The sequence below is a fragment of the Myiozetetes cayanensis genome, unplaced genomic scaffold (assembly GCF_022539395.1).
Source record: "Myiozetetes cayanensis isolate MyiCay16 unplaced genomic scaffold, myiCay2020 scf22, whole genome shotgun sequence".
In the NCBI taxonomy this organism is placed as follows: Eukaryota; Metazoa; Chordata; class Aves; order Passeriformes; family Tyrannidae; genus Myiozetetes; species Myiozetetes cayanensis.
This window is the reverse complement of record NW_026087434.1, coordinates 11954230-12074656: the sequence shown is the minus strand read 5'-3', so window position 1 is coordinate 12074656 and position 120427 is coordinate 11954230. Positions and strand designations below refer to the sequence as shown.

Here is a 120427-nt window from a genome sequence, read left to right as displayed (position 1 = left end):
CAAGGCTTAGCAAAGAGAGTGTAAAACACCACCCAGAAAAACCTAAGGAAAGCAACAAGAACAACAAAAATCACTATGGGAATTCTTTAGCTTTTTTCTTTCTCCTTTGTCTCTCAGAGAAGGAAACAGGTGGATTTATTGAACTTTATTTGAAAAAAGTATCATAGAAGATCAATTGATCAATCATTGACTGAATGGTCTATCTATCTATCTATCTATCTATCTGTCTGTCTATCTATCTATCTATCTTTCTGTTTATCTGGTAACTCGAGTATAGTCAGAACATTATGCTGCCTACAGCACATTAAATGTGGAAACCCCTGAGGTGTCCAGGAAAGACCGATGTTCTGCCTGGGTGCTGCTGCAGCTCTGCGCACAGAGGGACAGTCCTATGAGGGGTAGTGAAAGTCAGCACAGAAACAGCAGCAGTGGTAGATAAGGGTGATTAAGTCTGGTGGAAATGAAGAGAGTGGATTTGTGGACAGGACTTATAAAATTGAACAGTCCCAGGAACAAGAATGGGTGTTGCAGGATAACAAAGCAGACATATAATTTAGATGGAAAGGGTGCAGTGTGGAGACAGCAACTGTACAAACTCAGGGAATAACCATCATGAACTGCATCAACAAACTGGGTGGGAGAAGAGCTGGCTGGAGAAGTGCCTGGATGAGAAGATGCCCTTGGATGATGTCATTTGTGATGAGAGAAAGCAGGATAACAATGGGGAGGTCAAAAGGAGAATCATTTACTGGAGGCGTAGTGGGAAGTTAAGGGTTTGACTTAGAAATGAGACAATGAGATAGAGGAGTATGTGTGGTCAAGGTAGGAACTGAGGGATCTGAAGGAAGTGCCTGTGGCTAAGGGGAAGGGGGAGATACTGTCTTTGCTGGGTGAGCAACAGGTAGGTGTGATGGTTAAAAAAAGCATAGGCCAAAAGCAGCAAAGGCAGTATTTGTGCAAGAAAACCATTTAAACTGACAAGACCACCACTGTGCTGGAGCCATTGCCTAGAGTCAATGTTTGGGTGATTACTGATAGCTCCATACATGGATTGTAGACAGGACTCAGTATTTTCACTGCTGTAACCACCTCATTTGTAAACCAAGCCTGTGCCCAAGCTGCTTCTCTAGGCCTTCTCTCCTGTACCATGTCATAGAGGTAATGCTGTAGGAAGATTATATGAGTTCCAAAAACTCATGAGAGACAAAAAAATCTGTCAAGTGCTGTTTAACTACAACACTGGCACTGCTGGGGAAGAGAGTACCCGACCAGAGGGCCCAAGCGTAATCTAGGGATGAATCACAATGTATTTCATGTGATCATTACAAAGCTTTCTTCTCCCTCTCTTCTAAGAAACTGATGTGTACTGGTCACTGGCATGCCAGGACACTGGACTATATGGACCTTTGTTCCAACCGAGAGTTTTACTTTTCACAGACTTGGGAGGTAAGAAATGAGTTTGCTTCAACAATAGAGAAGACTGAGGAAAAGCATAAAGCAACAAAGAGCAAAAAGGCATTGAGCACACATCTGCCTGTAATATATGTAAGCACCACAGCAACCAGACTGCTCGCTATGCTCTTAAGCACAGAGCTGCACACATTTGCAGGTATTTTCATGATAATATGAGCCAACATGAAGGATCCCTGAGAACTGTGAGCAGTGCTAAGACAGCATCCTGACTGAACTACCACATTTTCACATTTCATCCCAGTGTCATCCAGCAGCCTTGCTTCCTTTTACAGAGACTTGGAGAAATTGAAAGGGCAGTGGGAAGAGCCCCTGAAGCCTGTACCTGTGAGCAGAGCCATGATTGGTACTGCAGAACTCAGCTTAAAGACATCCAAGGAGCTGATACAAAAAAGAGTCCCAGACTCTCTGAACAAACAAGCAGAGACAAATGACACAGTCTTAAAGAATTTGCTAAGTCCACCAAAAAAAAAGAAAAAAGTATATATCTCATATCTCTGTAAATAAAAAGACTGTAACTTCTGCTGTAGCTCACAGGCACTTGAGTGTTTGGTTTTCTACTTTACAAAACAGGAAGTCAAAGTCAAATCAGAGCTGGATGTTTTCATCCTCTGCTTTCAGGGACTTGCAAACAAACCAGTGCAAACAGCCTGGAGCAGAGACCAGTGAGGCCGGACTGTTTGTGCCTACAATAAATACTTCACTAGAGCATGTTTGTAATTTTTTTTCATTTGTATAAGGACAGAGACAGTAATTCCCAGAAGTGAGATTGAGTAAGAAATGTGACATGAGCATTTCTGTGGTTTGAGTCAAGCTAGAAGATTCTGACTGCTGAAACCTCCCTTGTGTGTGAGGTTAGTTCAATATAAGATGTGCAAACAGCATTCCTTGGGCCACTTTCTCTCAACCATCAGTTCAGAAATTGCCATATTTAATGAAACCATATGACAAAAATGGTGGTTGGAACCTGTGTAACAAACCAGGAAAGATTACAAGAGTTGAGTTAAATCAATTGCTTTAACTTTGCACACGGCTTTACTTTTTAAGGGTCTCATGCAGGTCACATTGATCTTTGAGGGTTCAAAACCACTTTCAACCCATTCAGCTTGTAGAATAAATTTACCTTCTTCATCTGACTCACAGCAGTAGCTATGACTGCTCCTATTCCATGACCTTGTGTAAATCTTTCCATGAGAACTGCAAATCATCATAAGCATCTGTGACCTTCTATAGCCTGGTTCTCTGTCCATCCTAAGTCCTGCAAGGCAGTTGTCTCTTCTTGTGTTTGCACAGTGGTCAACACAGGTGAAGACAGGCCCAACAGATCATTGTTAGGCCCCAAAGTGCACCAACAGGACTCACCTGCCCTACGGCTGCCACCCATGCTCTCCACCAACAGTTCCAGGAGCACTGCTTAACTTCAGCCTGAGCCATGTTGTAGATGTCTCAGGTATGTCGTAGGTGCAGTTATCTGCAGCTTTTCCTCTTGAATGGACCTCAGACCTTGCTTGTAGTCTTGTTTCTCAGTCCTGTGTTTGTCTCCCCCTGAAAAAATTCCTTGAATGAATCATGGATGAATCCCTTGTCTTGGGATGCTGATGAATCCAGTTAACAGCACCCTGTTTTTTCCACACTTTTCAGACCTGTGTGTCTGCTCAGGGAGGCTCTGCCTGTGCTGTGTCACTGAGCTCCTAGTTTGTTCCAACTTCACAGAGCAACCCTGACTCTTGCTGCTTCCTGACACCATTGCTGAGCACATTTTTCATCAGGAAACATGAAAATCTGCAATAGTTATATAAATGAAACAGAAGATGTGAGAAGGAATATCATTGGGTTCCATTAGAGAATTGTCTAGCATAGGATTAGGTAGCCCCTTTCCAAACTTGTCATCCTGTCATCCATCCGGCAGACATGCTGGTTGACTTGGTGCTTCCAAAATTGCAGTCTCTCATAGTAAAAAACTTCAGCATTACTTCTTTCTAATTTCAGGTTATGCCCTGCTCTTTAAGTGAGGTCTCATGTGCTGTGTAACCTCTGCTTTGCTCTAGAAAAATGCTGTAAATGCAAGGCTTTTCCCTGAAATCCCATCAAAGGTTTCAGATTAGGGTTAATAAGTAATGATTGAAGTAAGGTAAGTAATGTGGCTGCAAGTGTGGTGTTGCCCTCTGATGACCATACATGCAGGTCATATACAAAGAAAACGATGCAGTTAGAAATATGTCACATGGCACTTCACAGGACATGGTCTGTCACCTCCTCTTTCCTGACCCTGTCTGAATGGGGCCACATTAACGGCCAGTCTTCACGAGTGAAGATCCGGGGAAGGTCTTTACACCTTCCAGCCTGCGCATTGGATTTTTTTAGGTGAGACACAGTGTGCGCGGAACTGAGCCCACCCTTTAATCCTAAGGTTCATCTGCCGGGGCCAAGCGAGCTTGGACGGTGGCAGTGAGGTCCTTAGGACGTAGGTGGGTTGCCTTTAAGGGCTAACGAGCCCCACCTGCCCGGGAGTGGCCCTGACCGGGAATCGAACCCGGGTCTCCGCGGTGATAGCGCGGCGCCTTTACCCCTAGACCACCAGGGGCCACATTAAGGCACTGTAGACTGACAATGAGTCAATTGTGGCAACAAAGCCAGATTTGAAAAAGCAGACAGATGATCTCTCTACTGTTGGCTCCATCACCAGTCCTGGTAGTACATCTATCTATTTTCAACTGCCACAGCTGCAGTTCTCTAACGACATCCTAATCTGGAGCCCTCTTAAGGCAAAGAGGGAGGCACACTGACATCTGCTGTGGAAGTTTGTCACTTGCACTCCAAAAACTGCACTGTGAGGCTTTGAAGTGTAGGGGAGTAAAAGGACAGTGGACACATAATCCCAGTGTTTCTTCTCAGGGAGCAAGTTACTTTAAAAAGGATTCATTAATAAGCTATGCCTGACATAACATCACAGAATGACAGAATCGGCTGAGTTGGAAGGGACCCACAAGGATCACTGAGTCCAACTCTCAGCCCTGCCCAGGCCCAGCCCCAAGAGTCACCCCCTGTGCCCCAGAGGATCATCCAAACCCTCCTGCAGCTCTGGCAGCCTTGGGGCTGTGCCCACTGCCCTGGGGAGCCTGTTCAGTGCCCAACCAGCCTCTGGGGGAAGAACCTTTTGCTGAGATCCAACCTGAGCCTGCCCTGACACCAACTGCCCTCAGCTGCTCCTTGAGGCCCTTCCCCATCTTTGTTGCCCTTCTTTGAACACTCCCTAAGAGCTTCATACCTTACTTATATTCAGTGCCCAAAACTGTCCCAATCTTGCAGGTGAGGTCGCCCCAGGGCAGAGCAGAGCGGGACAATCCCCTCCCTGGCCTGGCCAGTGATGCTGGGCCTGCTGCCCCCAGGACAGGGATGTCCCTCCTGGCTGCCAGGGCACTGCTGACTCAGGGACAACTGGCACCCATCAGGAACTCCTGGGCCCTTTCCTGGCACTGCTTTGCAGCATCTCATTCCACATCTGTTCATCTCAGGGGTAGAATTCAGCACTTCCCCTTGTTGAACTTCCTATGGTTGGTGATTCCTAACTCTCTGATTTGTTGAGGTCTCTCTGCAGGGCCTCCCTGCCCTGAAGGGACTCAACAGGTCCTCCCAGTTTGGGGTCATCTGCAGACTTGCTCAGTGCCCCTTCCAGTGCTGAGTCCAAGTCACTGATGAAGATGTCGGAGAGCACAGGGCCCAAGATGGAGCTCTGTGGATACCCACAAGTGACAGCTCAGTCTGATGTCACCCCAGTCACTGTCACCCTCTGTGTCCAGCCCATGAGCCAATTGCCCACCCACCACATGATGTGTTTATCCAGCCATGGGCTAGACAGTTTGTCTAGAAGGATCCTGAGAGAGAGAGTATTGAAAGCTTTACTGACATCCAAAAAGATCACATCAACTGGTTTCCTTTCAGCCAGGTGGGTTACCTTGTCATACAAGGAAATCAGGTGGGATAAGCAGGACTTTCCTCTCAAGGAGCCATGCTGGCTGTGACTGATGACTTGTCTTTTGTGTGTTTTTCAATACCTCCAAGGATAACCTTCCCCATAACTTTACCAGGCACTGAAGTGAGACTGACAGGCCTGCATGTTCCAGGGTCCTCCTTCTTGCCCTTTTTTCCAACCTGTGGACAAGCAGCAGATCAAAGGGAGCATCTTTCTGAGCCGGTTCCCTTAGGACATGTTCCATAAAGTTGTCATCCAAGTTTTTTAGAAATCTTCTGGCTTGGGTTGTACCAGCTGTGTGATGCTCCCAATTAATTTCTGGGAAGTTGAAGTCTCTCATAAGGACAAGGGCAGTTGACTTGGAAGTGTCCCTTAGTTCCTCAAACAATAATTCATCGGCATCATCATCCTGGCTGGGAGGTTTACACCAAACTCCCACGGTGACATCTGCATTATTTGTTTGCCTCTTGATTTTCACAAGAGGCTCCCAACTGTGCTACGGCCAACTGTGAGATCCAGACATTCTAACCCTTTTGTTATACACAGAGGCACCCTTTCACCTCTTCTGCCCTGCCTATCCTTCCTGAAGAGCCTGTAATCACCCAGCAGGGCACTTCAGTCATGGGACTCATCCCACCAGGGCTCACTTATGCCAGTGATGCCCAATCTCTGGGACTGGGCCGAAGCTTGGAGCTCCTCGTTTGTTCCTCATGCTGCCTGCATTGGCGTAGAGACATTTCAGGTGTGGTGCATTGTAGCCAACACCTCATGAGACGGACTGAGGATCCCCTTAGTGCTCGTTTTCTCAAGTTTTGACACAAGATCTCATCGCTCATCACTGACGAACCTGCTTTTGCCCCTTTCCCCCTTCCAAGTTAGTTTAAAGCTCTATAAAAAAGCCCTGATAGCTCCTGTGGTAGAACTCTTTTTTCCCCTCTGAGAAGGGTGCATCCTGTCCTCTTGCCATGATGTTTTTCTGAGCGCTGGCACTACACCAGCTCAGCAAATGGCTTTTTAGTAACTCCCCAACTTGCATTTCGAAGTCATATCAAAGACCTCTACAACAGAAAGTGCTGGTACGTTGCAGTTAAATGTACCACAGCATGTGGAGGGTACTGAACAAGCTGGTCTATACCATGCACCAGAATCTGAAACAGCATTCTGAGATTTTTTTAAACAGATCTAGGCTACTCTGGGCAACTAAGCTTCCACCTGAAACTTTTACATCATCTTGCCTTCAGTGTCTTCCTCTAAGAAGAGTGTGCAATACCTCTGCCGCTCATCCCACCTCTGTGCACAAGCACACTGAGTGCTTTGGGATGCCCTTCCACAGGGGGTTGCAGAAACAAAATTTTTACATGAGTTCAGAACTGGAAACATTCTTAGAAGGAATCTCCACTGAGGTTTACGAGATGTGTAGATGGGCTACCTCCAAGGTGCCCGAGTCACACCTTGCTGGAAGGTGGGCTTGTGTTCTGCAGAACTGCAACTCCTCCATGCTCCGAGTTCTGTTTCTGCAGCACAGCAGGCTGCCCATGCCGGTTACTGCTGCAGGCAGTTGTTGGATTAGACTGGATTTTGGCAGGGCCAATTTTGCCCGTGTCAGAAAACCTGTCAGCATTCATGTTAATTAAAATATTCAAAGGAGAACAATTTTTAGTAACAACATTTTATACCAGTGTTTTCAACTAAGCTTCAAGCTACATGTGAAACTTGTAGGTAAAGGAATGGCTGGTTTAGGAAGACTTGCAGACCACTTAAAGCACGAAAGCATGCCCATTCCATGGCAGCTGCTATCAGGCTGCTCATGGCCAGCTTGCCTTGCTCATTTAAGAATCATTTAACGGAAGGTAATTTCTGAAATTGTAGGGACAGCAGGGACCGAATGCATCTATCATGCAAAGATCTGAAACGACAAGTACAAGTAGATTACACCCAGTCATGTCATTGCAAAGTCAAGCTGCACTAAACTGGTATCAACAGAGCTGTCCATGTACATGTGGCACCCCACAGTGTCTTTGATCAAACTGCACTCACGAGGTGTGGTGCTGTGGTAGAAGAAAAAGGAACTAGGTAAAGACAATTCCATGCTCAATGTGTCTCTGTACAGTTTATTTTACAGGAGATGAGATGAGCACTATGATGTATACAAACTTGCAGAACAATATAGGAAAATACAGTTTAACCATATGAAATTGTTTTACAGTAAGACAGAAAAATTACATATAGGAAATGCCTTCAACACTGAAGGACAAGATCCACAGCTGACATCAAATAGCTTCCACTGAACTCTGGCAGTTTACCCGAGCTGAAGATCCGCCCCTTAAATCTTTTCTTCATTCAACTTAAGTTCAGTAAGTGATTCCTTCATGCATCCTTAGGGAACAAAAGTCATCCTATAATTTCCACAATGATCCAAGATTTACTAGTTACTCAGACTAGTATGAGGCTGCATGATAAAATAAACTATGTAAGGGGTCTATTCAGCCAAAATTTATGGGAAGTTATAAAATTTTGGTTAAGCTTCTTTAAAAATAAGTCATTAGTACTGGCAAAAGACAACTTCTCTAGAAATTTAGAAGTATTTAGGAAAACTTACACAAAAAGGACCAAATAAGCAACTTTATTTTAGCAGAAAACTCTGATTTAGTGTATGACTGGTGATCTGGCCTGCCTGTGGATCCCTGCTGTTACAGTGTCTGCACAACTGCCCACTGGAATTCTCACTGTCTTGGGCTGCAGAAAACAGGGAAATCATCTAAGGAGGATAAAATACTTGTCCAATACTAGTACCTGCCGTTTTCATAACAGATAGAGGCTGCTGTCCCTAAAGAATATTTTTGACCTGCCAGAGTGGTAAATGGACATCCAAATTCCTTAGGCTATTCTGATAATCTTAGCCATTCAATCAAAAAACTCCAAAGGAACAAGGGATTTCAGGTCAAGCATTCCCAAATTCACATGACTAAGATTATCATGTCAGCAGATATGAGATCCCTGAAATCACTATTCAGCTTTAGAGTTCCAGAACCAGAACACTTCTTCTCAGCAACAACTGTAAAAAAAAAAAAGTTGTGGTGGTTTTTTTTTTTAATTATGATTTTTAGTTATTTATTTAAAACAATACAGTGTAACTCTTTTATTCAGAATTATCACTACATCCTATTTTTATGCAGAATTCCCTGCTTACTCTATTGAGATCCCTACACTGAAGGGAGGGTTCAAAGATTAGCTTCAATGCAGTTACTTTTAAGTCTAAATTTTCCTATTCCGTTTTCAGCATTGAGAATTCAGGATGCCTGTGCTGGACAGTAAGTTATCAGGGAGACAAAAGCAGGTGTCCTGGGGATGTGGATGTCCTAAAAGAGTGAACAACTCAGAGCAAGGAAGGAGGTCTGAGAATCCTGCACAGATTTGTACACACTGGCTGCTCCTGAGATTTGGAAATTTGTAGTGTGAATCTGTGGATTTTACATGCATGTAGCAGATACTACTTAAAGAGGCACTTCAAGGGGATCTACTAGCAGAATTTTAATTTGTGATACAAGCCATTACTCAGCTACTTGTTACACCAGTAGCCCTAAAAGACTGTGTATACTCAAAACTATAGTCCTATCCAGTCACTGAACCTGAACACAGCAGCTGGAAAGCTTTTGTTCTGAATATCCACTGAGTTTGTTTCTTATGACACACCTGAAATAGTTCAACTTAATGTAAGTTGAGGGAGTTAAATCTGAATATTTCAAATTTCTACATATTTTTTCTGTAATTATTATTACGTGGTTAACCTAAGACTTATTTTTTTAATGGTCTATGAGAGATTTTATCCATGTAAAGTTCTTAGATTCAGATGCATCATTAGGCACAAAAGGTTTCTGCCTTGAGGAATGCCTGGGATTAGAAATTTAAATCAAATTGTGCTATGTGTTGGTCCCTTCAGAAAAAAGTGTCCAGGAATAAAAGAGAAACTGTGGCTAGCACAAAAAGGAGTCATTACACTTCCAAACCTGGTGGCTGATAGGAAAAATCCAAATTAAAAGACAAAATAACCTCTCCAAAAAGCACAACTCCCAGAAAATACCTGAAAGCATGAAGTTTGGTCAGCATGATGAAATAACAGATATGTTCTATGAAAATTCAAAATTAAAAAAAAGTTCTGAAAAGTGATGAAGGGCTTGCTACAGTAACAATGGGAAAAATAAGAGTTGAAAGATGCACCACTCATATGAATAAAAGCTACTGTAAGACAAAGTAATGGATATTATTTACACAATAGTGCTTCTGAGGAAAAGACAAGGATTTACTGCAAGGAAACACTTCCCCACCATTGTGCAACAGCAAGGCTGTGTGCTCCAAGCTCCTGGAGCACAGCAGGCTCGGCACACTTGAGCCTGGTGTGTGGGCAGAGCAGTGTGAGAGCGCAGGACGTCACTGCTGAACGACACACCCGACCTGCGGTTCCCAGGGGGCACTGGTAAGTACTGGTCTCCCACTGGCACAACCAGGTGCAAGCTGGAAAGCTCTGTATGAAGCTACAGATACAAGGGAATATTTCATCACTGATTTTCATGTGCTAAGCAAAACCGGGAGAGCGATGAGCCTTTTACTAGACCCATCGAGGTCTCAGAGAGATGCCACCAGGAAAGCTAAATATCTTCCTGCCCTATGTGTCTGTTTTTAATCTGAATTAATCCCGTTACTATTGCCCACCTGGTTAAGGTAAATGTGACCAGTAGGCTGCTCTGATGACGTTACACACCTCTGCTGCACAAAGGGTGCCCATTGGCCCTTCCCCATCCTTGTGCAAGGACGGGAGGAATGTTCACACACCAAGAACCCCTCAGAACCATGCTTCAGCTATCTGTTGGACCTCACTCTCCTACTTCAATACACACTGGGGAGTAAAAAGCCTTTTCAGGCTTTCTGAAAAAGTCTGTAATCAGAAAAGCTCATTATTTTGCAAACTGCCTTTTTGACATTGTCTTTTGAAGGCACGGTTCTTGCCAAATGAGAAATGTCAGGGTGACCAGTACTGCCCCCAGGATCCCAGACTGTGCCTGCTACCTCCAGGAACAGCCAGTCACACTAGTGCACAAGAACATATGAGATACTATGAAACAGCAAATCTGTTTTCAGTTCAGAAGGAAACACTCAAATAATCACATCAAGAAGTCATTACTCATTCCAGGGGGACCTTCAAGGTGCTGGTCTGGATTTCTTAAGGTGCTTGGTAGTGAAGGACCCACCTGGGTAAGCAATGCCTTTTCTCTCCCTGTGTGTGACTGAAGAAATAGATGGCCAGAGCTACTTTGTCACTGAATTTTGGATTTGGGTTTTTACAGCTGCATCAGCAGGTGACCTGTGGGCTTTGCTCTGACCACAGCCCAACAGAGGGACACTCCTAGAGCTGCTGCGAGCTGCAGAGAGAGCAGTAACGTCTTATCCATTAAGTACTTTAGGATCGCATTTCCTAATGTTTACTTTATCCATGTATTGAGTACAACTAAGGAAAAAAGAGGCTTGTCCATTTCTGTTTGTTAGCCTGATTTTCAAAGACTCTTACCACCTAACAGCTCCCTGTTATATTCCAAGAAATCTGAGTGTTGAGCAGTTCCAAAGAAGAGGTGAAGAGTGCACGTTTCTATATAACAAGCCTAACTTGCAGTGAATAGTGAAATAATGATGTTAAAAAGAGGGACAAATTTAAGGCGGTTCTGACAAAGCTTGAGAAACTACGACTGCTACTGAGCATGTGAAAGTTTCCTGAACAAAAAATTCCTGTTAGAAAAAAAAAACCTCCCAACCCAATTGAAAAAAAAAAAAAGGCTGCATAAAGGATAAAGAGAAGAAGAGCACAAGTTTGCATGCTGCCTGTTAAGACACTCAAGAAAAAATGCTTCCAGTGCTTACTGTCCCTGTGCAACACAAGAGGGAGCACAGCTGCCCCCCAGCAGCTCAGACAAGCCTGCAGAGGGAGAAAGGGAGTCTAAAAACATTAACAGGAATTTCCATGTGATTTTCACCACTGTCACGGTACTTTAACATTAAAAAAAAAAAAAAAAATAAAGCTATCTCTAAAGATGCCAGCATCCAATAAGGAAATAATACTCCTATAAGGGAACAACCAAAGTCTTCCAAAAGATGTTCAAAAGATTTCAAAACAGAGAAGTGATGAACAAATGTGAGTGACAGACATGACTGAATCTGGAGCACACTGGAAATCTGAGCATTAGGCCTTTTTGGATGTTGCTCCATGAAAGCAACTGGAATCTTGCTGTTGAAGGAAGAAGGGTGCATTTGGTCCACATGGTAAAGGACTCACTACTTTCAACTCATTAACTCCTACAAGAATCAGACAACAGCACTGGAACCAGAATGAATTATGGTAGGAAATAAGCTGAAAAAATACTGTGGAGAAAGAATTCCAACTGTGCCAGAAGATGGCTTTGAAGACGCAGGTAGGTTGGTATGGATGATGAATAAAAAGTTCTCATTCTGTATGGCAGCTGAAGGTGCAGCTGACAAGCACCTCACCAGCCATGGTAACTGGTGTCAGCACACCCAACAGATCCAAAGCCATAGGAATTCAGGAAGTCCTTTCACTGAGACAAGGGCCAAGAGGGTCCGGCTGAAGTGGAGATCACCAGAGAGCCATACAGCGTGGCACAAGTGTGTGACAGCATTGCTCAAAGAGGGAGCTCCACAGGGGTGGCAGGACAACACCCAAAACACAGGTGGCTTCAATAGACCTGGGGAAGCAGATCTACAAGGACCAGAGGCAAATTCCCACGTGTTGTACCTGTGCAGGTGAAAGCACACAATACTAATCAAGCGCTCACCTTCTGCTCTGTGACCTCAGAGCGTATGAAAATGCAAGACAGCCTTGTAAATCTGATACCCATAGTGACTAAACCAGCAAAAACTCACACCAAGTGTGTGAGCACACCTGCTAGATGAAACAAGATGATGCCTAAGCTCAGTATGTATGCAGGTAAGAGACTTACTTTGCTATTCTATTAATTGCAACATCATCATGCAGCATCAACACATGCTAGTTATTGAAACTTAACACAAAACTTTGATCTTGCTCTGGAGAAGCAGATGTTTAGGATAAGCACAAGGAAAGACTGGATTCCACTGCATTTTTGAAACAAGGTGGAAGATGAACAGAGCACTTCTGAAACTCCCAAAGTTACCTTCTTTACCTTCATAGGAACGAACATGAGGGCAAACACCCATGCTTTCCTTCACATATACCACTACCTCCTTTGAAGATGCTGTCAGTTCAGAAGCACAGGGGCTCCAGCATTCCCTGATCTCTAAGGTCCAGGATCCATCAGCCAGATAACAAAGAACAAAGCCAGATAACACTGATCCCACTGATCTGCAGTGCTGTATCGTGAAGAAATATCATCTTTTGAAAGAAATATGCTAGAAACTGTCTAGAAGCAACAGCAAAACTTCCTTAACACTTCCACCAATTACAGATGGAAGTGTTGCAGAGGAAGCATCTCACCTGTCACAGAGCAGCACAGTGCATGAGTCTCCCAGGGCTGGGAAAGATCAAGAACCAGGTACCAGTGCCCTCCTCTGGTTATTGAAGAAGAGATACAGATTCCATTAAGAGAATTACTGTTCTGTGTAACTGACACATCCCTACAACATTTCAAATGGACCAAAAACTAGAATCAGGAAAACTATCTGAAAATAAAAAAAAAGAAAAAAGAAAAATTACCACAAAACACAACTAGGAATTGAGAGTGGCTTAAATACACCTTAGCAGAGGAACCAAAACACATTTCAGTCCTCAGAAAAACCTGTGCTAATGGATAGCATTTCCAGTCCAAAACAGATAAAATAACATACATCTTTAAAGAAAGTGGAAAAATAAAGTCTAATTGATAACAGATTATTTCAGGTATTTATTAAGGAGAATACTGTATAAAGTGCACAACTAGTTTGGTTTTGCAATCAAAACAAGAATGTGCTTAGGTGTTGTCAAGATTGCTCATTTCAATTTACAATAGAGCCTAGAACACGGGGGCAACCTGAGATGCAGCTCTGATGTACTCCCATTATATTTGGCCACTGAAGTTTTAAAAGCTCACCCTGCACTTGTGGTTTAAAAAATAAAAAAGTGCCTGTCCTCCAAAGTGCAAGGTAAGAGTTAGGAAAAGTATACACTGGTATGCCCAAAAATTAATAGGACAGCAAGTGAATCAGTAGGAAGACTGAAAATGAGAGCTCATCCAGAAACTACCCTGCTTGAGGGAAGAAGGCAGAATGGAAAGAGGAGTCCAGGGAAGAATTTGTGCTCTAACTGAGCTCAAGGATGAAACAACGCTCAGGCAAACCAAACGCTTCACTGGTGTTGCAATGGTCTCTGCAACGAGCTCTTCCAACATCAAGAATAAAATATTAGTCCAAACTCCAAAGTGTGCAGTGGAAGTGCAGCACAGGAGGTGTCACACCAGGAACAGTGATCCTGAGCACGTGGTAGTCATAACACTACACCTGCCAACATGCAAAGGTTTATAAAGGTTAATGAGGCAGCAGAGAAGTGGGTAGCAGGAGCATTTGCAAGACAGGAATGAACCTGTACTCATAAAGAGATGGTTGAGAAAAAAGGAACAATAGGAAAAAGCAAGAGAATTCAGTTTGATATAACAAACCAGAAAAATAACCACTGCAGCAATATTATAAACATGCCTCAGAAAAGACTTTTACTGATTCCCAGTGATCTAATCACAGCGCTTTGAGGCTGGTGAACAAAAGCTTGGAATAGCAGTGGAACAAAAGAAGGATGCGACTCTGGTGCTGAGGAGAAAAAGACAATAACTGTGAAATAAAGTGGAGCATAACTGTGCAGCAAACGAAAGACTATGTTTGGGAAGTTGTAGCTAACACCACATTAAACACTGAGTAAAGGCCACAGTGGTGAGAATCAAGGTTTCTGCTGAATCTATAGCAAGAATCTGAAGAATCTTTGCATCGTATGAAATGCTGAAAAAAATATATTAACAGCAACACTGAGTAATCAATCAGAAATAACAGCAGAAGAATAAAATAAGTGTCTGTTCAAAACCAGTCTCCAAACTACATAACACTATTTGCCAAGAGCAGCATTGAATTTTTGGTGGTTTGCAGTAAGGGTAACATAGAAAAAACCTCAGGTTCAGACTGATGGTACAGAAGTGGTGGGCACCTACATCTACACTGAATGCAATCTGGCACCTTTGAAAATCAGGCTCCAAAAAGATAAAAGCCAAAATTTATTTGGACAAACTTGGTAATCAAAGATATCTAAGTCTGTGATATTCACCTGAAGGAACCAACAAAGGGAAATTTAAACCTAGATTCCAAGTAAACTACAAGGACTGCCTTTAAGAAGATTCTGTGAAAAACATCTTGCACGAGCAGGATAGGTTTTGAACATCTCATTTATTCCTTGGTATATAACCTCCTGTCATTGAGGGCACTCCGACAGATAATGAGGTAGGTATAGCACAACCAAGTCTTTCCTGATAAAAACTGTCATGGTAACACTTTCAACCTTATCGATTGGCCTACAACAGAAATCATAATAATGGGTTTATGTGTCCCTGAGAGGGAGTATAAAACAGGAAGCACAGGAGTCTTCTCCATAGATTTGGGGAGAAGGGCCATCACTTCACTGCCATGGTGAAAAACAGTGTTATATAAAATCAATGTATTCACACAACATTGCTGTGAGATACACATATTTTGTAGATGGGGCAGCCAGGAAAGTTAGTTGACTTGCCTGTGGCCATGAAAGCAGTCAATGATAGACCTGGGATTCATGATCAGGACTTCCTTGCCTCCTGCATCATGTTCAGTTATCTCCTTGGTGGCCAGAGGCTTACCGCATGGTTGTTCTAACATACTGTATAAAGATAGTCATGCAAGGGGTGGAGAACAAAGTCACTGAAGAACAGAGCACTTTCTGTACCAGAAAGCAGATTTCTTCTGGAAGCTGCGTGCAATTGGGAACCTCTGGTGGGAAGCACACATCTGGTTTCTTCACCCTGGAATGTCTGGTGCTTAAGGCTTAGGACAATGAGGACCATTGTAATGACTAAATGGAACAGAGCTAGCCCATACAGGCATAAATTACAAGGTGTCTGGTAGTAAAATAACCTCTTCCCTATGCTCTTCTGAACCTTAAAAAACAAACGTTAGCCTGTTAATTCAGTGGACTCATCACATACGACTACAGATCAGTCTATATTTCCATGTCCACGGGTCGGATATCTCCAGTTTTGTGTTCTTTTACCCACAGTTCCCTGTCTTTGGCAGGATCCACTTTCCGAAGCAACTGATCCACCAGTTCTACTGTCTGAAACGAAGAAAACAAGAATCCAAATGTCAAGGGCACATTTCAAGCAGAGTCATTGCTCTTACATGCAGAGCAGCTATAGGCATGCCAACACTGCATTCACAGACAAGTGAGAGCTGCACATACATGAGACTTGGGGCACAGCAGCCAGGTCTGAATGTGCAGCCTTGTAGTGGGAAGCAGAGAAGAAGGAGATTTAACGTGAAGCAGATAGGCTTCCTGTGCCAGGCGCTGGCCAGTTGGTCTCCGACTCCTGTCCTGTATTCTGTGCCTTCCTCCAAATACAACTGTTCTGAGGTTAGCATGCATCTCCCATATTTTAATATTTAATAAGTAGCCAGTTTTTAGTAAGAAAATGGTGAAATTATTTACTTCAAGCAGTTGTATCTCTCCCAGCAAAGAGCTCTGATCCAGCAGTATGAAACGTGACCAGGATCAGAATCCTGGAGGAGCAGGACTGCAGGGAGGCAGCACAGTACTGCTGCAGATTAACAAGCTGACTGCAGACACTTCTCACATGTCTTTTGATACAGGTCAGTCAGATCAGGAGGGGCCGTCCTGTTCAGCTGAAGGGCAGTGAAGACCACAGAAATCAAACAAAAAGCAGACTTACACTTTGGTTGAACATGTCTGTCTCATGCCGCAGCTGCGTGTACTGGCACAGATGCTGCCGAATCATCTCCACCCTCTCAACTTCTAGTCTCTCAAGCTCCTGGACATGAAGAAAAACAAGTCCATATTTTTACTTGAACCTGAGCTTGAAAACCCAGAGAAAGGATGAAAGACAAAAGGCTGCCACTGAGTTCACTGCCTCAGAGTCATGCTTTGGAGTTGGACTCTCTGGTTTCACATTCCTCTGCTCTGCAGAGAATCAGACACAGCAAGCAACAGCAGTCATCTCAGTCTGAACCTAACGACAGAAAAGAAGGTTGAAACCTTTCCAAAAGGCTCAAAAACTGAGACAACCAATGCAGAGAGCGGAGCCACTGCCTTCAGAGAGGGAAGCAAGAGGGAATCTGTTTCTTGCAAGAAGTTCTGCATGCTTTGTTGCTAGCTCCAGAAGTTACAGTGATTCCTTGGGGAAGCAGGAAGCACATTGAGGTGTACGGCTCAGACTGCCCCCAGTCCAACCAGATACCTGTCAGAGTACTTTTATCTGTTCACCAGATGATGAGCTGGGACAAGTTTCTCCCTTGCCAGGCTGGCAGTAAGCAGACCCAAGCAACACTTTAGTTGGAAAGGCAGGAGATTTCTATCTTTCCTTCTGATATTTTTTGCATCCCTCTTCTGGATTATGACTATACTATGATTATACCCCAAAATCTGCATTTAGTCCCTCTGGCGTGGCCTCACCTTGAGTACTGTGTGCAGTTTTTGGCACCCCAATATAAAAAAGACATGCCATTAGAGAGTGTCCAGAGGAGGGCCAAGAAGATGGTAAAGGGCTTTAAGGGGAAGCTGTACGAGCAGCAGCTGAGAACACTTGGTTTGTTCAGCCTGAAGGAGACTGAGGTCAGACCTCATTGTGGTCTTCAACATCCTCATGAGGGGTAGCAGAGGGGCAGGCACTGATCTCTTGACTCTTGTGACCAGTACAGGACTCAAGAAAATGGCTGGAGCTGCATGTGGAGAGGTTTGGGTTGGATATCAAGAAAAGGTTTTTCACCCAGAGGGTGGCTGAGCACTGGAACAGGCTACTCAGGAAAACAATCACAGCACTAAGCCAATCTGAGTTCAAGAAGCATTTGGACAGGCACATGTTGGGATTCTTGGGGTGTCCTATGCAAGACCAGGAGTTGGACCTGATGATCCTAATAGGTCTATTCCAACTCTATGATTCTACAATGGTTCTATGATTCTATGATCTAAGTGGCAGCAGCAGAAGTGACATGCTATGGAAGTCTGCCTTTAAAGACATACACTGTGGGGCCAAATGTTACAAAACCTGGCCTCAGAGGGCATTTCTGGTGCCCACTTATTGAGCATTACAGCAGAGTGCAACTGAAACCTATACAAGCAGGCAGGCTGCTACATGGCCTTCCCGGTGCTATCTGCAACTTGTTAAATGTCTCTTGGGAAACATTCTTCATTACAGCACAAAAATCTCAGGTGGCAGACTATCTGCTTGGGGAGGAAGATAAGCAAAGGGGCTTGTGGAATGGATAGGGCTCCTATTGCTGTTGCAGCTGATGTACTGCTATTATGAAAAAAAATGGCCCACTTTAAACTCAGACTCCCTTTTTTAGGGCACAGATATGCAGGACTACAACACCAAACCCAGTGTGCTAGTGATATATGCAGAACATCCACTGTATTTGCACCAGAAACTTCAGGGAGGAAGCAGAAATCTTCAGACCTTGACACTCTCAACTTGATATTATTGTATATGAAATAATCAGTGTCTGAGCTGATCAGACACAGACAGTTTCAATTTAGATTTTATATTCATGTGTACCAAGAGTTGCCTTCGAACGCTTATCAGCCTGAGTTTCACAACTGACAAACCTGCTGTGCAGCTGCAGGCTATGGCTGCCCACTTGAGCCATCTACTAGTGCACCTCCAAGTTGTGCCTTCTCTGGGAGCAAATATGCAGCTCACATATACAGTAGAGGCAGGTAATCCTCCCACTCTACTCTGCTCTAGTGAGACCCCACCTGCAGCACTGCACACAGATCAGGGGCTGCAGCATAAGAAGGACAAGGAGCTGCTGGACCAAGGCCAGAGGAGGCCACGAAGCAGCTCTGAGGTAGCTTGTAGCAAGTTAGACTGAGAGATCTGGGGCTGGTCACCTGGAGAAGAGAAGGCTCCAGGGAGACCTGAGAGCCCCTTCCAGTGCCCAAAGAGGTTCTAGGAGAGCTGAAGAGGGACTTGGGACTAGGGCCTGGAGTGACAGAACAAGAGGGGATGGCTTTAAGCTGAAGTAGGGTTAGGTTAGGCATTAGGAAGAAATTCTTCCCTGTGAAGGTGGTGAGGTCCTGGCACAGGTTGCCCAGAGGAGCTGTGGCTGCTCCATCCCTGGAAGTGCCCAAGGCCGAGCTGGATGGGGCTTGGAGCAACTTGGGCTACTGGAAGGTGTCCCTGCCCATGGTAGGGGGTAAGAATGAGATAGTCTCTAAGGTCCCTTCCAACCCAAACCATTCCCTGATTCTATGACATATTTGATCATATCTGGCCACAATGGCTCAGATGGTCAGTGTCACTTGCATTGGTGAGAAAATGCTCGTGAAGGTAAAGAGGAAACCAGGTCCCTTATGTACAGGAACAGCCAATTTTTTCTTTTGTCTTCTGTTTTTGGGAAAATATCTGCCTCCTGGCACAACAAAGCTGTATCTTGGTGCCTAAACCCAAAAGTCTACAGACAAAGGTTTGTGAGGTGTGTTACCTTCGGAAAAGCAAAACAATAGCCAAATGGAGAGCCAAGCATGCCTTGTCTGAGCTGGCAATACTCCAGAAGAAATTGTAAAATCATGGAATACAAAAATTTATATTTTTGTATAAGTGGATACAGTGATTTATTATGTGTTTTTCCATGTTTTTCTTGTGCATTACTTCATCCTTCCTGAGGACAATTCTAGCATCCTGGCCCCTAAGCAGTACTGAACTAGTTTAATGCCTTCTGCAAAGAAACAATTATTTCTTCCTTCCCCTAAAAATGAGGATTTCTTGGCCCTGAGAATGGGAAATACATTGGGAGAGATATCACCCAATTTTCCCCATTGCTTTGCACTGAACTAGCTGTGAATGATGAATGCTGTAGGCCATTACAATTTTGGAACGTTACAGTGTTAGACGCTACGTACCAGAGTGGTGGTCACCATCTCCTCAAACCACTTGGACTGGGCTTGATTGTAAAGATCCACACAGCGCATCAGGTCATCTCCTGAAAGTGTCAAGACAGCAACACATGAGCCTTCTCTAGCCAGACCTTAGAAGGAAACTGCAAGTCAGGTTTTGTAGACAGACCCTGAGGGTCTGAAGATCAGCCCTGGTGGAGCTCAGGGCAGTTCTGTCACATGACATTTGTTTACATTTCAACTTGCATGCACTTGATGTGAGGCAAAAAAGTAGGTGATTGGGGTGAGAAAGGATGAGGGGGAAAGACAAACAAATATGAGCATTAAGTAGTATTTTACAGAATGCCCAGAAATATGAAAGCAAGTTACTTCAGTTAAAAAAAAAAAAAACAGTCCCAGACAGACAGTTGTATCTGAAAAATAAAGTAATCAAAATGGGAAATCAATAATAATATGAGTTATGGAGCTGAAGGGTAGCACTCTGTAGGTGAGACTGTATTCTAAGATGTCTCTGTTTCAAATGGAAGCAATGCATCAGGCTCCAGCTGTTAGATGAAGTGATGCTTATTTGCAGCCTCATGCATTCTACAGCCTCAGGAGATGCCCGATTCCAGCTGAGCTCCAGCTGCCCCCAGTGTTCAGGGCAGTAACACAAGAAGCTGTTGTTCTTTCCATTTTTTCCTTCGTTGCAGGACTCTGCTCTGACAGAGGGAAAGGTGGGTGGAAAATCTGGAAGGCATGTCTCAGAGATTGCTGCTTTTCATCTAGGAAATTCTCTTAGTTCTTTAAATAAGGTTCAGTTTTGCTTTCCTGATTGGTTTGATGTCTAGGTCAGGGCTCAAATTCATCTTGTTATTTTAGGTGCAAAATGGTCTTTATACATAAACTGGGGGCAAACCAAGCTTTAAGAACAGGACTCCACAGACCAACCAGAGCCAAAGATGTAAATGCATCTGGAAGTTTCTCATGGACTTAGAACTTTGCGTGGCAACCAAACTCTATGAAAAAGCCATGATTCAGGGCTCAAAGCTTGGCAATAAGCTTATCCATCTAGGAGGGGGATGCAAAGTCCGACATAACTAGGTCTAGTGGAAAGTGTCCCTGCACGTGGAGAAGAGGTTGGAATGAGATGACCTTTAAGGTCCCTTCCAACCCATTCTGTGATTCTATGTCAAGTCTGAACTAATGGCTCCCACATTGTAGGAGGCTACTCAGGGGCTCTTTGACATGGGGTTACCCTCCACCTGCTCGAGTCAATCTGAGGCACTGGACAGTCGGGAACAAGAAAGCCATGAAACACAGGAACAGTCCATTAGAGCAGAAAGGAACACCACCTATCACTAACCCATGGGATCATAGAAGGGCTCTGCTCTAGAGTTTTCTAGTCCTATCACCCACTTGCCAACAGAGCTCCTTTCAAAGCCAGATGACCACATGCTGCTTCTGGGAACCACTGCCTGTGGGGGTGGGACAAAACCTCATCTGCCACACACTGGGACGGTGGCACCAAGTGGCGAACAACAATGGGAAGACTCACAACAAACTTAGATCTTCATCTCTCTCTTGCTTGTTCAATAAATACCCATTAAAACCAATTTCTAAGGATGCAAGGAACACAGAGTGTCTGTGAATTTGCAGGTGAATAAAGAACATCTCTCATGGAGTCTCCTGTCGTGAACTCATAACTTTTATTTCTCCTCAAATGATTGCCTATACACATGGTCACACTGCCAGTGACTCTCCTCAAAACCCACACATGCCAGGGATCATCCCTATGAAGGGATGAAACATGGAAGCCCTAGTTAAAACCTATTTTCAGCAAAGGTACTAATGGAGCTGCACATATCAGCTTTGCAGATCTCAAAAAAGTTCCTGAAGGATCATGCAGTGGCTTGAGCTTCTGTAAAATATGCACAGGTCACAGAAAGTAACTGTGTCCTCAGTGCAGCACAGCACACACTACTATCTCCTCAGTATATCTACAACAGAAATTATTTTAATCACTGAGTAGCAGTGGAAAAAATACAAAAAAATCACTTTCAAGGAAAAAGACAGCAATAGCAAGTATAATAGTCACCCGCATAGTTGTGGGTGACTGTGATTTAGGAAAGAACCAAGGAACAAACTGTGATTTAAGGGAGAAACATCCTCAGCTGAGCTTCTCTGAAATCTGACCTGGAAAGTTCCACAAACATTCTGTAATCTAAGGAGCTTTCACAAAACAGAAGGACAACTCACCCTACTTTTACTATTCTCACCCCATTTATCAACAAGTTGTGAGATGTGAGTTGGAAAAACTAGGCTTGTTTCTTCAGAGGATTTAATATCACAGATTTGTACCATGGTTCACTTTGACTTTGCAGCTACAATATTAAAAAACAAGAACGTCGTGGAGTGATGGGCAGTTGCATCCCATCTTGTTCTCGTGGGGCCATGCTCACTTGCACTGCGGACAGACACAGGTACTCACCTGCCTGAGTGGACTTTCGTCTCGCCTTCTTGATTTCTTCTTCTGTCTTGTTGCTGAGCTTCACCTCTAGCTGCTGTGTTTTCATTTCCAGATCCTTCTGTCTCTCTGTCAAGGCCTTCCGGGCCTTGGAGTAATTAAAGAAGAGTCAGGTGTTTTAAAGGAAAAGAACTGCCAGCTGCTTTCAGCCATCTAGGACTCCTTCATACAAGTATTTGTCAGCAAAGAGTCAGTGACTTTGCTTGAAACTGGATCCTAACTGGGATTCAGGTTCTTACAACATCATGTGGTGTTCAAATAAATGTCCTATGACCACAGAGAAGTCGGCACCAACAAATCACAAAAGCATCTGAACTCTCTGTAGATTCTCAGAAAGTTACAGGACAAATGGCATCATCAGACTCATGTTTCTTAACAGCTTTCTCACTATTTCTAGAAGAAAGGAGAGCTGGAGCTTCTTCCAAAGGTCTTAAACACCATCATCACCAAGACACCTCTTCCATTCACTTTTCTTAGGACCTGAATAGTTGAAATAATTTCAAGTAACTTACAAAATTTGTCTTTAAGTATGTTCTGGATTCATTATACACCTATCAGAAACTCTACCAATAGGAACTTATTTAGAAAAACTTATTCAGGTTCAGGCCAACAGTTCATGCTGTAGAAATAAAGACCCTGAGGTCTAGTTACAACTGATTACTTGAATTACTTTACTTAAAAGTTCTTCAGGTTGTTAAAGCCTGATTTATCAGTACAAACATATATTACATAGGCAAATTAGTAACGTGCCTTAACACATAAACATTGTTACACGCAGGCTGAGGTGACATCAATATATAAAAATAACTTATTTTGCATGGACTCATTACAAAATATGTCACATTTGTTCTTTATACTGTTCTAGTATTACAAACTAAATTAGGATGACTGTATTTTGTTAGCACCTTGCAGTTTTCTCCTGTCACACCAGCCTAAACATTACAACTCTCTTAAGGCATTACTGGATTTTTTTCCATTTGCAGTTCTGCAGGGAGAGGGAGCTGCAGGACAGCAATTGGTGAGGGGCTGAGCGCTTCTCACGCACTGCAGGCATGGTTCCTCCCTGCTGTAATTCCATCTCCTCAAGGCTACTCTAATTCACTCTTCCCAGTGTCACTACTGAGCTTCTTTGCAGATATGAGTGTGAAGAACTTACTGTTTTGCAGAAAAACGTCTTCCATGCATACACACAGCCTAATGACCTTGTGTATCCTGCAACAATTCTGTCCCTGGGTGAACTCCTGCTGATCTTTAATGAAAGCACAAGCAACCTCTGGTTTGACTGAGAATGGTACGTTCCTTTCCAACTTACACCCAAGAGCAAACCACATAAGGATACAATTTGGCAGCTGAGGTAGGAGCATCCCAATTCCTGCCAGTTGCTGCTGAGAGATCTTTTGTGGGTCAAACTCCCTACACCACAACCAGAGCCACCTCCTGGTTCATGTTACAACAGCCTATTATTGTTGTGCTGCTGGTGTTTGGTTTTCTGGGTGAGGGTGTTTCCTGTGAGGGATTTGTGATTTGCTGGGCAGGGTTCGAGCTGCCTTTCTCAGCCATCTGCTTTTAGCCACTGCATGAGAGGGTGCTGAGCCAGGTAAGCCTTTGACCCGACTCTTGCTGCCATTCTAAGATAACGTGTTTTAAATTTTGAGGGCAATAGATGTGACTTCCAAATGCACACAGACAAGAAGTATTTGCATCAAATGTATTAGAAATGTATCATCCCAAACCGGGAAAGGGAGGATGAAACAAGAAGCCAGTTCAGCAGTGAGATGGTAGCCCTGCTGTAGCCCCCCCTGTTTCCTAGATCTCATCTAAGCAGCGAACTACATGTGGGGCCCAGCAAAGCACAGCTAACAGCAGAAAGCCCTCAGCAGGAACAGCTGCGGTTCTTTGGGGCAGAACAGAAACTTTTCACAGGCAGCTGCTTTTCTGCCCAAACCAGCAGTATCTCAGACCCCCTCCAGTTTGTTCCCCGCTCCCACCTTCTCAACGGCTGTGTAGCGGCTGGACAGGTGCTTCCGTAAGTCTGCGATGTGGTGATCACACTTCTTCATGTCTTTCTTAAAGTTCTCTCTGAAGTTGAGCAGAGGTTTCTCTACCTCACTCTGAAGCTGGTAAGAAAAACAAAGGAAGAAATGGCAGTAATGAGGAGCTGGGCAGTAAGTCCTGGCTCTTCACAAAATCATAGAATCACAGAATAGTTAAGGTTGGAAAACACCTTCAAGATCATCAAGTCTAACTATGAACCACCGTGTTCATCCCTAAACCATGTCCTCAAGTGCCATACCCACATGGTTTTGAATACTTCCAGGGACGCTGACTCCACCACTGTCCTGGGCAGCCTGTTGCAATGCTTTAAAACCCTTTCTGTGAATTTTTTTTTTCCCTAATATCTAATCTTAACCTCCCCTGGTACAACTTGAGGCCATTTCCTTCTGCTGAGCAGGGCTCACGACAAAGAGGAAACACTACACACTCTGCAGCCAAAGGCAATGACAGACAGTAACACTTCTCCAAGAGTGCTCTGAATTAAGCTACTACAAAACTCATCCCTTTGCAAGAGACCTCTATTAAGGGAGTATTAACTGAAGGGAGCAAAAGGACAGAAATTCTGTCTTCCCCTCTCTCCAAGAGATTATTTCTCTTTTTACACAGAACATCAAACAACAGGCAATACCCAGAGCACTGCTTTAGGTATTTGGATTCTGGCCTAACTGATGTAACTTGCTTTAAAAAACCCAAAGTACCCAAATTAAAGCCATGAACCCTGACTGCAGTGAGGTGAGTCCATGGGCAGCGGTGCCACAGCTGCATTTTCTCATATGGCAAAGTGAGATCCAAGAAGGCCACATTTTCTTTATTTCTGTCAAGTATAAGGCAGCCTAAAGAAAAGCCTGATTATTTAGTTGAAGCTTTTTAAGTAGTGGCAAGAAACCACTGGAATGAACTCCATCAAGCCCAGACACATGACTTATCTTGACAGCCAGTAATACTCAGTTCTGATAGAATCTGCATCATATTCTTCTTTGGCCTTCTGATAAACAGTTTTGACACCTAGAAAACATGCTCTGGAGTGATTCAGACATTTCATCTCCTGTCACTAGTTCAGTGCAGTCTTTTATTGGACAGAGGCTACAAACTCAGCCAAGACACTACAGCACACATTCTAGAAAGGTTAAACAAGTGGAGTCTGTTTAGGCAGATGAAGACTGGCACCTTGGTGATCTAATATGGTGTACATCTACCTGAAGATCAGTTACTGAGCCAAATTCTTCTTCACAGGACCATGCAAAGTCACAACCGAAAATTGAGCCGTGGGACGTGCAGGAAGAATACAATTTAAAAAAACACCACAACGTCACCGTAATGGTGGTTGGGCACTGGAGAAGGCTGACCAGAGAGATCCTGAAATCTGTGTCCTTAGAGATACTCAAGTCTGAGCTAGACAGAGATGCAGCTGACTTGATCCACTGTGGGTGATAGTCCTGCTCTGACTGGGAGTGCTGGACTAGACAATTCTGGACAATGTTTTTCTGACAGTCTCATCAGCATGGCCCCAGGCAAAAAAAATAAAGACCTGAAGCAGTCACGCCATGACAACCTTCTTGAAGGACTCCTCGTGTGCCTGTATTTATAGCTGCCATGCCAGGTTGTACAGGCAGCAGTAGTGCAGTAATATTTTATGTTCCAAGTGCCGTGAGAGTGCTGTCACCTCCTCTGCTCTGTTCCTGACCCTCCATGTAGCAGTGCTGGGAAGGACTGTCACAGACGCTGTTCAGTGTCTTCAAGGCTGGTGTTTGTCCGAATACTGTGGGTATGCTCTGCACTGCACTGCCTGCTTGTGCCAGGACTGGGTTTGCTCAACTATCAATGAGAAACAGAATTACTGCTTCTAAGAATAGCTTCTCTGAGATAACACCAAAAATCAATATGTTTAAAAACATATTATGTTAATAAAAGGAAGCCAAAGCTAGGAACTCCCAAACAGGTATGGGAACATAGAATCATAGGATTGTTAAGTTGGACAAAATCTCCAAGATCATCAAGACCAACCATTAATCCAGCACTGCCGGGTCCAACACTAAACCACGTGCCACATCCAAATGTTTTTTGCACACTAACAGTGGGGAGGGTTTAGAGGATGCTATTGGGAGTTTCTGTGCAGGGCTTAAACAAAAGTAAAATAATGCAAGAGCTCCTCTACATGGCCCTCCTACATGCAAACACTACACCAGGGTGCATTTCTTCCTCTTGGAAAACAATACAAGAGGACAATGGGGAGCAAAAAGTATTTCACTAATTTCAGCCCTGATGTCGAAGTTTGAGGCACAGCAGCACGTTACTAAGGCAGCAGCTAGTTGCCTGAGTAACCTCTGCAGAATCACTTACCAACAGTGCAGAGCTATAATTTTCCTCCAGAACATGGCTGTTGTTCTGAGGTATCTGCCACTGTATTGAACTTGACCACCCACAGAGGTTAACATAATGTAACAGGATTCAAGAGCGTGTCACATGTGATGGAAAAACCCCAGATAAATACCATAATTTGTAAAAGAAATCTCCTTGGGTATCACTTCAGAGAAAACCCAAAAATAACATGACATTCTCAGCGCACTTTCCAGAAAGGTTAACAATACAAAGAAGTCAGAGCTTTGGTTCTCTTAGAGAACTTAGAGCTCAAGTGAACAACCTTTAGAATCAGTTTTCCTTCTTTTTTTATCAAAACCTAAAGTTAGATGTGTTTTAATTTTCTCATCAGATAGATTAAATGCACAATTTGGGGAGCAATAATATACAGAGTTTTAGTAAAATTGTTCGCCAACTTATTAATTCTTCTGAATTTGTACCATACGCACGTGTAGTTCCCCCACTGACACATACTGAAGGGAGATCCATACCAATTCAGGGCAAAAATCCTCGGAAAAGAAAGAACTACTTACCTTAGAAGAAAATTTGAGATGAACTTCTGCTTCATCAGCTAGACTCTTCTTGAGCTGAGCCCAAGCCTCTCCCAGTGTGCTGGAAGAACAGAGGGACAGCGATCAATGCCCTGTCTCTCACCCACCCTTCCCACAAGATCTGTCAGACAGATCTGGCACAATGCTTCGTACTATGTCTTGCTGAGCAAAATCATGGAAAAGGGATAACAGAAACCTGAGAAGTCAACCAACCCTTGTGACCAAGGCAGAACTGTACTGGCATTGTATGTAGCAGATCTTTGGAAACACGGTTCATAACGATCTCCAGTTATCAAAAGAGATGCCACAGCCCCCATAAGTAAGATCCTTCAGTATCTTATCCTTATCATAACAAAGTTCTCACCAATGCCATTTGTCCATTGCCTCTTCTACTTTACACTCTACTTTTGATGAACAGATTACTCTACTCCTCCTTGGAGAAGCTTTTCAGTATTTTAAAATTTCTGAATTGTCTTTTTCTTTTGGACAGATTATTTCTGAGATGATGGCAGCTGAGGTACACTCCTCCAAACCCTCCACAACAGCCTAGACTCCTCTTAAAGCATCATTACCATTACTGTCTTCCAGTACAGGTCTTCCGGTTGCTAAACTGGTAACAGATTATTCTGTATGAGACACTCTTTCTTCTACATATCTCAATATGATTGCTTTTTTTAGACAACAGCATGAAGTTGTTGATGAATAAGCTTGTGATTCACTATAGCCAGACCCTTCTCCCACAAACTGTTATGTAACTGTATCTTTCACATCCTGTGAAAGTATAAAACCTGGTGCTTTATCCTCATTAAAATGCATTATTTTTTTCCAGTTATTTACTCCAGTTTAACAAAATAATTCTGAATTGCAAACTTTTCTTCGAACTGTACACACTAACCCTCCTAGTTTTGTCAATAATGTCAAGCCATTATTTATTCCATCATAGGCCATTCATAACAAAAACATTGAAAAACCCCCTGAATGTGGGACAAACCTTATGGGATCCCAGCCCATAGCTACTTTCTGTACTTTACTTTTTGTAAATAGTGGGTATTTCTTACCTAGTTTTTTATACTAGGCTTTATTTAGGCCATCATTTCTTGTCTGCCTTCAAGAATCTCCCATTGCAAAAATTTACACTAAATTAAGGGTTGTGATGCTTGAGTTCCTCTTTAATTCCATCACTGAAGGAATGACATTGGTTTGGCATTGTTCTGTACGCATCTACAACAACTGCTCATCACCTTAGTTTTCCAATAACTGTTTCTAGAAAATCTGACAGTTTATTCTACCACTTTACAAAGGTTAAATAAAGCAGGGTGATCTACAATTTCTGGCTCCTTCTATCTCTTCCCCACACTCTTTTCAACAATAATGATATCTGACCCCTCCTGATAGCCTGAAAAATTGCCCATCATCTGCACTTTCAAAACAATGATCTGTCATCTCTGAAATTGCTCCAAGGAGTTGCGTTCTCAAGTATGGTGTTCATCAGCTAAATAACTTAAGATTCACCTACAGAAGTGCTCCCAACATTTCCCCCAGACCCACGCTGAGGTCCCCTCCCGCTGTCCAGTTCTCACTGACAACAACCATTTTATCTGATTTAAGAAAAAGTGGCATCTCAGCCTGCTGAGCATCTTCTACATCTCCTCTCCAACTCCAATGACTTCAATGACGGTGGATTCTATCACCTCCTGCACACTGTGCTCACAGCAACCCAGACAGAACCATTCCATTACCACCAGTGGGTCGTCACCCGCATGTCCCACTCACATACATGATGGAGGGTCTGCTTATCAAAAGAGGAGGGCAGAGGACCTTGGAGAGACAGCCCATACTTTGTGTCAGTTCCACAGACTGCTGGACCGCAAAGCTGGAAAATGCTCAGTGGAGTGAGTGTGAAACCAGCTGCTTGCACTGACCAGTGCATGGGGTTCCACAACTCATACCTTCTTGTGAATGAGAAGACCTTGGTGAATGTTTACTGAGTGTACAAGGCTGCAATCCTACTTTTGGCTCCTTCAAATCCTCCTGTTGGCTGACCTCGTTCCCTCATTTTTTTAAGTGGAACTTTTCCGTCTCCTGGGCCTAATCAGTTCCCATGATCTCTCACCAGCCTCTTCCTGGCCCTAGCCAGTTTGGCCAGGAGGAGAAATTTCAGCACAGCCTCCTTCCATGCTCTCTCACCTTGCCACCCCTCCAGGCAGAGCACCACTGGACAGTGCAGCACCCTGCACTCTGCACTGCGTCCTCTGCAGTTCCCTACTTCAACATTTCTTATGATTTGGTCCTCATTCGCTCTCTTTTCATCCATTCTCGCCTAGTTTCCTTCCCCTTAATTTTTTCAGGAATTCCCTTCTCTTATTAGTGGTAGGAGAAAGTGAGAGGAAGATGTGGAAGAAAATGGTTTTCGCTTTGCTCAGATCAAGTAAGCACCCACCCCTAAGAGGAAAGAACGACAGAAACCATCATCACTGTAGGTGCTTAGAGCTGTTAACAGCCTAGTTAGACTCTTGCAATTTCTGTCCTTGTCTCCTGGAAGCTGAGCAAATACCTCGTGGAGCTTCAGTGCCAGCAGAAACACACTGTGTCCAAGCTATGGTGAGGACAGTAATTTCCAGCCTTGGCTTTCAGTGCTTAGAGGGTTTGTTGGATCAGACAGAACTAACAGCCTCTGATCCTTCAGAAGTGTCTGTTCATTATTACTGAAAACTGCAATCTAGTCTGAATTGCATTGTCTAATACCTTCTTAATAACTTCTGAAGTGTGTAAATGTTGTAAATAAGGGACAATCTGCTGCTTTTCTTGAAGGGTCAGACCTCCAATGAGAAGAGACTTTCTGTCCTTCTGTCTGTGCTGCTTGACTGCACTGGTATTGACCTTACAGATCTACTCTCAGCAGTATATATATTCTATATATTCTTCCATTTTCTAAGTAATTTAGCATGTATACATACTAATCCCAAAACGATGCCCTGGCTACAACAAGGACAGCATAAATACATGATTGGAAATGCAACGTTTCATACATATACTCCTAAAAATTTATCATTAAAAACTTGAAATAATGAAACCAATTCTGAAGCCATTCCATCTTCCCCAGCACATCTAGGGTGCTAATCTAAATAAACTTCTACTCAACGGGAAAGCTGGGGAGAATTATATGTACCTGCGTGGGAGAAATGCCTTTTATGTTAAAATTCATCTTCTGTGAAAGTCACAAAGACACACTTACCCTTCTTCCTGAGCAGCCAAGGAATTCTGAGACAGTTTGGACAGGTTCTTAGCATATTCCTCCTCAATCTTTATCCTACACTCACATACACACAGAGAGAAAATAAAAAGACAGCAGTAAGTGAGCTTTAAGGCAGAAACCCACACACGTAATTTGAAGAAATTCTCTGCATTTTAACAGATTTTGCCATAGGAATTTTCCTTTCATCTCCAGGGCTTGGCAGCTGTCTTCTCTCCTCCATATGCTAAGATGCAGTGGCAAGAGCAGGGCTATATGCAGGACAGCATGTGCGATAAAATGAGAAGCAGCAGCTACAGTTCTGGAGAGCAAATAACAAGGACAGAGTGTTTCTGCAGTGCAACATGGACTGTCTGCAGAACCAGAAGCATGTGGTTCAATCTGCTGTGAAACGTGAGGCTGCACATCCTTGAAGAAAAGATGAAGGAATGCAGTGATCCAGGAAAAATCCAAATGAGGTTTGGGGTGCTGGATTACACCTTTCTTAGGGACACAAAATGCTTCCTGCTCTGTTACAGGTGACAAAGCTGGCAAAGATGTGGCAGGGTCTTCTGTCATCAACATGTGGCGATACAGCCCCTTCCCCTCATTCATTCCACTCACTGCCCTGTCCTTGTCTCCACTCACTCAGAGGCACCACACCAAGGAACAGGACCTGGGCGTGCCAGTGGCAAAGGTGCAGAAGAGAAAAGGTGTTGATGTACAACCCCTGTGGGAGCGGCTGCAGGAGAACGAGTGCAGTTGTGGAGTGAGGGGACAAGGGTAAATGCTGATGGCTCAGAAGGGTGAAAAGAGCAGCTGCTGGTCCAGAGATGATGTGCATCATATCTGCAACCATGTTCATCTCCCCTGAGTTCTTCTTACAGTGAAACAATTGCAAGGTACACATGCTCCCAGACAAAGCAACCATTTGCCTGTTCACTGGTTTTTGATGCAGCTTGCTCAAGAGAGCATTTTGAGAGACCTGTGTGGCCCCTAGGTGGAACAACTCCTGGTTATATGCCAACTATGGACAAGCAGGGGTAAAACTCGGTTTGAAATCCATCTCTGTCCAGTGAGAAGTCAGGAGGTGAGATATTTTTGGTGTGCCCGTTTGCAGTAACTAGTTGAGCAAGTGCTCTTTTGCAGGGCACATTTGAAATAAAAGGGATCCCCTAAGATAGCTAAGAGGGATCTGATATTCTGGGCTGCTGAAAATATTCTGGTGGATGGTGTGGGAGTGAAAGTGCCACTCTGCTGTTATGCTCACAGACGTTCAGGAGAGGGAGCAGGTACGTGTCCTGCAGCTGCCAGCTCCACAGCAAAGCAACTCACGTGGGCTGGCACTCTGGGGGATGCAGCTGGCTGAGGCCCAAGATGACACTGAACTCGGTATGGCACAGTACCACTACAGACCTTACCCAGGAGATGGGGGTCCTCTTCTTCCCCCTCCCATGAGGACAAAACCAACCAGCTCCCCATGCCTGCTCCAACAAGACCAACAAAGTGTCTAGCACCTAAGGCTACACGGAGTTAGGACCTATGGAAAGAGCTTTATCCAGACACATTTCACCTGACATACTCTAAATATGCTCCTCACTGGTCTCAGCCTCAGCCTAGGCTTCAAGTTTTTCTAGGTATTTCAAGTGTTACTTGTACTGCAAGTGGACGGCACTAGTGAAAGGGCAGACTGCCTGGCAAGGAGAAATAACAATAAAAAATAACAATAAAAAGGTGAATTGTCTATTGCTTAAGAGCCCTAAGGCATAAATTGTTCTATCCCAGCCCGGAGTCCTGTCACCATCTGTGGCTAAAGGAGGTTAAAACCCATGATAAACCTCAAAGAGGAGAAAAACATCTGCCTCTTGGCCCTGCCCCATATAAGTACTCTGCAAACTCTGGATTGTGGTGACTGTGAAACACCAACACACCGTGGCTCCTGAGTCCTGTGAGCCCACCTCAAGAAACCCATGTGGCTGTTTGGCAGTTACTTCACCTTCCCACCAAAAAAGCTCCAAGTTCTGTTTTCCGCTAACTTGTTTGAAAACCTTCAGAATTTCACTCCTTCTATAGTCAGAATTATTACAGATTATAAATGCATTTTGACCCATACTATTCTTACTTCTAGTTGCTCTTTGGATGTTTATTTCCTGTTCTCTTATGCCTTTTTTTTTTTTAAGTGCTTTGTTTTCCCCCAGTCAAACAATTGCAGTCATGTCATGTTATAATGGATAAAGAAAAATGAGAGAGCTACAAAGGGAGGCAAAGATAATCTGATGTGACTGCCATGCAAGAAGAAACTAAATAAACTAAGACAACAGGGGGAACAGGAAGAAAAGGTGATAGAGGATATATGACAGACAGCTACACAATTGTCACTGTGGGAAGACAGTGATGATAAGTCTTTTAACACTAATTCTCCAGATTAGAAGGGAACAATGAAATTTTCAGACAACAGAAGCATAATTACTTTTCCTATAGTGCATAGCCTGCAGAAGTATTCTACAAATTGTTGCAAACAGTGAAAGATGTATACAAGTATCTGCTGAATATGGCAGAAGCTAAATAATCTGCTATTTATTTTGCATTTTCTAAACATAGCACAGCTTAATTAAAAGTGAGTGGCCAAAAGACTGTTTGTGGCCCAGTTCTGTTCTTGCCCCAGTGTTTATTCTCATCAGCACAGTCATGTCATGTCTCCAGCAGCAGAGTGGGAAGGCAACACCAACTCAGCACCAAGTGTCAACAGAGAGACAATAACAGAGTACAGCAGCTCCTTCAACTGGTGCAACTGCCTCCAGGAGAGAACATCCATCAGTGTCAGTGCCTTCCTCCAGAGAGCAAACACTGTTTGTTCCCTATGGAGTGTTCTTAGGTTTTGAAAGTCATTCTCAGGGTGACTTACACTGGCTTGAACAAATGACAAACCGTTTCAAATAATAGTGACTACATTTATGAGTAATGATGTCACATCACCTGCTGTACGTCTTTGAACCGAGCATCTATCAAATGCTTGTTCGGAGTTCAGTGCAATTCCCACGTCAGCAGAGCAACAGCCCATTAACTGCACTCCAGGATCCTCTGGTAGCAACATCTGCCTTTATGACTGTGGGTTCAATCTAACTATCTCTGTGTGTGGTTCTGTTTTAGTGAGACCAGAGGAGGCCACTAAGTTGATCACAGGGCTGGAGCACCTCTGCTCTGGAGAGAGGCTGAGAGAGTTGGGGTTGTCCAGACTGGAGAAGAAAAGGTTTCAGGAACACCTTAGAGCCCCTACCAGTGCCTAAAGGGGCTCCAAGAGACCTCAAGAGGGTCTTTGGAAAGGGTCTGGAGTGACAGGAGAAGGGAGGGCAGGATTAGATTAGATGTTAGGAAAAAATTCATGGCTGTGAGGATGGTGAGGCCCTGACAGAGGCTGCCCAGAGGAGCAGGGGGCCTGGAACAAGACGATCTTTGAAGTCCCTTCCAACCCAAACCATTCTGTGATTCTATAATCAGCTTAAGCTCCAGGTGATGTATTTTTACATCTTCCTCCAGGAAACTGTGCCTATGCTCCATGTGAACAAATTGCTTCTCTATTTTTCAGACAAAATATTTCCCTTCTAAACATCATGTCCACTCTGGTTCTCCCATGTTCATGTTTTTTCCTTGAAGGTGCAGCTTAAAACTTTGGTTCCCTCTAAACAGACAGCCTGTGTGCAATACAACTGAGACAGAGCAGGAGACACAAGTGAGAGCTGAGGAAGGCTGGAGAGTGTCGATAGACATTAAAGAAGTAAGAAATGTTCATTAAGAATTGGTAGCATACCTTTTATGCAGTTTAAGCTATATCATTAATGTACTGAAGGAATACCTAAATCAGGAAAAAACAATTGCAATATATATTTGGTAACAAAGTGCTAATTACCTTTCTCGAACAAACTCTGCCATTTCTTTCTGCATTTGTTTCCCTTTAAGTTGCTTTTGAAGAAGAATTTCAAATCCTGACACTGTATTGTTCCCTTGTGAGTCCTTCTTATCTGCCTGAAAGAAATAAAAGGAAGTTCAACAAAAAACTATGGGGACTAAACCCACAGAGTGGTTCCCAGCAGCAGCTTCCCAGCAGTAGAACCTGAGGAACCCTCCTCTGAGATCAGCTGATGGCCACAGCACCTCAGTCCCTCTCAAAGGAGTAGCCCCACACTTTCTCTTTCCCCCTCCTCCTACTCATTTTCCTTTTTTTTTTTTTTTCCTTTTTTTTTTTTTAAATTTTTATTTAAAAAATGAAGTTTACAGTTATTTTTAGCTAGCATAAAATGATGTGGGGACCAAAGCAGCAGCACTGCTGTCCTTTCTGCCCATCACCCTTCACAGTTGGTAATGTCACTGGGCAAGTGTCAGCCCCAAGGGCTCAGCTTGCAAAAAGAAGGGATCCTAGAGCCAGCACAGGGGAACGGCTGGGGCAGAAGGAGGACACTGCTGTTCCTTCCAGGGGGAAGGCAGCCCTAAATGACCTTTAACGACTGCCAAGTTCAACCCTGATTTATATTCAGCAAAACACAGCCAGACTGCATGGACCTGCTGTAAAACGGTAAACCTGCAACTTGTCCCATAGATTACCACCATACACCCCATCCTTCACTGTTTGTTTCCTACACAGCCCAGTCTACCCTCTGCTCCACTGACTTCAGTGTTGCTACAAGGACCAACAGTTTTCTCTCTGCTGCCTCTTTTCTCTCTCCTCTCCATGTTCATATTTCAGTATTTCATTTCCTACTCCCTTCCCAACAAACAAATTCTCAGAGAACATTTCCCTAAATACTACAGTTTTGCTGCAATCCCTTGGGTGCTGCACAATTGCCTAGAGAAAAATGCCACACTAATCAAAGCATGAGACTGGGCACCAGCCAGCTGAGAAAGCAGGAGGAGTGGAGCTGATGGAACAAGGAGGGTGAGCTGTGGGCAGACCATCAGTGACAAGGCCAAAGCAGAGGAAAGTCCTGGGAGTGGAGTTAAGGGAGGATAAAAGTCCGCAGAAGAAAGGCAGCTTTAAGTAGAGTTTCACTGAGAGTGAGATTACCCACCCCGAAGAGCCAAGCAGTGGCTGAGCCCTAATAGCGACAACCAAGCAAGACGGGGACTTCTGTAAGGCACAGTCTTTATGCCATTAACGATTTAGGGTTCACTGGGATCAGAAGACTGGAAGGAACCAAGGAAGTTTTGTGATAATGTGACCATTTGCAAGTATGGTAGTGTATCTGTAGCCAGTCCCTGACGTCAGCTGTCCCCCAGCGCTGAGCAAGCACAAAAGGATGTGCTGCTCGGCACCCAACGCTGACACTTCTGTTTTAAGATGGAAATGCTTCAATAACTTATAACAGAAAACACAGTTGGAGTTCCTGAAATCTTCATTGTTGACTTCTTTTGTAGTATTTCTTTGTTTGTAGTATTCTTCCCACCCCAAAAAAATATTTTCAGTGGAAGAAAAAATTTTCCAGTAGACTTTTTTCTATCAGACCCTGTTGTGGTTTTGTCATGGTTTTTGGAACAGTTACCGGGAAAACTGCCAAGAGAGGCTTCAGTGTCGCACCTGCCTCCGGCCCAGGACCGGGGGAGGAGGGGGCCTTGCCCTCCTTGGGCCCACTGCCCTTCTACATGGCTGCTGCCCCTAATTTTAAGTGCGCAACAAGCCTTCTCTTCCGTTTTCTTAAATATGTAATTAGCAAAGGTGTTACTGAGAGTTTTAATTGGCTTCTTGTCCAGAAATTCACCTGGACAAAACCATTCTCAGCCCCAGGGGCTGGCCAGTTGGGCAAAACCAGGACAGCTCCACACTCCAAGGACTACTGCATCATTTTAATCTGATTTAGGAACCTGAAAACAGCGCTGAGCATGAGAGGGCACACTCAGAATCAGCCACTGAAGACTTCCCATGTTGCAGGTTGTCTTAAAATTACTCAAGTTACAAATAGGCCTGTCCTTCCCAAACCTCATTCTTTAAAACCTTGTTTCTTATCTGAACTCCAGAATAACCCAATGGGAGGGAGTTTTAGAATTTAGCATAAAGTTTGTAACTATCTCCTTGTTTTAGAAGGGACATCTCCTGCTTCCTTGTGCATCCCTAGCTCTCATGCTCTGAGAAACACTGAAATAACATTCCCTGTCAGCCACCTTGCTATCCTATGGACCTATGGATCTGTTGGAGCGAGTCCAGAGGAGGCCATTAAGCTGGTAACAGGGCTGGAGCACCTCTGCTCTGGAGACAGGCTGGGAGAGTTGGAGGTGTTCAGCCTGGAGAACAGAAGGCTCCAGGGAGACATCAGAGTTCCTTCCAGTGCCCAAAGGGGCTCCAAGAGAGATGGAGAGAGACTTTGGGCAAGGGCGTGGAGTGACAGGACAAGGGGGAATGGCTTCAAACTGACAGAGGGCAGGGTTAGGTCAAATATTGGGAAGGAATTCTTCCCTGTGAGGGCTGTGAGACCCTGGCACAGGTTGCCTAGATAAACTGTGGCTGCCCCATCTCTGGAAGTGTCCAAGGCCAGGTTGGATGGGTCTTGGAGCAACCTAGGCTAGTGGAAGGTGTCCCTGGCCATGGCAGAGGTTTGGAATTAGACAAGCTTTAAGGTCCCTACCAACCCAAACCATTCTGAGATTCTGCGATTCCATCCCCTTCCTGATGTACAACCCTTCTGCCTGAGGTATTTTAAGATGTGTGGCTTGTCCTATATGTTCCCTGTTTCCTGACCCAATCCATCTCCTGACAAGCTGTGCTTGCTGTCCTGAACACTTCTCTGATGACTGCCCACACCTCAGACTGGTCGGATGGTTTCCACAAGATCTTCACTGGCATCGCCAGTCTCGTTGGTGCTGCCCTTACACACTGTATTTCAGCCCAAATTCTCCTTTACCTTGTACCACAAATCAAGCTGTTTGTTACACTTTTTTGGAAGCTCTGGAGCTTCAATATGGCATGTGGCTGGCTGCCTACTTACCCAGAAATAATCACAGTAGCTCCACTCTGAAGGTTTCAGCAACTGCTGCTCTGGCATTACATCAGGGTGGGGGAAAGTCACACAGTTGATCTGTTAAAAAGAAAAAAAAAGAAAAAAAAAGGGAGTTAGACAGCAATGAAATTTAGCTGTTGATGAGAAATATGCAAATGAAAGTTTATATCCACGCACTTTCCATCAGAAAGTCCGCAGTGAAAGCATGCCAGTGAAGAAAAATTCCTTGTTGCATGGAAACAGCAGCTAAGTATTCCCAGAAAGCTCTTCTATGCAAGCAGGAGTGTCAGCTCAGAGGGAAATAAACTGCCCATTTCACATGAGGGAAAGCTACTGGATTTGGAAAGCACCATGCGGGGAGTTCTCCCAGATCCCTAAAAACTGGTAAAAGACTTGATGTGAAACACTCTGAGCACACCCTCAACACAGAAATACAGTGAGCATCAGAAAGCACTGCAGGCACAAACAGTACATCTCAGCATAAAACCTTGGCTATGCCAGTCTCCTACAGGATTACAAAAAATGGGTTATTTTTTCAGTGCACAGCCCTTCCTTCTGTCTCAGAGACCTTTTCAGATGAAAGTGATGGTCCCTGCTACAAGAAGCAGGGGCTCTCTGAAGTCAGCAAGCCTTCGGTGTGCAAAAACCACTGCAATCTGTGAGACAGGACTCATCACATGGTCATTGCACAATGGCATAAAAAAGCCCAAGTGCTCATTAAGTTATCGCAGTGGAACATGCAGCCTGATAAAAGCACAGTGAAGGCTAAGAGCATGACAGCTACTGCAGAACATGCTGCAGAACAACTCTGCACAAACCCAAGCCCTTCAGAGGACGTACCAGCAAGAGTCAGAGCTCACTGCCAGTTTATAATGCTTGTCCCAATTCCCTGCTGAGCAGATCCCTAAGATCAGTCCCTCTCAGTGCACCCACAGGGTCACAGGACACTAACAGTACTTGGGTATTAACCAAGGAACCAACAGATACTGGGGATGGGAGACTCACAGATGTAACTGTATGGGTGTGGGGTTTTGTTTTGGATCATTTAATGCTCACAGGAAATCCATCCACAAAGGTGTGGGCAGGGTTAGCACAGTTGCATGGGCAGACCCAAAGGCAGCGCTTACAGGCAGTGAGTCTGCCCTTGGGCAAGTGAGAGAGGATCAGAAAGGCTGCGACTGCTGACACAGTGCAAACCCCCAACGCCAGAGCAACGCAGACGAAGCCATTGGCTGATACAAGGCTGCTCCTACAAACCCACACTGGCTCTGCTGCCATCTGCACAGGCTGGAGGTTCAGCAACTGTCCTGTAAGTAATGTAAGAGCTTGCTCTACATAAATCACTCTTCCCAGAGCATGCCAAGTCCATTTCAAAGCATGCTGAGGATCCTGTACCTACAGTGTCTTTGGCTGTCACCTCAGCTAGATCCTAAATCACGAGTCTTCCCTTACAGCTTTCTTCCAGCTCCCATCAGGCTTCAAAAGTAACCTGCAGGAGGTCAGAGATCAAGGCTTTGCAAGCAGCAGCCATGCACTAGTGACCCTGCACCTCCAACCAGAGCCAGCCTCTCCAGCCAGAGCGAGCTTCTCCAGACAGCATCAGCCTCCACTGGCCACAGGGTATCAGGAACAGACAACACTGCAAACACTCTCTCTGTTCCCACAGTGGGATGGCCATGCAACAGCAGTGCCAGTGCTCCCCATCACCCAGACACCCCCCAGTGTCAGGGGACATGCCAGGGGACACACCACTGTAGTCACACTCAACTGGGCTTATCTGTGCTGCTGCAATGAGTCCCTCAGTCCCCAGGCTGACTTCTGTCACCACTGTAGCCTCCATGAGAGATGTTTCACTGAGGACACCTTCTATCTCTGCTGAAGTTTTCCTCTCCTGCCCCTTCCCTGCCAGCAAAGTTATCTCAGGATAACTGCAAGCCCATCTTGCCCTGTTTTTTTTGTTAGATAGGTAGGGTTATCTTCCCTTCTCCATTCAGGGATCACCAGATCCAAAAGCCCGTGAGCAGATCTCCCCAGGAGAGGAGCTGGCATCTGTCCCTCGGGCATAGCTGGTGCAAGCAGGGGGGTGCAGAAATGCCGTGGGCACTGCAAAGCTCTGGCGTGAGCCAGCGTGCAATGGCTCAACACCTCATTAGGGGACTCCTCTCTCCCCTTCCAGGAAACTTCAAACTGATCATCCCAAATGTCCTAAAAATACTGACTGGAAACCTTCAGCAAAACTATTCCTTTCAGGCAGTGTCTGACAAACATTGGCCTGGACCAGTACTGGGTTGCTGAACAAGGCCTGACAGAACACAGGCTTCACCTTGCTTCACAGATCACCAGCTCCAGAGAAGCTGTGACTGCCCCATCCCTGGAATTGTTCAAGGCCAGGTTTGATGGGGCTTGGAGTAACCTGGTCTACTGGAAGGTGTCCCTGCCAAGGGAGGACAGGGGAGTGGAACGAGATGAGCTTTAAGGTCCCTTCTAACCCAAGCCTTTCTATGATCCTATGAAATCCAGTGCCACTGCTGAGCATGGGCTGCACTGGTACCTGGTCATGCCTCTGTGCTGGCACAGCCACACACCAGCTCTCAAATAATACAACGTATTGTAGTTAGTTTTGCCTCAAAAGAATGAGATGGCTTCTGGAACTCCTGCACAATCACCGTCACATATCACAGAGGGCAAACTGCCTCCTGCAAGTGAGCAACGCTGCAGCTCATCCTCCCAGAGAAGGGGAGATGCAGTATTGTCAGCAATGACAATGTTACAAGGAACCACATTAAGGTACATGGTGTCAAGACAGGTTTACACAGCTTCTGGATCTGAAGATTTCTGTCTTTAATGCTGTATTTCATATTCACTGAATAAAAATCAGGGTGATAATCTCATGACACTTGCAGGCCAGCACTTTCAGCCACTCCAGCCCCTCCAACCTGGCAGCCTGTACGAAGCACTGCCCTGAGCACAGTTATTCTGTATGCTTACACAATACACCTCAGGAGCACCCAGGAGAAGATGCTGCCTCTCAAGAGCAGACTGCCAAGCTACAGGAACTCAGGATTTAGCTCAGGTTAAAAACAGTTAGCAGCACAAGGCAAAAGAGTTAAGGAGACTACATGGAAGTTTTAGGATGCTGGAGGTGATTCTCATCTCCCCACTAGAAGCACCAATATGGCACTAATGAAAGGAGAGCTATTCTGGTTTCCACTATCCTCATCCTGGTGGTCTCATGGAGAACGGCTGGGATGTCCCCTGTGGAAACACAGTGCTGAGTTGTCCAAAATGACCTATTTCAACCGGGAAAGGACCAAGGGCTTCCCATGAAGACAGTAGTGTTTTCAAGGCAGATTTCTAAGGCACAACATTTTCACACTGGATATCAAGAAGGGGGAAAACAAGCACCTCCTAAGTGTATTTTGCAAAAGACCAGAAGACTGGGATCTGAGCTGGATCACCGCATCATGGCACTGTGCACCAGGACAGGGAGGTGATGTGCAGTGGGGAGCACATACAGTGGCACACAAGTTGTTTCCTACAGTGTAAAAATCTGCATAGACAAACCCAAGAGAAATTCCTATTCTCAGCTAAAGGCAGTGCCTGTTTCACAAAAACTAAATCTGTGTTTCACAAAAACTAAATCAGTTGGAAACTGCTGATTAGTGTTATGACAGTGAGTCTTAATTTCCTGAAGCACTAACCAGAGTCACTGGAAATGCCCAGGCTGGGACTCACCACGGTGCCCCACTGCAATGGACTGAACTCCACGCATGCAGCAGGGAGAGGAACAGTGAGTATGCACATCAATAGGTGATGAGAGCAGGATTAATTCATATGTTTCTCAAAGAGTATCATCAGAACTCAAAGTTTTAGGAATAATTCAAACATTCTTCACTTCTGAGAAGACTATCTGGAAATGATGCTGAATTGTCTGGACAGTCATGAGGCCATTTGGGTCTAGCATCACTTTTAAAAGGGAATTAAAGTCAGAATTAGAAAACTAAAATGCAGAAGCTTTTGCAGTCTTAAAAAAAAAAAAAAAAAAAAGAAAAGAATTATTTGTGTGCTAAACAGAACTTAACTGAACTTACATCTTTCTACACTGAGTCCTAGCAGGGTCATGAAAAGTTTCAAACCTCTAGAAATATTACTAAAAACTATATATGACTGTATAGGAAATCCTGTGATCTTCCTTTCATCACCATAGGTTTCTTATATTTAAACAAGAGCTCTTGGATTTGTATTTCCTAACATTTCTTAAACTTCTCAGGATTTCCCAGCAGGAGGGGAACACCAGGCTGGTAGTGAGCAGGACATGGCCACACATCAGTAGTGGCGTTCCCCCTCTCCCTGTCCTCCCTCTGAAATGTTGCTTTTCTTTTTTCTAAAAGCAAAGATAGTTGAAAAAAAGCACTCTACTTCACCAGCTTAGTCCCACTGATGAGCTTTCTGACTGATGCTAAAGACAGCCAAAGCATCTTAGGATGATGTCCCAATGTCTGACAGCAATAACAGCTTGATCAGTCCCATGGACAGTAACATTCCCTCCACATGAGGGATCACTGCCCTTACTAATTGTGAGCGACCTCACTCTCAAGAGTCACATCCCTGACAGCTGGGCATGCTCTGTGCAAGGTCCAAATTCAAACTCATGGCAGTGCTAATCTCTCAACAATGCTGACTCGCCAATAAGTCATAACAAAAGCTTGCAGAAGCTGACTATTGCAGGTGTAATTGCCAGTAAGAAACAAAACAAATTAAAACACATATCTCAGGTAATGATGGAGTCATAGAACATGAAGAGAAAACAAGGTGTGATGACCTGCATTACATTCTCACAGTCTCCACTGGGACAGCCAAGGTGATAATCAGCTTCACCATGATATTAAGTTCTCATCCAGCCTCTTCACTAATAAAAATAATGGCTGTTGTCAGCTTGCAGCAAAGGGAAATTAAGCAGGGCTAATTCCTGAGTATGAGCTGAGCAAATCTTACCAGCAGCTTGTCCTTCCAGCTGCCACTGGCCACGAGTGGCACCAGAAAATCTGTGAAAAGAGCCGCTGGATCATGGGGACAGAAGAAGGTACAGAGTTAAAGAAGACATCCTGGTAAAAACACGGCAACAGCAAAGCTTGGTGGGACACACACACACAGAGGACCAGAGAAACAGTATAAATTGATACATTTCTCTTGACAAGCTGTGTGCCAAACTCAATGGATACTTTTGCCTTTGTACTGATCATGAGCAAATGCAATTATACTCTTAACAGTTAAAATACTCCAGCTCCTATTCCCATGAGCACATTGGCAGTCATGGCAAAATGAGCTGTTTACATTGTAGGTGACTCTTTGTTATGTCTGAGACACAAAAGAGTGACAGAAGAGGAAAAGACACAGGGAGTCAGGTGAATGCACAGGATTTGCACAGGAGCAATAAACTTTTTTGGGTTGGACATGCACATTAATCTCCTGGATTTCAAAGCCTCTGAAGGCTTTGATGTTGCTACCAGCACTCACCAGTAAATGATACATTGCCAAGCAACATGAATAAAACAAGAATAATTTGATCAAGGCTTAGATAATCAACTACATGTTTATTACATAAGGTACTACATAAATAAATGAGCAGACAGCGGGTGAGCTTACTGTGCCGTGGTGAAGTGACTAAAGCAGGGCAACATTTTTGCTCATTTCTTCAGCTTAAAAATATACATAATTTTTCCTGATTTCTGCACATTCACAGCATCTTAACATAGCATAGCTGTGCCAGAGTGCCTCACTTCAGTATCTTCTTCACAATTTCAGCTGAGACCCCAAAAGTACAACATCCAACTCCACTAAGTCAGTTCATACTGCGAATGGAACTGTTTGGGTAAAACAACCAAATGCAAAGGCTGGAGAAGATCTCATGAGAGCCTGGGCACAGATAGAGGCTTGGGCAGTTTGAACTCTCCCCAGACAGGGAAGCCCAGGAATGCCTAGGCTGTGTCTAGGTAGCTTCAACATCATTATTTTGCCTGTGGTTTTAGTGCTGGTAGGGTGATCCTGCAGCTACGGTACAACCGGAGGGAAGAACAGACAACCAAAGTCCTCACTGGTAACAAATCCATTGATTCCTTCCTATTTCAAAGGGAAGATTTTGCCAAAAGTCTTCAGGAGCCCTCTTTACTTGGTCTATCGGTAGAAAGGTTCAGAGATGATTCACCACCCTGCCAAACCAAGGGGTTTCTGACAGTATCTACCATGCAGTCGGCCCCAGGGCAGAGGAGAGAACAGTGCTGAACATACAGCCTCACCTTGTGCTCATCACAACCTTGTGTTCATTAACGCTGTGTCAGATGCAGAGCACAGCAGCAGGAAATCCAAAATTCCTGTGTTCAGGCTGCCACTCTTCCTATCTGCAGCAGGTGTTCACTCATGTGTCCAACACATGCAATCCAAACACCAGCACTTTCCAAGTCTTGTACTATCCTGACAAGGCACTAGAGAATTCTTCAGAAAGAAACCCACACTCAGGAATACCTTATAATCAGGCAAGTTTCTTGCTCTTCAAGTGAGACATAGATCTGTTCCTGAGCTGATATCCCCCTGCATATTCTCCATTTAATTCTCCCTCACCTATCATAAATGATCTCCAGCTTCCACAGTCAAATCATGGCCAGAAAGACAAATCTTCAGAAATCAGCCAGCAAACCATCCAGCCTAAAAGTAGTGAGTACACCCTGAAACTCACTGCAAAACCAGCAGACCACACATGTGCACTGCTGTTTCTTAAGTGAGCATCCATATTCTGTGCAACCAGCAGCTTCGTAACACCTATGATATACCCTGCTGGGGTTTCCCTTCCAAAGAAATGGAAAACTGTGTGGGTAACATTCACTGACCAAAGAGAAAACCCCAGATTATTCTTCTTGTTGGGTGCTCACAGATGGGAAATACTCCAGCTCACACCTGCCTTCAGGATTTCCAGAAGCTGTGCTCCTAAATGCTGGTTGGACATAGCGGAGGCAGATCGTTCCGAGGAGGATGGGAATGAGCTCCCACTCCTCTGCTGAAGGCAATGACGCAGCGATAGCTTGGCTGCACCCACTGCTCAGAGTGAACATCACTTGATGTCCACAGCTTGTGTGCCAAAGGCTTCCAGTTTGGAAAGAGGTTTGTTGGACCAAGAGCCTCAAAGCTAACCATAAAATTCCCCCTTACAAGAAGAGGTTCTGCCTGAGCACAGCTACAGACCAAGGAAAAGCATCTGACAGCAAACTAAGGACGTGCCCTGCAGCTCTGCTAACTAGATCATCCCCATGTCAGCTCGAGTGGTGCTGAGCAAATAGAACCTCCTAGGAGACAGGGGAAAACCTTATATTGTTTTACAGTTTACACTCCATATGAGAGTTGTTTTTCACAATGCTGCCTTGATGGAGGTAATGGCTTGGAGCAAACAGCTGTTAAAATTAGCTTATTTTTGTCTGTCTGATGCATTCTACTTGAAAGCTTTGGACTTCTGCTGGAGAAATGCACACTCAGTGACCCTGACATAACACACACTTTCTTGCTTTGCAGATGTTACCTGATGGCACATGGGCTAGCAAATATGAAAAACCACCCTCAGCAAACAGTCTGTAAGCAGTGGAGATATTGCAAAAAACCAAGCACTCCTGCTCTTGTGCTGTGCTCTGCATCCCAGTGTAACCCACCCTATAACTAGTCCCTCTGGTCACCATGTTCAGCCCATGATTTGCTACTACCCCACTGATTTGAGCAGGCAAGGGCTGCATTTGAGGGCTTGGACATGTCTCCTCCTCCAGCCACCATAGCCCAGGAGCAGCAGATTCCTCAGGACAACTGCAAAACTGCCCAAACCAACAGATTTATACTTACTTCAAACCATATAATTCCCCCAATATGCTAATTTACAGTAATAACATTTGCAATAACTGATTTTGATAATCAAGTATCAAAATCACTGAAGCATTTTTTTCAAAAACTGTTCAAGATTCCCCCCCGCCCCAAAAACTGTACCTGCATGGCAGTGACTGACCCACTTTGCAGTCAGAGACACCTGTATGTGTGCCTTTCAAATCCCAGTCTCTGTCACCAGCAACCCAGACTACTGATGAATAAATCCACAGGCTGCATGTGATAATGCAGACAATTATCCCCTCCTCGTAGTACCATTAACAGGCATGTATATCATTCATTTTGTTCTTGTGGATCTGATATCCTGACAATGCTTGCAGCTGTAAGCATGGTTATTGCCTCACCTTTATCACCGTAATTAATTTTTCTGCTCATTTCTTTCAATTCCCATTTAAATAAAACTTTCTTTTCCCAGCCAGTTTCATTCATCTCTTTTGTTTTCCTTTCTATTTTTAATCATTTGTCCTACACTGAGAGGCCTAGAAGAGCAAACTGTGTTCCAGATGAGGTCACCAAGCACAGAAAAGATATTAATGACTGTAATCACGACACTGAGAACATCTTTATTCATAAAATAGAATCATAGAATGGTTTGGGTGGGAAGGGACCTTAAAGACCACCTTGCTCGAACTTCCCTGCCACGGGGAGGGACACCTTCCACTAGCCCAGGCTGCTCCAAGCCCCTTCCAGCCTGGCCTTGAAAATTTCCAGGGATGGGGCAGCCACAGCTTCTCTGGGCAACCTGTGCCAGGGCCTGCCCACCCTCACAGGGAAGAATTTCTTCCTAGTATCTAATCTAAGCCTACTCTCTTGCAGTTTAAAACCGTTGTCCCTTGTCCTTTCACTATGTGTTCTTGTGTAAAGTCTCCTCGTTGAGTCGATTAAATTTAATCACAAACATTAAAAGCAAATGTAAGATTAACTTCATACTGAAACTTAAAACCTTTGTCTATCAGAAATCTTCATTTGGACACTGGCACAAGAAACCTTCTGACACCTGAGAAAAAAGTACAGATTCTTTGAGAAAAAAATAAACATCGTGCCGTGGGAGAGAAACGATCAACCTCCGCTGTTTGTTTCTCCAACCTTTCAGTGCTTTTCCCGATACAGAAGCTGTTGCTGGGGGGGAAGGTGATCAGATGAGGAAGTTTTTTCAGGACACCTGGTTCACAGTCTGAGACACCGCGTTCCCTCCTGCTCATCCTAGAACCAACGGAATCCACGGAAAACTGGACTGGACTCCTGCCAAGGACAAGGATCCCAAAGCCTCCCCGGGTTTATCAGGGTTTGAACACCAAAATGCCGAGTGAAGGATGCTCTCGCCGCCCGCCCCGCCCAGCCCCACCGCAGCTCCCCGGGCCGGTCCGCACTCACCGTCAGGCTGCTCTCCTTGCTCTGCCGCCGCGGCGCCGCCGGGGACCCCGGGCTCTGCGAAGAGAACCGGAGCGCATCATCGCGGCCGCTCTCGGAGCCCAGCATGGCTGCGCGGGGCGGGGACAGGCGGGTCCCATGGCTCGGCTCGGCTCGGCTCGGCTCGCCAGGGGGAGCCGGAGGAGGCCCCGGCCCCGCGCTCCGCCCCCCGCCCCGCCCGGGGCAGAACCGCCGTGGGGACGGGCACGGGTCCTGCTGTGCCGTGCGACGATGGCACCCGCTGTCGGGGACAGGGATGGGGACTGTGTCCTGCTCTGCCGTGGGATGGGGACATCGCACACCCCTGAGGACAGGGACAGGGATCCTGGTGTCCCATGGGGGGGCACTTTGCCCTCCTGGGTATGGGCACAGGAACAGGAACGGTGGCAGGGTCCCGCCATGCTGTGGGATGGTGACATTCACTGCTAGGGACAGGGTTGGTGACACTGTCCTGGTGTCTCGTGGGATGCCATCGTGCCCCCCTGGAAATGAGGACAAGGGTCCTGGAGTCCCACAGGGTGCCATTGTGCCCCAGTAGGGACAGGGATGATGGCAGTGTCCTACCATCAGACAGTTCCTGCCTGCCTGTGGAATGGTGGCATTGTGCCCCCCGGGGACAGGGACACAGATGTGTCCCGCAGTCCCCCCAGGCTGGCAGTGCCCTCTGTCCCTGTTGCAGGGTACATGCTGGGATCACTGGTGGAGCTCAGATGCTGTGACAGCTGATCTGCCGCACACAAGTCACTCCTGGCATCATCACTGGGCTGTGTTGGGGACCCCCACCCCGTATCACACAGCGTTCATCCTGGGACTCAATGCCCAGCAGCAGCATCACGCCCAGCACCGCACACACGCAGTTCCACGGCTGTTCTGTTGTTCCCTTGGTGGCAACTGTGACAACCTGAACAGGCAGCATTTAGCTGCTCTCTAGGAAGCCATAAACAAGGGCTGGCCCTGCGCCCAGCACAGCACAGCTCTGCGTTGTTCTCACTTGTGGCTTTTTCCCCCCTTGACCTGTTTCCAAGAAATGTAGCTGAGCTTGCTGGAGGGATCTTGCCAGCATTTGTTTGTGTGGTGGCTGCTACCCAAGTCTAAGAAAGCACCCCAGCAAGTGCCTGGGAGTTGCTCCACAGTGGGAGACAGCCTGTGCTGGGAACACACAAGGAGGCAGTCAAAGGAAAGCAGCTTGGGATGGCCCAAGACACACAAGGAGAGGGACCGGCCAAAAAGACTTTGAGGGTGTAGAGTACAGCTTCTTGCAAGCAAGAGTTCATGATCAGATGTTTTCCTCACTAAGGACTCTTCTGCAAAAGCTACCACAGCTCCCAGGAAAAGCAGGTTCCCAAGCGGGTGTGGACGCAAGCTGTTCTGAGAATTAATGACATCAACAGCCAGTTAGAGATTCAGAACTAGTTCAAAGCAGGTTCAAAGCAGGGATGAAGCCAGGACTTCCATTTGGAAAAACCTGTAATAAAGGACCAATGGAAAGAAAATATCATGGAGACGATGAAGGGAACAAAAAAAATCATGAAAGGGATTTTTGACAGGCTGATGGTTGAATCATTTGAGCAAAGCAGTGCATAGCACTGAAAGGCTGAGAGCTGGGGTTGTTCAGCCTGGAGGAGGATCCAAGGAGATCTTAGTGTATATTTTCAGTACCTGAAGGCAGTGTACAAAAAGCTGGAGAGGGGCTTTGGACAAGGGTCTGGAGTAATAGAATCAAGGGGAACGGCTTCATACTGCCAGAGGGCAGGCTTAGATTAGTTATTAGGAAGAAGTTCTTCCCTGTGAGGCCGTGGCACAGGTTGCCCAGAGAAGCTGTGGCTGCCCCTGGATCCCTGGAAATGTTCAAGGACAGTTTGGACAGGGCTTGGAGCAACCTGGGCTAGTGGAAGGTGTCCCTGGGCACTGGATGATCTTTAGACTCCCTTCCAACTGAACCCATTCTGTGACTCTGTGACTCCCCACATATCTCAGATGTCACTTTGACTACAAAGATGTCTATGAATTTAAGTGAGACTCATCATTGTAAAAACAGATGTAAAAGCAAATGTTGCTATAAAGGAAGTTCTGAAGGAGTCAGTTAATCTGACCTGTGTTCCAAGCCAACTACAAAAACATGGGGGTCAGATCCCATGAGAATTTTTTTTTGCACAAGGATTAACAAGGATTTTTTTGAAGGAAGTCACAGCCCCCAAGTTTATTTAGGATCTCTGATGGAGTCACAGCAGACATGCGGACAGGGGTGTCTGGTAAGTTTATAAAATGCTTTTGCCCTAGTTAAGGTGCTCACTCTGTCTCTAGCCTGGGCAAAGTGCTCAGAGAAGCAGCAGCACGGGCAATTAAGTGCAGGATGTTTGATGTGGAACGATCAGGGAGTCAAAGTGCTGGACTGTATCAAGAGAGATGTCATGAACCTAAGCCAGGCTGAAGGCCACTACTTAGAAAGCAGCATGCGAGAAAGGGTGTTGAGGCAAAGAGGGACATTTGGCAAACAACACACGAAACAAGGAACATCAGAAAGACACTGACTGATAGCACCAGATAAGCCACATCCACATGGCAGCAGCACACCAGTCAAACATGCATTTCCCTGTGGGTATTTAAGGAATTGCACTGCAAAAGAACTTATCACTTTCACACAGAAATGAAATAGAAAACTCAGGTCTAAGACCACTGGGGGAACCAGCGGGTGAGAAAGCACAACCCAACGGGAGCACTGGAGTGCAACCCACCAGCTATGGTAGTCATATGGTAATATGGTGATGGTAGAGAGCGAAAAGTTTCATGGGAGGAGCTGGAAGAGTGCCCTGTGCTGCATCTGCAGACCTGCAGGGAAGACTCTCCCAGGGACATGACGTGGTGCAAGAAAAAGTGTAGAGATATTTACTGGAAATTTGGACAAACAGGCTGGGGGAGGCTGGCTGTCCACGGGTTGTAGGTTAGCCCAGGGTGATGCAGTGGGTGAGGCACTGAGGAGGGGCTGTGAAAGGACAGGCCAGAGTGGATGAAGTCATTAAGAAAAAAGCTTTGGACAAATTCTTTTTGTATTCTGTCTTTGGGACAGAAAGCTGGAGCTGCAAGAAAATACAGTAAGACACAGACATGGGTAGATGTGGGAGGGAAGAGAGAGGACTGTGCTGGACGCAGGCCCAGGCTTCAGGCTGGAGCAGCAGGAAAATTCGTAGGGTTGTTACTAGTGACTGAAGTGGACTGGTGGGTTTTTCAGAAAGGAGTCATGGGACAAAAAAATCCAAAGGGTCTTGGAATTTTTTACTGTTTTACCACCTGGACACGAAGACTAACTATTCCACATCCAACAAATCTGTCTGATCTGACAGGTTCTGAAAGAACATGGCTCTTGACCACCTGCTCTGGGTGGATTCCTACACTACTTAAGTAGAGACCCATTTATTCTTGGATACTGTTGTTTGGCTTTTTTCCCCGAAACTTACCTGGGGGTCCCTACTGGCTTTTCGGAGGCTCATATGACCAGACTCAAGCTGGTGTACAGGAGTCCCAGAAATGTAGTAGCCATTCACTGTAAGAACAGATGGAGAGTCATCAGGCTTGCTGCTGGTAGCAAATAAAAAACTGCACATTTTAAAAACTAACCCCCTAACTGAATATGCAGATATAGATCACAGTGCCTTTTCTGATTCAATAGTGTTCACTGCCTCCAGCCTCAGAAACAATGTATGCTTCCCCCCATCCCAACAGGCTGGCAGTGTGAGCCAGACAGACCCCAGAACCAGACTGCAGAAGCTCAGCCCATGGGCCCACTCTGCTCTCAGGACCTGCAGTGGGCTCTTATCAAGAGTTATGACAGGAGTTACTGAGCTGGAAAAAGCCAAGAAAAAGCCACTCAAGACTCAAACCAGTTCCCATAGCACTGTTTAGTAAAGTGATGTGTTTGAACAGATGGGGTATGTTGCATTGTTTTTGTGTAGCCATGTTTTGGTAGGGGGTGCTACAGGGATGGTGTCTCTGAGGAGCTGAGGACCTGTGGAGAGAGGAGTCCACACTGGAGCTGGTTTGCTGGCAGGATTTGTGACCCACGGGAGACCAATGCTGGTTCAGCCTGTTCCTGAAGGACTGACCCCATGGGAAAGACCCATGCTGGAGCAGCCTGTTTCTGGGGGACTGCATCCTGTGGGGACTAGTTTGTGAAGCACTGCAGCCTCTTGCTTTGGAGAAGTTTGTGGAAGACTGTCTTCTGTGGGAGGGACCCCATGTTGGAGCAGGGAAGAGTGTGAGTCCTCCTCCCCCCGAGGAGGAAGGAGCAGCAGAGAAAATGTGTGATGAACACATCCCCCATTCCCCAACGCCTTGCACCACTGGGAGGGGAGAAAGGAGAGAATTCAGGAGTGAGGTCGAGCCCAGGAAGCAGGGAGGGCTGTGGGTGAGGTGTTTTAAGATTTAGTTTTATTTCTCATTACGCTACTCTGACTTGATTGGTAATAAATAAAATATTTTCCTGAGTGGAGTCTGTTTTGCCCATGACAGTAATGGGAGAGTGATCTTTCCCTGGCCTTGTCCCAACTGACAAGCCTTTCCTCGTAGCTTTCTCCCCCATCCAGCTCAGGAGCAGAGTGACAGAGTAGTTTGTTGGCACCTGGCATCCATAAAAGGCACTGGTTTAATGGAGTTGGGTTTTCATGTCGAGAAGGCAAGCCTTGTAAGATGTTTATGTTTCATGTATGCAGCTGTAGGTTGCCATTTCTTTTTTAATATACTGAGCAAAGAATAATGCTCAAAGTACGGTTAAAACAAAATACTCAACTACATTACAAATCCTTTGTTCACAACAAACTGCACAATCTGCAAGCAGACTTTCCAGTCAGATCTGCTGATAAAGAGGGACATCAGTTTGAAAATTTCTATGGAAAACATCCTCTCGCCTGCATTATTTACAGTCAGCTGGCAGCAATGGTCTTTACATGTAACATTTTTTATTCTAGAGTAACTTTTGCTTTGCTTTGTCATTCTGCAGTACCCAGAGCTTTTCAGTACAGTTATGAACCAATTCTGTTACTTGATTTCCTGCAATCTCAAGTCAGAACAGAGGTGATGTGGTCAGCCCTGTAGCTACCACATGCTAAAACACTTCACTGTGCATGGAAGAGCATTAGCCAGCCCATGTGGCTCTGCTGCTTTTCAATTTCCCTGCCCCATCAGAAAGCAGGACTAGGAAGGGGCTTGTTGGGCCACCTTTTGCCTCTGTGTTCCCAGGAGGAGCCACCTCAGCTCTTGAGCAGACATTTCAGACACCCAGCCAGAAGACGAACTGGTAGGGAAACAGAAGTCAAGAAGACATGTCAGAGGGGAAAGCTCCACCACGTTTGCTCTGCTACACTCTCATGACCATATAGCCTGGTGAAGAGAAGGGTCCAGGGAGAACTTAGAGCCCCTTCCAGTACTGAAAGAGGCTACAAGAGAGCTGGAGAGGGACTTCAGACAAGGGCCTGCAACGATAGGACAAGGGAGAATGGCTTTAAGCCGAAGGAGGGTAGATTTAGATCAGATATTAGGAAAAAATTCTTGGCTGTGAGGTGGTAAGGCCCTAGCACAGGCTGCCTAGAGACGCTGAAGCTGCCCCACCCCTGAAGTGTCCAAGGCCAGGTTGGAGGGGATTCAGAGGAACTGGTCTAGTGATAGGTGTCCCTGCCCATGGCAGAGGCGTAGAAAAAGATGGTCTTTCAGGTCTCTTTCAGCCCAAGCCAGTCAATGATACTATATGTACATGAAGTCTACATCCCACTGTATCACAGCATTTTCCTTTGCTTTGCTGAGTAGCAGAGAAGCAGATTCACATATTGCAGTGGTCAAGCACAGCATCAAACAGTACCTGCAGAACTCTTCTGTGACACAGGGCTCTTTGGAGTCCCAGGCACACTGCTTGGCCGCTCCCAGGTTGTTTCTGTTGAAGGGAAACATTCGTGTAAGGGTGATGGAGGCCTTGCACCCATAGCAGAGTGATGACAATTACGTACCCCTGAGTCTGACCCTGAGTGTCCTCTGAACCAGGCTTTCACCCTGAGAGGAAGATGCCGGCACCTCCCTGCACTTCCTATCTCCTCTCATCTCTTCCTGCTGTAGCTGCCAGTTGGGATGGGTGGAGACAGAGCAGATTGGAAGCTGCATCACTGGTTCTTCCAGTGTAGGAATGCCCAGGGCAGGTCACTGCCTGGGAGCACTTACCCGACCTGCACTGACAGCCTTTCCAGGTGGAGTTAAATCCAGCCCAGAGTGAGCCCTGCCTGTAGCCCACAGCAGCATTGTGATGTGTAGCTGCAGCAGCCGCAGCACAGCCAGCCTGGTCCTCAGCCTGGGCACAGGGACCAAGCAGTGGCACTGCCTCTGCCTGCTCTCCACATGAAAGGCAGCTGTGAGTGACTCACAGATGTGGTTTCACTGACATACACACATGCCGAGGTGCTTTCTCCCCCAAAAAACTATTTCCCTGGCAAATTTCCTTTTTTCCAACCCAGGTCATTTAGCAGCTGGGATATGCAAACGTCTGTCACACCAGTTGTAACACTGCAAAGACTGGTGCTGCTTTCCTTACTCAGTTGCCTCTGTAGTTTAACCATTCTGCTTGTTTGCTCACTAAATGGAAGATTATTTTTGACCACACGCTAAAGACAGAAGATTTAATCGAAAATCTTTGTAAAAGTTCTGAACAGCAGACAGCGGAGTGAGAGCAGCAACTGCTGCAGAAGTCCATGTAGAAAGTCCAAGCCACCATTGCTTTTGAATTAACGTATCAGTTCCAAATCAACTACACAATACTCACTGCCAGATGTATCAAATAAGAAAATAAGGAAGTCATTGTAATCAAGTCCAAGGACTACTTTGGCCACTTCATTTTAAACATTTGATTCCCCAAATCTGAACCAACAACCGTATAACCCTGCCAAAGCCTGAAATCCTGCATCTCTCTGTCAGTATTCTGGATGGCCATGATCAACTGGTGATGGAGTAGGGGGTCTGAGAGAGCTTTTGGTGGTAACAGTTTAGGGCTGGCAGTCAGACCCTCCCTCATGGTACTTATGGCCTCCTGTCCTGGGTCAGGGATCCAAAAAGGGAGCTTCAAGAACCATAAAAGGCCTATTTTTACATATACATTCATGAACATATGTATATACATATATGACTATATATGCTTATATGTGTATATATCTACATGTATGAATGTATGTACATACATAGAGATGACCTCAAGGGTTACATTAGGTTCCTTATTTCGGGCAAGGAGTAAGGATATGGATCTCCAGTGGAAGCAGGTGCCTTCCCTCCCACCTGTGATGCTCTGAGACACGAGCCCAGCCCCCCCTCACCTCCTCCCCAGGTCACAGCACACACACAGCCACAGCTTGCAAAGAAAAATACTCTGAGCTCTTTTTTCCCCTTGCAAGTACAAAACCTGGTGAACTAGAAGCTTTGATGAATCACAAGGGAATATTTAAATTTTAGTCTGTTTTTGTGAATTGGGTAGTAAGTAAATAAATTCCATGCTAGGTCAATGAGGAAGAATTGGACTGTGTTTTAACTAAACAGAAGCAAAATCAAATGCTAAGAATTGTCTTTTATGAGTCAGCTTGTCTCGCCTTAAAATCCACAAGTGCATGGTTAAATAATTACGAATTCTAATTTACATTTATTGTAATGCAAAGGTAAACAATGATGTATGCTACCCATGTTTCTCATATATTTTTTCCCAATATAAATTGTTGATTAACGAGTAATTACAATAAATGAGTTGACTTGAAGACAACTGTTTTAAAGATTGGTTTTTGGAGATCTATGGGGAGGGGCTGTGATGCCCACTGATGCTGTGCCCCAGTGCAGTTAGTGAAGCAATGTGTTTTTGTCAGCACTGACTTTGACATTAGCAGTAAAGAAAGTTACTTTCATATTTGGCTTGGGGCTTTTATGCAAGCGTATCTGTCTACAGTGTTTTTGTGACCGTACAGATGAGTGTACCTAAAAACCTACCAAATATATTTGAAATGTAATTAATCAGTTAAAATTACCAGCTGTTTCTTGTAACCTGTCTCTGCGTTGCCTGCTCGCTGCTGTGCAGCTGCTGTGCCTCTTTCTTCCTCTTGACAAATATTCCAAAATAAAGTGATCATGTAGTTAAGCATGTTAAAAATAAAACAAAGTGCTATAAAATGCATAAAATAGAAATAACGTATTTTATTGGGTAGGAAAAGAGTGAGAGCATTTTAACTCCATTTATTTTGGGTGCTAGGAGAAAAAAAAGTCCACTTCTGTGCACAGAGTAACAGGGATTATTTCAGCAGCCCAAGCAGGGATAGGAACTAATCTAGATCAGGACTGCACTGCTGGAATGCCATCTACTGGAAGCAACTAAATTTACCAAGGTAAAACTGCAACATTACAAATTTCTCTGCATCTTAGTCATGACTAGAAGTGAGAGTGGGGATTAGAATTGAGTGGGGGGCTGACTTTTTTCCACAGCGACACAGAAAAGGCTTGTTGAGAGATAATGCACTGTCTGATACAACCAAGGCAGTCTCATCTTGGAGCCTTTGATCCTGGTGGTTGAAAATCTGAAGACTACCTGTAACCCTGTGGTAAAACAATGTTCATAGCTATTAGGAATAGATTCAATATTGGCCTAGAATTTTATATCCCACCCAATTTTCCAGAGAGAATGCTGGAGTCAAGCTAAAGCCTTGCACTCTAAGAGCACAATTTATCACTGGTAGACCAAAATCAACAAGTTCTGTCCTCCCTAATCAGCCACATGTTAATTAGTTCATTTACTCGGTGAGGGGAAGGAATGACTAGTAGATTCTTTGTCACCTTCTGGACTGGGAAGGAGGTGTGTGAACAAAAAGAAGTCCTACACCCCTGGGAGATATTCAAAGCCAGAGCTTGGAGCCATCTGGTCTAGTGCAAGGTGTCCCTGCCCATGGGACACCTGCAGGTGTCCCCTGCAGGGGATGGTACAAGGTGCCTTCCAAACCAAACCATTCCACACTTCCATGGAATTAGGAACTGAACAGCAAGGCAGGAGAAAACCACTTGTTCAAACTGAAATGACGTAGTAAGAGTTCACTTTGCATCTCTTTGGCAGAATGAGAAATGGCATGATGTGTCAGGCCTTCAGAGAGCCACACATTTTGGGATGTCATATTAGTCAAGAAACACAGTTTGTGACAAGGTCTTGAGGCAGATGATTTTTGGGATCAAAGTGTAGCATTTGAAGAAGAAATTTTTTGTCCTCTTTCCATGAATCCAGCAGCACTCTGAGGTCAAAGCAGCTGCATTCCAGTCTGAACATGCAACATCAGCCAAACATCATGGCTTTATGTTCTAGCACAATCCCTCACAAGTGTGCTTATATTGCTTTCAGGAATGGATTTAGTACCTCTTCCATGGTGTCACGTGTAGTTATATTTTAGGAGCTAAATGGTCCACAAGTTTCATTGTCTAAACTACAAGAATTGGGCAGATCAAGCCAGAGGACCTCTGGGTCTGCTTACTGTGCAGACCTTTCCTGGTCTTAAGGATCTGTAGCAGTTGCCATGTGTCACCCAGCTATTGGTGCTAACTCATGTCTTTGTAAATAGGTTTGGAGTTTGTTTTGGCTTTAAGAGCAATAAATTTGTGACGCTGAGCAGTTCCAAACCCAGTTTCTGCCCTGAATAATCTGAAGCTATACAGGCCGCACAGGCCAAGGATGAACATGCACAGACAAGGATCAATAACAGCAACAAAACATGTCCTTCCTCCATGCCAAAAGAAGAAACCCTGCAAATGTCTCCCAAACTGTTCATGAAAACAAGAAGAAGAACAAGAAGAACTAGAAGTCACATTTGCAGAAGAGTAGAACAAGTCCCCGCAGTCTTACCTCATCTCTTTTGGTTGCACTTTGCTCTTGCCAATGGCAGAGAGGAAACACCTGTATGTGCAATTTGCAAACCTTCCATAGCCTTCCTCTGCTTCTCCACTGCATCTCCATAAGCTCTCAGCAAGGTCTGGGGCCTGCCTGATTGCTTGGCCCTGTGAGTCAGAGGGGAGGGCAAACAGCCCTGCTTTGGAAAGGTTTCCTTTAACAGCACAGTACCACACTCCCAGCCCAAACCTCCCACCTGCCTGGAGCCACGACACTCCCAACTTCACCTCCCAGCCAGGAGCAGAGACCTGTCAGGGGTCTTGCACCTCAGATCCCCTTTCTGGCAAAGATCTTCCCCACATTCGTGATAAACTGGTGTTTCATGGCACTTCATCTCTTGATATTGTGTGTGGGAGAAAAGAGCCCAAAGAATGGCCAGGGGAGTGTGGGGGTTTGGGCATGTAAGGAGGGAACATCACTTGCAGTACCCTGAGATTGGTGTGAACCATACAAAACTTTTGAAGCAGAGGAGAGTACAATGAAAATGCTTTCTTCCTGTTCCAGATGATGAGTAGCACAAGGAGATTTTGTTTCTTGGAATGAGGAGGTCTCACCTCTGCATCAGTTCACTGAACTGACTCAGACCAGAACTGACCTGCAGACCCTAAAATATACCATATGGGATTCAGTACTGCAGGGTTCACTCAACCAAAATGTGGGAGCACATTTTTGTCTCACAGCTTCTACGCAGTGCCAGAGCTGAGAGCATTGGAACATTAGGATGTTGCAAGCTCAACTATTCTTTCCTAAGACACATAATATTTAGGCATTGTAATCACATAAAAAGGATTAAATTGAGAAGCACCAGATGCAAAGGAAACCTCCCTACTGCACCACTGCAAGTTAGACCTCAATCAAGAATATGAAAACAATTTTCATAATGTTGCATTTCACTGGGTGATTGGGGGAAGATGACAGGAGAATTTTCTGCTCTGTGATCACTATTTGCATTTTCACTGGTGCTGTTGTGAGTGGAAAAGGCAGTTGAGTGAATGGTCAGAGAGTGGTCAGTTCTCCAGATGAAGTACACCCATTCTGGCAGCCCAAGCACAGCCTGGAATGGTTCTAGCTAAGGATGGCACTAAGGCTATTAATTACAGCTGGTCGTTTTGTAACTAATTCCAACCTTTACCAACTGAATCTTGAGCTCTTTATTTTCAGAGAATAAACAAGATATTTTATCTTTGCTTGGTTAGAAAGTGACCTCAAAGTGAGCTGAAAGCCATTTCAGTGAGAGAGATGACCCAGTAATTTGGCTAGTCTGGCATAGTCCTGGAGCTTCTGCCCAGCCCTCCTGAGAGCTGGGGTGTGAGTGTCAGCCCAGGGCTCGACAAAGGCAGATGCCTTACAGGGGCTCTCTCTGTGAAGAAAATCAGTGCTGCAGTGCTGAAAAGCAGTGAAGAAGTTCATCATGTACAGACAATTCTTGACTCTTTTGGATTATTTGCTGGACCAATGTAGGGGTTCAGCGGATGGAAGGAATACAACCACAACCTACTCTCTATCTAATATTTTCTATCTCTCTCAGTCAGTTAAGGAGCTTGGAAGGATTTGGTCTGTGTGCTGATGGGTTTTTTTTCATGCCTCACCAGCTACAGTCGACCCCTACTCCAACTAAACTTATGAACTGCAGCTCAGAGTAAGTCATCTATGGAGACACAAAAGAGGCATTCTTATTACATGTTTTTTCTCATACAGATAAAACTACTAGTGATGGTTTCCCTCTGCTACAGGATGCCCTATATAATAACCTGTCCTGGTAAAGTGGCCTAAAACCTAGAAGAACGAAGTGTATCTCAGAAAGTGCTGGAAATAGCATTATTATCACTGCTAAGCCTGCAATAAAGGGCTTGCTTTTGTCACACGATGTTTGCAAAAAGAAGGGCATGGCACAGGTCCCAGTAATCATTTTGAAAGATCAACTGAGGCCTCTTGCCAGCAGCTTTTCCCGTGCAACAAGCACCTTTACGTTCAATACACAGACAGAAGAATTCCAGAACTCTTGAATGGTGCCTGTCTCCATGGTGTGTCCTTCAGAACTGAGGTTAAAAGCTGTATGGCAGCCTCAGTCTCTTTTTTACTGAACTGCCTGTGGGATGGAACTGCATTTCAGTTCTGACACCGCAACTCCTGCTCAACTAGTTCACGTACTACCTGGTACTCTGCTTTCAGCACTTGTGAGCTTGACTCTCATGTTTGATGCAGGTGCAGAGAGATTTGCATCTGTCACTTCTGTCTGCTTTTCTTTTCTCTTTTCATTAGGTGAAAGGATGGAGGTAAAGGCCAGGGTCCTGGGAGGGCCATGTTTGTGAGGCCACCGTGCAGATGACCATGTTGCAGTTCAGAGGCTCAGGCATGAGCTGGTTGTTTGGGCCTTTTGAGCTGATACAGCTATAGGTGACCCACATGGGATTCACTACTGCAGGGCTCACTGGACCAAAATGTGGGAGCACAAGGATGAAGGAGCTGCTGTGCTGAATCAGGAGGGTCCTTGACCTCTAATAGAGAATCTCAAAACATGCAGAAGTCCCTCTGAGTCTCCGTGGGTATTCTCTGACCCAGTGAGTGTCCTAATGGCAACAGTGTCACATACAAGCTGAGCGCAACCACTGTTACCTGCCCAAGCGGTGCCAGGCACTGCTCATGACAGTAGCCATCAACAAGGAAGGAGGATGAAGATTGGTGGAGTTTCCAGCTGTGGATTCCCATGGGCCTTAGACATGTCAGCATTTAACCACTCAGACCAGGATGTTTTAGCAGATACTGGTTTGGGAAATTTTGATACTGGTTTGGGAAATTTACTAGCAAGACAAAACCAGCACTATGCTGAATGGAAAGAACTTCCCTGGAAGTGTTTAAGGCCAGGCTGGATGTGGTCCTGAGCAAGCTGGTATAGTGGGTGGCATCCCTGGCCATGGTAGGAGATTTGGAATGAGATCCCTTTAAGGTCCTTTCAAACCCACACCTTTCTGTGATTCTGTGATGATGATAACCCAGCTGCTCACCAGCCACAGGATGGTGAAGAAAGGTGAAGGGTAAATCAAGATAGGATGGAACAGGCACCCAGGAATGGAAAAACAGAGGAGCTGACTGGTGATACCAGGAGAACACTATATAATACATATTTTCAGGCAGATCACTAAAATCTTCCTAAAACTCTGAATTGCTGGACTTCAGATTCTTTTCAAGGAAATGACCACTTTCAGCTCCACATTTCAGGACTGCCCCAGAACTTCCTGTTGCAGGTGGCATTTTACTAATGATGTTTGTCATGATAAGAACATGTTGACCTTAATTAGAATCAAGACAATGTGAAAGCAGAATTCCTGCTTTACAGGAGACAGCAAACTGTTTAGTAAATGGGAAGAACCTAACACCACAAACAAGAAAAGGCTGGAAATAAGAACACACCATGTAAGGTTGATCTCAGCTGTGAAAGCAAGGTGGCAGCAAGCCACACACACTTGTGTCATAAGTACATAACTCATCTTTAATGTGATGGACAAGGTAGCTGGAGTGCTATTGTTTGACTAATGCAAGAGGTATTACAGCTGCAGCCCATCACAGAATTTCTTCATCATAATCAAATATTTTCCTGATGAATCTACCACCCACACACAATTGTAAACCCCTCCCACAGACACTGAGCAACTTGTTAACCACATAGTAGCTGTGCATTCTGGGCATGTGGTACTTTGAACTCAGCATGGCAGTGTGATCCTAGGCTCCCCTTTCAGAAAACACACAAAGGGCACCCCTGCCAAGCAGGCTGGAAGCTTTTTCTTGTTCTCTTACAATCCAGGTTATGTGCAGTATCATCTGCTCTGTCCTCTCCCTTCAGCCTTACAATGGTCTCACATCTGAAAAGAGGATTAACGGGATGTCAAAGCAGAGGAGATTGCTCACCTCAGCTTTCTTAAAGATGGGGAAGTATTGTCCATGCTCAGAAGATGGTTTTAAGAGGCTGTGTGAAGCACACTATTCTTTACACCTTTCAGAGGCAGGATAGCATCTCCATCTTCCCACCTCGACTGCTTCCCACCTTCTTTGCCCCACTACCTGTCCTACCCCAGGTCTTTATGTCCTTCCCATCACTACAAAGAACAACAACTATTGTATGTCATACTAGGGAGTTACTTCCGAAATATGTTTCAGATGATGTCAGTGTAACCCTGAGAAAGGGGAGAGGCTCTGCAGAAAGTTGCCAGCAGTCCTGACACTACCTGAACCAAGAGAAGCTGTGGCTGCCCCATCCCTGGAAGGGTTCAAGGCCAGGTTGGACAGGGCTTGGAGCAATCTGGTCTAGTGGAAGTTGTTCTTGCCCATGGCAGCAGGTGGGAATGGGATGTTCTTTATGGTCCCTTCCAACTTAAACCATCCTGCAATTCTGATTCTGTGATTTGCAGAGTGTTGGCCTGGTCTTCCAGCTCCTGCTGTTCAGGTAGCCCCCAGGAACACTGCAGCTTTCCAGACACTGAACCTCCCCCAAAGACAAGCCCCTCTTCTGAAGTGGGAGTACACGTGCAGATGTGTGGATGCATGAACATGCAGCTGGAGGAATTCAGTGTAGAAATGGGGTGTGGTATTTTACAGGTGTCCTATTTGTTCTACACACTGATGGGGAAGAAAGCCAGGGCGGATATTTTGGATGTGAAGAGAGGTGTGTTCACCATATGACCTGACACAAAGAGGCTGTTTGCTCAGCCCTCTCTGTGCCTGCTGACACCATCACAGCTTACTGCTCTGGGAGCAGTAAGGAGCAACAATCCCATACAAGGAAACTGAGGAAATTTCTTAAGTTCACCTTCAGTTCTTGGCTGTGAGCTCAGGTCCTTGGTGAGATTCATGCCAGAGCCAGCTTTACCTGTCTGAAGAGTAGGTATTGTCACCGAGGCTCTCCCTGAAGTCAGTGAAGAGAGACTGGCACTTACAGGGCAAAGCTCATGTTAGCTATATTTAGACACCTACATCAGGAAAACAACTGAGAGGCAAAGCTAACTGTTTCTTTTCCTGGATGAGACTAGAAGTTGCCGTTCAAATGGAGTTGTCTACACTGCACTTGGTACCTTGTCAGGTGAATCAAACTCCGCCCTGTTCAGACAGCAACAGAGATGGTAGAACCTATCTAAGGGCACTAAGCATCCAAGAGGCCAGTCAGTGCTCTGGACTCTGGTGGCAGAAGCCTGACAGCCACACACTTCCCTCCAGCCCATCATCCTTGCTTGATGTAGTGCCAGTTCTCAAAGGAGAGTGCAAACAGGCACTTAACCCTCCAAATCCCAGGAGAGGGATCCCAACTCTACTTCTAGACAGCACAGGGCTCTTTGCAGAGTTAATGATGCACAATGAGGACCATAAGTGCTACAGGGAAGGATCTGCCAGATGTTTGAGAGAGGTTTGCCATCTCACTCCTCTTTCCTATGTTTTGACAGGAAAAGCTGGGACGTCTGTAGATACTGCACAAGACAGATGACAGGCATTCAGCTATAATGTAACTGGTGCAGACTCAGACTTCCTCAGCAAGGTCATACTGAGAAAACTTGAGATATATTGAAATTGTCTTGGGCTTTGTTGTGCAGATTGTATACAGGTCAGGCCTTCACAATTGTTTTAGGATTGAACCTGTTTCAAAGAATGATAAATGTGGAGTGCTTATCTTGTGGGACCACCAAGTGGACATAGACAGGAATGTGCTGTTTGTCATCTGGCTCATTTACCTATGGAAATCTGTTTGTTTCAGAGTCACCCCAATTCTTTCATTACTGGTTTTCCTAACATCTTTTTCCCACATAAGAACACTGTCTCATAAATTCTGTTTCTTTCTTGTTAAAAACCAATTCCTTATATTTTCCATGTAAAGACAATGAAAATTAGACTACACAAAAACTCACATGGTGGAAATATTATTATGATCAGGTAAGATGTATGGATAACACAGGCACATAATCCCAACGTGGAAGGACACTAACTGCTGGAAACAGCTGACAATAATAGTAATGCCTCACAAGGAGGGAGAGTTCTGTTGTATTTTAAGGCTCAGAAGAACCAAAATGTTACTTGCTCCTAAAATCCCATTTCCCTCCCTAGCAAAGGGAGCACATACTTGAGTTCCTATTTCTGAATAGCTCAAGCACAAAGAGAAAAAAAACCCCACCCTGTTTTGTTCAAAAAAAAAAAGGATTCTGCACTCTGTGAGAAAGAAAGCAAATGGTGAGGTAGAGATGATGCAGCACCAGGCATGGTCCAAAAGGTGAGCTGTTGGACAGAAAGGTCACCCAACACCTCTGGTCTTTAGGAGGAGGGAGCAGAACTACACACAGGGTTCAGCTGGGGAGCAGCTCAGAGCTCCACCACACCAAAATTTGTACAGCTTTTGCTTGTTGACCTTCTTCAAAGACTGTGTCCCCACCCTGCTCCCAGCCACACACCCATCCCAGCCGCTGGGATTGCACGGTGTGGAGTCTATCTGCTGCTGCATTCCTGGCTGATGCTGCCTTTCCTCGGAAAGCTCGAGGGCAGGACCTATCCCAAAACATAGTAGGAATATTCAACATAGCTACACATGAAAAGAAGCAAACTAAATGTTCCTCTGAACTCATTAAGATTCTTTGACTTAGACAACCAGAAAAAGCAAACCAGCAGATGAGTGACAAGAGCCTGGTTAGATGTGATGAATGTAAAAATTAGGGAAATATAAAGATACCAAATAAAGAACAACTCCCATGTGAGTCCCAGACATTTGTCATTCTCTACATTGATAAATATTTTTCATATAGTTTAGGCTTTACAGACTGAAAAAACAGGCCTGGCAGGGGTTTCAGGAAGCCATTCTGTCCCTGCTGTGCCCCAGAGCAAGGCAAACATGAATTTTCATGGTTTTGCGTAACTTGCTCTTAGAGACCTCCAGTGATACAGAGTCCCAGGCAACTCCCTACTCCCACACTCAACTATCTTAGAGAGCTTGGAAGGGTTAGTTGTTGCAAGTGAAGTGTGTTACCGTGTCTTCTAGTGATGACAGGCATTGCACAGTCTTCTCCCTAACGGCATTTTATGCACTTAAAGCCCACTTGCACATCCCCATCCCCATCTTCACTTTCCCAGGGCAGACACCCCCAATCTCTCAGCATTTGCCCACAGGCTATGAATTCCACATCTCCCATAATTTTTGCTACTCTCTTCTGGGCTTTATCCAACTGACTCACATCTTTCCTGAAGTGCAGAGTCCAAACAAGATAAAATATTCCAGCTGAGGCTTTATAATTTCCTTGTAAAGTTGGAGGCTTACTTCATGCCTCACAGACAACACTCCTATTTATACAATGGAAAATGCTGGCTGGTTTGTACTAGAACAACACTGCTGGCTTGCACTCAGCTTTAGATCCTCCAGAGCCCCGACATCTTTGTCTGTAAACTGTTCCATTGCCTGTCTTTGTCACTTAATTATTTCGGGTGAAATCTCTGTTCTTAAGTGCATCTTTACTGAACAGCATCCTCCTATTCCAGCGTGATTGTGAATTCTGTGCAGCACATCATGTTCTTCCCAGCTCCAGCTAAAACTTATTGTTTAAGTAAGTGCTCTCAATGTCAACATGCCATTCATTACTGGAAATACTGACTAGAATGAATTCTCAGGCAGATCACTGCAGGATTCCCTTCAGTACCAACTACTCTTTGACAAGGGACCATTGATAACCATGCTCTGAGAATGATCTGCCAAATGCAGGGCCCTGCTCACAGACCCTGCCCAGAGGCTGGATAAATGTTTAGCCACAGTCCTGCCCCATGAGAAGGCCCATACCTCCTCTCACCACTGCTTTTCAATGATGGAAGTGCTAAAACTACCACAGACCTGCCAAGAAAGCCTGCTCTTGATAGCATCCCCCCTTAGAAAGACAATAGGTGCCAGCAAGGCCCCAGAGCGGGGCAGAAGGATGCTCTGTTGTGCTCTCACCCAACCCATCTGCACTGGAATATGCCTCCCACTGACTGGCAAGGCAACTGGTTGGGCACCCAGGACAGCTGGAGTGCTGCAAGTGAAGGACATGCCACTCTGAGGATGTCCAAATACAACATTTACATGAACAGACAGTGAACCCAATGCCTGAAGCTTCCACATATGCTTACCAACACTGCTGTGTGATTGTCTTCACCTCACGCATGAGAGACCTATGATGGAAGGGACAACCAACGAGAGGATGCATGGTAGCAATGTCTAAGGGACATGTATAAAAAGAAAGCAAGAGCATGGAGCTGTGGGCTCCAGGAGACCTTGCAGAGTGCTGTTCAACCTAAAATGCAGTGCTGTGTTTGCTGTCTAACAGTAGCCCTAAAGGAAAAACCAGAGTGGAACACTCCAGCAATTAACTGCATTCAGTGGCAGGTCCAGACTGGGGCCATGCCTCTGGACTCTGGAAAAAATGGGATCAGAAACAGCGGGCAGTAGGAGGCTGTTGGTGGGGGCTCAGCAGCTGCATCCATGGATGGAAGCAGCTGGACAGGATCCCCAGGGTGCACACAGCACATGCACGAGGCAGAGCACGAAGGAACTTCTGGGGAGGCTCCAGCTGAGAGCTGAGGATATTGCTGAATGCTCTGTGCCGTGGAGAGGAATTCCTTCCTTCCTTCCTGTCTGCCTTCCTTTCTGTCTGCCTCCCTCCTTTCCTCTCTCCCTCCCTCCCTCCTCCTCGGTCCACTGGACAGCTCTGTGCTGCTTCTAATTATTATTAGTTTCTCCTCTCAAATTTCTGCATGTTTGAGTAGAAGTAGAGAGCCTCCTACCTCTACTTCAGCTGCACTGCCTGGCTCAGCCTCAGTAGAGAGGAGAAGAACAGAGAAAACAATACAGAAAAGCTTTGATAGGAAGGATATTCTAAATTATCTAAAATAAGAGGGGAAAAATGCATAAAACCAGTCTCCAGAGCAGCTAGAGAGACCTGCTGTAAGCTAGAAGAATAAACAGTCATATTTACTCCCTCTGAAACTATTTGTTCTCTGAGTAAGAAGAGCTCAGACCATGGTTGAGATACAGAAATCCCTTCTTGGATTCAAAAATGTCAAGAAATTTAAAAAAGAGGCTACAGAAAGTACAAGCCACTATAACAAAGCTGAAGTTGTACAGTCCCTTTGGACAATTTGGTACTTCAGCACCTGGAGAAGATACCATTGATTTGCACAGTGATTCTGATCCATGTCCAGATTCTGCACCTGGAAATGGAAAGAAACTCCGTAGAGAATTTCAGAGCCTGGGAGGAGCTTTGGTCGATGACAGATACAGAGCCTTTCCAGGACAGATTCACATCTCTTCCTCCTGAACAGGAAGTTTTCTAGATCCTGACAAGGGCAGCCAAGATATACACAGATATGCCTGATCTGCTCTAAAGTCAGAACCTCCTTCCACTTTGGAACTGAAAACTGAAGTCCTCTTTGACAGAAAGCTCCAAATGGAGAAGAAGAACACCTCAGTTTTCAGTGTAGTCCAGTGTAAGAAGGTCCCTGGAAATCCTTACAGCCCCGGTGTGTGTCCCAGTGTTTTGCAATATGTCAAAGCATTCACCCCCCTGAGCCACCACTCCTGCTACTCGACACAGCAGAAGGCCCTGGTAGGGATGAGCAGACAGTGAACTGTCTGAGGTCCCTCTGCTGAAACATCTATCATAACCTTCATGGAACAGTTGCCTTGCTGTTATCCGAGCTGCCCTAAATTCACCTTCCAGTGCAGCTATGTTACTGCACAGCTCTAATAAAACATCTATTTTCAGCAAAGCAGATACAGATGCTTGTGAAAGCCAGAAGTGAAAAAAAAAAAAAAAAGAAAAAAAAAAAAAAAGAAAAAAAAAAGAAAAAAGAAAAGGAAAAAAAAAAAAAAGAGAATCACCACTTATACTGAGAATAACCAGAAAGTTCTTTCTCATTCCCTTCCTGCTCTGAAGTGCAATCATCTCCTGGCAGGGCATTACACAGAGCTTCCTTCTCCAAGCATACCTTGTGCCTTGCTGCATCTGCTAAAGGGGAGCCCTTGCATGAGAACACACATTCGACAGGGAAGCTCCTTGGCTGGAGAAGGCTCCTTCCCAAACCCTTTTAGGGGCTTTGGACAGATTTAATCTTTCACTTTGCATCTCACAGTACTCATTCCTTATCTAAGAGACAGTCTGGCCATTTGCCTTCATTAAAATAAGGATGCCTTCACTCCCTTGGAGATGCCAATACTTCTTCCTCAGAAAGGAGGGGAAGGTCTAGAAACACTTTCCAATCAACCCTCTCAGTAAAAGAGTTACCTGGTTCCTGGGAGATCTGAGAAGTTACTGTGGCCTTACAAACTAAGAGTTTTGCATCAACTGCCGTTGGTGGGTAATGATGAGCAGCAGACCTTTAACTACATGGATCACACTGAAGGCCAGCCAACTGGCTTCCACTGACTTCTGAGTTCACATGTGTGTCCACTAGACAGTGATACCTCTCTAAAATGCTTCAGCATACTTTCATCATCTGGTGATAGCTATGGTAAAGAGAGAGCAGCCTAGCAGTACATCTTCACCTTGATGGAGAAGAGACCTGGCTCCTGCTGCTGAAACAATGGTGCTATGGAGGCAAAGCAGGATGGAGGCCCGTGAAACCCTGTGACAGAGATGTCTGCTACCACCATATTCTCGTGACAAATGTTGCCACTGTTTATCTTGGTACTCCTGCTAGCAGCTGCAGCAGTGACAGGACAAATAAGCAGTTCAGACAAGTCAGGAGGGTCCAGTCAGTGAGACTGGCAATAAACATTACCCAAGCCAATGCAGCTCTACCACAGGAAAGATGGGGAATGAAGGTTTATAGTGTTTTGTCTTTGACTTATCATACGGCTTGAAGCCAAAGAACACATCTGGAGTGTCAAAGTGCACTGTTAGCCTCACATGCCAAACTCGACTTTAGGGTGACTGCATGGCTCAGTAGGTCCAACTCTGCAGTACAGCCAAGGAAGAAAGTGCATCAACATGAGACTGGACCAACATGAGCCTACAGATAGTCCTGAACTACAAGGTTTGCAGGATCAAAGCCTATTAGTCAGATTAAATCAAATCAGTGTCCAGACAGCTGCCCATGCCAGGACTGGATAAGGCTTCATCACACACTTCATCAGGAAGGTCTGGAGGTTGCATTCTGCCTTGTCTGAAGCCTAGATGACACCACAGGTGGCACTTTTTTGGCAAATTAATCCACTTTGAGGAAGCACAGGCATTTGAGATCTGAGTTTGATCATGCCATACAGCCCAACTAGAGCAAAAACACTCTCAAGTGATATCACCAAGCTGATAAACTTGCACAAAGCAGTCTCTACACAGCTAGAAGACTTTGAGGCAGCAGCATATCCTAACTGAACAGGCTGAGAGAAACTGAGTGTGCCAGGAACACTACCTAAGCTGGAGGTATTCGAGGGGTCAGAGTGCCCCTGTACGTGCTGCTGGAGATTCCTGTTGTCTCACAAAATGCTACAGCTCTCATGGAAGTAAGGAAGGCTCAGAAATGCTCAGTAATTCCCTATGCCCAGAACAGGAAACAAGAGAACACCTAACTCCAAACCCCACTGGGCTTAGGATTACTCTGGTGAGGAGTTTCTCATCTAAACAGGACTTGAATAAGTGCTCCCTAAAGCAAGGATCAGAACACAGAAGTCCCACTTTTACCCTCTCTTACATGCTGTTATTCTGAGAACCATATTTCCTGCTGCACAACAATCCCATTGTAGTAGCTGAGACCACAACCAAAGGTGGTTTGGGCATTCTCCAGAGAAAGACTGGTTAGAAGTGACCTCTCTGTAAGTCTTCAGCCCATTCTGGAGCAGGATCACTGCTATTCATTCTGAGCAGGATCACTGCTAACAACAGATCAGCCACAGCTCTGTCTAGGCAGTTTCTGAGATTTCCCAAAGATGGAGATTCCTCCACCTTGGTAATCATCCTGTGCCAGGGTTATCCTCCCTTCCTAGACAAAATTGCTCTCCTGATTACTGGCCTGGATCTCCCAAGCACGGTGTGGCTATTGGCCCTTGTTATATATATAACTTTTATGAGGAAAGTACAAAGCTGCCTGACATTATGGAGAAACTTAGTCCAGGCTACCCACCTTTCTGGGATAGGGTCCCTAGGACAAGAGCTCTTATCACATAAAAAACAGGCTCTGCCTCTTACTGGTTTTATCTCAAACCAGTGAGTAAGGGTCCATCCCCATGATAGCTTAGGATTGAGTTTAATCACTTCCTCACCCACCTCTGAATGGCAGTGGGGATGGGGTATCTAACTCCTGCTGATCTCCTCAGCTGTGCAGAGAATGCTGGCCATCAGCCAGAGCAGACTGTGTTTGAAAACAAAGGCAGGCTTAAATTGAAATGTGCCCTCTGGAGAAAGGGTCCTACAAGATGTTCATGCATTGAAATTTGGTAAATAATTACTTGGCCAAGTTCCAGGCCAAGGGCTTCTGAAATAAAACACACAGTCCCAGAACAGACCATGAGGTGCATTGGGACAGCCCATGGCTCTCCTTGTGAGTCAGGGAGAGTAACGCCAATGTCATTTCTGATGGCTGCAATTCCATTGTTAACAACTGTCCTCTTCTTCTTTGTCATTCTGGCATTCTTTTTGCTAAGGAAACCTGGTTTTGCTGGTCACAAGTCCCTGTTTTGCAATGCTGCTTTGAGCTCGTATGAGAAAAGCAGGTAGACACGGAGTCTTAGGTAAGCCAGAGGTGGTACAAGTTTGACAGGTCTTGAGCAGCTGATAAGATCGTGAGTTAAGTCTGCTTCTCTACCAGCATGACAGTGAATAAACCACACAAGTACAGAACTGAAGATTCTGTCTGTGCTGTCCCATTAAATGTGTTTTTCTTCATGGAAAAACTGAGTCTGACCAGTTCACTATTTCTGTTTTCCTCAGTGGTGCTTTAGTGCTAGTGCTTTAGTTCTATCAAACTACGTCACATGTATGTATATAGAGAGACAGAAATATCTCCAGTTAAAGGGAAAGGAAATAGGGAATGTGGTAAAAATTATATCCTTAAAAGTGTTTCAAATTCTAAAACATTAATGACAGGGATATTTCTACTTTACATTCTCTGTCTTTTGTAAATGCTTCAGACGCCTTCTGATGGTCAGAATTAAGATGACAGATGATCATAAGACTAGATTTTCTTATCATTATTTCACATGGTGTCAGGTCATATTAATTCCTTTGGCTCTGGGCCTACTTTGTCATCAAAATCAACTTGAAAGGCAATTTTCTGCAGCAGATATATCTTGCTAGGCTACAACATTTACTGAACCCTCACCCTCACTTACCATTTGTGACGGTGTTCACGTAGTACCTGCGGCCCTGGGGAGACATGTAGCTCTGCCAGCCGGGGGGAAGGTGGCCATTCGAGGTATCTTCTCCTGGCTGAGGAGTTGCCTTTCCGGGTTTCTGATGAGAAACGAAAAAACCCAACCATTAAGTCAATATAAAGATAATGTACAGTCTAACCAGACACACATCTGGAAAGGAACCATGTGGTTTGGCATTCTAGAGATTCCAGTACACTCAAAGACTTCCAGTCCATTTCTCCCTCATCTGTCTTAGCTTCACCCAGAACATGAAGCAACATTCCCTTGAAGCACTGAATACACAGATCACCCTTTGGGACAAAAATGAACCCCTCTGTATTTGATGCCCCAAGAGCACCTGGACTTGTCCAAGAAAATGGCTCTTATTAAGCAGTAAAATGCAAAGCATAAAATGATCAAGTGTCTGAGAAAGAGAGGCAGGCACCTGGTCCTCATTTACCTTCATGTGGATATACCAGTGGGTCAAAGCACTCGTCATGGAAGTGCATTCCCAATTTATTTTACAGGGGCACCATCACCTTCAGACAGTTCCAAGACTGCAGAGCCATTCAGCCTATAGACTCATGTGCTGAAGTAAATTTATCAGGATGCTGATTGTATAATAATAACGCATGTAATGAGCAATGCTTACATTACTGATCTACATGTAATCTGGATCCATATTATCCAGATACAAGATCATTAGGATCCAGATTACTAAGAGTGGTCTGTGTAATTAGGAACAGTGGGAGATGAGCACCAGGCTGTCACCTGTTGTCCAGGCACACACAGAACTGCTACAAAGGTTCAGGTGCCACATCTCAGCCGTACATCTCTTCATCAACTCAGCTTTAAGTTTCACTGCAGCTTCAGGGTGTGGGAAAAGAAAGAGGTGAAGCTGAAGTGCAGGTAATTGCCTGCACTACACTGCATCACTTGGACTATTCCCTTTTTCAAGTAATTCTACTGGTTCCTTGGTAGCTTGGGATTTAAAGCAGCTGCTTGATGTGAGACTGGCAGAGAGGACTTCATTACAAAGGAGGTGTGAACCTGGTCTCTTCACCCAGGAGATAAAGTGGATGGCCAAAGATTGCCAGTTGCAATCCTGCAGGCTGCAGCTATGGAGACAACAGCCTGCTCCTGGCTTCACCCAGGGAGCTCCAGTTAACCTTTCTATATTCCCTAAGGCACACCAGGCATGTGAGGCACTCTCTTTTGTCTGTCTGTTTGTTTCCATTGTCTTCAATGGAAGAAATGCAAAATAACAAGGAAAAATATGTTAAATTGAATATTTATCCCACAGAAACTAGTCTATCCAGGAAATGCCTTCTGACATGGTGGGGGGCAGGTCTGAAGCAACTGCACTGGATTCACAGTCTCTCTTTCTTGCAGGCTCCCTTCAGATACTGGAAGGCCACAGTTCAGTGGCCCCAAAGCTTCTCTTCTCCAGCTGCTAAGATATGCAGAGGAAGTCATATCAGAGGGAATAGGGTAGCCCCAAGCTACTTTTTGAGCCACAAAACTAGTCTCTCTCCCATCATGTTCCATTGGATAGCAGTGTGCTGGAACAAATCCTGGGACAGCTCCTGAACTCTCTCCATCACAGGGTTAATGGTCCTCTGTTACTGTTTGTTAAAGCACACTGAAGAAAAGTAAACTCTGTAGTAGCAGTATACCAGCTCCTGAAGGATACGGCAGCAGGTTGAGTCCCTTATATTCCCTGCATGGATCTCTGGCCTTGAAAATAACAAAGTTATTCCAGACTATCGCTGTTCTGCATGAAAACCTCATAAAGAAGAATTTGGGATAATCCAACCATAGGTTCTGTTTCAGAAGATTCAGATTTCAAACATTTTGCTGCACGCTCACCTTTCTATACTTAACACATATTTCCCTTCTGGAACTGAAGTCCCTCCATTCCCGCTACCCCTACTTCTTAGTGTGATCCTACAGCAATCCCATGTGCCCAGGAGGTCACAATGAGGCTCAGCTCAGCTCACTTTAGGGGCCCATGGTATTGCTCCATTTTTGCACGGTCAGCACCAGTGCCCTGCAAGGACAGGCACTACCAGTACGCTTAAGGGAAGCTCTAAATTGCCCCTACATCCTTTGAGTCACATTTTCAGTGTTGCTTCATGCCTCCCTGACCGACAGCAGGAAAAGCAGAGGTCTTTCACAGACAGGTGCCATGGCTACAAATGTTGGATGGAAATAGTATAAAGAGCAAAGTGAACACAATGTTTTAGCTGTATTCCCTGCCAAAATGTGTATCACTTCAAAAAGCACACAAGCATTATGTTTTGCAATTGCTAATTCCATTTTTTTGGTTACTAATACTTTTACCTTTGCTTCTGATTTGCCAGTCAAGAAGTGCAGTGATCTCTGTCAGTGATGGTCAAGAGGACTGAATATACGGGAAATATCAGCACTGCCAAATGCCAAAGCTCTTGAAAGCAATGGGAAAATGGTTGGCTTGTTATGTGCATGTGCTGCGGTTTAACTCCAGCCAGCAACTCAGCACCACCCACTCACTGCCTCTCATCCCTGCGACAGGGAGGAGAATCAGAAAGAAAGGTAAAGCTCATGGGTTGGGATAAGAACAGTTTAATCATTAAAAGGTAATTATAATGACAAACATGATTATACAATAACGATGAGGGTAATAATAACAAAAAACACAGAGATAAGAAAAAGAGAGAGGAATCAAACCCCAAGAAAGACAAGTGATGTATGGTATGGTCACCATTTGCTGACCCGTGCCCACTCTGTCCACCAGCAGCACTCAGCCCCTCCCAGCTAACCCCTCAGTTTATACACTGGGCATGATGTTCTGTGGTATGGAATATCCCTTTGGCCATTTTGGGTCAGCTGTCCCAGCCATGCTCCCTCCTGGCTCCTTGTGCAGCTCCTTGCTAGCACAGCATGGGACACTGGAAAGTCCTTGACTTACGGGGTCATCACTACCGAGCACCAGTGTGTTACCAACATTATTCTCATACTGAATCCAAAACCCAGCACTGTACTAGCTGCTAGGAAGAAATCTATCTCAGCTGAAACCAAGACAGCACAGAGTATGGATGTGTGAATCTCTTTTTGATTTAGAAAGGAATGTGATCCTAAATACCAGCTTAGTAATAGACAGGACTTTATCACCCCATGGAGACTGCAGAGGAAGATCCATTGAATGCTGGGTCCTCTTGTGTGTTAGAGCCCCTAAATGGTCCCAGTGCAACCCCCTCCAAACAACACTTGAACTACGACTCCTATAGCAGCTCTAGGGGGGAAAGAGGAACTGAAAATGGCATAGGGGAGCAACTGAAGAAGAAACAAAACTTGGCTTCATTCAGGTTTCCCCACCACCCTGTCTGTAATGAATCATAGAATCACCAAATGGTTTGGGTTGGAAGGAACCTTAAAGATCATCCCATTCCACCTCTCTGCCATGGACAAGGACACCTTCCACTAGACCAGCCATGTCCAATCTGGCTTTGTCCACAACTTCTCTGGGCAACCTGTGCCAATGCCTCACCACCCCCACAGTAAAGAATTTCTTCCTAATATGCAATCTAAATCTTTTCTCTCTCAGTTTAAAGCCATTCCCCTTGTCATATCACTATAAGCCCTACACTCACTGTGTAGGAGCCCAGGGAATAGCTAATGTGGGATGATGGGATCTGTGGTTGATACATGTAGGACAGGGCTCTATAATCCATCACAGATTAAGTACCTCATAGTTACGACACATGCACGTGTCCTTTCAGATGTGAGAGTGCCACAGAGGCCAGAGAGGCAGCACACTGTCCCTCCTCTGCCAAAAGAGGAGATCTGAGGAAAAAGAGGGACTTTCTTCCTCTGTTTTCCTCAGTAGATGCAATCGTCCCAGCCAGACTATCTGCAGTCCCTTCTTTTTGTATCAGCACAGTTAAACTGGAACCATGTTTGTACACCCATATGGGAGAAGTTTTGGCTAAGCTGGCATATTATAACAGGCAATCCTTTTGCTGGGGCAAGCAAGGACAGGGGCCATGAGACTGCACAGGGAGGGGAGGCAACTAGGAGATGGTGTTCAAGAGCCCAGCTCGACATCTGGCGCAGTTCCACATCCCGCACAGCTCCACAGCTGGCACAGCACCACCAGACAGGCTTCAGAGCTCTAACAAACCCAGCTCCTACCAGGGCACACCCTGTGCCATATATAACAAGGGAAGTGCTTAGAGGGACCTGTGCATAGAGACATCTCTTCCTTAGATAGATCAGCAAGACTGGGCTATTACTTCGATTTCTTGCTCCTATTTTAGGAGAATTACTGCCAGGATAGTTTATGAGAAAAGTAAACCCCAACAGAGGACACCTGCGTGGAGAATAGGTTCCCTATCAGCAGAGAGCATTGTGAACCAGCAAAGAGAAACCAGCAGGCAGGGACTGGAAGCTGAAACTAGACAGGTTTGGACTGAAAAGAATCTGCTGATCATGAGGGTAAGTATCAATTGAAAGGGTTTACCAGGGAGCTGTGCAGTTCTTTTAGTTCCTCCATGGAGATTAAGTGTCTCTTTCCATAAGTTCTTCTCTATTCCAATAAGAGAAAAAGCCAGGATCCCGACACCGTTTCCCCAGCTCAGGCTGGGTGGGCTTGCAATCCCTTCTGCTTTCCAAACCTTCCAACTCCCACAGTGCCTTTGAGCTGAGAAACGTTCAGACCACTCCCCTCACTGTCACTTCTGGGAGTGTCACCAGCTGCTGTCACCATGGTGGTGGACAGGCAGATCTGGACACAAAAAGGATGTCTGCAATACACTGTTGAGAAAACAGGAAACCTGAGCAATGTGAGTAGAGCAGAGAACATGCAACCCCACTGAAATCCTCCTGCATCTGTGTTGGATGCCTGGAAATGGGATCTAAGTGTCTCTCAAAACGTTCAAATCCAACAACACAAGCACTCCCCTCCTACAAGATTTCCTAGGATCAGAATTCCATGTATCAGGGGTATATGCAAGGGTAGACAAGAGCCAGCCACCCAACAGGCCTCATTCTACATGACAAGCAATGGTTTTAATTTACTGTCTTCAGAAGCACAGGGATCGAATTCTCCTGGTAAATGCACAGCAGAGAGGAAACAAAACTGAGCAGCAAATGCAAAAGACATATCAAAGCAGAAAGGAACCAGAGCTCTTCAGCATTAAACCATGCAACAGGGAGGTTGCAAAGGCAAGCATGTGGAATAAGAACAGATCTGTGGGGTTAACTCACCTAGTCCAGGTCAGCAGCACGGACAAGAGGCAGAAGGATGGGATGCTCAGGGCAGAACACACAAACCTGACCACTACCTGTGCCCCTTGCCTTGCATCCATGGGTACTGGATTAGGATGTCTGAAAGAGGAGGACAACCCATGTGGGCAGGAGAGCCACCCCACAGCATCACAACCCTGACCAGGGAACAGTGTTTCATCTCTGTGCTGCTAAACAGAGATGGCCTAGAAACATATCTGAAGAAAATGACGACTGAGTCAGACATCCCAAATGTTCCATGAGAAGAAGAGCAGCAGTCAGGGTCTGCCTGTGGGAGCACTGACACTTGCTGTCTGGCTGGGCCGGCTCAGAAAAGGGCAGAATGGTCAGTAGGGAGGCAGTGGGGCGCCTCTCCCACTCCTCCTCTTCTGACTGACTGTTTTCTTTTTCTTCTCTTTCTTGGTCTTTTTAAGCAAGTTTGTATCAGCCCAACTCATCCTGTTCCTTTGGAAGACCACCTGGCAGTGTGATCCCCTCCCAATGGTAGAAAACAAGCCAAACAGGATTTTTTGCAGCAAAGTGAGGCAATGGGGGATGCCACAAATCAGTTCAACCCAGGCTGGCTTGAGCCCCTGAGGCAAGTTCTGCCTTGCTCAACAGAAGAAAATGACTTCCCATTTTCAAACTGCAGGAAATCCCCATTCTCCTTCAAAGAGGGATCCTGGGGAGGAAACATCTGTGCTAAGCTCCCTTGAAGATGTGTCAGCTTTCACTGTGTTCCAGCAGAGCTCAGTCCAGAGTCACTTTCCAACACAAAACCCAAGGAAAAGTAAAACAACACCAAACCCAAATATTCAGGCCCTGAGCAATGTGATCTAACTCTGAACAAGGGTTTGGACCAGAGACCTCCAAAAGTCCTTCCAATTTAAATACTCCTATGATTTTATGATCCCGTTCCAGCAAAGCATGCAGCCCTGGAGCAACTGAAGAGGAGCCTGTGGCTGTGGGAAAGGACTGAGCGCAGTGTCAGCACACTCACCTGCTGCTGGCAGCACCTCAGTCGCACCTGCTTCTGCTGCAGACCCAGAAGCACAAGGAAAGGCCACAGAGCCCAGCTGAGCAGCTGCCCTGCAGTGTCCTGCCCAGTACTGGAGGATCACCTTGGACAGAAAGCTGGGCAAAATATGCAGGGGAAACTCCCTCTAAGGAGCAACACAAGGACAGGGAAGGTAAAAACGACCACAGCATGAACCTAAGGCAGAACAGGCTCTGTCCCGTGGGGAAAGGCTTGCTCTACACTGACATTACTGAGCTTATGTTTCTGTCTAACTGTTGTTTGTATGAACACTGAACCTGGAAAAGGTGTCAGTCCCAGGGTATGGAGCAGAAAAGGCAGACAAAGAACCATAGAATCACAGAAAGGTTTGGGTTGGAAAGGACCTTAAACCAACCTCATTCTATCCCCCTGCCATTCTACCTTCCAGTAGCCCAGGTTGCTCCAAGCCCTGCCCAACCTGGCCCTGGACACTTCCAGGGATGGGGCAGCCACAGCTTCTCTGGGCAACCTGTGCCAGGGCCTCCCCACCCTCACAGGGTGGTTTCTTTCTAATAATATTCTCCGTCAGTTTGAAGCCATTCCCCCTTGTTAATCCAGGCCCTTGTCCAAAGTCCCTCTGCAGCTGTCTGGAAGCCCCTTCAGGTACTGGAACGTGCTGTATGGTACACTTAAAGCAGTGGGGTCTGTGTTTGACCTCAGCAGATGCTGCAAACAGGATTTGCTAAGTGGAAGAGATGTGCACGAAGAAGGGATGCCAACACCAACACTCATACCCATCCCAAGTCTGGCATAAAGATCTCAGCACTGAGAAGTGCTCCCAGACCCTTCCCAGGCTGGGCACGGGCATGCCCCCAGCAGCCCCTGTCCTGGCTCAGGGGAAGGTCTGGGGCCCCCCACAAACCCCTCAGCACTACCCGCAGCCTCTCTCTCCCTCATACTTTGAGTCATTCTGTATTTTGTTCATTTTTATGCAATCTTTCTTGCTCAACATTTGGTTTCCATGGAGTCACATACACTGTGAAACAGATTTATATATAGAAAGTGGAACGGGCCATATGACCAGCCTCTGTTGTCATGGCAACCAGCACAGCTCCCTTTGGGCTGAATCGCAGTGCACGTGGCTGATGGGGACAAGTCACCCTCCCCGGGTGGCCCTGTGGGCACTGCATTGCCTGTGCCATTGCACTGCAGCCTGGCTGTGCCATTCCCCTACTCCAGGCACTGGCCTTGGCTCCAGCCTCCTGTGACACCAGCCCTTGTCCCCACAGAGGACAGTGCCTGTGCCTGTGCCAAGTGTCAGGGCATCTCAGAGCACTGCCAGGCTGAAACCGTGGGCTGAGCTATGCCCAGCACATACACACATGCCAGTCTAGCAGGACAGCTCTCATATTTCCCAGTCTTAAAAATCTCCTTGCCCTAATAAGTCTCCTCTGTGCCATGCCAGTCTTCTTCACTCCTTCTTCCTCCTAAATAACTTCAGTATCTCCATGCAGCTGCTGTCTTCTTGGATGCCATCTCTGCCACTTTTCTACCAACCCATTGTGGCTGTGACCAGGAGAACCTGATGGTCAGCCGTCCCATAGCTCGCACCCCTCTTTTCCATTCGGTTCTGGAATACAGTGTGTATGCTTCCCACGCAGCTCTTCCTGCTCTCCAGCCAGATCCACAGCTGCCAAAAGCCTCCCTCCTCTCCCACCCAGGTCCCTGGCTGTGGTGCAGTCATGTGTCCAGACTTTGCTTTAAGGTAATATCCATGAATAGCACCGTGTTAGCAGAGAATAAGCCTTCTGGGACTGGTATATTTTTCTCTGCCAGTATCCTAAATAAGAGAAAAACAAACTGTTTCTGAAGGATACGTGACCCAGGGAGACAGACTGGGTGATGTTTTCTGCCTTGGTGCTGTGTGAGAGACCAAAATGGGTGGCAAGAGAAATTCTCTGACCTGTGAATCCCACCTAGACCCCTTCAAAATAGGGGTCTGTCAAGCCAGAAATTAAAAATCTGATTAACTCCAGTGCAGCTCAGTCCTCTCCCTTCCTTCCCAACATATGCCTTGTGCACAGAGTCATGTGCCAGACTGGGAGAAGCCACAGTGCTGAGTTGAGCCTGGTCCCTGCAGTGGCTTGCGTGGGACCCGTGGCATAAGATCTGGTCCAGATCCTCCCCAGATGATGCTCACTCCCTGGCAAAGCAGCAGCTCAGGGAGTGCTTGGCAATGGCTACCAGCAGGCTTTGGCTGAGGAGGGAAGGTATAAGAAATAGGAGGGGTAAGAAAGATGGGGGAGCTGAGATTCAGTGTGGGGAAAGAGCATGGGAGTAGGGCCCTGATTTGAGGTGAGTGGTTAGAAAGAAATAGAATAAAAAGCCTTTGACAGGGGGGATTTGGGGAGTGGCAGGTATGCAGGAGAGTGAGAACAGTCTGCAAAGGACAGCCCAACTGCCAGCCTTCTCACCTCTCACTCTGCCTGAGCTCTGCATGGTCACAGTGAGTTTATCCCTTTCCTGTGCTCCCTTCTCCATGTGCTCTCAGGGGTGTGTAATCCTGTGACAGCATTCAGCACTATCTGACAAGGATGCAGAGATCTGGTGCTGAAAGAGCAACCAAGAAAGGGGAAATGAAGTACCACTCTCCCAACAGGTGCCAAAGACCATGAGCAGCCAGCTGGAAGTAGTGTCTGTTCTGAGTGAGAAAGCCCATCTAGGACACAGTGACCACACACATGGGCATACCTGCAAGGACAACGCTCCCACAGGGATCCCAGGAATCACCCCCAGCAAAACACACAGTTCTTTTCACTTTCTGTGCTAATAGACAAGTCACTTAATAGACAAACATGTCCCCTTTGAGCAGCTCCTCTCCTGTTACCCAGCTGAGCCCTGCATGGACAAGTGATGGCCAAAGTGAGACTGGACAGGAAAGAAGCAGCAGGCGACCACATATGGCAGCAGCAAGAGCTGGCACTGCTGGGTGGAACTTCTACAGCATGGCCTGGGAAGGCCAAGGAGAGGTCAGCTAGAGAGATTGCCGTGATATTAGGAAAATTTTCTTCACTGAAAGGGTGGTCAGGCATTACAACAGGTTGCCCAGGGAAGTGCTGGAATCACTGTCCCTGGAAACGGTCAGATGTGGTGCTTAGGGACATGGTTTAGTATTGGACTTGGCAGTACAGGTTGGAGTTACAGAGTTTTTCCATTCTTAAGGAATGTGATTCTATGAAGGGCCCAACTCCACACACAAAGGAGCACAGAGGAACAGAACACAGAGGGATGATGGGAATTGAGATATCCTAATCCCACAAACACAGCACTCTGCCTGGAGCCACCCCTTAGATGAGGGCCATCAGCCCCATTGTCTGGGGTGAAAATCCTCACAGTGAGTCACAGGAAAAGCTCTCTAGAACATCCAACAGACTGATCCTGGAATGCAGGGGAAGAGTGTTTTGGTATTATACAAGACAAGGGATGGTTAGGGGAAAAAACAAAGGTGGGGAAAGGGAGGAAACCAGCAGAGTAAGAGGATTCAAGGAATCAGTCACATGTAAATAGGCAGCTGGTGATCACATTCCTCTGTCTGTGCCCTGACTGATGACTGTGGTCCATCCTATCTAAGGCACCATGTACTGAGAAAAGGCAGATCTCAGCATCAACACCTGGCCTTGGAGATCTCTCTGGGATGCCAGCGTAGGAATCATACAGAGTTAAGGGACCAGTGCAAGAATGCCAGGAAGGACTGGGTTGGTTGGTACCTTTTAGCCGTTTCGAAGCACATCTGTGTCTAAATGCCCCACTCAAACCTGGAGCAATCCCTCAGTTTCTCTGTAGCAGTCAAGGAGGTTTTTCTGAATTCTCTTCCCAAAGAGAAATACAGAAGTTAGCACTCTCCCATTCCTTTGTTTTCCTTTCAGCGCCATTGTTTCCTGCTGTTCAGAGAGTTAACATTTGGAATTTAATTAGCTAACTAGCAGAGCGGGTATAGGCTCTGGAAGTCTAGGAAAGTTCATCTGCCAGAACACAGCCAGTGAGGGTTACCAACAAGCAGCACACTTAGTGCCCTGCCCTGCTACCTTTCTATCATCAGAAAATGAAGCCATGCTGTCTCCCTACCACAATGTGTTGAAATAACAGGATGTGGCCAGCTGGGACAAAACTGATTTCTCAAGAGATCCAGAGCTGCCACGAGCACAGTTTCATATTTCTATGCCAAAGCTCTGCATTTGCTCTGTACAGCCCACTTGGATATGACAGAGTTTGCCATGAACTACATGAGTCACAGCCCCATCCCCTCAATGGGAATGGAGACCCAGAGCTCTGTCACAGGCTGCCAGGAGCTGGCTCTCCTGGACACTAAGAACTCCCCAAGCAGGACTTACCACACCATGGCTTGGTAGGGTAGGAACAGGCAGAAGGTGAAAGGCTGGGGGTGAGGCAGTGCCAGGCCTCCAAGAACCCTAGGCTGGATGTGCCCTGTGCCAGGGCAGCCTGGAGCAGGCAGGAGTTCCTCCCCTTGCTGTGGGACCCCTGTGCTCCAGCTCAGGGGGCAACTGCAGTGCAATCTGCAGGTTGTGCCTAGGGAGGGGCATGGTTGGAGCCCCTGGAGGGGGGAACTTCAGCACCTGGTGGGGGTGGCTGGTCACCCTGAGACTCTGCTGGAGCCAGAGAACAGCAAGAAATCCTGGACCTAAAAATAACCACTGTGTACGTGGATTGTAAGGCAATAAAAGCCCAGGGATTCCTTTGTTTGTGGTCCCTCCCCAGATCTTTTCCTGTTGCTGTACCCCACTCAATTATAAAGTTATTTTTTTCCCTGAAATCACATGCTTGGGACTCTGCTGTGGAAAACCCGGGTTAGAGAAATTTCTTTACAAGCCTCAGCCTGCTCAGAGGGAATGTCTCTGACACCAGCATCTGGTACAAGGCAGAGCACCAGGGCCAAGCACTCTGAAGGGCTGTGTTGTGCTGGGCATCTGGGGACAACAGGGCCATTGTCGAGCAAACCTTGTACTGTCAGAGTCACCCACAGAAGCACAGAGAGTCACAAGGCCAGATCAGGCCAGCTGCAGCATTACTGCTTGTCTCCAGTTTGAAATGACCTGTTGTGGGGACAAATTCCTCCCTGAGTGACTGTGGAGCGTGGCACACTAGCAAGATGGTCAGAGGCCCGAGAGGCAGTCAAGAAGCTGGGGGGGGGGATGCTGCTTGCTCCAGGTGCTCTGCCCTGAAAGGGTGACTGGAAGCAGTTAAAAAAAAATTCTCACAGACAATTACTTTCACTGTCTGACCCCTCTCCCTGGGCTGTGGCATGGAAAAGGTGGGCAGAAAAGTCACCCACAGCAGGCTTGAGAGCAGGTAAAGAGCTGGGCAGCACTGCTGCCTTCTGGAATCCTCACGTCTGTGAGTGCAGCTGGGTTTGGAGAAATGGAACCTCTGGGAATAATGCCAAATGTTGTTCTGTGGGGCCTCCAGCCCGTGCGCTGCAGGAAGCTCGGCCCAGCTAAGCACTGTCTGTACCTGCGCTGACACAACTCACTCTCACTCGCCCAGGACGAAGCCCCAGACCCGCCACGCTCACCTGCGTGCAGGAACGTGTCCCCTCCCTCTGGCCAGGGCCAAGGAGCACTGATGGCTTGGGTATTTCACGAGACATTACAGTGAGTTACCAATCACATGCACAAAGAACTGCAAGGGAGCCCCAAGCCACTCTGGAAAAATGTCTTCACTGAAAGAGCAGTTAAGCACCAGAGCAGACTACCCGGGGCCTTGGTGGAGTCACCATCCCTGGAAGGATTCAAAAAATGAGTAGACAGGACACTTCACAGTATGGTTTAGTGGGCATGGGGCTATTAGGTCAAAGGTTGGATTTGATGATCTTGGACATCTTTTCCAAACTTAATGATCCTATGATTCTAAGTATCTGTTTAAATAGGACAAAACTTGAACAGAAGCCTAGCAGAAATGAAAGAATGGTAAAGAAACCTGTGCTTTGCTCGCTTTGCAGGTCTTTCAAGTCCACTCATGATCTCATGCACAGATCTTCTGTGTTGTACCACACTGTGCATTGCTCTCCTGATCCCTAGAATAAATCCCTCCTGGGCACGTGGGCAGGGGCCCCTTGGCCCCCCGTGAGCTCCTGTGGGCTGCCCAGCTATTTGCTGACCCCTTTGCCAACCTGGCACTCCTGGCAACGTGGCAGCCTCCAGCGTGCTCCACAACTCCCAGGAATCACAGCACCTCTTTCTGCAGCATCATCCGCAATTCCAGCAACTGGATGCAATTCCAAACAACACCATTCCAGGATCCTCTCTACCTGGCTGTGCCAGGTCATGCCTTTATGTGCTTCATTTCTCATTTATCACTGTGGTTTTAAAAAGCCCGATTCTACTGATGTGTTCTTCAGTTTCCCAGACACAATAAAATCACTTCATAACAACTAATAATTAGTGTTCTTTTAGGAAGGAAGGAAGAGATTCTCCCTCAAATTATAGAGACTGTCTCCCATATGCACACACAAGCATGCATAGCAGAGCTAAGGCACAGCAACCTCCACTGTGCTGCAGACATCTGAAAAAAAATGTCTATTTTCAGAAACATTTTGGAGCAAGTAACATATCTATAAGTTAGAAAAGCAAGTAAAAGCATAATAGATAAGTTTCTGGTCAGATCTCCAGATCTCGTGCATTCTCCTTCTCAAGAGAGTTTAATGAAAGGACGTTCTGAGATTGTCCAAATAATGATCTCGGTTTCTTGTCTGTACTTATCATAAAATCACAGATTGCTTTGGGTTGGAAGGGACCTTAAAGCTCATCCCATTCCAACTCACCGCCATGGGCAGGGACACCTTCCACTAGACCAGTTTGCTCCACGCCCTGTCCAGCCTGGCCTTGAACGCTTCCAGGGATGGAGCACTTAATTAGTCATCTTTAACTACTTTTAAAATTACTTTAAATATCCTTCTCTCTTTTAGAAAGAATGTTAGGACAAGGTGCCTGAGAACCTTATGTTCAATGATCTGCATTTATGATAATTTTATTATAAATATTATCTCAAAACCTATGTAATTAAAAAAACTGGAATAGTTAACTCAGATTCTGTTTCTGGCCCCAGGCCTTTAGCAAAGCAATTAATGGTTTGGCATATTACAGCTACATTTTCCGCTACTCAAATTGAAATTTGCTTCCCCCTGTTGCTGTGGTAGGGAAGATCCCCAAATAACACTCCTTGCTGCTTTTCCAGGCAGTCTGGATGGGAACCTTTTACTTACAACCACCCTCAATTTTTCTTGAATGGTGTTTTCCTGCAGAGGAAATCTGTTCTGCAGCCCCAACCTGATATTCCCTGGATTCAGTGGCCCTCCATGACCAAAACTTTGGGAACGTCAAATGCAGAGAAAGCAATGAAATAGTCAAGATACAAAGTGCTGCCAGATGCACATTCCTGCACCCTCCCTCATAATCTCTCTCAGGCGTGGGGAATGTGACTGTTGTGCCTGTAGCTCTGCAGCACAGCACACTCACACACACATACCACCGTTGTTTTCTATTTCTGCTGCTGCTACAAATCTTAATAAATGAGCAAAAAAACCAAACAACGAAAGGAAGCATGGGCAGAAGGCTATTCCCATAACTTGGCAAGGCTGAACAAGGCTGCAGGAGGCCCTGTGTGGAGCCATGGCTCACCTGAAATCTTCCCCTGCCCACTGCTGTAGCCAGATGGACAGACAGGCAGACAGGTAGATGGACAGACAGCTACTGCTGGTCCAAAAGCAGGGCCATGTGCCCATCCCCGCTGGCAGGACAGGGTGGCACGGGAAGGACTGGGGGCTTTAGGTGCAGTGCAGAACACTTGCTCCCCCTTGCAGCTGGGACACAGACTCGTGCTGGGCTCAGCATCCTGCAGGGAGACAGCCCTGCTGCCACCTACACTTACTGCATCTGCAGCATTTTTCCAGCGGCCCCTTCTGTAAAAATGCCTTTGTACCCCAACAGAGGACTGAGATGCTGCTAAGAAAAATCCTCCTTCTGCACCAGACTGGGAAACTCTGGAGTTGCTCAGGCAGGACATATTGAGCATGACTACAAGCATCTCTGCTTGGCTGCCCCAACCCTCTCCTACAGGAAGGAATGGACAGTCACACCAGAGCTGCCTGCTGGCACCATTGAGACCAACTGGAATGTGACATACAGGTAATGCAGCACCCTGAAGATGCCCTTGGTGGGCAGAGAAGCAGAGGGTCTCCAATGCTCTGCAAGAGCCATGTGGTCCCTTCTCCCCTCTGCTCCTGGAGAGGACCAAGCTGGTTCACATCAATCCAGCAGCACCAAGTGCTCTCTGCAGCTGCTGCTCCCTCTTCAGCATTCCTGCACAATGGGTCTGCTCCTTCTTCTGGCCTTTTTGTCTTGGAGGAGGACATGTGCAGAGGACACCTGTGTGTTTGTCCTCCATGGAACCTTCCCAGGACTGTAATGTGAGCAGTCATTTCACTAGACAGGCAGTCCTCAGTGAAGTGGATGCCTCTTATCTCTGGCTTACATTAAAGGGTATGTTCATTTTTACCTTCTAATTAGTGGTCTACCTCTGAGCATTTGAAAAACTTCCCTTTCTTGTTCTCGTAGCTACTGCTCCTGGCACTCTGCATGCTGAAGGGAGCTCAGGTCTCATTTGCCCAGTTTACCTCGTTTTAACGAAACTCCATCATACAAACATTTCAACCGAGAAGAAGAATATCCAGGTCACCAAATCTGTGCAGTGAAATTCATTCAGTCCTGGAATGGCCCATATACAGGAATAACACCTAAAACAGCACACTGCCAATGGTGAGGAGGACTGAGACAAGGGATGGCAAAGGCAGACCTCAAGGGAAGTGGTGGGAGAAAGCAGCAGCTGAGCAGGTTCAGGACAGGGAGACCCACTGTGGGAGATGATCAGCTGCAAAAGGGACAGACACGTGCAGAAAAGTGGAGTGGGCAGAAACCTACAGGAAATATCAATTCAATATTCAGTTGGAAAAAATGGAAGTAGGAGAAAAGAGCCAAAAAAAACAGACAGCAGGGAGGAAATCCCTGGAAACAGTTACTGATGAATTTTAATTCACCCCATGCGGTAAATCAGCATCCTTGGAAGAACACAATGAGTGTCACTGGGTCCCATCCATCTGCTCTCTTTTCCCAGTCCCCTATCCTACTAACAGTGTTTTAAGGAAAATGAATAAATTGGCCATTTTAAAACTGCCACGTTTCCCTTCTGGATCCTCTGTTCTCTTCTGGACTTTACAAGACTTCAAACTCTCAACTGAATGTTTATGAGGATGCTTTTTTGCGTCATCTCAAATTTGTTTTTGCAGCAAAAAAGGATGGAGAGAGTTTTATTAAAAAGTCCAATGTTAAAGCATGGTTATCCAACGTTCAGTTAGTACCTGGGTGGTGTGCCTAGTAATGTGGAAGTTTTGCTAGGAGGTGGTGATTGCTCTTGGCATGACTTCCATGGGCCCTGGGAACAGCAGCCCAGGTTGTAATCTGCAATGTGGACACATCACCTGAGGTTGCCTTTCTTTCTCAAGCCCAGCTTTTCTGTTGGTGACCTGCTGGTCAGTGACATGCACCTCTGATGAAATATGTGACTACACTACCACCCTTTGACCCAGGATGAGACACACAAGTACAGAATTCAGCGCTGAACTGTGCAATTCACAACTTTTGCTGTTTGAAGAGAAGTGAGCTCCAGCCTAAGCGCGCTATCTACAGAATGAGCGAACAGAGACATTGCCTATTACCACAACAGCAAAGCAGAAATGTAATTCTAGCTTTGAGTTTCTGCAGCTATACCAAGGGTACCAGAGACACCAAGCCTGTGTGACTTAATTGCCATTAGAGATAAACCTCATCACAGAGCAGAGACCAGAGTGTACTCATTTGGAGGAAAGTTGGCACCTGAATCCCTGGGACTATCCTGCCATGAAGATGCATTTCCAGCCACTGTGACCTGTTGCATACTCCAGACTCATCAAGCCACACTGTCTCTCAAAGTAGATAATCTATTTGTTTGATTGCTCTACATCTAGCAAGTAAATCTTGTTTATGGAATTGGGCATTTCAATATCTATCTTCCTCTTACATCCATTACAGGACATAATTGCCTTCAGCACTGAATTTGAATAAATATAATATGGAAACATCAGAAGTCATCGGGATTGGGAAGCCCTTGTGCCTGGTGCTATGCATGTAAGGGAATGAACCTTTTATATTGTTTTTAAATTAAAAAAAGTTGCCAGTTATGACAAGTATGGAAGTGTAGGTACAAAGGAAAACAAAAATCAGCAGAAAAGCATTAACAGTAAAAGAAAATATTCTATAAATGTGCATTAAGAGGAAGACCAAGTAAAGGAACCAGTTGTTGCTCAGCAGAGAAGGGGAGCATAGATGTTCAGGATATTAAAAAAAGTCATCTGTTAATAAAGAAGTCATCCATCTATCATCAAGAGGCTGTCACAGTTAATATTAGCAACAAAGATCTCAGCCTGCAGTAGAGAAGGAATAAGTTGGAGAAACCTGAGATTAATAGATTCATCCTTATACTTGTGAAGAATTGGCTAATAAATCTCAGAGCATTTGCTTATCATCTCTGAGAATTCATAGAAAATCAGGGAGGGAGAGTTCTGACAACACAGATATTGTCTAGCTTGGAAAAATGGGAAAAGAAGGACACAGTTGTGGAACAGCTACTTGAACTCCAGTTCCTAGAAAAATAACTCAATAAATTATTTAACAATTTTTTTAAGGACCCAGAGCAGGTAACAAGGATATAATTAAAAGCCTCCATCACTTTGTCCAGAATATGTGTGTTAAACCAATCTGCTCACCTGCACGTGCCTGAACACCAGCCCTCCGGTGTCAGTAGTCTTTACACTCTCGAGACACATCTTACTGGGAAGGAAAACAAGGCAGCAGCCCGAGAGACATGGACTGGGTGAGACCTTAGCTGGAGCTACCTGTCAAGTTTTGAGCTTCACTCTATAAGATATGAAAAAACTGTCTAGTCCACAGGAGAGAAAAACCAAAGATCTAGAAAAAATACCTGAAAGGAAAGAGTTGTTTAATACAGGGCAGGAATGAGTAAGAAGGGCATGTCTCAGATATGTCATCACTCTGCTGAAAAGAAAAAGGGTGGTTTATTTTCCCATCCCTCATAGGAGAGAGAAAAATGGATTTAACTTGCAGGAGGGAAGGTTCAGGATGGAGGTGATACTGAAGCCACAGTATAGATTGAACTTCCTTAAGAAAATATCAGATAACTGTTTATAAGAAATGATCTAAGTATTATTGAGCCTTTCTGGAGCAAAGGAGTGAGATTGGGACTAGGGTATGTTCCCTAGGCAGTTGTTTCCAAAGATCACACTATGCTGACATTCCACTTTGAGGAGGCTTGGAATAGATGCATTTGATATGAAAATAGAAATATCATTTAATGTATGACATCTTTTATTAAAAAGAAAACAAAAACTAATCTGAAAAAATACTTCTTAGCAAGGGTCAACACCTGGAGCTGTAAGTTAAGAAGAACTGGGGTGGGGATGATGCAATCTTTCTGAAGGCATTCCCAGTTAAATCCTTAATAATAGTATCACAAATCATTTTCATCCACAGGCCTCTGATGCTTGACTGATATGGTTACTGAGAAATGGTTTAACTCTCCCTTATTTCTGCTCTACTGAGGGGATTCTCTTACAATGTTAATGGGCTCTGATGTAAGAGCAGCAATTTAGACTGACAGTGATTGGGAATAAGGTTCTAGAGACCACTGTGATATGGTGATCCTAGTATTTAAGAACAAATACAAGTGATTCAATCACCACCAACTAAACCAGTAACAGCTCCCTGCAGACACTCAAACCAGGCTATTTCCAAATGGGGGTGGAAGACCTGGATTCGGTTTTGTTCATCAGTCACTTCTCAGATCAGCCACGTTTCCCTTGCATTCAGACGATTTTCCATACATAACACAAATGCAAGAGCGTTTTTCCAACTCACTCCAAATCATAAAGTCAGAAAACCTTCTGGGCTCGTCCTGCAGCCCTTCAGAAATGCCACTATAAAATGGCATAAAACTTGACTCACACCGACAGAAAATACTGTTTTTGAGAAGACCTGACAACTGACAGAGGTTGATGGGGTCACAGATAGAAGTCTGTGCTGGATTATTCAAAGGATTCTGCGGATCAATGATTTTGGATCCATACTAGGTATGCTGGGTGGAGAGGTCTCTGCCAAAGCCCTCAGGCACTGCAGCACCCACATGCCTGCAACATCTGAGGGTTTCTGCAAGAGGCTGAGCCTAGCACCCCAGCGAAGGCAGCCTGGGAATGCAAAAAACAAATTAAATCTGGGCAAAACAAGAAAGTTCAATCGAGTCTGCTGATTACATCCCACTGCTTTAGATGGGATTTCTAAGGCCATGGGATTTTTAATTCATGTGCTTTGGTGAACAAGCTAGAATCCCATTTTTAACCTAGACTTGATGCAGAAATACATGATCAGAAACTTCCTGGTAACAAACTGCTACCCTGTGGAGAGCAGAATAACAACAGAGTATTGCAGCACAGCTTTTGGTACAGCTAACCCAGGAGCCATGGAAACACCCTCTCAGTATTATCCAACACACCAAACTCCTACGGGGGCCCCCTCTGTCAGGAGCCTGTCCTGCTCACAACACCTCACTGTCTGTGCCACTTCCCTTCCGAGACCTCCTGCAAAGTCCCCTGGCCAACCACTCTATGGCATCCATGGGGCTGCACCCTGCTGCCTGAACACTTGTGCTGGGCTCAAGCTGATGAAAAAAAAGCTTTTAATTCTGGGAAAATAATTTTAATTCAAACCCAAGAGCCACTTTCTGGCTAGTAAAAACATATTTGCACCTTCCTGCTCTGCTGCAAAAGCGTTGTTTGTGGAGGAAGGAACGGAGAGCCTAAGCACAGCCTTGCCTTTGCAGGCAGGTCCCACCTCCTGAACACAAACCTTGGCCTCATGCCTAGGAAAGAAACAAGATGATGCAGAACAGATGCTGGATTCAAACTGTAGATTGATAACAATACCCCCAGGCTCCTGCTCTCTGACTTAGCAAGAGAAGAACAGTTTGGCAAGATGTGAAAACTTTATCTCAGTGCAGCTCCTTGTGGGGATTGCCATACAGCCTGTTTGAGCACAAGGACATCCACAGGCAGAGCTGCTATGCTCTTACCTCCACTCAGGACTGCAGACCTTACCTGAGCAGATGCCCACAGCCAAGCCAGGTGGGCTGATGCTCTGACAACTGGGGAGAAAAAAAGGACCCATCTCCTTCAGCCTGCACATCTGAAAAAGCATTGGAAGAGTTTGAACTCAGAAGTTCCTCCTCCTCAGTTGGCTACAAAGGAATCTGAGTGTTTTCTCTTTTTGAAATAAAGATGAACTTGTTCTTCAGTGTCTGCATGTTGGACTGAGAAGTTCCTGCTCCAAGACTGCTCACCTGTCCACATTGGACCAACACAAAGGAAACAACCCTTGCAGCTTATAGGAAACCTGCTGGACTCTCTGTGCTGGCTCTTCTGCTCTCTGACAGCTCCTCAGGGCAGTAGGACAGTCATGGCACAGCCCAACAGTTCCCACACTCCCTGAGGAATGGACAGGTGGTGCTTGAATACACGCAAAGGAAGAGGAAACTGAAGCCATGTCTATCAGCCTTTGAGCTGCTCACCTGCCCCAGGAGGTTGGTGGTTAATACTCCTTTCCCAGTGACTATAAACGAGCTGGTGGACACCAAACACATACAGCCCTCCTACACGGCCCCATCAGGAACAGCAGTCCCCAGGATTTGGCCTTTTCCACAGGTGAGCACTGGACAGATCCTGCTAGGTTTAAACCAACTCTCATCCCCTTTGGAGAGATCAGCATCTCTGGCATCAGCTGTACAGAAGGGCTGGATACCTCTCTCCCAAGAGGTGGAGATGACCTGCTTGAGTAGAACATCTACATGTTAGTGACCAGGTAGAGGTCTGGCTCTGGTGCCATCTGCAACATCTTCCAATCAATCTGTGTGCCCAAACTGCTTCAGCCCCTACCCAGAGAACAACAGGACATATTCAGCACCCCGGCTGCTGTAGCTACAGGGGAAAATCCCAGGGGAGGCACTAAGGTAGCTGACAGCAGGGTCCTGTTCCTGTCCCGACCCTCAGCATTCACTCTGAACAGGCTCTGGTGCTTGGTGGCCCCACGAGCTCACCCCACACAGAAGCCACCCCAGGAAAACATCAACGCTGAGAGGTGGACTGGTGCCCAAAGGGAGGTTCAAGAGGGCCTTCATGAGGCTGCTGCTGAGTGCATATGGGGTTAAGGAGGCACAGGAGGGATGAAGGGGAGGCCAGAGCAGCTCAGCTCTCCACCATCACCATAGGCCTTCACCTGTCACATCCCAAACACCCTTAACATGGCTCTAAGTATTGCTGTGCCTGTTGCTGAATGATAAAAGTGAAAGCTTCCTGACAGCCTGGGATCTGCAGGATCACTGTGTCTCTGACATCTGTACATGAGCTGCCCTCCTGTGCAGCCCCCACAGACCAGTGTCTGTCTCCCCCACCTCACTGGCACTTCAAAGGTGTCAGCAGTGCAGTGCTGCTTCTGCCACAGCAGCTCTGTGTTGTTCATTCCAAGTTTCTGTAATTGACTGGATTAAAGAAAAAAAATTGGTCTCATTGCAGAAGTAATCTTTGGTGAATTTTGCAGAGCTGCAGGATCTCACTTACATGAAGAAAAATAAAACCTGCTTTATGTATGGGAAATCTGGGAGGTTATCCTGGCTTTGGCCTGATTCTAGTAAGTTGCCTTGCATACTTAAATGTATTGAATCTAGCACCTAATTAATCACACAGTGCTACACCATGGCAACATACTGAATATTACTGTTCTTCAGAATAATATTATTTAACAATATGGAGAATTGTAACTTCGCTGTAACTTGTGGTTGTTGTTCCTCAGACTGTGCTCCTGAGAGAGGGAACTTCCAGAGCTGAAAGATATTTTCTCAGTATGTTTAAGCACAAATAATGAATGTAAAATTTCATGATCTCCAATGAAAGAGAAAAGTCTTTTGACAGGAAACAGGGCTGAGATCAAAATTAGTGTTACAGGAACAACTTCCAGATCTTGCTTGCTCTTTTCCGGGGTGATATATTTAACTTCTTCAGCTGAAGATATTGCCTTCCTGCTGCTGGAGCTGCAGCCTAGCAGAGACAGGGGAAAATAAAAAACAATGAAGATTTATAAATTTTATATGTTTTATTTAGTTTTTATATAGCTATTAATACATTTCTGACCTTGAGAATAAAATGTGGAAGTAGTCAAGGAAGGCATCATCATAAATAAACGAAAAAGCTTACAAAAGAGGAAAAAATTGTGTCCTACATTGGGATGATCAGTAATTCAATCATAGTCCTTGAAAATACTCTCACAATCGCCACTCCCTGTAGAGCAGAATAAGACATCTTAGATGTACAGGCTATCAAAGACCAAGCTGCCACCTTATTTGTTAAAATTATTAAGAAGAATGAAAAAGTAATCATTTTTAAGGATTTTAGCTGCACTGCATTTCAAACCATAAGAAGGTAGACGATGTCTGCCTTTTGAGTTGCATGCCACCCAAACAGAGAGACAGTGACAAACCGTGACCTGAAAACACGTATATTATCCCAGAACCCCTCTCGGCAGCTCTCTGATGCATCTGAGCCAAACAGTCATGGTGCTAATGCTGCATTTCTCTGTAGGGGGTACAGGTACCCCAGGCAGGTAGCACCAAGAGGTGCACTGCTAAAATGAGCAATACAAGAACCCCCAGGGCCTCCCTCACTCAGAGCAGGGCAGAGACCAGCAGCCAGCATAACTGCTGCTTCCAAGTAAAGGACTAATGGCTCAGATTGATTTGGACTCTTCCAACGGTGGGGTGTTTGGAGAATGAAAGTGCACAGTGCTTTAAGTGTGAATCCTCCAAGATAAGACAAAACCAGCAGAAGACTGTATGAGGTTCTCACTTGGTGGTGAGGAGGAACCATCCCATTCCAGAACAGGGAGGGGAAAGCCTGGGTAAGTCACATCAACCTCCTCAAAACACTTCCCTCCCATGGGGAGGAAGGAGAGAAAGGCTTTCAAGCTCTCTTTCCTGTAACCACAGGCAAATACTGGATCCTCCAACACTGAAAGCAAAAGCAGAAGTGAATGTTGGGATTTGTTTGTTCCAGACTCTGGGCTGGAAACAGGTTTCAGATTCTGAGCAGCTCTGTAAAGGCTGCCAGGACACACACTCTGACCCCAATGAGGAAGCTGGAGCTTGGAGCAGTCTTGCCCCTAGAAGGCAGCAGAAGAGCCCTGTGGCTTTAACAACATTGTATAATTCAGGGACACACACATAGAGCACTAATCAGTGCTAACACAAGGAATACAGCTACCCCTGCTAGTGTGTTTCTGATGCTAGAGACACAAAAGAGGCATTTCCAGAGATCCACATCTTGCTTAGCAAAGACATTTTGTTCAGTGCAGCTAGCTTCATTCCATGTTGCCAAAATCACTGTCTTTCAGCTGTAAGTCTGAGAGCTGTGATGCTGCACTAGACCCAATGCCTAGCACTTGGTGTTCCCCTCCCACCAGCCCTTTTGGCAGGTACCAGCAGAAGATCCCACCTCTGAGATGGGTCACCTCCAAACTGACAAGATTCCTGAGAGGGGTATCGTGGACACACTGGAAGATGCCCTGTTCTATCCTACCCCCTGTGATAAGGGAGGCAGTATCCTGCTTGGTGCACAGCAGGCAGCACAGAGCACTGGCCACAGTGCTCACAACATGCTGGGAATGGGGGTTTGCACCAGCAAAATCTCCTCGCCTACATTTCCAGCACTGCCAGCAAGGTGCACAGAAGACAAATTTGCCACAGTCCCATCCCTGAGATGAATTAGAGCCCATGATTATGTTTCTGGCAAACACTGAGAGAAAGCTTTGTCCCTCACCAAAGATTCATACTCAGCCTTGGTAAATGGTGCTGGCCAAGAGGGAGCTGGATAGAGGGAGTCCCCCAACCCTGGGGCAACGCAGCTCAGAGGAACTGTGCGCAAGGAGCTCACTGACTCAGAGTCATTGCAAAATTATTTTTCAAAAGGGACTCACAGATATTTTACACAAGATTTCTTTTTGGAAATACCCGAAGTTCTATTCTTCATCCCATAACAGACTGAGGTTCAACTCCAGTCTTCATCTGGTGCCAGTTATCACTGTGATCATCAGCAGTTGCAGTGCAATACAACAAGTCATAGGCTCTCCTCTAAATCTTGCTATTGAGAGTGATTACTTGGCCTTGGGTAATGAATTAGTCCTATTATACAGCAGCTGGCACAGGAGAAGCAAATCTGCTGCTCAGGCAGCTCATTACATGGGCAGGACTGGAACTGCTCAGCCGTATGCTGCACACACAGACCTCAGCAGCATTTTTAAACTGAATTCTGCACACAGTTCTCCAGGACTGCAAAACAAACTACATCTATCAACCCAGTTTCTGTCTGTTCCCTTCTGAGTTAAGCATTGGCTCACCCCTTGGAAATACAATTCCTGTTCAGTGCAATTTCTGCATGGCACTGCCATATCTGTATCAAATCCAAACTCTGTTAATTCTTCATTCGCTGCCACCCCTTGCAAACTCCATCACTCCTCATCTACATTTCTTCTCCTCCAAACTCCTCCGTACCAATTATTCCTTCCACCCCACTACCAAAATCTTGCCAGATCTTGACACTGCCTCTTCTATGACCAAACCTCACTCGTGTAGCAACTGGAACTGCTCCTGCGCTGCACCAGCTCGTCGCTGTGGGTCAGGCTTTGTGGCAATGGCTCAAGGAGGAGCATGTGGGCACACAGCAGCTGCAGGGTTTTGTTTTGGAAACATGACTAACGTGCTAAATAAGTGAATTAGAAAGGATCAGGAAGACAAAGCAGATCCAGCCAGCCAATTTAAAAGAACGTTCTGAAACTGCTTATAGAGATCACAGCAAAACTAAGCAGAATGACAGAATACACTCAATTAGCAATGCTATAGCCATGGTGGCATAAACATCCCATAATACTCTTGGGAGTGCTGATGGTACCTCCTGTTACACCAACTATCACAGGCATGCTTGTGAAAGTATAAACTCCTTTCTAGGAAGACTTTCAGAAGAAAAGAAGCAGTGAAGGAGTGAGAAAACTACTGTGCAAAATAAGACATAGGTAAGCCAGAAGGCAAGGAGCAGAAGCAAAAAAGAGTGAGTCTTCCTCAAATCAAAGGTCAAATGATGCCACTCGCTTCTCAGACAATTCAGGAAAGGGCAAGTGAGGTGAGTTTTATATATGTTCAGGTTACACATGACTATTTATATGAACTCCAGTAAGTCTTCAAAGAACAGATAACAACACAAGAAACAAAATACACTAGTAATAAATGCAAAATATTACATATGGAGGTAATAATTGGAATCCAACAGGTACTTTTTATGTTCCAAACCATGTCCACCAGCTCAAAGATTCTTGTTCTTTCCCTCAGTCTTCCACAAAAGCCAGTCTCTTGTAGCCCAGGTTGCTGCTTCACATTAATCCCTTCCATGCTCCCCATTCCACTGCTGCATTTTTCCCAAGCAGTCTTAGGGTTGCTTGGCCTGTCCCTGGCTGAAGGAGGAGCAGGAGCAGTGGTGAACTGCCAGAAGTACACTGCAGGTGCAGTAAGGGACTGCATTTAATCCTGAGCTAACAGATATTAAGGAAGTTTTTATCGGGATTCCAAGTAAAAGACAGGGGCAAATCTGGGAAGATCAAAGGAGCAGCTTAGGGCTTTTAATTATGTTGTTATCCCTCTCCACACTCACACCTTTCTCCCTTTTTCTCACTGTTGGGCTCCCAAAGAGTGAGAGGGCATTTCAAAGACCAAGATTCAGTGCTAATGGGACAGCCTGACAATTCCAAGCTGCATATCCAGCCCAGAGGAGCTCCTGTTCCTGCTTTTTCTCTCTGTGATGTGCTAAAGCCTTGCAGATTGCCCCTGCTCTGGAAGCATCACCACCAATGCTGTCCAGCTCTGCATTCAGCAGCTGGGCTGGGTAGATTCTCTGCAGCTTTACATCAGCTGTGCCCCTTCTTTGCTTAAAATCATAGAATATCTCATCAGAGCACTCTGTAGAGCAGCCATGGAAAACTCACACACCTTCCTTACAGACCTTGGTCTGATCCATTCTACGATACAAAATCCCAGGCGCTCCCAAGACTCTTATTTCTAATTACCTGCTACTGAGGGTTTTTTCCTCCAGGGAAAACCAACTTACAGGGCAGAAGAGAGGCACAGAACTGATCAATAGGAGGATAAAAAGTGAGAGCAGGCAAAAGAATTAATGTTGGAATTATTCTCTTCTTGGGGACTGCAGCAGCAGCAGTCCAGGAGGCCACTGCAAGTGCCACAGAGCTGGGAAAGCCCTGGGAGATCTGTGCAATAAACAAACTCAGTGCTCAAACACACACACTGGAAGACCATAGTGCTTTTGCTGCCAGCATCACAGTGGGAATACCTGTGGCTCAAGAATTGTCTGCAGAGTCTACTCTTACCAACTATGAATGTAGGAAAAGTGCCAGACAGGTCTCAAATTATGTCAAAGAAAGATTTTTCAACCTTTGGGTCTGCACCTGTTGAGGAGTTCAAAGATCAGTGACCAAAGTCATCTGTCAGTCAGCCTAAATGAACTCCGAAGTGCCTCTACCGATGACTGAGTACTGAGGGGACTGCTCACAAATGCTGACAAAGGTGTATCTGAAAAGACACCGGCCTGTTTCACTGCCAGATATGTTCTACAAAATGCAGAGTAGCAGATTCTGAACAAGCCATGGCACCCCTTTCTGGAATTTGCCAGCAAAAAAGCAAACCACAAATGTACTAGGCTAATACAAAAGCTATTTTGATAGCATTATATGGAAAACTGGATTACTAGTACAAGCAAAAAGCTTTCTCTGCTATTCCATACACCTGCAAAAGGAGTGCCCCCAAGGGTGGTCACCATGGAAGGTACAGAGAAGGTACCATGGCAGGCAGTGCTGCCAGAGAGTCTCTATCCCAGGGAGCACACAGCCTGCTCTCCCTCTTAGCCACAAGTGCACTTTTGCAGGTATGGCAGGTATGCAAGGGGCTCTCCCATGCCAAACCCCTTCCTGCAGGGGTTCTGCAGGTACAGTGCAAACCTGTTGACAGCCCTGCCACATACCAACCCTGTCCTCTCAACAGGTAAGGTTTTACACAGTGGCGTGACATAAAAAATTCCAAATACACTAAAGCATACTTATATTTTTCAAGACAAACATTCATTGAAGAACGCTGTTCTTGGAAAACAGTGGCTGAGCAAACTGTTGCCCCTGGTTTCATGCTGCTCTGCACACTAAGTGGCTCATACCAATAAAAGGAGTGTGACATGTAATTAAATACGGCCAATGACACTTTCAAGTGCCATGAACTGATGACAACATGCAAAGCACAGCGTGGGGACCACCAATTCCATTATGCTGCTTTCAGGTTTCCCCAGGTCCTCTGTCCCTGCCTGCTAACATGAGCCATGCAGGGTTACTCGAAATGAGCACACGGGGAGCAGCCACCGTGCCACAGTCCCAGATTTTGGGAAGCTTCCAGCAAACCTGCTGTGTGTGCTCAGGGAGAGAGGCACAGCCCAAAAGTGCTGGGTGTTGAAGAAGGAGCCCAGAATGAGTGCTCCCTGGAAGTGCCAGAAATCAAAGACAGAAATATCAGTGCCTTTTGTCAAATATTCCAAGACACAAGTTAGCAGTGCCTGGCTCTCTACACTCTGCTGAGGGTAGGAACAGGATGACCACAGGCATCGTGAGAAATTCCCGTGGCCCCAAGTTGTAGCGTGGCCACAGTGAAAACAACTGCAACAGTCCCAAACATTTCCAAAGACAGATACTATCTGCAATGCTGCAGCACCACATACTTGCTGCTGTTGTTGTGGGACTTCTCCAAAACAGAAGAATGTCCTATCTTTGGGATTGCACTTGGTGTCAGCAGTCAGTGAAATAACGAAACCAAGTCCTGAGCACATACTCAGACACTTCAGATTCTAATAATGCAGCACCAGGCTGCATTCCTGATAATAATGGGCTCCATATGCATAAGCAATCATGGAAGGAATCACAGAAAATAAAACAAAGGTTTAATCTGGTTAGTTAAATGACCAGTTAATTCTACCCGATCATTTATTATCACAAAAGTAAAAGTGAAGTAAGTAGAGAAAAACAAATCCCACCAAACTGCTAGAATCTTCCCGTCCTGTTTCAGAGCCAAATTTTCCATACTGGACACCAAAATAAAATTTTATTTTTAGAAAATAACAAGTATCTGGCATCTTCTCATTATTCCCATTGTGTTTTTTTAAACTACATTCCGTATAAAGTGCTATGTAAGTACATTCAGCACTTGATGTTTGTGGCACAATACTCAAGGCACTAAAGGTGCATTTTGCACCCAAGCTGGAAAGTGAGACTAGAATTTCCTTTGCCTACCACTGCAGAAATCACTTGTGTGTTTTTCTACAGGACATGTGCTCCATTCAGAGCAGAGCGAGAATGAGTTGGGAATTCTTTTGGAAACTGAGCAATCCTCAAGTGAGTCGTCAATGATCCACATTTTTCATTGTCTCTCTATATGAACCCTTTCCATGCAGGTGCACAGCAACTCAATCTTTCACGTTAGAAGGCAGACATCTGCAGGGAGACTGTGTTCAGACTCTCTTTGTAACCACCAGGCTGTAAGAGATCCTCCAGTTTAAGCCTCCCATGAGGATATCTTTCAGCTAAGGATAAAGAAAAAACATCTTTAAAAATTCTGTCCTGTGTAAATTCTGTAAGGTCAACAGTGTGACTGTTCTCACCTGCTACAGCTGCAGCATGCATGAGTCCAGCTTCTGCAATGCCCCAATGTGTGCAGCAGACAGAGGAGCTCACAAAAAGTGCCAGAACCATCTGTAAGACCCTTCCCTTCACAAATTTTGGCTATTTCTGGCACTATTCAGTTTTTATATTCTACCTATAACTTCAACAGTCTGAGACAACTATCACCAGATACATAACAGACATCAATCTGATAGGAGAGGGATTGTGAACTGCAGCATCACATCTCCTTCACATTCTCCTGGGACTTTAAATTCCCCCAGAAAACTTGATTGAAGAGTGATTTTCTGGCAGCACAACATCATTTCCTCTCCCTTTTATATTTGATTTCATTCACATTTGCCAGAAATGTCAATGGTCAGATGACCACAAGTTTCATATTCTGAAAAATACAGTTACAGAAAGTCAGAGATACAAAAAAGACGCTGTGAAATTAAACTGCAAGGCAATCCCACAGGATTCTCACTGTAACTCCTGTCTCACAAATGCCTCACTTCAGACAAAGGTTTGCTGTTAAATCAGGCAGAGCAAACCACCCTCAGCACCTTTTAGCACTGAACTTTGAAAACTTCACCTTTCCCCTGAGACAACACCTACAGCAGCATGCACCTACAGCAGTGCAGATCTCCCCCTCTGCCTTCCTCAGGGAGTCATCTCTGCACCAAAAGAATGAAAACCATCCTTCTGCACCCAAGGGAGTTGCCATCCCCTCTTCAGCCATGGTTGCTGCCCCAGCACCATCTCTCAGAGGCAGCAAAATGGCCAGAACGCTCAGGAAGGTGCCACAAGCACCCCCAAGCAGGAGATAGGAGTACCAGTCCCACCCTGGCAGTGATGCTCCTCCCCAGCACCATCTCTCAGGGGCAGCAGAACAGGCAGGATGCTCAGAATGGTGCCACGAGCATCTCTGGGCAGGGAGCACCAGTTCTAGTCTGGCAGTTGCTCAGCTGAGTAGCTGAACTGCTCAGCTTGTAGCACCAGAACAGGTGTCCTGAGCACAACACTGTGTGCATTCCCTGGCCACAAAGAAGGGTTCAGCACCCACAGCCTTATCCCACCGGATTAAACATCAGATTCCCCTCCCATTAAACAAGACTACAGGTATGAACATTACTTCCTCCATGGCGTATCCTTAGGAAAAGCATCCCCCTTGGTCCTTGTGGTTCTCCGTGAGTTTAATGTTAAGCTGATTTCTGAGTGGGAAGATGGAGGAATGAATGAAAGAGCATGAGATAACAAACTCCAAGAATGCAGAAGAACCTTCTGAGAAAGCAAAGCACCATCACTGTGCAGAGGATACAGGCATCCTCCATACTCAACCTTACTCTCCTCTGTACAATCATCAGGAAAAGCTCTGTTGCAACAGGTACCAACATCTCCTCTCTTCTAAGTGTATCATCATCCACATTATACAGCTCCCATGAAGGCAGACAGAAGCTCCAGCTGCCTGTTTCAGTGCTTGCTGTGGCAGCACAGCCATCCCACCACAGCACTGGGGCAGCAATGCTTGTTTCCGGGACTGACTGGATATTTTCAGACAGAATGGTTTGGGGTTTTTCTTAGTGAAAATATGCTCCATCACTAAGGTGAAGTAAAAATCTCTCTGAAAATAGGGGTTTCTTCATAATAGTGTTTCACAGAAATGTTCAGAATATTGTCATGAAATGGAATTCTCCATGCTCATCAGCTGGCAGGTTCTTGTTTCTCCCTAAGGACACTGTCTCCTTGGATGCTATCAGCTTATGACAAGATACAGTTAGGTACAGAAATCCTCTACACATTATCTGCTATTACAAAATAAATTAGAGGCATTACAATTTCTATGTATTCTCCTTTTTCTCTGTGTCTCCCTGGGCACAATGAAGGAAGCAGTGCTATGGCAGGCCACGCCTCCTGCAGCTGGATGGGCCACAACCTCCAGGCTCAAATGTTTGCACATCTGCATGTCCATGTGGCAGCTGTCCCACGCTGGGTTAGGTGAGGAGCATCACCCCCTGAGTATTACACAGCCGTGGAAGCAGTGAACACTCTGTCTGACACTTGCAGCTGAAGCATGGCCCAGGGAGAAGGGCACAGTTCATACCTTCCTAAGTGCCTCACGGTTCTGGTAAATCAAGCTGTGTAAAATGCAGACAAGATCAGTGGCAGCTTGCAGTCCTACTCAGTCCAGCTTGTCCAGTCAGATTCCAAAGCCACCTCCATCCACGCTGGAAGCGCACGCTGTGCTTCATACAGAGACTTACATCTGTGGGATGACTGAAGCTATAAAAAGTGCTGACAATTTCCAGCAAATTTGCATGTGTTGCTGCTGCTGCTTATGTAAGTGATTTCTAGCTAACTACAAATACAAAAAGCAAGACCCAAAATAGATTTAAAACAAACTACTTGCAAATGTGACTGAATGACACATCTCCCCAGCCCTCCAAAAATCACTTATCTAGAAAAGGCAGACGCAACAGAGATTTCTCCAGAGGGTCCCATGCTGGTCCTCCTGTAATACACACCCCTGAGGACTAACACCACCTCACTCTCTTGACATCTGTGTTGCCCATAAAGGTTGTCACACACTGAAACAACTGAGCCTTGTCCTAGGTTGCTCTTAGGTTTGGATCTTCTGCATTCATCATCATCCCAAGCATCTCTGATGCAGGTGGGGTGAGGAGGCAGCCAGTCTTGGGGTAGGAAGCATGTGACTGTCAAGAAATCCCTCAGTGTGTTACTCACCACACTCCACTGGCTCTACACCAGTGTTCATCACGGCAGTGCTGGTTCCTCGCCTCATCTTCACAGACTCCCTCTTGCACCAGGCTGGGAAGAGCAATTACTTAACCTGGGACTGTGACAGTCTGGTACCGAGGGGCCCTGCAGGGCTCTGCTCTAATGGCCAAAAGGTCAGGCAAAAACATAAAGCACACAGGAGAGAGGAAAGGGTCAGAAAGTCCCTGACTTTCAGATCTCATGGCTGCTATAGCTGTTAATCACCAAAGGAGGGGTGAGGGTTGAAGCTGATGGTACCTACTTAGTGGGATTCAGCACTGCAGATCAGCTTGCACAGACCAAGATCAGTCAAAGCAAAACCAGCTGAATCTGGCAGCAGTCTTCAGGATTCCTCTGGTGTCCACAGATTCTCATGCTCAGGAAATACTGGTTAGGGACTATTTCTCCATTTACCTACTATCTCCAAGAGCACAACATTATAAGAAAGAGTTACTTGGTTTTCCAACACAAGGAAGACAAGGATATACTGGAGAGAGTCTGGCAAGGGGCCACAATGATGATTAAGGGACTTGGAGCATCTGTCATACAAGGAAAGGCTGAAAGAACTGGGACTGTTTAGCATCAAGACAAGAAGGCTTGAGAGGGATGTTACGAATGTGAATAAAATCCTATGGGGGGACACTAAAGAAAGCATAGACTGACTGTTCTCAGTGATATCCTGTGAAATTGGATTCAATGGGCATAAGATAACACATAGAAAATCCCTTTAGAGGGACACAAGACAAAACTGTGAGGGTAGTCAAACACTGGAACACATTATCCAGAACAGTTGTAGTGTCCACCCTTGCACATACTAAAAACCTGACAGACATGGCCAGGGAAGACAGACTAGCTGATCTCTGAGATCCTTCCAACCCAGTGACTCTGTGAAAAAGACCACAGCAACCTCCTCAACTTCTCCCAACCAGCCCAGCCTCAGGGAACCCATCCAGAACACCACCATGGAGCTGATACCCTCCCTTGCTCACTGTTTTTGATAGTCTTTTGGTTTATGCTGGTCCTTTTGCTCTATGACAACAGTATCCTCTCCAGAGCTCACACAGACATGTCATTTCTGGCTCATCCTTACCACATGCTCCTCCAGCTCTCATTGGTTCCATCACTGCCCTGAGCATGAACCTTCAGCCATGGTTTTCCTACAACCCATCACTGGGCTTGCAGCAGCCACAGGAGCAGGAACCAAAGGATGCCAAATGTCTTTACCTCTCTGCGTCTTTCTTGCATCACGTTTACAACATTTTTGGTTCTTTTCTTGATCTTCTGTGATAAATGAATTGAAAACACATTTTTGCTAGCAAGAGAACTCAGGAGGCGGCAAAGGCAACAGCCCTCAGGAACACCCATCGCTGGCATTGGGTTTTGTTTCCTGCCAGCCACCTTCATGGTTTTCTCAGAGCTGCCCAGCTCTTCATTTGCCATTACAGCCTCTTCAGGTTACCCACCAGCCATGCCTACCCCAGTTTTCTTTGCAAGAGCCAAGAGCTACCACTCACTGTGAGAGCACACGAGGCGGGAGAGCTGCCCCATTCTCAGTTCCTAGAGGAGCCAGCTGGATGATCACTGCTGGCAACTCCAAAGCCTGGCTGCCTCTGAGGAGACGCAGGTGCTGTTTGGTGCACCAGGTTCCTCCCAAATCAGTGATAGCATCAGGAACAGTCATTTCTCCTCCTTCATCCAGCAGGAACCAGCACGCCTCTGACTGGCTGCTGAGCCACCGCTCGAGGGTGGGAGAGATTCTGTTCTCTGCTGTTCTTCACACCTTTCTCACTTCCCTCTTTCAGCTCAGGACCAAAACTCAGCACAGACTTCAGACCAGCTTTGTCAGAGGAGATGCCAGTGCTGATAAATGTGAAGCCCTATGAATGAGAATATTCAACCTTTCTGTCTAAACCCAGTGCATACTTTAAGTCACAAAGGCTCTGGAAGAAGGCCACCTCCTTTTGGTAGCTCCCAGCCACTCAACAGACTTTGTTGAGTGTAGAAAGGGTGTGTGCCATGTAGGGCAAACACTGGCAGCCCTGGCATACCTCTGACAATGCCACAAGCCACATTCAGTCACTGCTGTGGCAGAAAATGCAGCCAGTTCTCCTTTGGGCTCCAGAGAGAGCACAGGTACCTTCTGCAGTGAACTGGGCATGGGGAAATGAGGGTGGGACAGACTGAGGGAGTAACATCTTCCTCTTTCAACAATATGTGGTTAAGTTCAGCTCAGGACGTAGCACTGAACCTTCCTGAGGGGCCAGGGCCACCCAAAGCCAATGCAAGGGCTGGCTGGTACAGAAAGGAGACTCATGGCCATGGCCCCATCTGAACAGGCACTGTCACCACCTCCCTGAAGCCAGCTCCAGTGTCAATGTGACTGGGCAGGGACTCGGATCAGAGAACAGACAAGAACAGTATTTCTATTGTGGTGTCTTTCAGCTGGATCAAGTCTTGAGGAAGCTGCATACCTGCACACAAGGGAAAGGCCACCTGTACACATGGAGAAGGCCTGCACAGAGCCATGACAGACACACACAGAGCTTCCTTCTTCTGTGTGCCAGGTACCTGTGATCTACTGTGATGTGTGCCAAGTACCTGTGATCCCATAAATTTCATCAATTTGGTTATTAACTCTCATTTGACATATTTATTAACTCTGGCTTATAGCCCTTATTAGGTACCATCTCTGAAGTAAAGGAAAACATGCCAGAGTGAATACACTCAGCACTTGCCCTCTTTCTTGCCTTCTTCCTGAAGGTTTGCTCAGGAGAAAGGAGGCCAGGCTGTGTAGACAACTGGTCTTTGCAAAGTTTTCACTGGTACATGAGCCAAGGGTCAGAAGGCCACATCTGCGGGACTGCAGGCACGGATCTGAGAACAGTGGAACTTGCTCAGACTTTAGCAGGGAAAGACAAATTTCCGAGATGATGACAGGAAAGCAAAGTTATGGTGTTTGCAGAAGTGATTCCCCCCTGTCTTTGCTTAGCCGAGTTTGTCACATCTCATGATACACTTTGCCTCAAACAATTCCCAAATTCCTAGTTAGATGTGCAAATATTTAGCAATTTGTGAAACTACAAACATTCACCTATTCCTGTAAATGATCTTGTAGGTGGCAAAACTGCAAAACAAAAGGACTCCCACATTCCAAAACTAACAAAAGAAGTGCTTCAGTGGCACGGGAAAATCCCTGGCCTCACTCTTGTAGCATGAAGAGGGCAACTTTTGCTCCTACTTTCCTGTCTGTCCATGTAATAATGACAATCAGGAAATCAACAGAAACATCACAGATTTTTTAATTTATTCGGACATGAGAAACCAAAAGACAGTGCCAGATCTGTGCGCAAAATGTCCTTTTGCACAGAATCTTTTGCTTACAGAACATTGCTCTATATGCAACTGGTGGGCAGGTTCTGCTCAGGGCTCTGCTTTTTGCCCCTCGGATTCCCTGGAGGGTATGCATGGAAAACCTGGGATGGGCACTGCCAGCCTTGCATACAAGCAAAGCAGGCTGGTCCTGAGGAAACTGGAGGACAAACATAAGCTGACCTGAGAAAGGTTGTGCTGTGCTGCTAATGGCTTCAGCCCAGTCACTGCACAGAGACACTCCCGGAGACGCTGCCATACCCATATCCTCCAAATGACAACAGGGCACAGCCAGTGAGGGAAGGACTGAGGGGGTCATGGCAGTGCCATGTGCCAGTGCCAGTTCTTGCTTTGGCGCACAAGCAGTCCTGAGGTGGGAATCCAACTGTCACCCCAACTGTCAGGGCCCTGAAAACAACTAAAGCCAACAGAACTTCTCAGCATCATGACAGAAAGTCCATGACCTTTGGGTCTGGACTACTGACCCTAACCCTGCTGGGGCTCCCTGAGCCATGCCACATGTATGGTAGCAAGGTATCTGCAGCCAGCTGGGAAACGGCTGCAACAAGAGGGGAGAAGAGAAGGAGAAGACTCCACAGAGACCTTAGAGCATCTTCCAGTACCTAAAGGGGATCTAAGAGAGCTGCAGAGAGACTTCAGACAGGGGCATGGAGTGACAGGACAAGGAGGAATGGCTCTGAACTGAGGAAGGGTAGGTTTAGATTAGATATTAGAAAGAAATTCTTTCCCATGAGGAAAAGAGGGTGGTAAGGGTGATGAGGCCCTGGCACAGGTTGCCCAAAAAAGCTGTGGCTGCTCCATCCCTGGAAGGGTTCAAGACTAGGTTGGATGGGGCTTGGAGCAACCTGGGATAGTGGAACGTGTCCCTGCCCATGGTAAGCAGGGTGTAATGGGATGATCTTTAGAGTACATTCCTACCCAAACCATGTTGTGATTCTATGATTCTGTACCTGAATTACCTCTTCCATAACATGAAGCCATAAGATGTTCAGTGAAAGGAAATGAAAGGGAGCGGAAGGGGGAGAGAGAGGAGGGAGTGTATCTTGCCCAGCATCTGGCCCTCGTGAGTGACTGGCAGGGGCTGCCTCACCGCAGCCACTGACTTCTGCTGCTGTTTAGCGATTGTGAAAACCCAAGTGTCTGGAGCAGCCCGCAGCTCGCCACGCACCTGAGCCCTGCTCATGGCTACGACTGCGGGTACCACAGGCTCTGCCTGCCCGAGCGGGGCCGGGCAGGCGGCTCCTCCTCCGACCCCCAGCAGCCTCAGCCGGGGCACCTGCCCGGGCACAGGGCACAGCGATGCCGAGGGGTCCCCAGGAGCAGCGCCGTGTGGGCCGCGAGGGCCCCCCCAGCACTGCCGGCACCCCCCGGGACATCCCCGGGCCGCCCCCGCCCGCCCGGCGCGGCCCCGGCCCCGGCCCCGCTCCTACCTCCAGCAGCTGGACGTAGCTGGCCGGGAACCAGCCTCGCAGCCCGTCCTCCTTCTGTCCTTCCCACCAGCCGCCGTCTGGCACCTGCAGCACCGTGATCAGCTCCCCCGCGGCGAAGCGCAGCCCTTGCCGGTGCCGCTCCCCGGAGAAGGGGTACAGCGCCTGGCAGCGGGTCCCCGACATCCCGCCGGGACGCGCCCGTCGCCCGCACCCCGCAGGGCTGCGGGAGGGCCCGGCCACTCCTCTCCGTGGGCCCCGCTCCGCCCGGGGCCGCGGGCAGTGGGAGCGGAGCAGCCCCGGCGCCCACGGGCACCGCCGGCTCGGGGTGGGGCGGGAGAGGCGGGACGGGAGGAGGAGGAGAGGGGGAGGAGGAGAGAGGGAGGAGGGGGAGGAGGGGTGAGGGGGAGGAAGCAGGGGGCGGAGAGGCGGTGCGGGTGGGCAGAGCGATCCGCGGGTGTGACATTCGTGTCGGCGGGACGGAGAGAGAAACCCTGGGTGATCCTGAGAGACAAGGGGGAGACACCGTGTGTGTGCCAGTGCACGGGAAAAACCTCGTGCGTCTGTGTCTGTGTGTGACAGACACTGTCCGAGGGCCACTCTGTGTGCCACCTGTGCTTATGTGAGGGCCACTGTGTGTGAGGGACACTGTGTGTGAGGGACAGACGCTCTTCCCCGTGGGTGCGTTGGTGATACCCACGTGTCTGTGAGAGGCACCCGTGTGTATGATAGTCACCATGCCTGTAACAGCAAGACACCCGCGTATCCACCAAAGGTGCCATGTGAGACACTGTCTGAAGCGCGAGACACTGTGTGTCCATCTCCTCTCTGTGAGAGATGGTGTGGGAGGCACCATGTGTCTGTAACACCGGCAGTTATGACCCCCTGTGCCTGAGACTGATTGCATTTGTGGAGACTCATGTCTTTGTGAGACATGTCTGTATGTCTGAGACACTGTGCATTTGTTACACACACCCAAGGGTGTGAAATCCATTTTGCCTGAAAGACATTGTGTGACACACTCAAGCATGTAGGAAGTGTGTGTGTGACACATCCTCAAGTGCGTGTGTCTTTGCAACACTCGGTTGAGTGCACAACTTGCTTCATGCGTACATCTGACTGCAGCACATGAGTGAGACACCTCTATGTGGCACTCAGGTCGGTGGGACACTTCTGTGTCTGTGAGAAATGCACTGCCAGAGTGCGTATGACACCCTCATCTGGGTGACACTTCTACGTACGTGTGTGTAAGTCACCACCCTCTGTGTATTTTGTTTATGAACACCCACTCTGTGCACAGCCTGCTCTGAGTGTGCCTGACTGCCTCACTCTGCAGCGTGTGTGTGACTTGTGTGTTTGTCTGGGTAAGTCACATCTGTCTGCATACACATCCTGATTTTACTCTTTGCCAGTCCCATGTTTGGGTGTGTATGAACACGTGTGTATGTCTGTCCAGGTATGCGAACCTGACTCAATGCATGTATGTAACCTATACCTGTACAAGCACACTCAGGATGTGTGTGTATGAAGCCCAGGCAGACATGTGTGTGTGGCCTGCTGCAGGGTGGGCTGCCTGACCCACTACACTTCCTTGTGTGTCTAAAAGAACATATGTACACTGTGAGACTTACCCACAGAGTTCTTGAGCTCTGCATGTGTGCAGAGGCATACCTGCAAGGCAGAGTACACGTACCTGAGTGCCTGTGCTACATCTGGTGTGTTGTTGATGGGATATGTACCTGTGCCTTTGTGTATGAGAGTCTCACAAAACTGTATGCGAGAAACTCAACCTTGTATAAAAGTGTAGAGATGTCTGCTTGTGCAGGAGACACCCGTGTGCATGTGAGAGACTCATCTGTGACTGCAACTCACAGGGGTGCATATAAGCACACACCTTGAGGTTCAGCTGCCTGTGCTATCTACGTGTGGCTTTCCCAGAATGGGTAGAATTTGCTCACACAGGAGACTGACCTCTACGTGTGCTTATGGGACAGCCATGTGAAATCCACCTCCACGTGCATGTCTGTGTGGTTGTGTGTGAGCTGCACGTGTGTGTCTGTGTACACCTGTGCATGAGACGCCCCTGAGCTGTAAGAATCAGTGACTGGTGTGACTCACTGCACCACAAGTGTGTATGAGGGTCTTATCCATGTTAGTGCAACCTGCTGCACAGTGACCTGCACACATGGAACCCATCAGTAGTATGTGTGGCACGTGGAGGACAGGAGAGTCTTGCTTCCGCATGTGCAAGAGTCACACCAGCATACATGTGGCAGGGATGGATCTGCCTGTCTGACAGCCTGCCACCCACCATCCTTTTGTAGTTAGTTGATGGAGAGGGGAACAAACCTTATGTTGAGTTCCGACATCAGTGAGATGAATGGGTCCTTCTCCCTGCTGAGTGGTGGGAGCCAGCCATGCCCAACCCTCCTCTGAGGCTCACTCTAGATTGCCTCCAGGCACTGTGTGTCTGTGGAGGAGCAGGAAAACACGTGTCTTCTTCCAGTGCATTTATGACACTCTTTGGAGCATCACAAGTGTGTGAGCACTGAACTTGGTGTGCTTGTGTTTGAGAACCTTGTTGGTCTGCAGGAGAGACTGACTGCAGTGCAGGGGCTGTGACTGACTCCAGAATGCACACACATACGTGTAGGATGATACTTGTCTGTGTACACATCACTCACTTCACTGTGTGTGTGACACAGTCCACTGGAAATGTGACGAAACCTAACAATAGGTGCAGCTCATGAAACTTGGGATGCATCATTTGCCTCAGTCCATAGTGTGCATGTCCCAACAACAGCAGGCACTTCTCTGCAGGAGAAGTGGGGAGATGTTCTTCTCTGGAGAGATCCTCCATTTGACAGTGTGCTCCTGTATAAGCCGCAGGGTATTCCTGCACGCTGCTCCGGACAACATGAGGTCTGTGCCAGGGATTCTCCCTATATACAGTACAAAACAGTCTCCATATTCCATCACAGAAACCATTCAGTTGTTGTCCTGGTCTACTACACAAGAGTGCCCATTTGTATGCTGCACTTTTGAGTGTGCAGCTGTTCATGTGACTGCAACCTGTGTGTGATGCTCCTTGCCCATCTGTAACTCCGTCACCTTACACGTGTCCATGATCTACTGCAGTGTGTGGCAGTCAGTTGTTCAGTTGTTCACCTGCCTGTGGCTGTCTGTGTCTGTGCAACTCTCTTCATGGAGCAGGTGCTTGGGTAGGTGCTGTGGTGTTGTGCTGGGAGATCAGTCCCTTTCACAGACCCCATCTGGCCACTAACTGCTGTATGGCCTGTCCTGTTCTCCTGTTCCTAAGATTCAGATTTCTTTCTCTCTCTTTTTTTTTTTTTTTTTTTTTTTTTTAAATGGAGGAAGAGCCTCCAGTTTCTCCTTTTGATTTGTTCTTGCTTTGCAATCACTAATGAGGTGTGAGTTCGGAACAATTACGATTTTTGTGCCCACAATGTATTATCATGTGTGTATATCCTGGCTTGGGGCTGTACAGGCTTTTTATTTATGTAACATTTTCATAAAGTATTTTATCTCTATCTCTTCCTGGAATTTTAGAAATTCACAATACCTGTCTCTCTGAAATGAGCACTCAGGTAGCCTGACTGTAGCCTTTCTCCTGGACCTTTCAAAAGGTGACTTTCAATGTAGCTGTCCTTCATTTAGACAGCAGCAATCTGAGCTGAGCTCTTCAGTGTTTTTTCTTTCAACAATTTTCAGACAACTTTCCACAGTTCTATTTTTGATTCTCTGAATTGTGGTAAATTGTTTAAATCATCCCCTTTTGTTTAAATCATCCCCTTTTCATAAGCATTTAAGCTGATAACTGCTGATCTATGATCCATTATGTGGTATTATCATACCAGCTGTGCTTTGCTTGGCAAAACCCCACAGACCTGATATCATGGCACACATCCAGGTACATCTATCAGCAGTATTCTCTAATAATGCCCTTTATAGAAGGCGAGAACTGAAATCAAAACAAAATCCCATGTTTTTCTTCAGCATATACAAACCCAGCTTTTCTATATTGCAACTCGAATTCAAATAGTTTAGAGCTTTCATGTAAAATAATGAAGTTTAGTTTAAATTTTGCTTTTCTTATGTTTGATGTTAACAGAATACTTCAATGATGTTTTCTTCGGTTTATTCTCTGACATTTTTTTCCTCTACTTCCAACTTGTTGGTTTTTCTTACTGTCTCCCTTTCTGATATCTTTGCAGGCTCCTGTCCTGCTTTACTTGAACTTTCTTGATGAGACAGCCTCTAGCAGGGTTGCAGTCCTAGGGTTGTCCACTTCCTGATGCAACTACAAACTTCAGCTTTTCAGTAGGCAAGCCCAAATGTAAACACTAACTTAACTTTTATTTTAAAATTTCTTTCTAAACTACAACTTCACTTTGGTTTTTGTATGAATGTCCAGTTTGTAGGAAGAAGGGCTCTGTTTCTGTCAGAGGATGTCTTTTAGCCACTGGAGGTAAATATCTCTTTAACAGGTCCTCATTTCATTGTGCAGATAATTACAACTGTTGGTTTCTCTTGAGTCATGTCTGGTCCTTCTCCTCAACTTGCAGGATGGCTTTACTTCCTGCACAGAGAGCAGCTCTTGCCAAAGGCTTGGATCTGTGTTTGCTTCTGCAACATGTAATGTCTGTATCGTGAAGATGTTAAAGGGGGACAAGTTTGCTATCTATGAGGAAAATTATTTCTGAGTGTAGGCAGCTTTTTTATCTAGCATAAGATACCAGAGCCAGAGTCAAGATAGGATGCAGAAGGAACATGCAGATTTACCACTTTAAAGGTACCAGGCACTGGGATGAACTGGTCTGCTTCTGGTCTCAGCCTTGTTTCCTACCTTCTGTTTCAGCTCAGCTAAAGCATCTCAGTGGGATGCAGATGTTCCCTGGGCAGTACAGAGCAGGTCTGACTGGATATTCAAAACAATCCCTCTGACTGCAAGATCTTTCTGAATTTATTTCCTGAGCCATCACAACTGTCATACTCACTCTGCCATCTGTTCTAGGAGGGTATTCCACTTTTCAATTAGAAACCAGTTCTAAATTATTATCACCTGAACATATTCTGTTTTAGGGTGAGATCTTGAAAGGGCCATTTTCTTCCTGTCTATCACCAAAGAGCCCTGGGTGAAGATCTCAGTCTTGGCCATCTAACTTTTTAACAAACCTTAGTGTCAGGAAATGCTATCATCTGTGAATGAGAAAGAACCAACTTTATATAACACTGCAGAGAGCCTCTGCTATGGTCATCCAGTCAAAGAGAGCTTATTCCATGATTTCACAGCTTGTACCTGGGGCTTAAAATGACACCACTAAAACAAGCCCTGTACAGATGGGCAGATTCCCTGAAGAGGGACCTGAGAACATCTTGGGAGTACCAGGAGAAGGTTCACACCTGACAGCTGTAGGAACAGCATGGTGTATGTTTTTTTTTTGTTTAAAGCAAAATTTGACAATCTCTCTGGCCCATGAAAAAGATCTGAGTTACCCCATCTGTCTCCACTGAACAGATCCTGCAGAGTGCACAGTGAGAGAGGGTTAGCATAGGTGCATGGGAGAACTTTTTAGCCATAATTGACTGGAGATTCACATGAGTAACTGATTGGCCATATCTGTTTGCAAGAGACAGCAGCTTCAGCTCTCATGAGGCCAGCAACGAGGAAAGAGAGAGACTAAAGAGAAACCACATGTAGCACTGGATCTTTAAAATACCTTAAAAGTCTAAATGACTAGCAGAAATTAGTTCCATTATTGGAGAGGAAGTGTTCTGAGCCTGTACACAAAACATGCTTTCAGTTGTTAAAATTCTTAAAAGCTCTAGCTTTTGGTGGAAGGGGCCATTTCAGTGCTCTGAACAGCCAAGATCCAAGAACAGATACAGGAGCTCAGAATCAAGTTTCATCTGGTGTCCAGTCAGCAAATCCCAGAGAATGCATGGGCTGAATGAGAGAGCAAGACAGCACAGAGAAGTGCTTCCTGTGCATGCTCACCCCATCATCCACAAATTGCAGTTTAGGGATTTCCTAAACAGATATTCTGGAGTATCACACTTGGAAATTTAGGCATCCAGGACCTCAAATGTTCCAAGTAGAGGACTCAGATTGATGAGTCATGTTCATATGATCAAATATGTGATTCAAACATGAATTTTAAAAAGCACTAAAGGATACAGAATGGCTTTACCTTTGATTTCTGCCTTCAGAAGTTTTTTATGTGGCTTTGCTGAACTTGGAACTCCCCTTGTACACCATCAGCTCTGAAAATGAGATCAGACATGCAGTGCCCTGCCTGGCTGTGGTCATAGTAAAACTTTGTCATATTCCAGGGCAGGTTTAGTCATCTCTGTCTTAACAGTGCCCAGAGCTGTATCGACTATTTTAGACTCAGACGTAAACAAACGTAGTCTCTGTCTATAAATGGACAGTGATATTATATGAACAGCTTGTGGTGATTCACCTGAGAATAAACTGGATTTGCCTGCCAGGATAATTCACCTGGAGAGATGACTGCTTCCATTCACTTCCTTTCTTGGAAGCAGGCTGAGAATAACAAACTGTTCCAATAACCTCAGCTAACTTCCAGTCAACATATTTCCTACTGAGAGGCAGGGCAGGTTCCACCGTGTTGTTTGATGGGCACATACTTGGTCATAGAAATGTGACTCATGAGTCTGACACTTCACCTCAGAGTTAGGTGTCAGCAGCAGCCAGTTGTCACAAACCCCTGTTAGAAAGGGTGATGCCAAGCCTTCTCTCCAGCAGTTGTGTTCATCTCTCTTTCCCTGGGGCTCTGAACAGCCTCGGTTCCAGCTGTTACAGCTCCTATTAGCTGCTACAGAATTTCAAATGAGAGCTTCCCTCTGTCCATCTCACTGCTATTCCTCTTGCTGCAAACTAAACATGCAGGGCAGTTCATGGTGGTCAGGATGCTCACAAAGAAGAGGACAAGCCTGACTTTAGACCACTTCAGTGATTCCTAAACATTTATTTTTGTTAGAGCAGATGCTGTGGCCTTGTCCTCTCTTCTTCCAGATCTATAAACACTAGGTCATTGAATGTTTAAGGTTTTTGGGTTTATTGAATGTTTAACTTTTTCATGCTAAATGGAAAAGTCACTGAAAGGAAGAAATTTTCTATAAATTGTATAATTAGAGTATAATAACAAGCAAACTGTGACCACTTGGATTTCAGCTTCTAAGTGTTATACAACAGTGTAAGACAAATAGTTCTGGATCAGACTGTATGGTTCATTATCCTGTTTCCAGCAGAAGTCTAGGGAAAAGGACAGTTGCAGAGACACATTTCTGAGAACATCCTCTTTATTTGCAGTAAATGATAGCTCGGGTCTTCCCCCATTAGAGGAGGTATCATTTGCACTATTTAGGGTAGTTATTTTATTTTTTGAGCCCATGCAAAATTTTGGCACCCATAAAATTCTGTAGCAAGGGTTTCCAGTGCAGACATTATATTTTGGAACCTATCCCTTCCCTGTTTTATCTGTTCAACCCACCCCCAGTGACCTAGAGTTGCATTGATGTCCAAACCTAAACCATTGAACTGAAAATTACCTTTATATGAAGATGTGGGCATGACCTACTCTAAGGTCCCTTATGACTTGTCCAAGATTTCATGGAGAGGCACTGGAAAAGCAGGAATACATCCTAAGAGGACTCTGATGAAAGCACCCAAATGTTTTCTCAAGCATCCTTCTCTCTGGCTTAGTACCAGTCTTAGTGGTATGATCTGGGCTTGCCAAATAATCTACAACAGCTCGCTGGGTCCAGAGCATCTGATCTTCTCTTTTGATCTCACGGAGAACAGGCTTCTGGCAAGTTAAGAAGAGCAATCCAACCAAGCAGCTCTCCGGCCAAACTCCCTCAGGGAGTGCTAGTTTGGACACTGGTATTTCCCTGACACTAAGCTTTCCTCTTCGGCATGAATTGCTCATTACTTGAATTCCAACAGGGATTTCTTCTGTCATGAAAGAGTAGAGATTCTGCCTCAACACACTGAGCAGGACTGACTGCTTTCTGTGGATAAAGTTGTTGATCTGTGTGTGTGTGTGTGCCTGAATTTGCAGGACATAGATGTCTCCGTGTTTGCCTCTCAATGGTGCCTCTGTTCCACAACCATCTGTATATAAAGCTGCTATTCTCTCATGAACAATAACTCATACAGGAAAGTCTCTAAGCATTAGGCAAGAACTATGGTCATCCCGAGTAGTACTGAAGATGAGGATCCAATCCCATAAAGTCTTGGAAACTCAGCATTAGTTTTCCCTTGACAGCTTTAATCTTTAAAGTCTGCTGTTGCTGACACACACTTACAATCAACAGATTGGCAGCAAACTGTCTCTGTAAAGAGTGCAGCACATCCACCACTTGCCTCTGACAAAGACCCAGCACAGCCCTGCTCACTGTGGCCAAGCTTTTCCTCACCCTATTTTCCGATGAGGATCCAACTAACAACTCTTCCATCTCCCACATTCTTCTCAGCCTGCACAGGGACTCTCTCCTGTCCCTTTGCTTATATTTCCAGGATACTCTACTCCTCTGCCAACAGCAGTGGGTCAGTGGGGAAAAGTAAGGTCACTATTCCTGATACCTGCCAGCTACAACTGGACCTTGGGCTGCCCAGAAGACTGTGAGGTTGGCTGTAGGGACCATCTGAGGCAGGGATCCATACTGGAATAAAAAAATCACAATGATATTCACTTCAAATATCTAGTGAGGTTTAGGTACTCAGCTGAGAGGAAGGAAGTATCCAGAGGATTTAATCACAGTCTCCTGGGGTCAGAATAAGTGCAGAAAGTAGAGTTTCTGAAAATCAGGTGTGTTTCTTTGACCAATAGGTATGGTTTTAATTTGTAGCCCCTTGTTCAACACCATGGAAAGAAAAGATAACAGAGTTCTCATACTCCAGTGCCTCAGAGGGGCAATAGTCTGGGGCTGCAGATTAGGATGACCAAGAAAATTTAAAACAAAGGTGGCATATCCTAATAACGTAATTGTAAGAAAACTCCAGATATGTAAACAATACAAAGAAATAATACACAAAATAAACAGGTTTTCAATTGGATTAGAATTTATTAGAAATTTTATTATCAAATTTTGAAATTTCTCAAGGATTTTGGGTGCTTAAGCAAGGGTCAGAGGTACCGATAGATGAAAGGAAGCATGCTCGTGTGAGTGTGAGTAAAGCTGAGTGGCTGGAGATGAACAGAATATTAAAATTAACAGATAAAATAAGAATCATAGAGTGGTTGAGGGCAGAAGGGAATGCTGAAGGTGACACTGGAGGTGATCTGGTACAAATCCTCTGGACAAGCATGGCCTCCTAGAGCAAGTTAGCCAGGACCATGTCCAGACAGCTTTCGAATGTCTCCAATGGTGGAGATTACAAATATATGCTGTAAAAATGTCATGGAAGAAAGACGTTGGCACTTTATCCCTGGAATCCCCACTTTGAGGACTAATAGGCTGAAGAAGGTGTTTTGAAGTAGGTGGCTCACTTGGACAGTGCATGAGACAGAGGCTTCATTTCCGTGCTGTCCTTCCCTGACGACCACCCTCCCTGCTCCCTGCGTGCTCCTGACCCTCATGTACTTTGTACCAGGTCAGTGCTTCTGGCCTTTCCAGGGAACTGATCAGTCCCCAAACAGCAGAATGCAACTTGCTTCTTGCTACATTAGTGAGTCCAGATGAATGAGTGAAAAATGTACACTGAAGTCCCATCTCCTGCTCCAAGCAGGGCTGACTTCAAAGCTGGCTGAAGTTGCTCAGGGCTTTGTCCACATGTATCCTGGAAATCCCGAGGATGGAGATTTTACAACCTCTCTGGGCAGCCTGTCCCAAGGCTACAGCACTCGCCTGGTAAATAATGTGTTCCTTTTGTTGAAAAAGAATTTCCCTGGTTTGCAACATGAGACCATTGCCTGTCATTCTTTCAGGAGAAGTTTGGATGCATCAGATTTCTTACCTGCCTTTTCAGTAGTGTCTCTGCAGTAAGATCCTCCAGCCTTCCCTTCTGCAGGCCAAACAAACCTAACGCCCATCACATCTCCTCACATGGCACATGCTCCTGCTGACCAATACTGGGGCTGTTGTTGGAGCCTTTCCGGGGTGTCAACATCTCCCATATAATAAGGGAGTTTTCTAAAAGCTGCACAGAATAGTGCAGATGCAGCCTCACCAGTACCAGGCAGAGGGGAATACCACATCCTCCATTTGCTGACCTCTTGTTAATGCAATCCCATGACTGTTGTCGCTGCAGGGAAGCACTGCTGACAGAGGTCCAACTTCTTTTCCACAAGAATCCCAAGGCCTTTCCTGCAGGGCTGCACCCTACAATCAATCCCCAGTCTGAACTAATGCATGGAGTTTTGTTCCAGGTTGAAAAAATAAAGTGATTTTATTTTTCATAGAATATAAACAAATATATAAGGCTAATTAGACCAAATTCATCATGTGATTAAAAAGAGTTAAACCCTCATTCCTCTCATGCTGAGTGTGATGTTAATACAAATATGGAGCAATGGTGGTACATGGGAGCCCTGTTTCATACCTGAGAAATCTCAGTTTTCTGCAGGAAGTTCTGATGTCAGTCACAGACATAAGCAAAGGGGCTGTAACTCTCAGCACAAATTACCCTTTCTCTAGCAAAGATCCTGCAAGCTTGAATCTGGTAGGCCCCTGGAATGAATCCCACTTCTATCCATTGCCCCAGGACCTCAAAGGAGGAGCAGGCAGCATGCCTAGAGGGGATGAGCTCTGTGTGTGCATGGTGTGGTTTTAAATCAGCATTTTAATCCTTCTTTTCACTTAGCAGATAAGCAAACTAGCAAGAATTATCCTTCGTATAGATTGAGGTAGGACACAGCTCCAGCTCTCATAATCAACTATTTTGTTACTGTTCTAAAATAAAGAGTTTTTTATTTCCTACAATAAGAGATAATTTGTATCTCATGTTACCTCTGTTCAACTAAATGAAAAATGGTAGATTTACATTTCTTGTTCTTAAATAAATAAATAAAGTTTATTTTGAAAACCCACCAGTTATCCTATTTCAATTTCCTTCCAACTTTCCATGCTTTTTTTGAGGGGGACTTTTTTTTTGCCCCCTTCTATTTTCCAGAACTGCCTGCTTCTTTTCAGAATGTTAAAACACACCTGCGTATTCTATAAAGTGGAGCCCCTGGTGGTCTAGTGGTAAAGGCACGGCGCTATCACTGCCGAGACCCGGGTTCGATTCCCGGTCAGGGCCACTCCCGGGCAGGTGGGGCTCGTTAGCCCTTAAAGGCAACCCATCTACGTCCTAAGGACCTCGCTGCCACCGTCCAAGCTCGCTTGGCCCCGGCAGATGAACCTTAGGATTAAAGGGTGGGCTCAGTTCCGCGCACACTGTGTCTCACCTAAAAAATCCAATGCGCTGGCTGGAAGGTGGAAAGACCTTCCCCGGATCTTCGCTCGCGAAGACTGGCCATTATTATTATTATTATTATTCTATAAAGTGAGTGCAAAGAACTAAGCAGAGAGATGCAGAAATACAAAAACCACTGAGCTGGGAACAGTCTTGAGTTGCTACTGGAACTGCTGAGCACAGACCTGAGTTCAGGCCCTTGCCAGCCTCTGGAGGCTCCACACCTCTCTCCTGCCTTCTCAGTCTCTCTGTGTGGAGACAAATGGCTGAACAGGGAGCAGTTTCTGAACACAGATGACATGAGTGTGTGCTGTCATTTTTAAGGTGGCATGGTCTGTGGTCACAAAAGGAAGCCAGTGAAGCTAACAGGTTTCTATACTGAAATACTCCTACAGTGAGACAGACGGATGATCCCACAGACTGCTCCTTCCTGCTGGTGCCCAGTGTGCCAAGGCACAGCCAGTGCTGGCTCCTGGGCCATGCTCATGCATCTGGTCACCCCACTGCTTCTCCCTTCCTGGTGTACTGGGACAAGCAAGGACTCAGAGGGCTCTATAGATCTCATGACAACTACAAAGCACATCTAGAAGCTTCTGGGAGTGCAAAGAAATTTTCAGACAAAGGCTTTTCTTTCAGCTTTATAAATATGTTTTCAGCCATCATCATAATGGATCAAAAAATAGCCCCAAGAACACTCCCACAGAACAAAACTCCCCTGCAAGAGCTGTTTCTCATTCTTTTCATTTTTTCTTGCTTTATGTACAAATTAGTTTATTGAGAACAGGTTTGTACTTAACAAAAGGATAAACCCTGCTAATCTACTGATTTGTCAGCTAGCATTGTGCTTATCACAGCAGTGTTTGTTGGCTGGGGCAGACATGGTCCCAATGTGCACAGCTGTGCAATGAAAACTGCATCATGTCATGTGAGAGTGTGGGCAGGACATGCAGTTTGGGGGGCTGGACAAAACGACTGTTCAAGTCACAGACTGCTGTGCTTGTGATCTGGCTGTCCACATCCATCTCTGACAGCAGACTGGAGAACATGTAAGCCAGAGCCAGCAATGGCAGGTAGCCACAGAGCTGGGAAATGAAACAATGGGATGATTTTTGTTAGCTTGACAGCAGAGATGGCAGACCACTGTCCAGTGGGGCATCAGCAAACACCACCACTAGAGAGCCTCAACTGGCACAAAGGACCCTGAATGCGAACGGGACGAATGGCCAGTCAGGAGGCACATGGATAACAGCCAGCAGTGATGACAGGGTATAAAACACGGGAGGATGACAGAAACCCAAATGGATCACAGCGTAAGGGAAAAACTGATGCAGATCAATACACTAGGAGAAAGGAATGACACAGGAGGAAGGGCCACTGAGTGCTGAATGTGAATGGGAGGAGACAGGAGCCTTGGCTGGGGTGACCAGTGGGTGTGGGTGACGGTACTGGTGCTTGGAGACAGAAATGGGACCGAGAGCAGCTAGAACCACTAGCTGTCACTTGGGTCACCCAGCTGAGCACAGCAAGCCGGCACAGCCCGGCATGACCATGGCCCTGGAGCCAGCACTGCCAGTGCCTTGGCACGCTGGGCAGCAGCACGATCGGTCTGTGGGATCACCAGTCGCAGTTCAGGAGCGTTTCAGGACACCACAATGAGCCCCTGGAGCTGTCAGTGTGCTCCGAACACTATGTCCTCTCTCGGACAAGGAGGTGCCGCTCAGCAAAGGCCTATGCTGGGCACCGCGGCCAGACCATCCCCTCCCTCCCTCGCTCCGCTCCCGGGGCGGCTCCGCGCACGGGGCGGCAGCGCCGCGGCCTCCCGGCGGCTCGGGGGCGGGCGGAGGCTCGAGCTGACCGCGCTCCCCCCTCACCCCAGCACACCGCCCACCCCGCACCCCCTCACCCAGCACACACCCAGCACACCGCCCATCCCGCACCCCCTCACCCAGCACACACCCAGCACACCGCCCACCCTGCACCCCTCACCCCGCACACACCAGCACACCGCCCACCCTGCACCCCTCACCCAGCACACACCCAGCACACCGCCCATCCTGCACCCCCTCACCCAGCACACACCCAGCACACCGCCCACCCTGCACCCCCTCACCCAGCACACCACCCACCCTGCACCCCTCACCCCAGCACGCCACCCACCCTGCACCCCTCACCCCGCACACACCAGCACACCGCCCACCCTGCACCCCTTCACCCCACACACCGCCCACCCTGCAACCCCTCATTCCGCACGCACCCAGCACACCGCCCACCCCGCGAACATCCAGCACGCCCCTGACCCCACACCCTCCCCCCCTCACGGCCTCGGGCCGGCGGTGCCGCAGCGCCCCCGTTTCCGCACTCGGGCAGCGCGGCTGGTCCTGGCGGGGCTCCCGCCGCGTCCCGCCAGCCCCGGGCGGCTCCGGGAGCTCGGCCGAGCCGAGCCGCTCTTGCAGGTGTTGGCAGAGCCGCCCCCATCCCACGGGGAGCAAAGCTGTCCCCCCCTCGCGCCGGGTGGAGCAGATCCCCCACACGCACTGCATGGAGCAGTTCCGCTCCCAGTCCCCTTCCCCCGCCCCTGCACGAAGCGAGTGCTCTCCACTTCCCTCCCTCCCTCAAACATGCCACGGCCCACAGCGCACACACACACAGAGACACACAGACACACAGACACACACACACACACACACAGACATACACACAGAGACACACAGACACACACACACAGAGACACACACAGAGACACACAGACACACACATAGACACACACACAGAGACACACAGACACACACACAGAGACACACACACACAGACACACACACAGAGACACACAGACACACAGAGACACACACACACAGACACACACACAGAGACACACAGACACACACACATAGACACACACATAGACACACACATAGACACACACATACACAGACACAGACACACAGACACCCAGAGACACACAGACACACACACATAGACACACACATAGACACACACATACACAGACACAGAGACACACACACAGAGACACACACAGACACAGACACATACACACAGAGACACACACACAGATACACAGACACATAGACACACACACAGACACACACACACACACAGACACAGACACAGACACACAGACACACACACAGACACACAGACACACACACAGACACACACAGACACACACACACACACAGACATGCACACACAGACACACACACACGTGGTGTCGGGTGCTGATCCCACTCAACCCCTCTGCTCCTGCCAGATCCGCAA

At 46.1% G+C, this 120427-nt stretch overlaps 1 protein-coding gene across 2 annotated transcripts; it reads right to left on the bottom strand.

The window, feature by feature from the left end:
- Positions 1 to 7526: 7526 nt before the first annotated feature.
- GAS7 (growth arrest specific 7) lies at positions 7527 to 105996 on the bottom strand. 2 transcript variants are annotated; one of them, XM_050319544.1, is made up of 14 exons: positions 105709 to 105996; positions 69857 to 69977; positions 52456 to 52527; positions 50063 to 50148; positions 46572 to 46625; positions 37269 to 37358; positions 34205 to 34320; positions 30301 to 30375; positions 27048 to 27126; positions 24090 to 24218; positions 22066 to 22189; positions 19602 to 19681; positions 16414 to 16512; positions 7527 to 15800 (listed from the first exon to the last, which is right to left on the bottom strand). In XM_050319544.1, the coding sequence occupies exons 1-14, from the start codon at positions 105889 to 105891 to the stop codon at positions 15687 to 15689; spliced, it is 1422 nt and encodes a 473-aa protein (XP_050175501.1). In that variant the 5' UTR covers positions 105892 to 105996; the 3' UTR covers positions 7527 to 15686. The 2 variants fall into 2 exon arrangements, with proteins under 2 accessions (XP_050175501.1, XP_050175502.1); XM_050319545.1 differs by lacking the exon at positions 52456 to 52527.
- Positions 105997 to 120427: the final 14431 nt, after the last annotated feature.

Excerpts from the sequence above, each read along its gene's own strand:
- GAS7 (XM_050319544.1), bottom strand. The coding sequence starts at position 105,891 with ATGTCGGGGACCCGCTGCCAGGCGCTGTACCCCTTCTCCGGGGAGCGG. Across the intron at positions 30,376-34,204 it reads GCAGAGTTTGTTCGAGAAAG|GATAAAGATTGAGGAGGAAT; the intron begins GTAATTAGCACT and ends ATGTGAGTGTAG. Across the intron at positions 24,219-27,047 it reads ATCTCAAATTTTCTTCTAAG|CTTCAGAGTGAGGTAGAGAA; the intron begins GTAAGTAGTTCT and ends TTTTCTTACCAG.